At 42.2% G+C, this 144,179-nt stretch overlaps 1 protein-coding gene across 1 annotated transcript; it reads left to right on the forward strand.

Annotated features, from left to right (window-relative positions):
* Positions 1 to 19,936: 19,936 nt before the first annotated feature.
* Positions 19,937 to 94,008, forward strand: LOC120057545 (gamma-aminobutyric acid receptor subunit alpha-2-like). The gene is made up of 10 exons (XM_039006136.1): positions 19,937 to 20,017; positions 20,304 to 20,401; positions 21,464 to 21,585; positions 25,212 to 25,279; positions 47,864 to 48,084; positions 68,267 to 68,349; positions 78,061 to 78,204; positions 80,622 to 80,774; positions 87,001 to 87,206; positions 93,667 to 94,008. Exons 1-10 carry the CDS (start codon positions 19,937 to 19,939, stop codon positions 94,006 to 94,008), a joined length of 1,518 nt encoding a protein of 505 aa, XP_038862064.1.
* Positions 94,009 to 144,179: the final 50,171 nt, after the last annotated feature.

The raw sequence follows: 144,179 nt of genomic DNA on the forward strand, positions 1-144,179 counted from the left end.
ACAAATCATGCTTCATTGACAGCATGGCCAATGTTGAATGTTTATCATTTTAAACTTGGAAAGGAGCCCCTTAATCCCAGATTTGGGACCACACAGCCACTGTAACTGATTCCTTCCAAACCACTTTGCAATTTCTAACTTGGCTGATGAGCACCGATACGTTTTACCTATAATTTCTCTTCATTATTTTTCTTCATATGGCAAGAATTAAAAAAGATTTGCCAGTAGATTGTCGACTTGATTCATGATGATGAGTGCTAGCTAAGATTGTGAAAGTATGATGTCGACATGATCAGTCCAATCCAACGGGATTTGTCGTAATTTTTTTGTGGCCAATTACATTTAGCCTTCTTGGATGGGCACTTCTATGGCAGCAGCCACAGGGCTAGAATTTTCAATGTCTCCTCTTACACTTGGCAGTGACGTAAAGTCCCCATGAGTGACAGAACACTGAGCCAATCACGGCGCAACGCTCTGTATTTTCTGCTGGCTTGCCCCACCACCACAGAAAGCACTGAGCTAGACTGAAACACCTGCATTTTGGAGCCGCTTTACTCAAGAAAACAAAAAAGAGACCATGTTTGCATGCGGCTTTATTAATTCAATGATATATATGATTTTTACATTGTTTGCAAACTGATGTGTGACACGTATTAATGCCAAAATAACATGCAAAACCGTCAAGCCCCCAAAAAATTGTTTTTGTAACGAACGTCGTCGGGAGAAGGAGAAGAGGACCAAGGTGCAGCGTGGTAAGTATTCATAATACGTATCTTTAATAAATCTGAACACTCTAACAAAACACGACAAACGAACAGTTCTGAAAGGTGACGACAAACACTAAACAGAAAATAATCACCCACAACTCAGTGGGAAAACAGGCTACCTAAATATGGTTCTCAATCAGAGACAACGATAGACAGCTGCCTCTGATTGAGAACCACACACGGCCAAACACAAAGAAATAAACAACATAGAACACCAGACATAGAATTCCCACCCAAACTCACGCCCTGACCAACCAAAATAGAGACATAAAAAGGATCTCTACGGTCAGGGCGTGACAGTTTTATAAATAAATATGTATTTTATAAATGTTTTGCTAAAAATGTGGGGCTCAGCCCCACCTGCCCTGAATGACGGGTCGCCACTGCGTATGTCTCATAACCACACTCTCCCTCATCCTTCCTCCCCTGGAATCTTCCAGTGTTCTATGCCATATGCCATATGGCCTCAAATTGGACTGTTCTATTATTCTCTATAGCCCACACCTTTTCAATATTTAAATAATAATACTTAATACTATAATACATCCACTGTCGTAGTGATAGAGGATCATTTGATTTCCAGTTTTTAAGTAGAAGTTTTTTAAAGTCATTGACTAGAAAAGTATGGTCGACCCTATTGGGTATCTTACCGCACCCTCATATGCCATGTCTTGACATATGCAGATAAACGTATAAATAGTAAATTTACATTGTAAAACTTCTGACAGCCAACTTCCTAACTCCGCCCATAACTTTTGGACTTCATAGCATTCCCAGAAGGCATGAATTATTGAGTCCTTGTTAGTTTTACACTTAAGACATAACTGCCGTTGTGCTTTAGAAGTTGTGAATTTTGTATTTTTTATAATAAATTCTATACATTAGTTTATACTGGATTAAACGTACATTTTTGTTAGTTATGTTCGAAACACTCCTTGCCAATATCAGTTATTTTTAAGTCTTGATTCCAATAGTTTTTTCGAAGAGATTGTCAGTTGGATAGGCTCTCTGTAAGGTTTTGTATATGTTACCTATCATTTGAGTATCTTTTTCTGAGTCAAATTGTCACGTGTGCTCCCTCTCCGGCCTCTAGGTCACCAGTCTGCTCGTCATGGCGCACACCTGTCACCATCGTAACTCGTAATTACGCATTATGACACTCACCTGGACTCCATCACCTCCTTGATTACCTGTCCTTTATATGTCACTCCCGTTGGTTTCTTCCCCAGTCGTCATTGTATCTGTATCATGTTGATGCGCTGTTTGTGTTACGCGTTTGTTTCATTTATTTATTAAGTGTATTCACTCCCTGAACTTGCTTCCTGACTCTCGGCGCACATCATTACACAAATAGGATTCCCTCGACATTGCTCTGATGTCCAAAAGCTTTCAGGTCGAAATGTCGTAATATACAACTTTTAAGTTGCATATATTTGAAAATGTCTACATGTGTCAGTCCAAACTTGCTATTTAATTCTGTCATGGAAATAAATGTATTTCCTGTTAACATGTCATTTACTGTTTCTATGCCTTTAATTTTCCATGTGGGCCAATTTATCAGTAAATTCTGAAAATCTATTCAAGGATTGTTCCATAAGGTTGAGGTTTTTAGGGAGTGATATTGGTTCTTGTAGAATGCACTTCATTTTCTTCCATGTTGTTATAGTGTTCTTAACTATGAAGTTGTTGAAAACAAACACGTGAAAAGATTCTGGGTGTCACTTGTGCTCCCTCTCCAGCCTCTAGGTCACCATGCTGCTCGTTATGGCGCACACCTGTCACCATCGTTACGCTCACCTGCGCGTCTTCAGACTCACCTGGACTCACTCACCTCCCTGATTACCTTCCATATATATGTCACTCCCTTTGGTTCCTTCCCCAGGCGTTATTGTTTCTGTTCCAGTGTCATGTCTTTGTGTTGTTCGTGGTTCTTGTTTTGTGTTAAGTTGTGTTTATTTATTAAAACACTCACTCCCTGCACTTACTTCCCGACTCTCAGCGCACATCATTACACTGGGGATGAGCATGCTTGTCTTCAATAGGAATCCTTTCTGGGGGACGAGGTAGATTAAGTCAAACCATACTTTCGGTGCATAACAACGAGATGTGCGCAATCATTTGAAAGATGACATAAGGCACATAAGCAGCGGCCTTGCACTGCAATCTTCACTCAGAAAATGGTTTTTATTGAAACTTGGGCTATAGTTGAGGGTTTACCTGACTTCCCCCTTTTAGGTAGGAAGTGGAGGGGAGCAGGGCTGGGGGTTATTGTGGTGTGGTATCTGTCTGGAGAAATTTGGATCTGAACCGAAAATGTAAGTGTTCAGCCGTACCAGCCATGACCAAGTTTGTAAATAATCCTTTTAGACTTCAGAGCACCAGAGTGCTTATACCTCCAGAGTATCTCTCCACATCAGCAAATCTGTCTCTCCCCGAGTCCTGCCGCCTCCCTGATGCCCACTGATACCATCGCCGGGCTCCAAATCGGCTTTGCTACAGTACAGGCAGGAGACTTTGCTAATGGATAAAGTTGTCACAGACAAATCCCCTATATTAGGTTCTGTCACTCTGTGTATCGCCGCAATCCCTTACTGCACACACTCGGTGATAGGCAGGGCTTGATTAAACTATTATTTGCAACAATCCATATTTTACATATGAATGTGCAGCCTGTGTTAATTTCCATTGTACGGAGGTCTTATAACCTTGCCTCCAATCCACGCCCTCCGCAGCGCAATCACGGGCTAACGAGTGTGAACAGCCAGACCCGCTTCTGTTGTCTGTTTTGTTTGGAATAGGTTTCAACACCACCGGCCAAAGTGACACATAATCAATGGCTATGAGGGGGAGAGTGCCGTAAATCCACTCCAGCTATTCCTGCGTATGGATCGCCTCTGAAGTTCCCCGGCTCCTCTCCCCTTCTCACCCCAACTCACATGCATTATTCACGGGACAGAAGGGAAGGGCGTCACTTTGAGATGTGACCTGGTGGACAGAGAACATTCTGTCAATGTTACGGTGGCATTGTCAAGGTTAATGTGTTACAGGGCTGGGCCAGGGTAATGTATTCACTTGCGGTGAGACTCTGTATGCGGTTGGATGACTTGGCTGCCTGTCGTAGATTTTCTTTTTCAGCATTAAGATGGGAATGGAGCAAATAGGAAGTAAGGTAGGCTATACTGTATGTATAAATGTAAAACACAGCAGGTAGCATACTGTAGATATAGTACCTGTATGTGTCAATATCATGATATGCAACACCAATGATCCTGTTACAGCTTTCCATCGCAAATACTATGGTGACAAGAAAGTCAAGATTTGGGAGGAGAAGGCCGAGCACATCATGCAGAAGCATATCACTGTTAGGCACCATCCACACATTATCAACAGGGAATATTTAAAGGGATTCTCCAGTACTTTTTAGCCAGTAGTTCTGAAGGCAGTGCCCACGAGCCAAAAGTGGTCCCTGATATGTGCACCACGTCATTGCTTTCTCTCTCGCTTTGCTGTGTGTAATTCTTGCTAGCTGTCACTCAAATGGTGAAGGGCTGAATCTCATTGGCTGGATCTCGAATTGCTAGGGGGCTGGCCCACATTGGGGGAAATGTAGGGAAAATGGTGCAGCACAGCTTCCAGACAGCAGTCGCTTTCAAACTAGGAATTTTGTGGCTAATTGAGGTAATACAGTAATTCTGCTCATAAAAGATGATATATAAACTACACATTGACATATCCAGCACAAGCTGGTGGTTTAAAAATACTTACTAGTCTCCTATGTACTGGAGCATGTCTTTAATTAAGGCCAATGCTGTGAATCCATAGGTAACCACCCTGTCCCGCCCCCCTGGATCCCTTTTCCCCAGAGCTGAAGATCCGAATGGCATTCTGTAGGTGTGTTTCTTTACCTTCACCCTCCATTCACATTTCTCACTGCCAATCGTGAAAGATAACTCTTCAGGTTTTACCAGTGAAACGTCCATGCAGCATCTGCATACCAACCATTTGATCTCAGTTTCACAGGGAGATGCTTTAGAACTTCTTGAGTTAAACAGTATTGTTTTGAATGATGTACAGTCAGAGCAGATGCTTTTAACAAACTGTAGCTGTGTTTAGTTTCAATCAAAGCAGATATTTTGCCTACTTTTGGCCACAGTGCGAACGGTCCAATTTTTCTCTGTCATTCTAAAATCTCATAAGAAATGAGCTGGTGTTTTGTCTTACAGTAATGTTATACAGCAGGCTACAACATAGATTGGCTGTTTGCAATAGGTGAATGCAGCTGTACGAACAGCTGTCTTACCAATATAATACAAACTAAATGCTGAAAGTAAAAACCTAGTTATTCATGCATGCAAACAAAAATACTGAATAGCAGTTTGGCTTAGAATACTGACAACTGACAACTGTGAACGAATGAATGTGAAAGAAGAAAACAGCGGTACCAAGCAGGCCTAGTAAAGAAAATATCAGATCAATAAGGGATGACACAATCTACATTTAGGCTAGTTACATTAACAGTAAATAAGCACAGTACGGAAAAGGCAAATGGAGATTCAAATAACCAAAACACAGCCTACAGCCTACTACAGTGAGATGCAGACATGCACAACTGTCTTGCCAAATAAACAGGCCTATACACGCCCGCTTCAAACATAGAAATTAATGCTGCTTGCTCATGAGTACAGAAACACGTTGTGATATGGCAAAATACACTTCTGTGAATCAAATTCGACCCACATAATCAATTAAGCAATGACAGCATGCCATAAATACGTTTCCAATAAGTACAGTTCCATTTACAACCACGAAAACCAATAGGCTACCAAGAAAACCATAATAGAATGTAGCCTATCTATTTCTGTGATGAAACATACTCATATGTAGCTATACCAAGGGGTGTCATTTGGGTTTTGCATTGGAATTATATTGACTTCTGCTGATATCACACTATACCACAATAAACATAAAAGTTCAAATGCCGAGACCCTTGAGTGCTTTTGACCAAGAAGTGACAGGTTGGCCCGAAATCTCTGCAGTTCTCTATCAGCACCATGACAAACTAAAACAAGTAAAAAACCCTCAAACATTACAGACACATTACACCTTGATGATGTTAAGAACAAAATCCCAAAACACAAACAAAACAGAAATATATAAGTCCTCTCAGATACTGTATGCTTGAACACAATAAAGCATGCCAGTTGAAAACTAGGCTGGATAAGGAAGTCATTTTGCCATTCCATACCCTAGGTTTTTTGCTGAAATGACGCCACTGGCTATGACACTGGCTATACCACCAATATTTTGATAAAACCCTACCAGCTAGATTGTTTCTTACCTTTTCAGAAGAGTTTGTAGCCTCCTTGATTCTCTGTGGAACTTTCAGAGTAATCGATCATTCCATTCTCCCCGAAGTCATCTTGTAAGAATCCTCCTCCAATGCCAGTTGGATTAGTTGAGCTTTCCTCGGGTGAAGCATACTTCTTCTGTGCTGACTGAACACAGTTTGTCAAAGTGGAAAATTAGTTCTCCCATGTACAGTTGAAGTCGGAAGTTTACATACACCTTAGCCAAATACATTTAAATTCAGTTTTTCACAATTCCTGGCATTTAATCTGAGTAAATATTCCCTGTTTTAGGTCACCACTTTATTTTAAGAATATGAAATGTCAGAATAATAATAGAGAGAATGCTTTATTTCAGCTTTTATTTCTTTCATCACATTCCCAGTGGGTCAGAAGTTTACATACACTCAATTCCTGACAATTAATCCTAGTAAAAATTCCCTGTCTTAGGTCACCACTTTATTTTAAGAATACGAAATGTCAGAATAATAGTAGAGAGAATGATTTATTTCAGCTTTTATTTCTTTTATTTCTCTCACATTCCTAGTTGGTCAGAAGTTTACATACACTCAATTAGCATTTTGTAGCATTGCCTTTAAAACTTCTTATGGCTGCAGCCCGGCGTTGGTACACTTATGACAACAGCCACTTCAAGTGCAGGGCGCGAAATTCAAAAGATATTTTTTTTAAATATTTAACTTTCACACATTAACAAGTCCAATACAGCAAATGAAAGGTACACATCTTGTGAATCCAGCCAACATGTCCGATTTTTAAAATGTTTTACAGCGAAAACAGCACGTATATTTATGTTAGCTCACCACCAAATACAAAAAAGGACAGACATTTTTCACAGCACAGGTAGCATGCACAAAGCCAACCTAACTAACCAAGAACCAACCAAACTAACCAACAAACAACTTCATCAGATGACAGTCTTATAACATGTTATACAATAAATCTATGTTTTGTTCGAAAAATGTGCATATTTCAGGTATAAATCATAGTTTACATTGCAGCTACAATCAGAAATTGCACCGAAAGCAGCCATAATAATTACAGAATACGTCAAATACCTAATTACTCATCATAAAACATTTCTGAAAAATACATAGTGTTCAGCAAATGAAAGACAGGCATCTTGTGATTCCAGCCAATATTTCCGATTTATTAAGTGTTTTACAGCGAAAACACAATATAGCGTTATATTAGCTTACCACAATAGCCAAAAATACAAGCCATTTCCCAGCAGTAAAAGTTAGCGATCGTGACAAACCAGTAAAAGATATATAATTTTTGACTAACCTTGATATTCTTCATCAGATGACAGTCCTATAACATCAGGTTATACATACACTTATGTTTTGTTCGAAAATGTGCATATTTAGAGCTGAAATCAGTGGTTATACAATGTGCTAACGTAGCTACTATTTCCCACAACGTCCGGATATTTTTCGGACACTTTTTCTGACACACATATTCTGACCAAATAGCTATTCATAAACATAACTAAAAAATACATGTTGTATAGGAAATGATAGATCCATTAGTTCTTAATGAAATCACAGTGTTAGAATTCTAAAAAATAACTTCATTACGACATCCAGCTTCGGAATAGCTAGAGTACCCAAAAGTTGGGCGCCGACGACTAATTCACATGTACGACAGATATATGAAATAGCATCATAAAATGTTTCTTACTTTTGCTGATCTTTCATCAGAATGTTGGACAAGGGGTCCTTTGTCGGGAACAATCGTTGTTTGGATTTAGAACGGCCACTTTCCCTCTCGATTTAGCAAGCACACTATAGCCAAGTGGCACGAATCTCTCCATCGTCAACAAAGTCAGAGAACGGAACACGGCAAAACTCCCGAAAAAATTTCAATAATCTGATTAAACTATATTGAAAAAACATACTTTACGATGATATGGTCACATGTATCAAATAAAATCAAAGCCGGAGATAGTAGTCGCCTATAACGGCAGCTAAACAGAAGGCAAATCCAGGTACCTTCTCGCGCTCTCCAGAAAACCGGAAATGGGGGACACGTCATACAAAGAGCTTGTATTCCACTTCAGACCAAGATAAACACTCAATTTCTTCTCTCACCGCCTCTTGACATCCAGGGGGAGGTCTATGAAGTGCATGTATACTAATACGTATCATGCCCATTTATAGGCAGGAAGTAGAACAGAGCCTTGATTTCAGACTTTCCACTTCCTGGTCAGGAAGTTTGTGCCAAATGAGTTCTGTTTGACTCACAGATATAATTCAAACGGTTTTAGAAACTAGAGAGTGTTTTCTATCCAATAGTAATAATAATATGCATATTGTACGAGCAAGAATTGAGTACGAGGCCGTTTGAAATGGGCACCTTTTATCTGGCTACTCAATACTGCCCCTGCAGCCCAAACAGGTTAAATTGTTTAACTTGGGTCAAACGACTTCTGCCGAAGTCGATGCCTCTCCTTGTTCGAGCGGTATTCGGCGGTCGACGTCGCCGGTCTTCTAGCCATCGCCAATCCATTTTTCATTTTCCATTTGTTTTGTCTCGTTTTTCCACACACCTTAACCCTCTGTTTCCCCCATGTCTTTGTGTGGTATTGTTTATCTGTTTCATGTATGCGCACGTAGGTCTGATTGCGCTGGGTTATGTCAACCTGTATTGTATTTCGTGTTCGTTGTGCCGTGTGCTTTTGGTTCGCCTAAATAAAAAGCTCTGTTTGCTACCCACTATCTGCTCTCCTGCGCCTGACTCCCTTGCAGCCATTTACGCATACCTGACACCCAGAGAATCGTTTCAAGGTATCAAGTGGGGTCCATTTGTCCTCATCGGAGCCAGAGCAGGCGATTTCAGTCGGCAAAAACTGGTCAGCTTCCACCAAATCTGATCCAGCAGTGGTTTGACATTTTTCACATCTATAAAGTCATGGCTCTCTGGGTCAAGGGCACACAGGGTCTCCACCAGTTGGCTGTTGCGTTCGCTAAATCGTTCTGACATTTCACCGATGACAGCATCCAACGTGCTGAAAAAAAGTATTTTACATTGAGTGTCTTCTCTGTCATGCTGGCCTACTGTACTGTCTGTCCACAGCGTATTGCTGGAGATTTGTACATACATAACGTTGTCGTTTGCTTGGAGCTGGTGGTGTGTCATTTGTTTGGAGGATAGAGAAGCCTGAGGATTCTGTGCACCATGTTGGCTGTATACTTAAAGCCGGGGTCTATCAACGCCTTCAGCAGCCCTGTAGCCTCCAGTCTTACTTCTGCGATGTACGAACACATGCATTCATTGTCAGAGAGGAACTTCACAATGCTGTCACAACTAACAATTTTTACAGCTAGCTAACTGAACTTTGTAGTGGTGGGGCGTGAGGCAGACTCGAGTGAAGCAGCTTCAACGGTAAACCCCGCCCTTTAAAAATGAAAAATTACAGGCGGAGGCGTATCACGTTATTCACTTAGCCTTGCACAGATAAGAAACGTTTTTCCCGCTTTTCATGGAAACCCAAAGGAGTCATACCTAACCGCCCCAGTGGCTTTCCATAGCCCCCCTACACACCACAGTGCACCCAGTCCATTATGCTGACACAGATTGTTTTTGCGCCAACCTGTCTCTCAATCATTGTAACTTTTTTGCTATTTTATATAGGGACGTAAAAAACAAAAACTGATGGGGCAGAGGTTTCAACTGAGGGGGTTAATCCCCCTTTACCCCCTCGTGGAAGCGGGCCCGGCTACAATACTATAATATGTGATCTTGCAGACATTTATTCAGCTTTGATCTAACTTTATTAAACAAGCACCATTCGCCAGAGTAGCCTGTTCTCTGGACAGCCGAGTAGAGTAAAAACTGTGTAAAGTAGAGAATCCAGCACATGCGCAGAAGCGTCGGACCTTTAGTGGTCGCAAAGAGGCGTCCAGAAGAGTCGGATCCACAGCCATGCCGTTTAATTAATGAGTTTATCAATCTCAAATTCTCTCATATCTCCCCAAGTTCTTCGTCCTGCTCACAGTTTATTGATCTCTTGGCTAATTACCTGAATTTCAGATAGGATAACTAACAGCGGCATTGTGTTGATATATATTGAGTAATTGATCTGTCAGCTTCAAAGTTCCTAATTGGTGAACAATCAGATTAGAGCCGGAGTGGATCCTCCAGAGGGTGTGTCTGCACAGCTGCACTGTGGAACACAGAGAACTCAATCATGCTCCAGAGCAACTGGGGATGGATGTCGGTCTCCTTACTGACCAGAGACGCGAGTTGACTCAATGGATGATTCAACACCTTGCGCGCTGCAGAGAATGGCTGTGCCAGAGTTTATCTATGCCATGTTAAACTGCCATGAAGTTGAGCTTCATTAGTCAATGATCCCAGCTTAATCCGACAACAAATATTTTCTCCTATAGAGAAATTGTTTCGTTACATTATGTTTTCAGTCGCAACTGGCGAATATTCTCCAATTTCACAGTGGTTTAATACAAGCCACTCTGCTTTCTTGATGCACTGTGAACTCTTATGTTGGAATTCACAGCTATTGGTATGATCCAGCATACCTCCAGATCCACACTGGCTTGCTGAAATCCTTCCATCTGAAAGCCAGTCAATGAGCCAGTCTGTTGGAGCATGCTCTGCTTGAGAATTATCCTACAGCACCCTGTCTGTTGGTATGCCAACATGCCTCATTGGCTTGAACACAAGGGAATAGCCGAAAATAAGTGAAGCATCAAGATTGAGTGTCTGTAAAGCAGGGAGCTTTAGTAAAGCATGATAAAAGTTCTCTGGGACGCGAGTCAGTTAGACAATGTTCATTTAACAACAGGGGCTGCTCCATAAAAGCTGAAAAGTTTTACTGAAATAATAATGAAGTTGAAAGAGGAGAAACTAATATGAAGAAAGCCCCTATGAGTTGCATTCTGCCTTAGTAAAACGTTAGTAATAATTATCCCAACAGAAGAAAAAAACATGTTTTATGCATGCTTCTGTATATTTCATTAATTAATACTCTTCTCACTAGATGTTAATTTAGCCCAAGGCGCTAAACCAAGGACACATTGGACTTTAATGTTTGAGGGACAAAAATAAACAGATCAGAGTATTTTGTGAGCAAACATTTTTTTATTTTCCAACCTCCTCGGGATGTTATTTCACCATGCTTGTCAGACTACAATATGGTTGTAACATCTGTATGTTGTCTGGTTTGACAGGAGCTGGTCCTCTCTTCTTGTTTAGTCGCCTCGCAGAGCCTGACTAGGTTTGTCAGTTGAAGGCTTATCCAAGCTCTTGGACCCTAACTAGGACTGTGGCGGTCCCAAAATTTTGTCAGCCGGTGATTGTCAAGCAGATAACTGTCGGTCTCACGGTAATTGACCGTTAATTAACATAAACACATTTAGCGTCTCCTGGCTTCCACACAGCCTACAAGCCACTGATGCTGACTTTTGGAACATCTCCATGTTAAAAAGTCTAATAAATCCATGTAGTAAAGCCTACACCTTCACAATGAATCCATTATTTATTTTAGACAGGTCTAAAGAAACATGATATGAAGACAATGTAGTCTATTTCAGAAGAACAGAATAGCATACTCTGAGTTGTCCTTATGTTAGGCCCTGATCTGGCTATGCCTTATGGCTGTGGGCTACACTAGTTCATTTAGCAGACAAGATTTGCTTAGAATTCCGTGGCATTATTTTATAGTATGAAGAATACAAATGAACATAGCTGAATAAAATAGAAAGGATATTTTCTCCAAACGAGTTGAGGGAGTGCGCACATGTGGCTATTCTGTGTTGAGCGGTTAACAAAGAAATAGGTACTCCTATATGCTTAATTTAGAGTTATTGATGTAACTTTAGTTGTTCTACAAACGTTTGGCCAAGGCTGCATGATGTGTAAGGCTGCATGATGTGGCTCTAATAATGATAACCCTATTTTACCCTGGCACTTCTGGGGAGTGGGGAGCTACTAGAATGGGGTTGTGGTCAGAGGATCTTGTCTGTAATCAAATGGGCGATGTAAATGAGCGAGGTTACATGTTCCTCAGAGGCCCCAGAGTCCAGATCCAGTGTGTTTGACTGCTTGCCAGACCGTGGAGGGCTGGAGGAGCAGCAGAAGCTGCCGAGCAGAGAGGGCTCTGGTTTGGCTCAACACTTAGGGATATCCAACAGATAAACCAGGGATTACTATATTGGGTTTGTGCTGAAGGACTTCTGGATCAGTACACTGTTTCTGAGTTGTATATTGGCCAATGGTGTAGTTTAGGGTGCAACCTGCCAGGCACTAAACCACGTTTACTAGATCTGCTCAGTGTTGAGGCCAGAGAACACCACCATTGAACGTGTAGAAGAAGGTTAAGGAGCGTCTTCTAGGAAGTTACATTTACTTGCATTTGGCAGGCTGATCAGATTATATCTGATTATGTTGTACACAACACTTGCCAAAGCACTCAAACTGAGGTTTATTCTAAAGAGTTATGGATTTGTTCCCCAAGTCTATTTGGGATCAACCAATTTTAACATTCCCCAGCTCATTCACTTAAACATGCTGTACGAAGAGCTAGATATATTGCATTAAAAGTGCCTTCAACCCCCATAGTATGTACAGTTGAAGTCGGAAGTTTACATACACCTTAGCCAAATACATTTAAACTCGGTTTTTGACAATTCCTGACATTTAATCCAAGTTAAAATTCCCTGTCTTAGGTCAGTTAGGATCACCACTTTATTTTAAGAATGTGAAATGTCAGTAGAGAGAATTATTTATTTATTTCATCACATTCCCAGTGGGTCAGAAGTTTACATACACTCAATTCGTATTTGGTAGCATTGCCTTTAAATTGTTTAACTTGGGTCAAACGTTTCGGGTAGCCTTCCACAAGCTTCCCACAATAAGTTGGGTGAAATTTGGCCCATTCCTCCTGACAGGGCTGGTGTAACTGAGTCAGGTGTGTAGGCCTCCTTGCTCGCACACGCTTTTTCAGTTCTGCCCACAAATTTTCTATAGGATTGATTGCCACTCCAATACCTTGACGTTGTTGTCCTTAGGCCATTTTGCCACAACTTTGGAAGTATTCTTGGGGTCATTGTCTATTTGGAAGACCCAATTTCCCTTCCTCATGAAGCCATCTATTTTGTGAAGTGCATCAGTCCCTCCTGCAGCAAAGCTGCCACCCCTGTGCTTCACGGATGATGTTCTTCGGCTTGCAAGCCTCCCCCTTTTTCCTCCAAACATAACGATGGTCATTATGGCCAAACAGTTCTATTTTTGTTTCATCAGACCAGAGGACATTTCTCCAAAAAGTACAATCTTTCTCCCCATGTGCAGTTGCAAACTGTAGTCTGGCTTTTTTATGGCGGTTTTGGAGCAGTGGCTTCTTCCTTGCTGAGCGGCCTTTCAGGTCATGTCAATATAGGACTTGTTTTACTCTGTATACAGATACTTTTGTACCTGTTTCCTCCAGCATCTTCACAAGGTCCTTTGCTGTTGTTCTGGGATTGATTTGAACTTTTCGCACCAAAGTATGTTATTCTCTAGGAGACAGAATGCGTCTCCATCCTGAGCGGTATGACAGCTGCATGGTCCCATGGTGTTTATACTTGCTTACTATTGTTTGTACAGATGAACGTGGTACCTTCAGGAGTTTGGACATTACTCCCAAGGATGAACCAGACTTGTGGAGGTCTACAAGTTTTTGTTCTGAGGTCTTGGCTGATTTCTTTTGATTTTCCCATGATGTCAAGCAAAGAGGCACTGAGTTTGAAGGTAGGCCTTGTTTTAATGACTCCAACCAATGTTTATTCAAACTTCCGACTTCAACTGTATATGATATGTACTGTATACAGCAACTCCATGGAATTAATGTAATTTACAGCTCAGTTTTAAAAGACATTTTACTGTCAAATAAATGTAAGAAAGAGAAGGTAAGGGGTTGAAGAGGGAAGGGAAAGTGAGAGAGTGATAGCGGAGATGAGGACAGACAGGGTTAGAAAGATGGATAGAGATTAAGGAAGTTGAGGTTACTGTTGGAAAGAGTCTGATTGTCAAGCGGGGTGAAGAGAAAAGTCTCCTTTATATTTTATGAGAGAGAGAGAGAGAGAGAGAGAGAGAGAGAGAGAGAGAGAGAGAGAGAGAGAGAGAGAGAGAGAGAGAGAGAGAGAGAGAGAGAGAGAGAGAGAGAGAGAGAGAGAGAGAGAGAGAGAGAGAGAGAGAGAGAGAGAGAGAGAGAGAGAGAGAGAGAGAGAGAGAGAGAGAGAGAGAGAGAGAGAGAGAGAGAGAGAGAGAGAGAGAGAGAGAGAGAGAGAGAGAGAGAGAGAGAGAGAGAGAGAGAGAGAGAGAGAGAGAGAGAAAATGATGGAGGCTACTGTGTTTTTGGGGACCTTCAATGCGGCAGACATTTTTCGGTACCCTTCCCCAGATCTGTGCCTCAACCCAATCCTGTCTCGGAGCTCTACGGATAATTCCTTCGACCTCATGGCTTGGTTTTTGCTCTGACATGCACTGTCAACTGTGGGACATTATATAGATGGGTGTGTGCCTGTCACGGCCGTCGTTGAAGGAAGTGGACCAAAGCGCAGCGCCGTGAGCGTACATTTTCCCTTTATTTAAAATCACTGGAGTCTTCGTGCCATGGATCATCAATGGAGGCTTCGTGCCATGGATCATCAATGGAGGCTTCGTGCCATGGATCATCACTGGAGGCTTCGTGCCATGGATCATCAATGGAGGCTTCGTGCCATGGATCATCACTGGAGGCTTCGTGCCATGGATCATCACTGGAGGCTTCTTACCATGGATCATCACTGGAGGCTTCGTGCCATGGATCATCAATGGAGGCTTCGTGCCATGGATCATCACTGGAGTCTTCTTACCATGGATCATCACTGGAGGCTTCGTGCCATGGATCATCAATGGAGGCTTCGTGCCATGGATCATCACTGGAGTCTTCTTACCATGGATCATCACTGGAGGCTTCGTGCCATGGATCATCACTGGAGACTTCTTGCCATGGATCATCACTGGAGGCTTCTTGCCACGGATCATCACTTGAGTGGAGAGATACACAGGAGGCCTGGCTCTGGGAGCAGGCACAGGACTCACCAGGCTGAGGAGACATGCAGGAGGGTTAGGGCTTAGTACAGGCACAGGACTCATCAGGCTGGGGAGACATGCAGGAGGCCTCTTCCTTGGCCGAGGCACCGGATACACTGGGCCGTGGAGGCGCACTGGCGATCTCGAGCGCAGAGCTAGCACAACTCGTCCTGGCTGGATCCCCCCTGTAGCCCGGCAAGTGTGGGGAGCTGGAACAGGCCGCACTGGGCTGTGCTGGCCAACCGGGGACACCGTGCGTAGGGCTGGTGCAGGATAACCCGGGCCGAGGAGACACACTGGAGGCCAGATGCGCTGAACCGGCACAATCCCTCCTGGCTCGATGCCCACTCTATTCCGGCCGATGCGAGGAGCTGCGATGTAGCGCACCGGGCTATGAGTGCGCACTGGGGACACCGTGCGCTTCACCGCATAACACGGTGCCTGCCCGGTCACTCTCTCCCCACGGCAAACACGTGGAGTTGGCTCAGGTCTATGACCTGACTCCGCCAATCTCCCCGTGTTCCCCGACCAGAAAATTATGGGGTTGCCTCTCGTGCACGCCTCCTCGAGCCATCTCCTCGTAGCGTCGCCGCTCCGCTCCGCTGCATAGAACAAAAACATAGAATGCCCACCCCAACTCACGCCCTGACCAACCAAAATAGAGACATAAAAAGGATCTCTAAGGTCAGGGCGTGACAGAGGGTCTGAATAGTTTGCTAATGCACTGTATGTGAGACTCGATTGTATGTTCCTGTCACTGACTCACAACATCCCACAGACAAGACTTTTGTCAGTTTGGTCATGGCAAGATCAACACATTTGTTTGTTTTTATAAAGCTGCTTGTTTACAAGGATGCTTGAGAGTGATGCTTGTTCCAGTTTCCTGGATAGCCTTATAGAAGTCAGCAGAACAGATTTGAAATGGGGAACGATAGTGGCTGCTGTTTCTATAGCAGGTTTTAACTTCTGAAGGAAAGGGAAAAGCAGACAAATGGTGTTATTTAGTGGCTGCTCCCTGGTACTGTAGATGTGATAGCAGAATCTCTACTAATTTTCTCATCTTTTAATTCTCTCCCTCACGCCTTTTTTTTATTGGACTGTACTCACTGTAAACTCTGAGTACTTTTTAAGATTCAGTGTTTGACCATTGCCTTTATCTGCCAGCAAGGCCAGAGATTCTACATGGGCAGAGTGTGTTCCTAATAAAAGTCTGAGTTTACTGAGCCGTGAGTCTTCTTCAGAAGAGAACGCCCAACACGCATCCGTCCCTCATTAGCTTCAATTAGATAAAAGAAGAATGAACAGAAATGTTGGTCATTATTGAGCTGCGACGTGGCATCTGCCCCTGAGTCAATCAATGCTGCATTAGCAACCATTGTTCAACCTGTTCCCTTTCTCTCCTGGAGGCCTTATCTCCTCTGAGCACAGACAACTGGAAGACACTAAAAAGACAAGGCCAACAAAGGAAATCAGGCATATTGTGAAGCCATTGAATGATAGCAAGCATTGCTTTGTCGTATACAATGTGTCGTGTGATATGCTGCATATTAGTATCAATAGGTTGGTGACGGGCTGGGGCTGAGGAGATGTGTGAGTGGGTTGGCTAGGGAGGGTGTTTACCCTTGGTACTGATGGGTGGCAGTAGGGGGTTGGTTGATTCTGGAATAGAAATGTTGTTAATTAAGAGTTTATTGATGAGGGCATGTACCCCCTCCATGTCATTGGAGGTAGGAGGTAGATGGCGGTTGTCTTTCCTTTAATTTCCCCTTGCCATAGTAAGTAAATGAAGCAGGGCCCCTGTAGCTACAGCACGCTGGGGAGAATCATCAGCTTTCAAAATGTCATTTGTAGGCAGCTCCGACCGGGCCCACTAATCCTCTCCATTGGATTCTGGCAGCCTCCGGTACCCAGTAGCAAAACAATGAGGCCGTGTGGCGTGGGCCCAGCCACTCCAGCAGCGGACAGATATCGGGGTCCTTATCAGTCAATCAGTAACAAGCCTCCCTATAAGCCCCCACGGCACACTCCAGAGAGCGGGAGGGAGCGAGAGAGCGAAGGAGGAAGGAGAGTTGTGCGTGTGGGGGATTGGGGGAAGCTTTCTGAGGATGCAGGCCCTCTTAAAGCTCAAGGAATTTAATTAGATGTTGGTGGAGTTATACCCAGTGCGGCTCTTTTTCCTTCCCTCTCTCTCCCCCTCTCCCCCTCTCCTTCTCTCTCCTTTCCTTTCCTTCTCTCTCTCTCTCTCTCTCTCTCCCTCTCTCCTTCTTCCCCCCTCTCTCTCTCCTCCTTTCCCTCTCTCCTTCTTTCCCTCTCTCCTTCTCTCATTTTCCCTCATCTCTCTCTCATCTCCTCTCATCCCCACCTTTTCTCTCTTTCTTTCTCTCTCCCTCTCTCGTTCTCTCCTTTCCCCCCATATCTCTCTCTCTCGCTCTCCTCTCCTTTTCTCTCTTGCTCACTCTCTTTCTCTCTTGCCCTCTCACCCCCCCCCTCTCTCCCTCTCTCCTTCTCCCCTCTCTCTCTCCCTCTCCCCCACTCCCCCCTCTTACCCTATCTCCTTCTCCCCTCTCACCCTATCTCCTTCTCCCCTCTCTCTCCCTCTCACCTTCTCCCCCCCCTATCTCCCTATCTCCTTCTCCCCTCTCACCCTATCTCCTTCTCCCCTCTCTCTCTCTCACCCTATCTACTTTTCCCCTTCTCTCTCTCCCTATCTCCTTTTCCCCTCTCTCTCTCTCTCTCTCTCTCTCTCTCTCTCTCTCTCTCTCTCTCTCTCTCTCTCTCTCTCTCTCTCTCTCTCTCTCTCTCTATCTCCTTTTCCCCTTCTCTCTCTCAATTCAATTCAATTCAATTCAAGGGGCTTTATTGGCATGGGAAACATGTGTTAACATTGCCAAAGCAAGTGAGGTAGCAATACACAAAAGTGAAACAAACAATACAAATTAACAGTAAACATTACACATACAGAAGTTTCAAAACAATAAAGACATTACAAATGTCATATTATATATATATACAGTGTTGTAGCAATGTACGAATGGTTAAAGCACACAGGTTAAAATAAATAGGCATAAATATGGGTTGTATTTACAATGCTGTTTGTTCTTCACTGGTTGCCCTTTTCTTGTGACAACAGGTCACAAATCTTGCTGCTGTGATGGCACACTGTGGAATTTCACCCAGTAGATATGGGAGTTTATCTCTCTCTCTCACTCTCTCCCTATCTCATTTTCCCCTTCTCTCTCTCTCTATCTCTCTCCCTATCTCCTTTTCCCCTCTCTCTCTCTCTCTCTCTCTCTCTCTCTCTCTCTCTCTCTCTCTCTCTCTCTCTCTCTCCTTTTCCCCTTCTCTCTCTCTCTCTCTCTCTCTCTCTCCTTTTCCCCTTCTCTCTCTCTCTCACTCTCCCTATCTCCTTTTCCCCTCTCTCTCTCTCTCTCTCTCTCTCTCTCTCTCTCTATCTCCTTTTCCCCTTCTCTCTCTCTCTCACTCTCTCCCTATCTCATTTTCCCCTTCTCTCTCTCTCTCTCTCTCTCTCTCTCCCTATCTCCTTTTCCTCTCTCTCTCTCTCTCTCTCTCTCTCTCTCTCTCTCTCCCTATCTCCTTTTCCTCTCTCTCTCTCTCTCTCTCTCTCTCTCTCTCTCTCACCCTCTCTCCTTTTCACCTTCTCTCTCTCTCTCTCTCTCTCTCTCTCTCTCTCTCTCTCTCTCTCTCTCCTTTTCCCCTTCTCTCTCTCTCTCACTCTCCCTATCTCCTTTTCCCCTCTCTCTCTCTCTCTCTCTCTCTCTCTCTCTCTCTCTCTCTCTCTCTCTCTCTCTCTCTCTCTCTCACCCTATCTCCTTTTCCCCTTCTCTCTCTCTCTCTCTCTCTCTCTCTCTCACCCTATCTCCTTCTCTCTCACCCTCTCTCTCTCTCTCTCTCTCTCTCTCTCTCTCTCTCTCTCTCTCTCTCTCTCTCTCTCTCTCTCTCTCTCTCTCTCTCTCTCTCTTCTATGTTGCTCTGCTGTGTTTATCAATCAGACCTGATTCATTTTCAGCGGAGGCCCCTTTGGCTTTGACTGGTGTCTGAGATGATTGGATGTGAAATACAAATAGTAGTTCATACGTCAAGGTGCCACACGCATGCACACACACACACACACACATACACACGTACAAAAGTGATGTTCTGTCTGTCCTTCCTTTTATGACATTGCCTTAACTGTGCTGTTAGTACTGGTATACTGACAATGAGATTTCAGATGGACAGCTAATGTACCCATCCCTTGAAACATCACAATTTCTAGTCTGTCTGCCAGTTGAGGGCTTGTGTTTGTTTATCCTTATAGTGTACTATGTGAGGGTAGACATACCTGTATAATGTATTTGAACGCACAGTGACCAGCTGCACATGTAAGGCTGTATGTATGTGTGAGAGTGTGAGAGTGTTTATGGGCGGTGCATGCCTGCGTATAAATGACTTTGGCTGCTAGCTATTAGTGGCCCTCAGACATTCTTGTTGATAGGGGTAATCTGGAGACAGGTCAGAGGTCAGTCCCTCAGGGGCTCTGAGTTTGATTGAAAATGGCACTCATTAGCTCATCTATGGTGCCCTCTCCGTCTCACCAGCACATTGTTCACTGGGGAACGGTGGCCAGGCCCACAAAGAGATAATTGCTCTGGCATATTTAAGGTAATTAAGGAAGCGGAGGTTGACTGCATATTCAGGACCTCGTTTGTCACTTGTGGGATATTATGCAGAATGAAGGAGGAAAAAACCCAGAGGCAGAGTTTGCAGCAGCTCTGTGACTGTGAGTTGTCTGTCGGCAGCAGCTCTGTGACTGTGAGTTGTTTGTCGGCAGCAGCTCTGTGACTGTGTTGTCTGTCGGCAGCAGCTCTGTGACTGTGAGTTGTCTGTCGGCAGCAGCTCTGTGACTGTGAGTTGTTTGTCGGCAGCAGCTCTGTGACTGTGAGTTGTCGGTCGGCAGCAGCTCTGTGACTGTGAGTTGTCGGTCGGTGTCACGCTGGTATGAATGATTCGGGAGACAAGCGCAAATTACGGTGTGCCGTAAGTTCCGGAGGGATCCGTGACAGTACCCTTCCCCCCACCCGATGCGCTGCACCTGCAGCGCAACAACACCTGCCTCGAGGACGATCACAGGAACGCAGTGTGGGTTGATCAGGACCCGATGCAGCTGCCGAAGTTGCGGCGGCGTAGGACGGACCAGTAAGTGGCATCGGACGGACCGGTTGTGATGGCGTCGGACGGGCCAGTTGTGGCTGCTGAAGTGGCGTCGGACGGACCTGTTGTGGCGACGTCGGACAGCCCAGTTGCAGCTGCCGAAGTTGCGGTGGGGCCAGACGGACCAGTCGCAGCGTCGTCGGACGGGCCAATCCCGCTGTCTCCCTTAATGGTCGATTATTCTGTCACGTTGGCATGAAGGAACGGGAGACAGACACAGGAATGCGTAATAGTTTTTTTTATTAAGCCCATATTACGGTGTGCTGTGTAAAGGCACAGGGACGAAGACCAAACAAACACGTAACAAAAACACAGGGTTAAAACCCAAACAAAAGAGTGAGGAGTACCTCGAATAAATAACACACACGCACAATGATTAACACACGGGACGAGACCCGTAATCATCTGCGCAATCCACAAGGGCACGAAAGCCCAAAACACACAGCACAAGCACTCACATGACCAACGGACATTGTAACAATAATCGATATACAAATACTAATCAGTGGGAATAGGGGACAGGTGTGCGTAATGAAAGTTCCGGAGGGATCCGTGACAGTCGGCAGCAGCTCTGTTACCGGCAGCAGTTCTGTGACTAATCCTTTTGGACTTCAATCAGTCTTTCCATGTCTGAGAGTGGTGTGCTGCCACACGATGCCCAAAATTAAATCCCAACATGTTTGGGTCTCAATCAATGCGGTAGCCATGACTCTGAAGGTTGCATTAGAGAAAGGTTCAGTTACCCCTACAACTCTCTCATTGGTTGGAAATAACAGTGGTTACTCCAATGGTTTGACCAGATCTCGTTGTAAACAGGAAATTGATAATGAGCACAAAGTGAAGCTGCGGACAGACAGACACGTGTGGTATTCTGGTTCGGTGGAGCTTTTTCTATTTAGTGTATTTCCCATGGCTGGTCTCAGGAGCCGGAGGAACCACTGCTACAGGAAAGACTCAAAGATGTCTGCTGTGTTCAATCTAACACTTTCTCTCTCTCGCCTCTCTCTCTCTCTCTCTCGCTCGCTCTGTCTCTCTCTCACTCTGCAGGGCAGTGGTTGGGCACAGAGAGCCGTTGCCTGACGACAGTAGAGACAACATCACCATTTTCACCCGGATCCTGGACAGACTGCTGGATGGCTACGACAACCGCCTGCGCCCTGGGCTGGGAGGTAGGCTGGTTTGTTGAGCGAAGACACTGCTCACCCCTCCCTACCTCTAACACCCAGACATACTGCTTATAGTGCTTTCTGGGCTCTGCGGCACGCAATGTGTAGGATTCTCTCTAAGCTGCTGAGTCTGCCATCCACCACTTTAATAAAACTGTGTTTGAAACATTCACTATATAGCCATACATTGCTTCAACGAGTTCATCAGCTAGCTAGCATATTCGCTTTTTGTAATGTCGAACTGTCTGCTTCTACTACCTTAAACTATTAAAGTAAGCTAGTTTTAACTTGAAGAATCAATCAGCTATTTATAAAGGCCTTCATTATCTGAATCAGTTCTGTTAGTGGTGGTCTGGGACAAAAGCTTGAACACATGATATGGCGCACCAGAACCAGGAGTGAAATACAATTATCTAGCTAGTTAAAAACAAGCCACTGGCCACTGCCTCTATTGGAACAGAGAGCACCTGCTCTTCTCTCTCCTTCCTCCCTGCCTCCCTGCGGTGCCAGCCCACGCCCAGCGAGCCAGGCAGCTAGCTGTGGCATACAGTGATGGATTTGGGGCTGTGACCTCATGATGAATTGGTTCCCTTGTCAGAGTGACCTCCATTGATCCTTCAGAGTCCGACAATGGTTTTCATTACCAGCTTAGTTTCCCTGATCACAGTGAGAGTACATCTCTTCAGATGTTGAACAGATTGCTTTTTGGAACAGTGAAATGACTAATCCTCATCACAAGGAGATGCTTATCGCTAGCAGAATGCTACAAAGACCCTATTCAAAACAGCAGCTTCTTGACACTTGGCATGCAAGCCCAGTCTTCAGATCCCAGAGGTCCAGCAGAGCTCTGATTTCCTGCCCACTGGGGACGGCCCGGCCTTGGCGGAGGAAGGCTAATGCTACATACTCATCAGGGTGGCATTAAGACCATATGCTAATGATTTTACGTTCATTGTGGATATTTTTTTATTGAGCTTATTATAAGTCATTTTTGGACTCTCAGTCAAAGGTCGGTGAGAGTGTGAATATGAAATCCATGTGACGTTTTAAGCTGACAGTGTTGAGCACCCCTACACTGTTCCACCCCCACTCGGATGTCTGATAAGTGTCACCACATCAGCTATGCCACCTGTGCACTTTCCATGAGTCTACGACCTTCCAGACAGAGAGATCTCAGGTGCCCTCCAAATGTATAGGACGTGTTCTGTATTCCAAAGACCTCGGCATGTGCATTTTGATTAATGGCTGATGTCATGTTGCCAGGGGAACTCTAAATTCCATAAAGGCAGGTTCTGGAAGCATTCCATTGGTTCCAGTTTGTCTAGGAGCAACGACTGGCAGACAGCCACTCACAGCCTTACATCAAAGCCCCTCATTTGCACAGAGACATTCATTTACATCCTACAATTGATTAAATCAAAGTTAAGGTCGTGAGACTCTATTTGGAAACCTTATAATTTGAAGGTGATTCCCCGCACTCCCGTCATCGTATTTAGGATGACTCCTGTGCAGCACATTGTCATCTCTCAGTGTTACATCTCTTGTCTTTTCTTTAACTCTATTCTGAAACTGCACATTTCACCCAGTTACACCGGAAATGTTGTTTACCCCAGATAGGAAGCACTTCCAGTTGAAGGATAATACACAGTAGAAAACCTTAGGATAATGCACAGTGAATAGCATCATCTGACACCAATACAAACAAGTCCCTCTAAACAGGCCTAAATATGATTTGAATGTGGTCCTGCCAACCCTCATTATTCCTGTGATTTCTCATCTCTCGTTTCTCATTTCTCGTTTCTAATCTCAGTTTGTTTCTAATCTCAGTTTGTGACTTTGATGATGATGATGATGCAAACACTCTCCCTGAAAACAACCCCCATTAAAGTCTGGCTATCTCCATACAGTAGGTTCAGTCTTGTTTATTTGGTGTAGAGTGTTGAGACATGAAATATTCATGCTTCTGCCTCTACCATTGGATTTGGAGTTTGGAAAGTGAGCTGACTTTTCTGAACTGACATTAACAACTAAAACCTGGAGCAGACAGAGCAGGAGTAAGGTCTGGTGGTCAGGGAAAGGACTGGTCCAATCAAATCAAGCTTTATTTATACGGCACATTACAGACATGAAATGCAACGCAATGTGCTTCACAGGAAAATACGAATAAAAAACAATAATAGCGAAATATTTACTACACAACAAACATAAGATAAAAAACAAAAGAATGACAAAAACTGAACGACTAAAAAGCACCCTGAGGAAAAGCAAAGCTAAAAAGATCTATTTAAGATCTCTTTTAAATATGTCCACAGTTTGGGCCCCCATTAGGTTCTCTGGCAGGCTGTTCCAGAGGCTGGGGGCATACTGTAGTAACTAAAGGCTACCTCTCCATACCTCTTGGTCCTAGGCTTTGGGATAGTTAAAAGGCCAGTGCCAGAGGACCTGAGGGACCTACTTGGTACATAACTGAAAAGCATGTCTGACATGTATTGTGGTGCACAATCGTGGATTGATTTAAAAACCAATAGAAGAATCTTAAAATGAATTCTTAAACTCACAGGCAGTCAGTGCAGAGACCTTAAACCTGATGTAATGTGTGCTCTCCGTCTGGTCTTGGTCAGTACCCGTGCTGCAGCATTCTGTATGTTCTGCAGTTGACCAATGGCTTTCTTGGGTAAACCAGACAGGAGAGCATTACAGTAGTCAAGCCTGCTTGTAATAAAAGCATGGATGAATCTCTCTGTATCAGCCTGAGAGAGAAACGGCTGCGACTTGGCAATGTTCCCCAGGTGGTAAACAGCTATTTTGGTCACATTCCTAATGTGTGATTCGAAATTCAGTTCATAATCTAAAACGACAACTAGGGTTTTTACCTGGTGTTTTATCTTTATTGTCCGTTAATTAAAATGTGTGACCAGATTCTCTCTGTGCTTTGGCTCCAAAAATAGTACATCGGTCTTGTCTTGATTTAGCTGGAGGAAGTTGTGAGCCATTCAAGTATTTAAATCACTAATAAAGACTAATAATTTATCCGTTGAGCTAAAATCCTCTGGTGACACAGAAATGTGAAGTTGTGTATCGTCTGCGTAGCAGTGAAAATCAATGCTGTGCTTTCTGATAACACTGCCAAAGGGTAACATATATCAACTGAACTGTACTGGACCCAAAATCGAACATTCTGTAACGCCACATGTGATATTTATTTTCTCTGAGTTATGTTCACCAAGGGTGACAAAAACTCTCAACTGGTTAAATAGGTCCTAAACCATTTTAGAACTGGACCGGAGAGGCCAACCCAGCTCTCCAGTCTGTCCAAAAGGACATCACGGTCAACAGTCTTGAATGCAGCACTTAAATCCAAGAGTGCAAGGACAGAGAGCTGTTTGGCATCTGTGTTGGCTCTAAGATCATTTACCACTTTAACTAAGGCTGTCTCTGTGCTGTGTTGAGCACGAAAACCAGATTGGAATTTTTCTAAAATATAGTTGCCACTAAAAATCAGCTGTTTGAAAACCAATTTCTCCAGAATGTTGCTTAAGAATGGTAAACATCTAAGATGGAGCACTCCTTTGTCATTTCATAAAGGTACTTAAACTCTGCCTCTTTGTCTTCTCTTCGTGTCCAAGCAGAGAGTGTGACGGAGGTGAGGACAAATATCTACGTGACCAGCTTTGGACCGGTGTCAGACACAGACATGGTAAGTATTTTATTATTGCACCGTCATCCAGATCCTCAGAATGTGACCCCTAAAGGACCAGCGTGATTTATCAAATAATTCATCCAAAATGTTGTAATATGCATAATTTTTTTTTGTTATTTATATTACATTTGAGACAAAACTAATTATGTCATACTTACAGAAGGAGTGTTTAAGGTAATGTCGCATTGGACAACCCTTATCTGCCAAATGAATACTGCAAGCATCTTCTACTGGGCTGTACTGTATGTCAACACAGTAAATCCTATAGTGAGTGACTGACTGAACATGACATCATCGGCTATATGCAAAAAGCCCATACAGTGCAACAGGAAGTGACACGTTGAACCCTTTGACCACCGAGACTAATGCAAGTCAAAACAATGTTGACTCATCGACACAGTCTAGAGCCTATTGGTTACCTAACAAATGGAGAATGGCTTTTTATGTAAATACATATTCAGACATCCTTTTTGTGTTCAGTGACACATGTCAGCTGCTTAGAATGGAATGGGTTCATTTTAGAGATCAGGAAATTGGTTATGGGGCAGGCCTGGAGGAATTGCATGTGTCTTAATCATACACACAATTAGGTTTGGCATGCGAGATGAATGAATCGAGCCATGCAGAGCCACTGCTCATTCTGAATAGGCAGGCTTCCATCTACTAATAGTGAGAAGAAAACAGAGTGCAATCGGCTGCATTATATGGAGCGTAAACCGTAATTGAATTACAAAGCAATAATTAGCTAGGTTAACATTAACATAATCATCCTTTGAGTATCAAAAGGATTGAGCGAGTTTCTAGAAATGATTTATTAATTACCAAAAAGTAGGACCGTTTAACGCCTGGGAAAACAGATCTAATTAACAGCATATTACATCATTTCAACAAAAACAATTTAGGACAACCTATACCCAGGCAACTCACAACTTGGTGTCTCACAGATCCAGTGGTCCAGTTGCCCATCTGTTGCCACTCCAGCCAGTCTCAGGAATCCTCCCCCCACTCCCCTACCCCAACTCCTACCCTCAGGACCATTCATCCTGCCTCCTCACTGGGCCCAATATGCCATGTCTGCTCTAATTTCTCCACCGTCACGACAGCGGACAAATCAGAGCTAAATTCAGGAAGATATTTTGGGCAAAACTCAAATATCAGGCCAATTGCAAGAACACACAAATCCCAGTCAAAGTGTAGAACGCTTACAGTAAGTGACTATGTGGTCCGCAGATGACTTTAGAGGCTGTCAGTCCAATCCCTTAATTGTGGGTTATCTTGGTGATGGCTTGAGAGGAAGTGAATGTGTTGCTCTCTCATCTCTGTTCCTCTCTCATCTCCCTTATCTCTCTGTTTCTCTCCCTCTCACCTTTCCTGTACCTCTCTCCGTCTTTCCCACTCCTCTCCTGTATCTCTCTCTCCTCTCCTGTCACTCTCTCACTCCTCTCTCTCTCTCTTTCTCCTCTCTCCTCTTGTCTCCCTCTCTCTCTCTTTCTCCTCACTCTCTGGAGGTTTACGTAGCTCCGTCCCATTTGTTCCTGTGTCTGCGCTGTCATGGTGTATTCTCCTGTTCTCTGGCGGGCTAGCCTTGACAGGCCTGGTGTGATGAAATTGAGGGCAGTCTAATCTGCCCCAGGTACTGTGTAGAACCCTGCTTGACGAAGATGACAGAACTAGTCCCGGGGCCTGTCTTGATCCCACCAAGCTCTGCTCTCATTTCACAACTCTGTTGTGCTAAAAAACACTGGAGACCCGCGGTATCAATACGCTAGCCAGTGGTACGCTGCATGGCCCAGAATGAAGCCGTAAAAAAGCCTTATCGTGCAAGAGATGAATAAAGGCGATATAATTTTCAGTCCCCTGATTTTTGCTTGATTATAAAGCATCCGTCTACAAGCTAACAGTTTAGTGTTTTACTGAAACGGACTCTTCCTGATCCAAATGGAGTATAGGAGGTGGACGTTGGGCTTCTCTGTAGCTGGTTACATTACTCTGCTCTGCTCTGGCCCTCCATGCATTAAGCCTTGCCAAAAGATGTCACATTTAGGTTTATTATCAACTGGTACAAACCTCTCTCCTTCCCTCTATAGCCTATTTGGCTAGACCAGTGAAGTACTCTCTCTCTCTCTCTCTCTCTCTCTCTCTCTCTCTCTCTCTCTCTCTCTCTCTCTCTCTCTCTCTCTCTCTCTCTCTCTCGCAACTCATATTTTTTCTGCTGTAATTGTTCCCTATTTCAGCTACCAAATTATATTTTCTGTGACGAGGGAACAAAAATAACACTTGGATATAAAAACTTGGGAAGGAACCCTGTACAGTAAATGGTCCTACACATGAACAAATTAGGTGGAGCTATTTTTCCTATTGGTGTTTGAGGGTGAATGCATTCATCATCGTGCCCTTGCTCAAGGGGACTCTCGCCGTATTAGTTCTCTAGCAGGAAAATAAGACAATAAAGGCAGGTTGTAATAAGGATGGTTAACTGATAATTAAAACTATTGTTTCTGAGTGTCCAGTAAAAAGAAGTGTCCTTCAGGGAAAGTCATTGACGTTCACTATAATGTGCTCTCAAAATAGTCCTCCATCTTCTCTCCCACCATACCGGGCTTCATTTCGCTCTTTGTCACAATATGATAAACATATATTCAGTGTGGGAATAAGTGTTAAAAGCTTAACGGGCACAGTCTGGAGGAAGACAATTTGCATCCTTAATAGGCCACTTCCATGAGAGTCTGTATTGTGTTGCCATAGTTACAAGTCGTTAAGCCGCTCTCTTAAGTCCATGCTGTGTAATTGCAATGCAACTTATGTCTCCCAAGTATCCCTCATAAACATTTGTTATGCAGTCTCAGAATTGTTTACTGCAGTTGCTCACTCATGCATGTCAAATGATTAATTCTTCTGACTTTTTGTTTCTACAAACAGTCATGTGAAATAATCTTGATATTGAGAGATAGCAGCACAGTATAACACACCATACATACATTCCATATTTTCATCCAAAGGTCATTCTGAAGTTTAGACTAAACAGATCGAGCCAATTAGAATGCATCAGGGCGAACACCCTAAAAGTTTCTAAAGAACGTAATGACCCGCGGAGAGGCTGTAATCATCTGGTCTGTTCATAAAAATGACTACACCATGATTATGACACAGCAATCCCAATGTTCCATTCTGCCTTACACTGCTCTCTGAGGACAGCCTTTAGCATGTCACATAATTGAGATGATAGGAAAACGTCAGAGGTGAAGTAGACTATTAGGAAACACTAAATGCTCCAGTGAGTGGCTTATTGAGAAAACATGCAACATCTACACTATCTAATGTGAAAGCATCAGAACATCTCTGAGATGTGTGCATGCTTGTCATCATCACTGTGTTTACCTAACTGTGTCTGATGTACGGTAGCAATTTGAGAACATAATGCGATTCATTATGTGCGTTGTGTGTCATTATACAATTATCCACATGAGGAAAATTGCTTTTCATGCGGTGCTAAAACTAGCTACAGTAGTAAGCATGATGTCTAACGGGGGACATTGACACATGTAAACTAAGTGTGACCTTGTTCAGATCCTCGTTGGCTGATCGATACACCACAGGAAATGATTGTGTCATTATCATTTCTAATCAAATAGTGTTATCGATCTCAACACCAAAATGATATGGTTGTTGATTAAAACATAATGAGGAAATGTTTAGCTGTGTAAATCATCTATCTATCGCCTGTTCTATACTGAATAGTACCCACACACAGTTTGTATGGAAATGCTGTTGCCTGAACTCTGATTCTTCTGGAACAAATCAGACAGACGTGGTGGCCTGAAACAATCTGTTGCCAAAATGTGTTTCTGCCTCAGAGCCAAATGTGGAGGAGCTGTTGGAACACCAAAGATAATGTGTGATTGACAGCACATCACACATGCACAGGTCAGAATCCCAGCAGGGGAGAACGAGAGAGGAAGTGAGGGAGAAAGAGATTGGACTGGAAAATGAGTGAGAGAGGGGAGAGAGAGAGAGGAAAAATGACTAGCTGTTAATTAACGAATACATGGGCCAGCTCATCATTACGGAGCTCAGGGAGAGAGTTGGTCTCATGGAACCAGGTTCGCCTCCAGCAACTCGTATTTTGAAGAGAAGGAGGACAGACAATGTTTTTGTAGGAAAATCAAGACTGCCACAGAACCAGACTGAAAATGAAGTTATTGTTTTCAGTTTGGGAGGCACTGAGGTAAATTCAGGACTACTACTGCATAAAACTCACTAAGAGATGAACTCTTCTCTTAGTGAAGGGTAGCTGCCCACATAAAAAATACTATGGTTTACTATAGAATACATTTTTCGAGAATAACACAGCAAAAAGTTTAAAATGTATTTTCATTGTGGTCCTAGTTCAAACAAAAAACATGTTACACATTTACAACTAACCCACATGAAAAATTACTATACTGTATACCACACCCTCTCTGCAATAAGGCCCGAGGGGGTGTGGTATATGGCCAATATACCACGACTAAGGGCTATTCTTGAGCACGAAGCAACGCGGAGTGCTAGGACACAGCCCTTATCCGTTGTATATTGGCCATATATCATAAACCCCAGAGGTGCCTTATTGTTATTATAAACTGGTTACCAACGTAATTAGAGTAGTAAAAATAAATGTTTTGTCATACCCATGGTATACGGTCTGACATACCACGGCTTTCAACCAATCAGCATTCCAGGGCTCTAACCACCCAGTTTATAATATGGTTTAAATAAATGTATATACTATAGTATTCACTGTATTGTTTTGTCTAACTTTACTGTAGTATTCACTGTAGTGTTTTTGCATGACCATAGTATACTATAGTATTCACTGTAGTGTTTTTTGTGGACATGACTGTAGTGTTTTTGTAAACTTGACTGAAGTATTCTCTGTAGTGTTTTTGCAGACTTTAAATCAAATCAAATTGTAATTGTCACATGCGCCGAATACAACAGGTATAGACCTTACAGTGAAATGCTTAACCAACAAGCGCTTAAGCCCTTAACCAACAATGCAGTTTTAAGAAAAATAAATGTTAAGTAAAAAATAAGTAAAAAATAGAAAATAAAAGTAACAAATAATTAAAGAGTAGCAATAAAATAACAATAGCCAGGCTATATATAGTGGGTACCGGATAGTCGAGGTAATTGAGGTAATATGTAGCGTTGAAGTCGGAAGTTTACATACACCTTAGGCTAATACATTTAAACTCGGTTTTTCACAATTCCTGACATTTAATCCTAGTAAAAATTCCCTGCCTTAGGTCAGTTAGGATCACCACTTTATTTTAAGAATGTGAAATGTCAGAATAATAGTAGAGAGAATGATTTATTTCAGCTTGTATTTCTTTCATCGCATTCCCAGTGGGTCAGAAGTTTACATACAATCAATTAGTATTTGGTAGCATTGCCTTTAAATTGTTTAACTTGGGTCAAATGTTTCGGGTAGCCTTCCACAAGCTTCCCACAATAAGTTGGGTGAATTTTGGCCCATTCCTCCTGACAGAGCTAGTGTAACTGAGTCAGGTTTGTAGGCCTCCTTGCTCGCACACGCTTTTTCAGTTCTGCCCACAAATTTTCTATGGGATTGAGGTCAGGGCTTTGTGATGGCCACTCCAATACTTTGACTTTGTTGTCCTTAAGCCATTTTGCCACAACTTTGGAAGTATGCTTGGGGTCATTGTCCATTTGGAAGACCCATTTGCGACAAAGCTTTAACTTCCTGACTGATGTCTTGAGATGTTGCTTCAATATATCCACATAATTTTTCTCTTCATGATGCCATCTATTTTGTGAAGTGCACCAGTCCCTCCTGCAGCAAAGCACCCCCACAACATGATGCTGCCACCCCCATGCTTCATGGTTGGGATGGTGTTCTTCGGCTTGCAAGCCTCCCTGTTTTTCCTCCAAACATAACGATGGTCATAATGGCCAAACAGTTCTATTTTTGTTTCATCAGACCAGAGGACATTTCTCCAAAAAGTACGATATTTGTCCCCATGTGCAGTTGCAAACCGTAGTCTGGCTTTTTTTTTTTAGGTTTTGGAGCAGTGGCTTCTTCCTTGCTGAGCGACCTTTCAGGTTATGTCGATGTAGGACTCTTTTTACTGTGGATATAGATACTTTTGTACCCGTTTCCTCCAGCATCTTCACAAGGTCCTTTGCTGTTGTTCTGGGATTGATTTGCACTTTTCGCACCAAAGTACGTTCATCTCTAGGAGACAGAACGCGTCTCCTTCCTGAGCGGTATGATGGCTGCGGGGTCCCATGGTGTTTATACTTGTGTACTATTGTTTGTGCAGATGAACGTGGTACCTTCAGGCATTTGGAAATTGCTCCCAAGGATGAACCAGACTTGTGGAGGTCTACAATGTTTTATCTCGACTGATTTATTTTGATTTTCCCATGATGTCAGCAAAGAAGCACTGAGTTTAAAATACATCCACAGGTACACCTCCAATTGACTCAAATGATGTAAATTAGCCTATCAGAAGCTTTTAAAGCCATGACATCATTTTCTGGAATTTTCCAAGCTGTTTAAAGGCACAGTCAACTTAGTGTATGTAAACCGTCTGACCCACTGAAATTGTGATGCAGTGAATGATAAGTGAAATAATCTGTCTGTAAACAATTTTTGGAAAATTACTTGTCATGCACATAGTAGATGTCCTAACCGACTTGTCAAAACTATAGTTTGTTAACACCAAATTTGTGGAGTGGTTGAAAAACGAGTTTTAATGACTTCAACCTAAGTGTATGTAAACTTCCGACTTCAACTGTACATGTAGGTAGAGTTAAAGTGACTATGCATAAATAATAAACAAAGAGTAGCAACAGCGTAAAAGATGGGGGCCGGGGGGGGGGGGGGGGCAATGCAAATAGTCATTTGATTAGCTGTTCAGGAGTCTTATGGCTTGGAGGTAGAAGCTGCTAAGAAGTCTTTTGGACCTAGACTTGGTGCTCCGGTACCGCAGAGAATACAGTCCATGGCAAGTTTGGCTGAAGTCTTTGACAATTTTTAGTGCCTTCCTCTGAAACCGCCTGGTATAGAGTTCCTGGATGGCAGGAAGCTTAACCCCAGTGATGTACTGCGCTGTACGCACTACCCTCGGTAGTGCCTTGCGGTCGGAGACCGAGCAGTTGCCATACCAGGCAGTGATGCAACCAGTCAGGATACTCTCGATGGTGCAGCTGTATAACTTTTTGGATGATCTGAGGACCAATGCCAAATCTTTTCTGTCTCCTGAGGGGGAATAGGCTTTGTCGTGCCCTCTTCACGACTGTCTTGGTGTGTTTGGCCCATGATAGTTTGTTGTTGATGTGGACACCAAGGAACTTGACGCTCTCAACCTGCTCCACTACAGCCCCATCGATGAGAATGGGGGCGTGCTCGGTCCCCCTTTTCCTGTAGTTCACAATCATCTCCATTGTCTTGATCACGTTGAGGGAGAGGTTGTTGTCCTGGCACCACACAGCCAGGTCTCTGATCTTCTCCCTATATTCTGTCTCATCGTTGTCGGTGATCAGGCCTACCACTGTTGTGTCATCGGCAAACTTAATGATGGCGTTGGAGTCATGCCTGGCCATGCAGTCATGAGTGAACAGGGAGTACAGGAGGGGACTGAGCATGCACCCCTGAAGGGCCCCGTGTTGAGGATCAGCGTGGCGGATGTGTTGTTAGCTACCCTTACCACCTGGGGTGGCCTGCCAGGAAGTCCAGGATCCAGTTGCAGAGGAAGGTGTTTAGTCCCAGGGTCCTTAGCATAGTGATGAGCTTTGAGGGCACTTGTGGTGAGCTGTAGTCAATGAACAGCATTCTCACATAGGTGTTCCTTTTTGTTCAAGTGGAAAAGGGCAGTGTGGAGTGCAATAGAGATTGTATCATCTGTGGATCTGTTGGGGTGGTATGCAAATTGGAGTGGGTCTCAAGTTTCTGGGATAATGGTGTTGATGTGAGCCATGACCAGCATTTCAAAGCACTTCGTGGCTACAGACGTGAGTGCTACGGGTCGGTAGTCATTTAGGCAGGTTACGTTAGTGTTCTTGGGCACAAGGACTATGGTGGTCTGCTTGAAACATGTTGGTATTACTGACTCAGTCAGGGACAGGTTGAAAATGTCAGTGAAGACACTTGCCAGTTGGTCAGCGCATGCTCAGAGTATTCGTCCTGGTAATCCGTCTGGCCCCGCGGCCTGCTTAAAGGTCCTGTGATCACACAGTCGACCGGAACAGCTGATGCTGTCATGCATTTTTCAGTGTTACTTGCCTCGAAGCGAGCATAGAAGTAATTTAGCTCGTCTGGTAGGCTCGTGTCACTGGGCAGCTCGCAGCTGAGCTTCCCTTTTGAAGTCTGTAATAGTTTGCAAGCCCTGCCACATCCGACGAGCGTCGGAGCCAGTGTATTACGATTCAATCATATTCCTGTATTGACGCTTTGCCTGTTTGATGGTTCATCAGAGGGCATAGCGGGATTCCTTATAAGCTTCTACACCTGCATTGCTTGCTGTTTGGGGTTTTAGGCTGGGTTTCTGTACAGCACTTTGAGATATCAGCTGATGTAAGAAGGGCTATATAAATCAATTTGATTTGATTTGATAGTGTACTGCTCCTTGAAAGCGGCAGCTCTACCCTTTAGCTCAGTGCAGATGTTGCCTGTAATCCATGGCTTCTGGTTAGGGTATGTACGTACAGTCACTGTGGGGACGACGTCATCGATGCACTTATTGATGAAGCCAGTGACTTATGTGGTGTACTCCTCAATGCTATCAGAAGAATCCCGGAACATATTCCAGTCTGTGCTATCAAAATAGTCCTGTAGCTTAGCATCTGCTTGATCTGACCCCTTTTTTATTGACAGAGTTACTGGTGCTTCCTGCTTTAGTTTTTGCTTGTAAGCAGGAATCAGGAGGATAGAATTATGGTCAGATTTGCCAAATGGAGGGTGAAGGAGAGCTTTATACCTGTCTCTGTGTGTGGAGTAAAGGTGGTCTAGAGTTTACTGTACTAACACTGTAGTGTTTTTGCGGACATGACTGTAGTATGCTATAGTATTCACCGTAGTGTTTTTGCGGACATGACTGTAGTATACTATAGTATTCACTGTAGTGTTTTTTGTAGTGAAAGTAACAGATCTCAGAAGTCTTATTAATTTGTGTTGTTTATCTGGGTCAAACAAGCTAACCTAATCCTCTAAACTTTTTAATAAGCGTTGGTTGTTCTTATCTGCCTCTGTACTGACTCATTTTAATGGTTCTAGAACCTGTCTAACCTGTCTAGTTGTTACAATTGTAATAATGTGTTGTCTGGTCCGTTGCATTGCTCAAAACTGTTGACCCAACTCAATAGGTGGCATATCATGAACCTGTGTCTTATGTTCTGGTTGATGTGTCCCCCTCATTAAACAATAGGCGTAGTCTGGTAGTTGTGCCATCTTAGCTAACACTAGTCGACAGGTGTTACTACAATATACGACAGTCATGTCCGCAAAAACATGACAGTAAATACTACAGTACACTACGATCATGTCCGCAAAAACACTACAGTTTAACACTATAGTATACTGCAGTTATGTACAAACACTATAGTGAATACTACAGTTTTCACTATAGTGTTTGTGCGGACTTCAGTACGCAGAAATACTACAGTGAATACTATAACATATAAATATACTAATACTACAGTATTTAGACCATAGTACAATATAGTATTTTTTATATGGGTAAGAGCTCCTGAGGGGCTGAGGGTGGACAGGACACTTGATTGGAAGGCTTCTACCTAGAAACAAAACACACACATAACCACAGTGAGCTGTGCAGGCACTAGGAAAATAGGAGCGGTGTGTGCTTGCTGGGAGGGAGGCAGTCAGTCTGCCCTACAGCCGCTGAACATAACCACACGCTGGACCCCCTTAAATGGAGTGCCAGCTTCCGTGGCTGTGGCCTGTGGGCTATGATACACTGCCCACGGTCCAGACAGACAGACAGGGAGGGAGGGGAGCAAGGCGAGAGAGTACAATGGTCCTCTATATCTGTTATCTGCTGCTTGGAGACTGCCGAGGATGTACAGACAAAATGACACATAAAAGATCAAGCTATATTGGACTGCAGTGGACTGTAAGCTGAAGTCACATTACAAGAGACACCAGCAGAGAAACATGTTGCTAAACTGTAGAAAATGTGCTGACTTACTGCTATTTCAAGAGTGTTTACCTCATATTTATTCTCATGTAATGCCAATTCTGACTCAGAATTCAATTAAATTAAACAGATCAATTGCTCTGTTAGTGACTTTCCTACCTGAGGTGTGTTTGTGTAAAACCAGGCCTATATCCTATCTATACTGAACAACAATATGGAGCAACATGCAATCATTTCATTGATTTGACTGAACTACAGTACCTATAAGGAAATCCTTAAATTTAAATAAATTCATTAGGCACTAATCTATGGATTTCACAGGACTGGGAATACAGATATGCATCTGTTGGTTATATATTTCTTTATAAAAGGGCCTCACAATAGACCTCAGGATCTCGTCACTATTTTTGTGCATTCAAATTACAATTGCAGTACGTCCAATCGGCCTCACAACCGCTCGCTCTCACTACGCCATACATGTGGTCTGCGGTTGTGAGGCCGATTGGACGTACTGCCAAATTCTCTAAAATGACATTGGAGGCGGCTTATGGTAGAGAAATTAACATTACATTCTCTGGCAACAGCTCTGGTGGACATTCCTGCAGTCAGCATGCCAATTGCACGCTCCCTCAAAACTTGAGACATCTGTGGCATTGTGTTGTGTGACAAAACTGCACATTTTAGAGTGGCCTTTTATTGTCCGCAGCACAAGGTGCATCTGGGTATGATCATGCTGTTTAATTATCTAATTGATATGCCACACCTGTCAGGTGGACGGATTATCTTGGCAAAGGAGAAATACTCACTAACAGGGATGTAGACAAATTTGAGAAAAATAAGCTTTTTGTGCGTATGGAAAATGTCTGGGATCTTTTATTTCAGCTCATGAAACATGGTACCTACACTTTACATTGTGTTGATATTTTTGTTCAGTGTAAATAGAATCATCAAAGCGAAGAAGTCCCTATCCAGACCATCAGGATTTGTGGATGTTTTTAGTTGTAATGAATAAACAAAAGAATAGAGGAAATTAATGTCCTGACAGACTTCATTAGATGGTAGAATTTTGATGCCTCCTTTTTAATTCATGTGCAATATGCCATAGTGGCCCTTATCACAATTACAAGAGAAGAGTACCTTGGGAAATGTATGATTAATTTGTCATCAAGACCATTCCCATATGAAGAATGCACTTCTTTGGGGTAGAGACATATCATAGGAAGGTACTGTTCATTTATGTCTCTCTCTATGGGCTTGTTCTTTGTAAATGGACTCTTGATCGTTGTGGCCAATAAACCACAGGGGATCATAGATTGCAGTGTGTCTTTCTTTTATATTTTTTCCTGTCTGTTTTTTCATAGTCCCTCATACTGTATACTGGCTTTACTCCTTTAGGACTTTGTTTTATTCGTATATTTCTAAAGAGAATAGTCCATAACCTATCAAAATATGCTCTCACATCTTATGCCCGCACCACACTAGAGACAGACCGGGCAGTACATATCCCTGGCAATATGAAATCCTTTCATGAATAAAAAATTCCATGTCAGGTTTTGATGTGTAAACATTCTGACATTTAATTCAGCCCTTGAATCTTTCTGAGTGATCATGCACTCCTAGAGTGCCGTTCCCTCCAGCTGTTTCAACATATGCACGAAGACTTGCATTAACGAAGGCAGGAACATGGCAGGAACCATCAGATACACTACTGTCAGGTTAAGAGGCAACCTTGCGTGTTAGATATAGCATATACATTCAGAGTCGGGGTTGTACTTAAGCTAGGGCTAGAGTAAAGATTAAAGCAGGCGGCGGTGAAAGTCAAGTACATAATTTAAGGCACTTAAGAACATTGGCTGAAAGTCAGGCACAGCTGCACAGACATTTCAGTCGCTAATGGTTGTTTATGTTTTGGCTCAGCATTAGTGATCCATCGTCAGATGCAGCCTCGGAGACCCTAATTAGAGCATACTGTACCAGGCTGGTGCTGTTTGCAAGCCAGGCCCTCCTCCATATGCTCCTATAGGCTGTGGGAGTGGGGGACTGAGAGTGGCACCTGCCCTCTCCTGCTCGTTTGGTTCCTCCTACACACATGTTGAGAATTCGGTCAATCCCAAGCCACCTCCTCTCACTAGGGGAGAACGGCGGAGGAGGAGGAAGAAAGGAGAGACGCTCGGCGCTGCTCTTCTCTGTCTTCTTCTTTCCCTGGTGTCTGCGGATCTCTCTCCTCTCCCCTCTGTGGGATGTTTTTTTTGTGTGTGTGTTTTCTCCCTGTACTCTGTTGATGAGAAATCAATCACTCCCTCCCTGGAGGAGCACCAGCTGCTCTTTGAATCTGCTGTGCCACTTGGTCCTGATTGGCTCTGCTCTTTTTTTTCTCATTCCTTTTTTTATCTTCAAATGAGTTCCCCACCTTGACTCAGTAGCCTATCCAGGCCTAAAAGGAAAACAAACAGATGATATCTACGCCCTGCTAAGCCAAACACAACTGGGCTACGTTTATTTATCACATGGGATCTCTGCCTGGGTTGTGTTGGGGCAGGGGAGAAGTGTGAAGAGCGTTAGGGTTTCAATGAAAAAGCTTGGCACAAAAAAAACGGTGGTCCGACATGACCAGAAGGAATCCTTGTGGTTCCGCAGTCAGTGGAGCAGGTGCAACACTTCTACAGTAGGTCATGAAAGGCCACCATACTCTGAAGTCACCATAAGGCTGCTTAGTCTCGCTCTATTTGTCTCTCTCGCTGTGTTCTCTCTCTATCTTCAAATCTCCCAGCCCCACCTATTACATCTGTGTACACTCCCTGCGTTTTCATTCATTTCTTTCTCGAAGTGGGAAAAGTGCTTTGGTGTTTCCACTGGGTTTCTGCTTCAGAATTAACACCCTCCGTGTGACATCATTAACACGGATGAATGCCTTAAAAGGGATGGACTAAATTCTTAAAGGAGAGAGGAAAAAAGCTGATAGAGAGAGGGAATAGCTAGCAGAGAGTTGCAGAGAAGTTGCAATTAAAACCGGAAAAATGCTTAACATGGGGGAAGTAAGGGGAAGTAAGGGGAAGAAGAGAAGTGACTTGAACATTCACACTAGAATACAAACAATGCTTTTATAGTATGTTCCCTCTGTTTGTGCTTTCAAGGTTTTCTCCATAGAATTACTGGTGTGACTTGGCCAGGGAAACAGAAGTTCAAAGAGTGCGATCCGCCTTGCGAGGTCCTGGGTTGGCGTGGTTACACGTGGTCTGCGCTTGTGAGACTGGTTGGACGTACTGCCCAATCCTGTCAGGTGGATGGATTATCTTGGCATAGGAGAAATGCTCACTAACAGGGATGTAAAAAATGTGAGAAAAATAAGCTTTTTGTGCGTATGGAAAAATGTCTGGGATTTTTTAATTTCAGATCATGAAACATGGGTCCAACACTTTACATGTTGCGTTTATATTTTTGTTCAGTATATATTTGCATTGTATTAAACACAGAACCTTTCTTGACGTGCTGAAAAAAGTTAAGATCCCCGTGGCTGGAAAAAATAGAATCTACGCAGCGTTTGTTCATTGCTTTCGGCGACTTTCCACACCAAAAGCTTCTCATCTGCTTGTGCAGTTTTTTCTGTCAGTTTGGCATAACAGGGATAGTTGTTTGCTCTTTTGTGAACATGCTCATTGCTACGGAAGGTTGATGGGTGGGAATCATGAATAAAGATGTGACTCTAATTTATCTTTTTATACAAGCATCAACGAGGAAGGAAATGGAAAGAGTTTGTGTTTTAACCCAATAAATCCATCTTGCCTCTTTATCTACATCTAGAGAGGCGACAGATTCTTCTGAGAGCATTTGGCTAGACAGAATTATCCCATTTTAAAAGGTTTAATCCTCAATCTCTCATCTTCAATTATAATTTTCAAGACTATGAGTAATCACAGCCTCACATTTTTCTGTCTCTTACATCTACCTTTGGGCCATCCAGATCTCTCCCTCAAGCTTAGGGAGGAGTGGAGTGTGTGTCCCCCCCCCTCTATTTCTGCTCCCCTTCTTCTCGCTCTCTCTCAATTCAATTCAATTCAAGGGGCTTTATTGGCATGGGAAACATATGTTAACATTTCCAAAGCAAGTGAAGTAGATAATATGCAAAAGTGGAATAAAAAAGTAAAATGAACAGTAAACATTACACTCACAGAAGTTCCAAAAGAATAAAGACATTACAAATGTCGTATTATGTATATGTACAGTCGTGGCCAAAAGTTTTGAGAATGACACAAATATTAATTTTCACTGCTGCCTCAGTTTGTATGATGGCAATTTGCATATACTCCAGAATGTTATGAAGAGTGATCAGATAAATTGCAATTAATATCAAATTAATTTCAATTAATCCCTCTTTGCCACGCAAATGAACTGAATCCCCAAAAAACATTTCCACTGCATTTCAGGCCTGCCACAAAAGGACCAGCTGACATCATGTCAGTTATTCTCTCGTTAACACAGGTGTGAGTGTTGACGAGGACAAGGCTGGAGATCACTCTGTTATCCTGTTGAGTTCGAATAACTGACTGGAAGTTTCAAAAGGAGGGTGGTACTTGGAATCATTGTTCTTCCTCTGTCAATCATGGTTACCTGCAAGGAAACACGTGCCGTCATCATTGCTTGGCACAAAAAGGGCTTCACAGGCAAGGATATTGCTGCCAGTAAGATTGCACCTAAATCAACCATTTATCGGATCATCAAGAACTTCAAGGAGAGCGGTTCAATTGTTGTGAAGAAGGCTTCAGGGCACCCAAGAAAGTCCAGCAAGCACCAGGACCGTCTCCTAAAGTTGATTTAGCTGCGGGATTGGGGCACCACCAGTACAGAGCTTGCTCAGGAATGGCAGCAGGCAGGTGTGAGTGCATCTGCACACACAGTGAGGCGAAGACTTTTGTAGGATGGTCTGGTGTCAAGAAGGGCAGCAAAGAAGCCACTTCTCTCCAGGAAAACCATCAGTGACAGACTGATATTCTGCAAAAGGTACAGGGATTGGACTGCTGAGGACTGGGGTAAAGTCATTTTCTCTGATGAATCACCTTTCCGATTGTTTGGGGCATCTGGAAAAAAGCTTGTGCGGAGAAGACAAGGTGAGCGCTACCATCAGTCCTGTGTCATGCCAACAGTAAAGCATCCTGAGACCATTCCTGTGTGGGGTTGCTTCTCAGCCAAGGGAGTGGGCTCACTCACAATTTTGCCTAAGAACACAGCCATGAATAAAGAATGGTACCAACACATCCTCCGAGAGCAACTTCTCCCAACCATCCAGGAACCGTTTGGTGACGAACAATGCCTTTTTCAGCATGATGGAGCACCTTGCCATAAGGCAAAAGTGGTAAATAAGTGGCTCGGGGAACAAAACATCAATATTTTGGATCCATGGCCAGGAAACTCCCCAGACCTTAATCCCATTGAGAACTTGTGGTCAATCCTCAAGAGGCGGGTGGACAAACAAAACCCCACAAATTCTGACAAATTACCAGCAATGATTATTCAAGAATGGGCTGCCATCAGTCAGGATGTGGCCCAGAAGTTAATTGACAGCATGCCAGGGCGGATTGCTGAGGTCTTGAAAAAGAAGGGTCAACACTGCAAATATTGACTCTTTGCATCAACTTCATGAAATTGTCAATAAAAGCCTTTGACACTTATGAAATGCTTGTAATTATACTTCAGTATTCCATAGTAACATCTGACAAAAATATCTAAAGACACTGAAGCAGCAAACTTTGTGAAAATTAATATTTGTGGCATTCTCAAAACCTTTGGCCACGACTGTACAGTGTTGTAACGATGTGCAAATGGTTAAAGTACAAAAGGGAAAATAAATATACATAAATATGCGTTGTATTTTCAATGGTGTTTGTTCTTCACTGGTTGCCCTTTTCTTGTGGGAACAGGTCACAAATCTTGCTGCTGTGATGGCACACTGTGGTATTTCACCCAGTAGATATTGGAGTTCATGAAAATCGGGTTTGTTTTCTAATTGTTTGTGGATCTGTGTAATCTGAGGGAAATATGTGTCTCTAATATGGTCATACATTTGGCAGGAGGTTAGGAAGTGCAGCTCAGTTTCCACCTCATTTTGTGGGCAGTGTGCACATAGGCAGACCTGGCTGTCAAGAGAAGACAGGCTATGGCGGCCTTTCTCAATAAAAAGACTATGCTCACTGAGTCTGTACATAGTCAAAGCTTTCCTTAAGTTTGGGTCAGTCACAGTGGTCAGGTATTCTGCCACTGTGTACTCTCTGTTTAAGGCCAAATAGCATTCTAGTTTGCTCTGTTTTTTTGTTAATTCTTTCCAATGTGTCAAGTAATTATCTTTTTGTTTTCTCATGATTTGGTTGAGTCTAATTGTGTTGATGCCCTGGGGTTCTGTAGGGTGTGTTTGTGTTTGTGAACAGAGCCCCAGGATCAGCTTGCTAAGGGGACTCTTCTCCAGGTTCATCTCTCTGTAGGTGATGGCTTTGTTATGGAAGGTTTGGAAATCGCTTCATTTTAGGTGGTTGTAGAATTTAACGACTCTTCTGGATTTTGATAATTAGCGGGTATCGGCCTAATTCTGCTCTGCATGCATTATTTGGTGTTTTACATTGTACATGGAGGATATTTTTGCAGAATTATGCATGCAGTCTCAATTTGGTGTTTGTCCCATTTTGTGAATTCTTGGTTGGTGAGCGAACCGCAGACCTCACAACCATAAAGGGCAATGGGTTCTATAACTGATTCAAGTATTTTTAGCCAGATCCTAATTGGTATGTTGAATTTTATGCTCCTTTTGATGGCATAGAAGGCCCTTCTTGCCTTGTCTTTCCGATCGTTCACAGCTTTGTGGAAGTAACCTGTGGTGCTGATGTTTAGGCCAAGGTATGTGTCGTTTTTTGTGTGCTCTAGGGCAATGGTGTCTAGATGGAATTTGTATTTGTGGTCCTGGTGACTAGACCTTTTTTGGAACCATTATTTTGGTCTTACTGAGATTTACTGTCAGGGCCAAGGTCTGGCAGAGTCTGTGCAGAATATCTAGATGCTGCATTTCTTAATATTACTCAGTTCCTTTGGCTTTGATGTCTCATGATTGACTATTGCTCGGTTCAAGTAGACTGTGATTTTGTTGTGATCTGAAAGGGGTGTCAGTGGGCTGACTGTGAACGCTCTGAGAGACTCTGGGTTGAGGTCAGTGATAAAGTAGTCTACAGTACTACTGCCAAGAGATGAGCTATAGGTGTACCTACCATAGGAGTCCCCTCGAAGCCTATCTTTGACTATGTACATACCCAGTGTGTGACAGAGCTGCAGGAGTTGTGACCCGTTTTTGTTGGTCATGTTGTCATAGTTGTGCCTAGGGGGGCATATGGGGGAGGGAATGCTGTCACCTCCAGGCAGGTGTTTGTCCCCCTATGTGCTGAGGGTGTCAGGTTCTTGTCCGGTTCTGGCATTTAGGTCACCACAGACTAGTACATGTCCCTGGGCCAGGAAATTTCCCCCTCCAGGATGGAGAAACTGTCTTCATTAAAGTATGGGGATTCTAGTGGGGGAATATAGGTAGCACAGAGGAGGACATTTTTCTCTTTTAAGATCATTTCCTTTTGAATTTCTAGCCAAATGTCAAGTGTTCCTGTTTTTACTAATTTAATGGAGTGAGTTAGGTCTACTCTATACCAAATTAACATACCCCTGAGTCCCTTCCCTGTTTCACACCTGGTAGTTTGGTGGATGGGACAACCAGCTCTCTGTAACCTAGAGGGCTGGTTGTTTCTTGTAGGATGACAATGTCTTTATTTACGGTTCCTGCTCTTTAGGCCAAAGGCAGATGACCTCAGGCCTTGGATATTCCAGGATGAGATAGTGAAGGCTTTGCGGGTGGGTCCCACAGGTCTGGGAGAGCGTCTCGCTGGTCTGGTCGGGGTGTCTATTGATCTATTGCTCCTGTGTGAAGTGTTGGGGTTGTGTTTGAGAGCGATGTCCTTTAGGGTCCGGGCGAAGGTGGGCACTGCTGCCTTGTATAGGTGGACCTATACTTGCGTTTACTCGCTGTATGGTAGCAGGGTGGAAGTATTTTTGTGGTAGCAGGGTGGAGATAACCACTTGTGCATTGGGAAAAGTAGAAGAAGCTTTTTCTATCACTCCCTTGAGTGCTGTGGCCACCCTTTCCTGCTGGGCTCTCAGGTCGTTTGTGCCTGTGTGTATTATCAAATCAAATCAAATGTATTTATATAGCCCTTCTTACATCAGCTGATATATCAAAGTGCTGTACAGAAACCCATCCTAAAACCCCAAACAGCAAGCAATGCAGGTGTAGAAGCAGGAAAAACTCCCTAGAAAGGCCAAAACCTAGGAAGAATTATTATAATGTGGCTAGGTGAACCTAGTTGGTCCTCAGATAGAAGGTCTAGGGCGCGCTGGGTGTTTGGACACCAGAGTTTAGACACACTGTGTTTGGTTAAAAAAAAAAAATGTTGTATATATTTCCCGTTAGAGTCCATAAGGAGTACAATCTGTGTCTTGTGTATGTCCTCAGTGGGTGTGGAGGGGGTTGTCAGGAGAGCTATCAGGGTGGCTGACAGGGGGGGTGCTCAGAGGGGGTGAGATCCCCTGGGCTTCGGGTTCTCCATTTGTCTGTCCCGCTGTGATGTCGAGGCTATGGTCAGGATCTGGGGTGGCCTGTTCTGCTGTGGTGTCGAGACTTTTGTCGGGAGCTGAGGGGGGCTGTTCTGCTGGCTTCTCTGCGGGTGTGGCCACCTCTCAAGTGGGTTGTTCTCTGTCACACGCCATTCCCCTCAACCTCTCCTCCAGCAGTCTGATCCTCTCCTCTAGTGCTCTGTTCTTCTCCTGCTCCTGCTTTTTATCATGTTGAAATTGTCTCACCACAGTCCAGAGTGCAGATATGTCTCTCTCCACCTCCAGCACTCCGGGTCTGGTTAAGAGGTTTTTGTTGTGCTGGACTGTTGTCTGTGTCTCCCAATGAGGGAGTAGTACTCTGTGCTGGGAGGCTGACTTTCCGCTTGTGGTTGCTCGTCCTTGGGGTTATATAATGAAGAGGTCTGGTCTGACCTGCTCAGGGTGGGGGTATCTTTCTCAAGGGAGAGCTTCTCCTGCTGAGCTAATTCTTTGATTAGGTGAAAGTCCAGCTGAAAATGTTTGGGGTTGCCCTGTACCAACACTGTTCCAGACTTATAGAGATTTATATTAGCTGACTCAGGGTCCTCGTTGTCTGTATCCTGAGTTTCCACCCCTTGGTAACACCCCCCCCCCCCCCCCCTCTTAACAGAGGGGTAGTGTGTTAATATAGCACTGTGCCATGCCAGGGGATGGTCTGTGTGGAAGATGAGGTTGCTGATGTTCCCATTTTTATAATAGTCAGCAAAAAGTGTCTCTTGATTTTCAATAGGGAGCTTCATTTTATACTCTTTTCTTGTCTTATTATTCTTTACATACACAGGGTACTGTATTTTAATTACCTCTGAACAGCGGCAGGCAGCTTCTAAAGCCTCTCCATTTGGTTGGAGTAGACTTTGCGACTCTCCTGCCATTGTTGGGCTAAAGGGCTTTGACACCTCTCACTTGACACATCAGTGCTAATTGAAGTTGTATCAAGCTTGGCAGCCTTAATTGATCATTCAGTCCTTATAAAGTAATGTAATGTATTTTCCTTCTTGGCTTTTGGAAATAGCTTCAGACTAAACATTTCACACTAAACATTTCTCACTCAGTTCCAGGTTGGATGGTGTTTTCAGGTTTATGTTGTTTTCCAGAACATTTGCTGTATAGCTTTGGAATAATAATTTTTGGTAGTTGTAAGCCTTCCAGGTGATTCCGTAATTCCGTCCAAAATCAGGTTGTAGGTTTTGAGTTTTGATTTTTAGTGAAGGTTATGTTGTAGAGTGTAGCATCCTGTATATGTCCCTGACAAGAAATCCAAGTTTATCTAATTGTAAATCTATCTTTTTTTAAGAACATGCTGAAAAATGCAGGCGCTCATCTGCTCACTCTGTCACTCACTCACTCACTCAGTCAGTCACTCAGTCACTCACTCAGTCACTCACTCACTCACTCAACACCTGCCTTATGTAACACTTCCACATCTGCCTTATGTAACACTTCCACATCTGCTTATGTAACACTTCCACATCTGCCTATGTAACACTTCCACATCTGCCTATGTAACACTTCCACATCTGCCTTATGTAACACTTCCACATCTGCCTATGTAACACTTCCACATCTGCCTTATGTAACACTTCCACATCTGCCTTATGTAACACTTCCACATCTGCCTTATGTAACACTTCCACATCTGCCTTATGTAACACTTCCACATCTGCCTTATGTAACACTTCCACATCTGCCTATGTAACACTTCCACATCTGCCTTATGTAACACTTCCACATCTGCCTTATGTAACACTTCCACATCTGCCTTATGTAACACTTCCACATCTGCCTATGTAACACTTCCACATCTGCCTATGTAACACTTCCACATCTGCAGTGAAAGGTGACAGTGCTATAGCGGTGTTTGTCAGACCATGAGACATCCCGAAAATCGGTCTTCTCACAAAATCGTCTGTAGTGTCTGAACTATTATGATCCCTCTATGGAAAGATGAGACTCTCACAAACATGATGGTGTTCTCCATTTTGCTCTACGACAAGTGTGGGACTCCTCTGAAGTCAGTACAGCCGATCTGCCAACTTCTGTCTATAGCGTCCGAACAGTTTGGGCTACACACTAATATGACCCCTCCGTGTAAAAGTGAGACTCTCATGAACACGTACATGTTTTGCTCTAGGATGCCCACAGGCCTCACAATACTCCTCTGAAGGTCCCCCGGTACCAGTCAAAAAAGTTATGTTTTCTGATCTTTCTTATATCTTTCAGATATACAGTAGGATAGACATTTCAGAACAAACTTCCTTTAGATATTTTGGGGGGACTATCTGTTGTTCCATGTTATGAATCTCTTATTTCTTAATTCCATTATTTTACTTTTAGATTTGTGTGTGTTGTTGTGAATTGTTAGATACAACTGCACTTTTGGAGCTCACACCAGCATTTCGATTCAACCACAATAACATCTGCTGAATATGTGTATGTGACCAATAACATTTGATTTGATTTTGATTTGTTATCCAATGCGTTTGTATGGGCTAATAGCAGGAAGGCCAAATACATTTTTTATCGTCAAATATTTTTTATCGTAAAAATATTTTTTTTATACTTCAAGGGGTCTTAAAATTCTAAATCAAATAGCTAATGATCCTTGGTATGATCTTCTTAAAACAGTTCTATATAGCTTAGTAGACCATCCACCCGCTCCGGGTTAGACGGGGCTTAGACTGTTTAATGCCGGAAAATAAGGGTTAAATACATATAAAAAAAATAACAAATGTTTCCTGATCTTTCTTATATCTCTCATATATAGGTTAAACACTTCAGAATAAACTTTGTAACTTGGAATGACCTTCTTAAAACAATTCCAAATAGCTTGGTAGTACCCCTCCTCCAGCTTAGACAGGGCTTAGACTCTTATTGGTTAATATTTTTCTGTGCATTTCATGCACTTATTTTGTGCCATGAATTGTTGATTGGTGCATAATGGTTTATTTCAGGGTCCTTGATGGAAACGTATATAATATGTGCCATTCCTGTAGTGGCTGGCAGGGGACAGATTGCTACATTGTTGCTGACAGGCAACAATGGGTGTAGACTTGATTCCTATTATTTGATGTTGCTGTTTGGTCATCGTCCTGTTCATTATGACATGAATTTACAATGAAAAAAATCACTACACCATTCGTTCTAAATATGCTGGTGACCATTTCGTAAAACAGCCAAAGTCTAAATGAAGCTGAAATTATAGGCGATTCGTTTTTTTATGACATTTTAATACCTATGGAAAATCCTATCAGAATGGAAGAAACATCTGAGGAATAGAAGTGTGAGGCCACTCCCCTACTTCACCAGCAGCCACTAACGGCACGAGATTACGCTCTGAACTTAGAGAGGTTTATCGGGGACACTGTCCCTTGTTACGTGTTTGGCAATATGGTCAGAGAGATAACTCTTGGAAAAGGCATGTTTTATCCCGCCGGCGACAGCTGTGAAAACGCAATCATTGGAGTATGAACTCTGAAGGACGCCTTGAGGATCCCACATTGACAAGGCTGTTTTCCTCTTCAAATAAAATGCATGATGCATTATTGACGTCTGTGCGTGCTGTTGGGAGGGAACTCAACTCTCTGCTAGTCAAGGCCATAACTGACAATATACTGACAATATACTGTACCTACCAGGACAGAGAACAGTCTTTCCATTTGCAGCTCTTACGGGAGGTGCTGAATATTAGATTCATATTTGATTGAGATATTCTTACCTTATAAACAGACTTATTCCCTCCGTCTTTTCCCAGGAGTACACCATCGATGTGTTCTTCCGTCAGAGCTGGAGGGATGAGAGGCTGAAGTTCGACGGGCCCATGCAGGTCCTGCCTCTTAACAACCTCCTGGCCAGTAAGATCTGGACTCCAGACACCTTCTTCCACAACGGGAAGAAATCTGTGGCCCACAACATGACCACGCCCAACAAACTGCTACGACTGGTGGACAACGGTACCCTGCTTTACACTATGAGGTGAGCCACCCGAAGTCTCCCAGATCACCCTTTAATCACCTATAGTACCAAGATTGGATCCTTTAAAATGATGTTGGCCCATTGCATACTCCACTACCACCCACCACTACTGTCTGACCAAACACCGCTACCACCACACTCATCCTGTTACTCAGTTACCACACAAAAAAAACTGACAATGCACGTTTGGTAGTTGGCTGGCTAGCAGAGAGGGCATGGTCTCCATCTTGTGGGAAGTCTGAGGTGGGCGACAGGAGTCTGAGGTGGGAGAGTAGGCCTGAGGCCAGCTAGCGGAATGACCTGCGCACAGAGGTGCTTTGGTGAATGAAGGTGATAATTGAATAGTGGATGTCTGGGCCAGGAGCTATCCAGAGCAATGTGTCTGACTGCCAGGGGACTGAGTGGTCTTTCCCTGAATCCAGTCTGACACAGAACATGCTTCATGGAGGCAGCCATGGTGTAACTAAGCTCCTCTAGCCACACTCTTTTGTTCAGAGGATTGTAACTATGATGTTCAAAGTACTCTGTCCTGAGACTCAGTAACCACTCAGCCAGTCTACTGTGTGCTATGTAGCTGTTTGGACATCCTCAGCAAGCTTGAGTAAAATGGTATTGCTTATTTAAGAAACCTGTAGCAGCAAGAACTGTTTGATCACTTAACTGCCGCCGCTCTGTCTCCTCATCAAGTATTGCTTCTGAATTTCTTGATATAGAGTGCATTCAGAAAATATTCAGACTTATTGACTTTTTCCACATTTTGTTACATTACAGCCTTATTCTAAAATTGATACAATTGTTTTTTTCCCTCATCAATCTACACACAATACCCCATAAGGTCAAAGCAAAAACAGTTTTTAAAAATAATTTTTGCAAATTAATAAAATTACAAAAAAATCTGAAATATCACATTTACATAAGTATTCAGACCCTTTACTCAGTACTTTGTTGAAGCACCTTTGGCAGCGATTACAGCCTCGAGTCTTCTTGGGTATGACCCTACAAGCTTGGCACACTTGTATTTGGGGAGTTTCTCCCATTCTTCTCTGCAGATCCTCTCAAGCTTTGTCTGGTTGGATGGGGAGCGTCACTGCACAGCTATTTTCAGGTCTCTCCAGAGAAGTTATTCCTGCGTTGTCTTGGCTGTGTGCTTAGGGTCGTTGATCTGTTGGAAGGTGAACCTTCGCCTCAGTCTGAGGTCCTGAGCGCTCTGGAGTAGGGTTACATCAATGATCTCTCTGTACTTTGCTCGATCTTGACTAGTCTCCCAGTCCCTGCCACTAAAAACATCCCCACAGCATGATGCTGCTACAACCATGCTTCACCGTAGGGATGGTGCCAGGTTTCCTCCAGACGCGACGCTTGGCATTCAGGCCAAAGAGTTCAATCTTGGTTTCATCAGACCAGAGAATATTGTTTCTCATGATGGGGTATTGTGTGTAGATTGACGAGGAACAAAAATAATGTAATTCATTTTAGAATAAGGCTGTAACGTAACAAATACTTTCCCGAATGCACTGTATAACCCTTAAAATCTGAGTAGAAGTAGGGCTCTTCACATAGTAATGACGGTTGTCCATAGGGACTCTGGCTGATAATTAGGGTAGCTCTTATTGGGGTAGTTCATTTACCTGTGAATTGAATGCTGCAGTTTTCACATTGAAAGAGTCATGGAGCGCCATTATTTTCCCGACTGGGTCCCTTATTATGAGTTCATTTGATGTGACTGTGATTCTCCTGAGGCTAAGAATAACATTTGGATTTGGATTGATTATTAAAGGGCCTGTCACTTCTTCATTTGCAAGCAAAGATAGCGTGTTGCAAGACAAGTTGCTATCAAGGGCTTTTTGGCTATTCTAGACACTGCATTAAGGCAAACAAGAGACAAAAATACTATTTTATAAATAGTTTCTGGGGCTATTACACGTGGACATCAGTATACTGTATTAATTGCGTTGTGTTATTCATTTCATTGTTAGTATTAATTTCATTATTCATTTAAAACAATTTCCAATGTTTTAGGAAACGCCAAGAGCAGGCAATTTAGGGACACTTCAAAATGTGTTCCAACTCGAAACGTATTCCCCTCTGACAATCAAAATATTTTCACATGACCCTCCCCTTGTACTGTAAAAAAAAAAATCACACCCTCCCCCCTCATAAAATGAACTGCCAAATAAGGATTAGCACCACAAATAAAAAATAATTGTAGCAACCATGTGTTTATAAACGTGGATATCGCCTTGACCAAATCGACTTGGCCACCACGGACGAGCTCACTCTCCCTGCCATTACACTATGATCAGAGCCAACTGCAAACAATGATCAGCTAGGGGGAAATCAGATTTTTAACATTTTGATGCTATATTTATAATCATATAAAATATGCAACAAATGTTCCACCTACAGGTTTCTGTACCAATGCACCACACACAACCAACACATAACTGCATACCGATAACCGACTTTGAGCGCTTCATCATGGTTTACGGTTTCAACACCACAATCAAATAGAATAGATAAATAGAGTATGTCAATCTCGACAAACAGAAAATACATCCCTCCCTACTAAGTATCTAAGACGTGGCTTGACAAGCTCTGAATGTCATTTCTAACAAATGTCTCTTTCCATTCCATGGGGTGGCAGGTAGCCTAGTGGTTAGAGCATTGGCCAGTACCGGAGCAAACAAAAGGTTGCTGGATGGAATCCCTCAGCTGACAAAGTAAAAATCTGTTGACTGCCCCTGAACAAGGCAGTTAACCCACTGTTTCCTGGTAGACCGTCATTGTAAATAAGAATGTGCTCTTAACTGACTTGCCTAGTTAAAAAATATATATATTTAATCCATGAATTTAATTGACGGATGCTGGTATTAGAGTGAAGTAGATTCACGTGCGCAGGTAGCCTACAGGAGACTTTTACAGGAGCCTAATCAAATTAAAACATTGTGACTGGTTTTGTTTATTCCACACTTACTATAAAAGGTAATACATTTAAAAGGTTCAATTACACATATTTAGGCTATATTGAAGCGTTACGTTCGAGGTCGAGGAATAGTCGCTCGGATCGGAAAGGAGGTAGAGCGCACATTAAGCTTTCCTGAATAACTGTACCTGCTGTGTGGCCACATTATATAGGATGACCTGGGAGAATGATGAGCGGCAACAGACAGTGCATCAGTATCAGAAGTAAAAATACAGCCAGACTGTCCTGTACTGTGGCATCCAACACCTTGTCATCTGTCGAGTGCAGACCCACAACTGATCCAAATTGAACGAAACATTCAAATCACAGAGCTTTTGTTCAAATTACATTTTCACTGCAGTTTCCAGCCTAGAGTAGAATTGTACTCAATTGTACTCACTTGTAAACAATAATGCAATATTCATTAGCCTGCATATTTAAAAAAATATATATAATAATGTAGCCTGCAAAAAAATACAAATCATTAAAAAACCAAGGGACCTCACCAAAAGATTTTAGCCTTTTGGTATTCCCACTTCTGACACCAGTGTAGCAAATTGCAGGACAAGGAAGTGAATCCAGGTCACTGGCGTGAAAGGCAAATGCCCTGTGCATTGTGCCAATAGGGTTAACCCACTTGGTAGGAATTGTATCATGACTCATATAGCGAGGATTGTGACAGTATAATGGTTTTGGTTTGACAGTCACAGGGACTAGGGTTTGAGTCCCAGTCAGGGTACCCCCCTAATCCACTATATTGGTATTAGGTGTTTGAGAACACCATTGAAAGCATGTCCCAGCCGAGTTTTAGTCACAGTACATTTGTGTTAGGCTAGCACTGTTTCTGTCAGGTTTCTGTACTGCACATGTGATGGCAGAGTATGCACCCGATTGACACAAACCATCATGACCTACTTTGCAGTCAACATTTCATTGGGAAGGTTTTTGGAGATTACTATTTCAGCATGCATCACAGATTTTATAGAGCCAATATGCTATATACACTGAATGTACTAAACGTTAAGAACACTTTCCTAATATTGAGTTTCACCCCCTTTTGCCCTCAGAACAGCCTCAATTTGTCAGGGCATGGACTCTACAAGGTGTTGAAAGCTTTCCACAGGGATACTGGCCCATGTTGACTCCAATGCTCCCCACAGTTGTGTCAAGTTGGCTGGATGTCCTTTGCGTGGTGAACCATCTTGATACACACAGGAAACTGTTGAGCGTGAAAAACCCCAGCAGCGTTGCAGTTCTTGACAGACTCAAACCGGTGCGCCTGGCACCTACTACCATAACCCGTTGAAATATTTTGAATGGAACACATACATGTCTCAATTGTCTAAAAGGCTTAAAAATCCTTCTTTAACCTGTCTCCTCCCCTTCATCTACACTGATTGAAGTGGATTTAACAGGTGACATCAATAAGGGATCATAGCTTTCACCTGGATCCACCTGGTCAGTCTACGTCATGGAAAGAGCTCAGTGTATCTTGCCTTCAGAAGGCAAAACAAGGAAATAGCATCATACATTCTTGCAATACTGCTACTTATATTCTTACACTATTCTAGCACGATTTTCCCTGAAAATGTTCAGTGTGTTGTTAGAGGTGTCCCCATCTTTACCACGTCCACCGTACATGTCGGTGACTCTTGCATATGCACGCTCTGATTCAGAGGGGCTGGGTTAAATGCGGAAGACACATTTCAGTTGAATGCATTCAGTTGTACAACTGACTAGGTATCCCCCTTTCCCTATCTTAGAACAGGCAGTCGTGCTATTGAATCTACATCTGATCCAGTGCCATTAACAAACCAGAACCCTTATGCTTTACAACATAATGAAACACTTAAGTTGTATAATATGTTTACTTAGCGGGTTGAAAAGTGCCGTTTTGACACATGTAATCTTTCAGAAAGCCTTCTAAAGCGTGTGATGTCATCGTTTGTCCCTGTATTGCAGTGTATTGTAGCTGTTTAGTGGCGGCATTGTGTGTTGGCATTATGAAAGCAGAGAGAGGGGGTTGAATAATAGATCCTGGACTGGATATTGCTGTTTCTCAGAAGCAGTTTTTTTTTATAGAGTGCCTTGCCCTCCACAGTGCTACCAGTTATGTCTTAAAGACAGGCTGCAGTTGTCTCCAACAGCATCTTATGGAGAGTTCATTATGTTTTCATGAATTAAAGAGTACTGTGTGCAGAAACTGCCTGCGGTTAATGTGACTGATACAAAAGATAGATTACACTTCCATAGCATTCAGCCCTGTGAGCTCATCTGACTCAAATGCATCCTCTTAGCTATGACAGAAAACAAAGAGCTCCTTTTCTGTTTTCACATAAGACCCTGGTGAAATGAGAAGTACTATAAAGTTATGCATTTCTATCTGGTCTGTTGCCAAACTTCAGTTCTTAGTTGTTGTTTATTTTTTTGAGTGGTTGGTTTATACTGTGTACTCTCAGATCTTCTGTCATGCCATTGTTTGGTCATTTGTAATTCGTTAAACTAGTATGGCAGGTCAGACGTAGCCTGAGTGCCAGTCTGTTTGTACTCTCTTGCCAAGTCCTATGGGCATTGTCAAGTTCAGGCTAGGTCAGGTTAGGTCCAAAAAAATACAGGTTTAAGACAAAATAATAATTAAATGTGGCAGTGTTCGAAAATAAATTCATTCATTGGACCAGCACCATTGTTGATCCTACAGGATTTGCATTAAAATCGTGACCAGCGGTCCGGAAATCAAGTAATAAAGTGGCTGTAGATCATTTGAAAAACTTTTGAATAGAATGATAATAAAACAGTTATGCTATGTGTTTTCTGAGTAGTTAGCTGAAATTCACCACGATTGTCTTTATTTTCCGCTGAATTGGCAAACTTTCTGTACAGCTAACATTCACTTCGTCATTTTCGCTCCACCACACCACTGGTCCAATGAATTTGTTTATTTTCAACTGCTTCTGCGTGGAATTGTTACGTTGTCTTAATTAACTTTGTTATCTTCTTCCTAAGGTCAAGTCAAGCCATATATATTGAGTTCAGCCAATACCTTGTTAGTGTCCTTTCACTTTTATGACGCCATTATGACACACAGCTTGAAGATTGTCCTTTTTTAATCAGTATAGTGAATTAAGTGAATGTCCCAACCACAGTTTTCTGAAACTGAATCCTACTTTGGCTTAAACTTACTACAGTTCTTCCTATTTCCATAGTAACATTTCATCAAACAGATTTCTTGTCCTGTCACAAACAGTACTAGAGCTTCTAAAACGAAACAGGCAGATTCTGCAGCAGTAAGCATTTCAGCAGTAGAGGCAGGGGCAGGCAGCGCGCCGAGAGAGAGAGAGAGAGAGAGAGAGAGAGAGAGAGAGAGAGAGAGAGAGAGAGAGAGAGAGAGAGAGAGAGAGAGAGAGAGAGAGAGAGAGAGAGAGAGAGAGAGAGAGAGAGAGAGAGAGAGAGAGAGAGAGAGAGAGAGAGAGATTAGAGGGTGGATCAATATGCCAAGACACAAGAAGAACAAGAGACACACTGATTGTGGTTTTGTTTAGTGAAACGGACAGTGTGGTGCAGTCTTATCAAAGGCCGGGCCAAAGTCACAGTGCTTATTATGAGGTTGGCTTCAGCCTTCCCACACAGCCAGGCCGTCACTGGCCTGATTCAGCCCCGATTGGCTCCACGAGGATTGGCTGGAGGCAGTCAACACTGCTGCCTTTATGACCTGTCAGTCTATACGTTGTCTATTGGGGATGGGATGGTGTAGAGTAAAACTAAAGTAAATAGGGGAGTTCTGACCCTCCCACTCGTCAGCAGTAGAGAGGAGAGCTGTGTCTCCATTTACACCCCCCCCCCCTTCTCACACTCACCATGACCTCTTCTTCCTCCAGTACTGTCTCATCTGTCCCAGACATCTCACTGTTCCAATCTGTAATCATGTAGTGAAGCAATGAATGTGTGCATAGCTACAATTAAGGCACATCCGTCTATTTAGATGATCCGTCCAAGGCCCTTGTCATTTTTGCCAAGGATAATGTCCATTTTAATGATGATGATGTTGATGATGATGGTTTTGATGGGGCTAAAATATGTGTCGGTTCCTTTTTGTAATTTATCACTACCATGCATTCTTTATTTTGTTGTTCGAACGTACAAAAAGTAGAGAGGAGACGATAACGATGCAGCTGCAACCCCATGAGCAGGCAGTCGCCGTTGTCACGTTTCTGCAGATGTGCACGTGTAATGGATGTGCTTGAGGGAGCTCCATACATTATGGAGGATAGCCTGGGCTGACAGCATGGGGAACACACTTACAGCCCACATGCTGCAGGTATCACATAACAGTACCAGACAAAAGTTTGGACACACCTACTCATTCAAGGGTTTTTCTAGATTTTTACTATTTTCTACAATGTAGAATAATAGTGAATACATCAAAACTATGAAATAACACATGGAATCATGTACTAACCAAAAAACTGTTAAACAAATCAAATTATATTTTATATTTGAGATTCTTCAAAGTAGCCATCCTTTGCCTTGATGACATCTTTGCACACTCTTGGCATTCCCTCAACCAGCTTCACCTGGAATGATTTTCCAACAGTCTCCTTCTTGGTCAAATAGCCCTGACACAGCCTGGAGGTGTGTTGGGTCATTGTCCTGTTGAAAAACAAATTGATAGTCCCACTAAGCGCAAACCAGATGGGATGGCGTGTCGTTGCAGAATGCTGTGGTAGCCATGCTGGTTAAGTGTGCCTTGATTTCTAAATCAATCACATGACAGTGTCACCTGCAAAGCACCCCCACACCATCACACCTCCTCCTCCATGCTTCAGGGTGGGAACCACACATGCGAAGATCATTCACCTACTCTGTGTCTAACAAAGACACAGCGGTTGGAACCAAAAATCAAAAAATTGGAGTCATCAGACCAAAGGACATATTTCCGCCGGTCTAATATCCATTGCTCGTGTTTCTTGGACCAAGCAAGTCTCTTCTTCTTATCAAATTCTTATTTAATATGTTGAAGGACAGAATTTCCTGAGAGAATAATGCAATTACCATCATTCTCTATGCTTTAAAATGTTTCCTCAATATTTTACTGTGAATTAAAAAAGAATATTACACAGTACATTATAGAGCACTATCAACACTTAATGGATACATTACATGATATTCGTACAGCCCTTCTCTATGTTATTTGGCAAGGTATAAAAGGTATTCTCCCCCTCCCTATATACTGTACCTCCCTCCCTCCCGCACTCTCTAGGTTATTTTAAGTTCCCCTTGACCTCCCGGCGACATTCCCATCCAGCTCAGGCAGCTAGCCACTGTAGTTTGTTAGCCTGGGATTAGCCCTGTGGTGGTATGCCCAGGAGCCCTGTTCAGCCTGGCTCTTACTACCTGTCCCTGTCTCTGTCCCCTCCACAGCCCCTCAGCCCTCCCCTGGCCCTGGCCCAAGCACTCGATATGGGGGCAGCAGCGGTTAGGATTTAATTGCACATTCAGAGCTATAACAGGCACTCGGTTTGGGTGCCTGCTGGCAAAGCCCTGTCACAGAGCCAATAGTTATGTCTTCACCATCTCAGACCAGACAGAAGAGGTGTTAAGACAACCGTAGGGGCAGATGAGGGGTTAGATAGTCTAAGGGCAGGCATGGATTTCTAGTCATTTAAGCTTGCTGACATAATACACGTATGGAGATATACAGTTGAAGCCGGAAGTTTACATACACCTTAGCCAAATACATTTAAACTCAGGTTTTCACAATTCCTGACATTTAATCCTAGTAAAAATTCCCTGTCTTAGGTCAGTTAGGATCACCACTTTATTTTAAGAATGAGAAATGTCAGAATAATAGTAGAGAGAATGATTTATTTCAGCTTTGATTTCTTTCATCACATTCCCAGTGGGTCAGAAGTTTACATACACTCAATTAGTATTTGGTAGCATTGCCTTTAAACTGTTTAACTTGGGTCAAACGTTTCAGGTAGCCTTCCACAAGCTTCCCACAATAAGTTGGGTGAATTTTGGCCCATTCCTCCTGACAGAGCTGGTGTAACTGAGTCAGGTTTGTCGGCCTCCTTGCTCACACACGCTTTTTCAGTTCTGCCCACAAATTTTCGATAGGATTGAGGTCAGGGCTTTGTGATGGCCTCTCCAATACCTTGACTTTGTTGTCCTTAAGCCATTTTGCCACAACTTTGGAAGTATGCTTGGGGTCATTGTCCATTTGGAAGACCCATTTGCGACCAAGCTTTAACTTCCTGACTGATGTCTTGAGATGTTGCTTCAATATATCCACATCATTTTTCTCTTCATGATGCCATCTATTTTGTTAAGTGCACTAGTCCCTCCTACAGCAAAGCACCCCCATGCTTCACGGTTGGGATGGTGTTCTTCGGCTTTTTCCTCCAAACATAACGATGGCTTAACAGTTCTATTTTTGTTTCACCAGACCAGAGGACATTTCTCTAAAAAGTACGATCTTTGTCCCCATGTGCAATTGCAAACCGTAGTCTGGCTTTTTTATGGTGGTTTTGGAGCAGTGGCTTCTTCCTTGCTGAGCGGCCTTCCAGGTTATGTCGATGTAGGACTCGTTTTACTGTGGATATAGATACTTTTGTACCTGTTTCCTCCAGCATCTTCACAAGGTCCTTTGCTGTTGTTCTGGGATTGATTTGCACTTTTCGCACCAAAGTATGTTCATCTCTAGGAGACAGAATGCGTCTCCTTCCTGAGCGGTATGACGGCTGCGTGGTCCCATGGTGTTTATACTTGCGTACTATTATTTGTATAGATGAAGTGGTACCTTCAGGCGTTTGGAAACTGCTCCAAAGGATGAACCAGACTTGTGGAGGTCTACAATTTTTTTCTGAGGTCTTGGCTGATTTCTTTTGATTTTGCCATGATGTCACGCAAAGAGGCACTGATGTTTGAAGTTAGCTCCAATTGACTCAAATGATGTCAATTAGCTTATCAGAAGCTTCTAAAGCCATGACATCATTTTCTGGATTTTTCCAAGCTGTTTAAAGGCACAGTCAACTTAGTGTATGTAAACTTCTGACCCACTATAATTGTGATACAGTGAACTGTAAGTGAAATAATATGTCTGTAAAACAATTGTTGGAAAAATTACTTGTGTCATGCACAAAGTAGATGTCCTAACCGACTTGCCAAAACTATAGTATGTTAACAAGACATTTGTGGAGTGGTTGAAAAACGAGTTTTAATGACTCCAACCTAAGTGTATGTAAACTTCCGACTTCAACTGTAGCTATTAATTACTGCCTGTGAGTAATTGTTGCACATGGAGGTCCTAAGGTTACCTCTACAGTGCTGCCTTGGAATGTCAGATGGAATTGGAGGGCGGGTACTGTTTGTTGCCTCTCTCAGTGCATGCCAGCTCCACACTTTGCAGTTATCCCTGTTGATTTAGCCACTTGCAATTGACACCTCACCAGGGTCAGCAGTATGAAGCGGTAGCCAGGCGGGGACGGGGGGTTTGGAACAGGCATTATCACTCCGGCCTTCCTGCCATCTGCTCCTTCTCTACTGAGTACAAGGGTTCAGAAAGGGTTCAGAAAGGGTTCAGAAAGGGTTCAGAAAGGGATCAGAAAGGGTTCAGAAAGGGATCAGAAAGGGATCTGAAATGGTTCAGAAAGGGTGAGTCATTGAAAGTAAAAGTTCAAGTACAAAGATTCAGCGCATGGTTTAAATAATGTACAGAAATTGCATGGTCAGAAAAGTATTGTAGGGAATGAAGTGGTGCATAACCAGAAACTGGGGCCTATAGCGTAGCTCCCAGCATATATCCCATTATAGCCATAGATATGTTTTAGGACTTACTTTAAGTACCGTAAACAATACATTCCACTGGTTGTCTCATTAGGAACAATGTTAGTACTTGTGTCTGAACCTAGATTCATGCTTAAAACTAATGAAATCGTCCATGTTTTCTTCTCCTGTATTGTGCATAATTATAATGAGTATATCATATGAGATGAGAGAGGGAGGAATACAAAAAAGAATTGCCTCTAACTAAACAAACAATGTTGGAATTGAAATACAAACACTGCTGATAATTGTGACGTGTTTTCTCCTCCGAAACAATTTGTGTGTATCCTTGTGAACGACTGACAACACAATCATGTAGTGCCAGATATCGCTGAGTCAGCTGGCTTCCTAGTAATTATTTTTGTATCTACTCTTGTCCCGGGGGAGACAATTGTTTAATAGACATTTAAAGTGCCTTTTTACTGACGGCTTTTAAGGCAGTCCGCTGGCTGCTAGAATTCTCCTTTTAACAGTGCCTATAATAAGCATACATATGCTGAGAAGAAAGAAAGTACTTTATTGATTTCAGCGTGGAGTTAAGGGCCATACAAATAAAAATATTATTTTCTGTCTGACCTTCTCTCCTCTGTGTTTGCTGCATGTGATTGGATTAGGAGTTTTTGCACTGGGTAAATACGGCAGTTCATCTTTTGTTTTCACACCGATTCAGGTTGAATTACTTTCTCGTACTCTAACTGATGTCAAGCATCTCTGGGTCCATAAAACAGATTCTCAGTGGCTTTTTTAAGTCCTGCAAAATGGCGAGAAATAATATTAAACGCTGCTGCCATAGCATCCTCCTCCTAGGAGTGTTGTCTAATTGGAGCCCAGGGGTCCATTTTAATGATGTTTGTACACTGAAGCATAGAGCTCATGCATCCTATCTATGTTTCATAGTCACCATCACCAATAGGAGCAATGGACTCAGAAACACACAAGGACCCACTAACTGTTTGTGAACCTGTACAAGGGCATGTTCATTGAGACATGTGATGCGACAATATTGCAGCCAAAGAGCCAGGTAGAGCATTTAACCTTTACTTCAGTGGGCTAAATCAGGGTCACACAGAGTGTTTCTTGGTAGTCTTTAACAAATCTACTTTGAAACATAACTATACACCTCACACACATAGTTATGGGCTTAAAAAAATAAGGCACCTAGACCATGTCAGATATAGAGTTGAAGTGTACTCCATTTTGAGTTTGCATCCTAATATTACACTTTATATACATCACAGACGACTGAAATATAACAAAACCGTTTGACATTGAAATGCCAGAATGTCTGCGGATTATAAAAAATGTTTATTAATTATGAAACTATGAAAAATATTACTAACATTCCACCCATGAGGCCACTAGAGGGTGATTTGGCCAATTGACTGCAGGAAAGGGCTACATAGAGAGGAACAGTGACAGGAGGCTTTGGCTTAGCTGCTGCAGTACAGCTTTGCTGCTTGAATGTGTAACCTTGACACAGATGGAAATAGAGTCAAATTCAACTGTCTCTACTGTGTTCCAGCCTGCCTTCTGATTGACACACCTCTGGACGTTTAGTGTGATATTGGTAGGGGCTAATGAGGCCATTCAGGGAGGGGAGCGCTGGGCATGGAGGACATGGGATGGGGAGGGTTGGTTCCCACGTCGCCACTCATTTGGTCACAGTGGTGACTGACACATATTGTAACGGGACATTTCACGCTTTGTTAGCTGCTCGGCCACCTCATAATTAGGGTGGCATGTGCTCGAGCTCAGCTCAGCCTGATTTTAGATTCTCAAGATACTAAAAAGATCATCAAGGAGCTTTTTGTTCTGATCTCTTCTGTTTTTTTTTGTTGCCGTTGGTTTAAATCAAATCAAATTGTATTGTTAACTCACGTACACATACACTGACTGTACAAAACATTAGCAACATCTTCCTAATATTGAGTTGCACCCCTTTTTGCCCTCAGAACAGCCTCAATTTGTGAGGGGCGGTGGCGCGCGTCGGCGGCTCTGTGTTTTCCTCGAAGCGTGCGAAGAAGGTGTTTAACTTGTCCAGGAGCGAGGCATTGGTGTACACGACGTGGCTGGCTTTCCCTTTATAATCTGTGATTGTCTGGAGTCTCTGGCACCTACGGTCGTCTCGTGTCTGAGCCGTTGAATTACGACTCACTTTGTCCCTGTACTGTCGATTTGCCTCTTTGACTGCCTTACGGAGGGCATAGCTGGTCTGTATGTGCACGTCCATGTTCCCAGTCACTTTGCAGAGGTTAAATGTGACACTTTGCGATTTCAGTATTGTGCGGATGCTCCCATCTATCCACAGTTTTTGGTGGTCCAGAGTTCTCGATGTGCGAGTAGAACAGGAGATGTGTTGATAGAATTTTGGTAATGTTTTCCTCAGATTTCCTTTATTAAAGTCCCCAGCTACAATAATTGCAGCCTCAGGATATGCGGTTTCCAGTTTGCACAAAGTCCTGTGTAGCTCCTTCAGAATAATCTCTAGGAAGGTTTTGCGGTCGGCATTTGATGGTGAGGTATTCCAGATCGGGAGAACAAAAGGACTTGAGTTCCTATACGTTACCACAATCACACCATGAGTAATTTATCATGAAACATACACCTCCACCTTTCCTTTTCCCGGAGAGTTTCTGTCCTCGCAAAGGACGGAGAACCCCACTGGCTGAATGGACCGGGACAGTATATCCAGAGAAAGCCAAGATTCCGTAAAGCAAAGTATGATACAGTCCCTGATGTCTCTCTGGAAGGAGATCCTCGCCCTGGCTAGTCTACTTTATTGTCCAGAGACTGAGTGTTAGCGAGTAATATACTCTGAACCGGTGGATGGTATGCACGCCTCCTGAGTCTGACTAGGAGCCCAGACCTTATTCCTCTTCTCCGGTGACGGCGTCTTGGAGCAGCCCCCGGGATGAATGGAATTGCCTGGCTGAGTTCAAATAAAGGACCCATTTCAGGAAAGTCGAATTTATTGTCTAAATGCTGGTGAGGGACCGCCGATCTAATATCCAAAAGTTGTTTTCGGCTGTAGGTAATAATGCAAGAAACATTCTGAGCAAATAATGTAAGAAATAATAACAACAAAAAATAATTACTGCAAAGTTGGCAAGGAACTAGAAACATGGCGACCATGTCTGTTGGCGCCGTCTTTTAAGTATTAACTGGAAAGTTATGTCCTGTAAGAGGGAGGCTGGGATGTTTTCTCTGCTCTCAATATCATCTTTTTACCTCACTGTGTAAATTATGTGAGGAAACGTACCAGCTGAGCCAATGATACTTGTAAAGCTTTGTCTTAATACCATCCAGAAACTCTACTGTAGTTCAACAGAATACTGTGAATCTGAAGTCATCTCGAGTTTGAATCTCTTTTCTAAACACTGATACAGAGAGCTATTTTGGGTGGCCTTTTGCTCCTGTTCAGAAGTAGTCGGTTGTGAAGGGGGCTGATGTGAACACTTGCAGTTCACCAGAGCTGACAATAGTTACGGAATAGACTCTGTTCATTCAGGGCTTCATGTCCCTGCAAGTCATGTCACCATGAGCTCGTTATACCACTGGCCAGAAGAAAATGGTTTCCTCTTTTAGACATCTGGTTGTATGACTGTACAAAATGTGTTTTATATGTTCTCCAGTGTACAACATGTTCAAGGGCATGAATTGCAATAACATTTCCTGAGAATTTCGGTTTTAATGGGTTAATAAAGTCTTATTGTGTTCTTCCTCTGGTCTCCAATACAGAAAGGTAATCATGGCAGAGAGAGCAGAGCATTTATGTTTTCAATGAAGCACAATAGTAAAGGACAATCATGTTGCTCAAGTGGACAAAAAATACAGCCCTATCTCAGGTTTCTAGGCAACCAGGCCCTGACGCACACCAACACAATACATAGAAGCTCTTTGAGCTAGCCGGCCATTAGGCCTACCTACCCTACCCTTGCTGAGACTGGATTCTGTGTTCGCAGTCGGGGTTGTATGTTAATTACCACCATAGTTACCACCATAATGCTTTACAGCTACCTCTCTATTTCAGTATGCATATTCCATAATATGATGTCGCCTAATGTAGCAGTACATTAATTGTGTGGTACGAGAGTAGTACTGTGCGATTCAGAGCGTTTCTGCAAGTCATTGTTGATAACAGTAATTACGGAGATTTTCTCTTTTAGCTAATTGCCGTGTGTTGTTATAACTGTGAGAGCTTGTGATCTAGACACACCCCAGCACCAGGCATCAGAACCCAAGGAATAGCACTGTGGTAAAAAAAAAATACTTGTCTGGATAGTAATATTGTGAGCCTTGACTGCAGCTTTAACGCCAAGAGTAGAACTGTAAAAATGTAATGGCTTCAGCAGAAATTACACTCTGGTTATGTATACTCTGGGGCAGAATATTTAGGATATGTTGACCTTGATAAAAGGTCAATTCTCCATTCTGCTGCATTTGACTGGTTGAATGTCACCTTGACAGATGACAGCCTTCCATATAACTTCACAGCTTGTTTATATTCCACCTCTTTCTTGTCCACCCCCCTCCTCCTCCTCTCCCAAGGGTGTCTTCCTTAAGGGAAGATGGAGTAGGTGGGGTACGGTTCTCCCGCAATTTAGGAGGAGGTGTCATCATTAGAGTAGAGTATGTTCTCACCAGGGATTCCCAACCAGGAGAGGGAGACTCATTGATCATGATCCAGAGTCCCCAAATATGGTGATAAGTGTGATGAACGAGCCGCCCTGGACCTGACAGTCGATTTGTCACTCATCACATGGAGGAGGAAGAGGCGGAGGTGTATGTCTCTCAGCGCCAGGCAAAGGTCCAGTGTCAGCATGTGACTTGACCATTTGTTCTCTGTGAGGTGTATATGTCAAGGTGAAACCTTATTATTACAAAGAGAGCGGAAGTGATAGATTGACAGGCTGACAGGCAGAGTCTGAAAGTCCTCCAGAAGCTGGGAATCAGCCAAACAGACCACTAGCTAGAAATGCAATAGAGTTCCATCAATACAGACTCATCTACTCCACCGGACAGATTACAGTGTATAATGGGAGAAGTTTTCAGGAGCTGGTGAGGTATGGAGGAGAACTTTAAAATAAAGGGGGGTTGGGGTAGGTGGAGTGGAACACATAGCTCCTTCTAAGGCCCCCCTGGAGCTCCGACAGAGACAAGGTACTACAGGCTCTGGCGATGGCACTGCGATCGATGCAGCTGTTTTTTCGGGAGGTGGAGGCGGCAACTGGAGAAGGAGGGGTTGGCCCCGTGAGGCCATTTTTGCTGTGGTTCCCCGGGCTGACAGGCGCACACACACACACACACACACACACACACACACACACACACACACACACACACACACACACACACACACACACACACACACACACACACACACACAGGAAGGACATTAATTAATGTCAGCAGTAGTGTTCTTCTTCCTCCAAGTGCAGTTATTTTGCAAGGCCAAGAACATCATAACCATTAGGGTTGAAGATTACCCAGGAGGTAAAATGCTTTATCTCATTAAACACTTAAGAGTGGTGGTACTATGTAGACTTTGTGAAATATTGCTGACATCTTGATGGCGGGTGGGGTAAGGGCCATTGCTCAACATCACAGCAGTGTTCAACTAGACTCTAGTGTAAAGATGTATTTAATCAACAAGATGTCTTACCATGCAGGCTCTGAGTTTCTTTGGTTACAGGGTTAATTGAAAGATTGAACCGCTGCATTTTAGTGAAAGTGAAGAGGACACAAAAGAGAAATCAATGGGTTTTATGGTTTTAACAATGTTAGGGAATACATTGGACCTGTGCTGTGTTGATCTATTGCTACCATAATGGAGGTGGTAAAAAAATATGTTGTTGTTATTCTCAGGGTCTCACAGTACAAAACAAGAATATCTCAATTCCATATATACTGTAGGTAACTGGCAAAATAAAGGAATCACTTGAGTAAATGAGGGATACAAAGTACAGTTGAAGTCGAAAGTTTACATACACCTTAGCCAAATACATTTAAACTCAGTTTTTCACAATTCCTGACATTTAATCCTGGTAAAGAATTCCTTGTCTTAGGTCAGTTAGGATCACCACTTTATTTTAAGAATGTGAAATGTCAGAATAATAGTAGAGAAAGTGATTTATTTATTTCATCACATTCCCAGTGGGTCAGAAGTTTACATACACTCAATTAGTATTTGGTAGCATTGCCTTTAAATTGTTTAACTTGGGTCAAACGTTTCAGGTAGCCTTCCACAAGCTTCCCACAATAGGTTGTGTGAATTTTGGCCCATTCCTCCTGACAGAGCTGGTGTAACTGAGTCAGGTTTGTAGGCCTCCTTGCTCGCACACGCTTTTTCAGTTCTGCCCACAATTTTTCTATGGGTTTGAGGTCAGGGCTTTGTGATGGCCACTCCAATACCTTGACTTTGTTGTCCTTAAGCAATTGTGCCACAACTTTGGAAGTATGCTTGGGGTCATGGTCCATTTTGAAGGCCCATTTGCAACCAAGCTTTAACTTCCTGTCTGATGTCTTGAGATGTTGCTTCAATATATCCACATAAATTTCCTGCCTCATGATGCCATCTATTTTGTGAAGTGCACCAGTCCCTCCTGGAGCAAAGCACCCCCACAACATGATATTGCCACCCCCGTGCTTTACGGTTGGGATGGTGTTCTTCGGCTTGCAGCCTCCCCCTTTTTCCTCCAAACATAACGATGGTCATTATGCCAAACAGTTCTATTTTTGTTTCATCAGACCAGAGGACATTTCTCCAAAAAGTATGGTCTTTGTCCCCATGTGCAGCTGCAAACAGTAGTCTGGCTTTGTTATGGCGGTCTTGGAGCAGTGGCTTCTTCCTTGCTGAGTGGCCTTTCAGGTTTTGTCGATATAGGACTCATTTTACTGTGGATATAGACACTTTTGTACCTGTTTCCTCCAGCATCTTCACAAGATCCTTTGCTGTTGTTCTGGGATTGATTTGCACCTTTCGCACCAAAGTGCGTTCATCTCTAGGAGACAGAACGCGTCTCCTTCCTGAGCGGTATGACGGCTACGTGGTCCCATGGTGTTTATACTTGCGTACTATTGTTTGTACAGATGAACGTGGTACCTTCAGGCGTTTGGAAATTGCTCCCAAGGATGAACCAGACTTGTGGAGGTCTACGATTTTTTTTTCTGATGTCTTGGCTGATTTCTTTTGGTTTTGCCATGATGTCAAGCAAAGAGGCACTTAGTTTGAAGGTAGGCCTTGAAATACATCCACAGGTACACCTTCAATTGACTTAAATGATGTCAATTACCCTATCAGAAGCTTCTAAAGCCATGACATCATTTTCTGGAATTTTCCAAGCTGTTTAAAAGCACAGTCAATTTAGTTTAGGTAAACTTCTGACCCACTGGAATTGTGATACGGTGAATTATAAGTGAAATAATCTGTCTGTAAACAATTGTTGGAAAAATTACTTGTGTCATGCACAAAGTAGATGTCCTAACCGACTTGCCAAAACTATAGTTTTTAACAAGAAATTTGTGGAGTGGTTGAAAAACAAGTTTTAATGACTCCAACCTAAGTGTATGTAAACTTCCGACTTCAACTGTATATTGAAAGCAGGTGCTTCCACACAGGTGTGGTTCCTGAGTTAATTAAGCAATTAACATCCCATCATGCTTAGGGTCATGTATAGAAATACTGGGCAGGCCATTATTCTGGCTACCATGGCTATGCCACCTTAGGGTGACAATGCCTCCATCCACAGGTCACGAGTGGTCACTGAATGGTTTGATGAGCATGAAAACGATGTAAGCCATATTCCATGGCCGTCTCAGTCAGCAGATCTCACCCCAGTTGAACACTTATGGGAGATTCAGCAGCAGCGCCTGAGACAGTATTTTCCACCACCATCAACAAAACATCAAATGATGGAATTGCGCTCTTCCAATAGAGTTCCAGACACTTGTATAATCTGTTCCAAGGTGAATTGAAGCTGTTCTGGCTCCTGGTGGTCCAACGCCTTATTAAGACACTTTATGTTGGGGTTTCCTTTATTTGGGCAGTTAACTGTACATTTCTATACAAATGCCTATACTTATGTCATTGCTCAGGAAGAAGTATGTTCTGTTTCTTAGTGACGATGAGGTCCCATAAGGCTCATAGTTGTATTTCCACCACTGTCTAATGGAGGTCCCGGTAGAATGAACTATGGACCCAGATAGTGTCATTGACATGCCATTCTGAAGTAATGTTCATTGTCCACCATTATTCATGTCATGTGGAATGGCAAAAGCGACTTAGTAAGGAGAATGGTACAGTACTGGTTCTGTCGTTGTGTGTTGTGCGATGTGATCTCCCAGGCAGATGCCAGTCTGCTCCCGTCACTGAAGCTTGATTTGCAGAGCTCCCTCCATCAGGAGTGGAGTAGGTGATGTGCCGAGGATCAGCGGGTCAATATCTAATCAACTGGATGAGGAGGCTACAGGAGACCACATAGCTGACTGTCTGGCTGCTCCACAGGTCTGCAGAGCTGTCTGGCTGGCCCTGGCCTTAGTAGTGGGGGGAGGGAGTGGGAGTTTTGAGCTATGCTGATGGGAAAACTGACAAATCACTGGCAACCAAGATATACTGTAGTAGCCCTCAACAGGCACATTGATGGCCAGACGCACTACAGTATGTGACTGCACATGCTGACTGTTCCCCTCACTCACATCAACCCCCCCCCTCCTCCTTTCAACAAAACCCAAATGTCAGGGAAGTCTCAGAACAGCAGATTATCTCTGGCAAACCATAATATTAATTATTTAGGTTGGTGCTTATTTTTGTCCTGTTTCACACATGTAAATATGCCTGTGTGAATTGGAAATGTGTTTTTTGCATATCCAAATTCCCTTTGAGAGGCAACTCTAGGGCAATTAGGGTTAAGTGCCTTGCTCAAGGGCACATCAACAGATTTTTCCCTTTGTCAACTCGTGGATTCAAACTAGCAACCTTTAGGACACTGGCCCAATGCTCTAACCTCTAGACTCTAGACTACCTGTCACCCCTATTCCCCTGCCATTGGGGGCAGGACAACCTTGGGTGATCCGAAGGAGGCGTGGTGTATGCTTACTGTATTCAGATACAGAGGAAAATGACTACGGCCCTGTCATTCATGTTTCAATTGAAGCTCTGCGTGACAGGTTGAGAGACTAAGAATGATGCAGAATGGTGTGCAGTAAAAGTTATTGAAGTGGGCGAGCCACTGCTTTGGCCTTTAGAATGATACTGAACAGGATTTGGCAAATTAAAAGGATGTCTCAACACATAAAGCTTTAACGTACAGAATGTGTTGGTGCCATGTGACAGGTGTCATGGAGTGTTTAAGGCCTGTCACTAACATGTCTTTGTTGTTTTTCTCCATCTCTGACCAGGCTGACCATCCATGCTGAGTGTCCCATGCACTTGGAGGATTTCCCCATGGATACACACGCCTGTCCTCTGAAGTTTGGAAGCTGTAAGTCTCTCTAGATATACATCTGTATCAGGTACACATAGCTGACATCACAGAAATGGAGGTCATAGATCAAATCGGACATCTACGTGGTAAGCAATGGTCCGTTGTTCTTCGCCAACTTGCCATTGACCGTGTGAATTGCATGTAACGTTAAAGTATAATAGAGGCCTTTCCATCAGTTCTATCTCCATCCCTGTCACTCTCCTCCTCAACCAGAGACGCAAATGTTTCACCGCGTATAGAACAGGGAGAGGTTATTTTATAAGTTAATGATCCAAGATAATAACAACTCTGCCAATATTAAAAGTCAGAGTGATGTGGTCAGGACGTTGTGAATAAAACCTCATCCGGCCAATACTACAAAAGGAGTCCTTTCAGGGCCGTTTTTCCTTCAGCAAACAGGTCTCTTATTGGCAGACTGTCACAACGCTCCCTTCGGCACGGCTCCTCCTCTAATCTGTATTTACAGTTGAAGTCGGAAGTTTACATACACTTAGGTTGGAGTCATTAAAACTCATTTTTCAACTACTCCACAAATTCCTTGTTAACAAACTATAGTTTTGACAAGTCGGTTAGGACATCTACTTTGGGCATGGCACAAGTAATTTTTCCAACAATTGTTTACAGATTATTTCACTTATAATTCACTGTATCACAATTCCAGTGGGTCAGAAGTTTACATACACTAAGTTGACTGTGCCTTTAAACAACTTGGAAAATTCCAGAACATTATGTCATGGATTTAGAAGCTTCTGATAGGCTAATTGACATCATTTGATTCAATTGGAGGTGTACCTGTGGATGTATTTCAAGGCCTACCTTCAAACTCAGTGCCTCTTCGCTTGACATCATGGGAAAATCAAAATAAATCAGCCAAAACCTCAGATTTTTTTTTTTTTAGAACTCCACAAGTCTGGTTCATCCTTGGGAGCAATTTCCAAACCCCTGAAGGTACCACGTTCATCTGTACAAACAATAGTGCGCAAGTATAAACACCATGATACCACGTAGCCGTCATACCGCTCAGGAAGGAGATGCGTTCTGTCTCCTAGAGATGAACGCACTTTGGTGCGAAAAGTGCAAATCAATCCTAGAACAACAGCAAAAGACCTTGTGAAGATGCTGGATGAAACCGGTACAAAAGTATCTATATCCACAGTAAAACAAGTCCTATATCGCCATAACCTGAAAGGCCACTCAGCAAGGAAGAAGCCACTGCTCCAAAACCGCCATAAAAAAGCCAGACTACTGTTTGCAACTGCACATGGGGACAAAGATCATACTTTTTGGAGAAATGTCCTCTGGTCTGATGAAACAAAAATAGAACTGTTTGGCTATAATGACCATCGTTATGTTTGGAGGAAAAAGGGGGTGGCTTGCAAGCCGAAGAACACCATCCCAACCGTGAAGCACGGGGGTGGCAGCATCATGTAGTGGGGGTGCTTTGCTGCAGGAGGGACTGGTGCACTTCACAAAATAGATGGCATCATGGGTGGGGGAATTATGTGGATATATTGAAGCAACATTTCAGGACATCAGTCAGGAAGTTAAAGCTTGGTCGCAAATGGGCCTTCCAAATGGACAATGACCCCAAGCATACTTCCAAAGTTGTGGCAAAATGGCTTAAGGACAACAAAGTCAGGTATTGGAGTGGCCATCACAAAGCCCTTATCTCAAACCATAGAAAAATTGTGGGCAGAACTGAAAAAGCGTGTGCGAGCAAGGAGGCCAAAATTCACCAAACTTATTGTGGGATGCTTGTGGAAGGCTACCCAAAACGTTTGACCCAAGTTAAACAATTTAAAGGCAATGCTACCAAATACTAATTGAGTGTATGTAAACTTCTGACCCACTGGGAATGTGATGAAAGAAAGAAATGCTGAAAAAATAATTTTCTCTACTATTATTCTGACATTTCACATTCTTAAAATAAAGTGGTGATCCTAACTGACCTACGACAGGGAATTTTTACTATGATTAAATGTCAGGAATTGTGAAAAACTGAGTTTAAATGTATTTGGCTATGGTGTATGTAAACTTCCGACTTCAACTGTATGTCAATGGAAATCCGCTGCAAAGCCCAAGAACAATCGTCTCCTTAGCGCAACGGTACATGGTTGGCATGTAATTAGCGGCCTTTGTTGAGGCCTGCCGTGTTACAGCACTTGCTCGCCCCACTCACCGCTATTATACATTTTATTTTATTTGTCTATTTGGATCCCAATTAGCTTTAGCGGAAGCAGCAGCTACTCTTCCTAGTGTCCAGAAGAAACACAAAACATGACAAGTAACAAAACACTGATATACTGGTAGACATGGACAGTAACACAGAAATTTTAAAAACAACGATATACAAATGATACAACAAAAAAATTATACAGACTAGGGCTGACCCCATTTAGTTGACTGGTCAATTGTTTGGTCGATAGGCTGTTGGTTGACTGAGATTTATTTAGTCAAGCAGCCACAATTTTTTTGTGTTTTTTTCATGGTGCATAAGACACCTGTCTGATTCGTACCTGTCTCTTTGGACTAATCAATTGCAGAGGCCACGGGGATGGCACAGTCCATCACTGTAAGACATGTGATACTGAAATTGTATATGGTTATATTATGTAAAAATAAGAATTTCACTGTAGAATTGGTGCCTTTCCCTATGTTGCTATGTGCATAATAGCAAAATGAACCAGCATATTGGGATTGAGAACAATGCAGCGGAGGCAGCAGCAGAGACAAGGAAACAGCCCTTGCCTTAAGCTCTATTCGAATGGGATTAGTTTTACTGGTGGTGGTCCGGTAATGTAATTACAGACTTGCTCAAATTTGTTGGTACCCTTACAGCTCATTGAAATAATGCTTAATTCCTCCTGAAAAGTCATGAAATTTAAAGCTATTTTATCATGTATACTTGCATGCCTTTGGTATGTCATAGAATAAAGCAAAGAAGCTGTGAAAAGAGATTCATTATTGCTTATTCTACAAAGATATTCTAAATGGCCTGGACACATTTGTTGGTACCCTTTTAGAAAAGATCATAAATAATTGGATTATAGTGATATTTCAAACTAATTAGTTTCTTTAATTAGTATCACATATGCCTCCAATCTTGTAATCAGTCATTCAGTCTTTTTAAATGGAGAAAAGTAGTCACTGAGCTGTTTGGTATCATTGTGTGCACCACACTGAACATGGACCAGAGAAAGCAAAGGAGACATTTGTCTGAGGAGATCAGAAAGAAAATAACAGACAAGCATGGTAAAGGTAAAGGCTACAAGACCATCTCCAAGCAGCTTGATGTTCCTGTGACAACAGTTGCAAATATTATTAAGAAGTTTAAGGTCCAAGGAACTGTAGACAACCTCCCTGGGCGCGGCCGCAAGAGGAAAATCAACCCCAGATTGAACAGAAGGATAGTGTGAATGGTTGAAAAAGAACCTAGGATAACTGCCAAAGAGACACAAGCGGAACTCCAAGGTGAAGGTACGTCAGTTTCTGATCGCACCATCCGTCTCTTTTTGAGCGACAGTGGGCTCCATGGAAGAAGAACCAGGAGGACTCCACTTTTGAAAGAGAAACTAGACTGGAATTTGCTAAAATGCATATTGACAAACTACAATCCTTCTGGGAGAATGTCCTTTGGACAGATGAGTCAAAACTGGAGCGTTTTAGCAAGTCACAGCTCTATGTTCACAGATGGAAAAATGAAGCTTTCAAAGAAAAGAACACCATACCTACAGTGAAACATGGAGGAGGCTCAGTTATGTTTTGGGGATGATTTGCTGCGCCTGGCACAGGGTGCCTTGAATCTGTGCAGGGCACAATGAAATCTCAAGACTATCAAGGCAGTCTGGAGTGAAACGTACTGCCCAGTGTCAGAAAGCTCTGTCTCAGTCGCAGGTCAACAGGATAATGACCCAAAACACACAACTCAAAGCACCCAAGAATGGATAAGAACAAAACATTGGACTTTTCTGAAGTGGCCTTCTATGAGTCCTGATCTGAATCGAACATCAATGGAAATAGCTGAAACTTGCAGTTTGGAGAAGGCACCCATCAAACCTGAGACAGCTGGAGCAGTTTGCTCAGGATGAGTGGGCCAAACTATCTGTTAACAGGTGCAGATGTCTCATTGGGAGCTACAGAAAATGTTTGATTGCATTGATTGCCTCTAAAGGTTGTGCAACAAAATATTAGATTATGGGTCCCATCATTTTTGTCAATGCCATTTTCAGTTGTTTTATTATTTACAATATTATGTTGAATAAAAAAGCAAAAGCAAAGTCTGATTTCTATTAACTATGGAATAAACAATAGTGGATGCCAATTACTTTCGTCAGTTTCAAGTTATTTCAGAGAAAATTGTGCATTTTTCACTTTTTGAGGAGGGGTACCAACAAATTTGAGCACCTCTGTATGTGAACATGCACAAAACACCATATCTGTCATTTTAGTCCTGTCCAAATCTGCCATGTCAGACATTTGTACATGGCAGGAGAGTAACAATCCCAGCCAGAATAACCTACTGTTTTATGGCGAACTCCAAGGTCCTCTGATAATACTAGTCCCGTGCAAATTGACATCCCTGTGTTTTGAGAGAAATGTCTGAGTTTGACAGGTGTTGCTCGCGGTTTGAGCAAGAAAACAATAACTGATTTGATAAATTGATCGAAGTGCTGTGCATGGCCTATAAATGAAGGTCCTACATGTATGAACTTTCACAGTGAATGCTTTTGTTCATATGTTTTGTGCATATGGATTTAATATTACCAAATGCGGCAGTAAAAAATATTGTGCCTGTTTAATGTAACCATTGCTGTTAATAGATCGCAAAGCAGCTTACAACTGACCTAATTGTTTGGAAATGATAAGTTCACTTTCACATGCAAAGCCTCAAAACGCATCTCAAGTGCATGTGCACTGTTTAGCTCACATCTGAATATCCTAATGATTATTATCACACTTCCTCAATTCAAATATTATGGCGACACTATAGCAAAGATGGTTTGGTATGGTTTAGAAACTTGGGAACCAAGCTCGAATTATCAGTGTAGCCCTGTTATAGCCTGGACTTGTTGAAATATATTCACGCCTAGAAAAAACCTCCAGGCTTACGTCATAATTGTCAAATTATTGAAAAAAGAACTACAGGGGGCAGTTTGGAAAAAACGAATCCCCTCTGAATCGTCCTCTGGAATAACGGATATTCTGGTGTAATAATTACATAACCAACGTTCTCTAGTAATACTAGTCCCGTGCGAATAGGGTTTAGCCTAATTGTCTAAGAAAGCAAACCTCAACTTAATTAGGTCTAAAATCAATAGCCTAACTGTTAAATGTGCCTGACTTTATAAATCATCAATATATACTGTATCTACAAAAATAAAACAGATCTTGCTTCTGTTGCCTGTTTGGGTGTTTGTTTAATAGCCTACTGATTCTGTGAGCACCAAGCCTCATGCAACAGCAAAATGTCAGACAAAGCAACTGCACAGATTTGGCTGTTTTTAATCTTTGCTATGCTGTAATAAAGGCTTTACACTTTTCTTCAATTAGAACAGACTGGTATTACTTAAAATGATTCTGTGTTGTTTACTCTGTTCCAAACAGGCAGAAACAGTATCTAACAGCACCTGTTTGTCACAAATACTATGCCCGCAGCTCTTGCTCCTGCTCCTATACCCTCCGTTTTTCTTGATCTCCTTCTTACTGATATTATTACAATTATTATTATGATCATTATAATAATGAGTGATGTCGTTATCATAAGTAGACTTTGTATAGTATCCTTTCTATAACCGCCATCAAGCTGTAGGCCTAAGAGTGCGTCCTGTTTAGTCTTAATACCGTACCTTACTTAGGCCTATATTTCATTATATAGGCTACTGTATCAATCAATCATTCATTCGTTCATGCCATCACACAGCATATGAGACATTCATGGTTTGAAATGCAATCAAGCATTTTAGTTTTAAAATTAAATAACAAAGCTTTGAATAATTAGCCTAAACTATAAATAAACCGCAATTCAGGAATACATGCAACTGTTTATAGTCTGCTGTAATAAAGGCTTTATATATATATATAAAAAAACTGACTCTCTGTTACACTTATTTATTTAGGGTTGTTTACACTGTTCCAAATGGTCAGAAAAATATATAGTTTTGTAATCTGACAGCAACTGTTGGGCACACATAATACACAACGCTTGCTCCTACAGTATACCCTCCTTTTTCTGGATCTCCAGTAGTTTCCACAACTAAGTCAAATGCCTTCCACAGATCTGACTTCCCCTTTACCTCCTGAGCAACCAGTAAACATTCACCCATTTTGCGTTTCTTTTTTCACATCCTGCTTATCCATTTTGCTGTTGACATTATTGTGTTCGGACATTATTTATGTGATTAGGCTATAGGTCAGGCCCTATTGGTCACATGCATGCAATGCTTACATGTTTCACGTAAAGAGAACAAGGGTTGAGGAAATAGGGAATGTTCTTCCTAAACAAATGAGGGATTTTGGTAACAGAACTTTTCAGTCAGAAACCAGTAAGAAACTAAATGACTGTAATGATGTGGCAGCTTCAGCACGGACAGCACAATAAACACGTGTTGTGCTGTGGTGCCTTTTCACTGCAGTAGGGAGGAGAGAGAGACAAGTGTGCCAGCCACACAGGCACTTGCTTTTTAACACAGTGTGACCATCGGGCTCTTTCTTGAGTCATTTGTTTGTCTTAATTATTTAATCAAACCGTGTGCTTAAAGCATCAGATACACTCAGTATCTGTAGTTGTTGTGTCTGCATAGGGTTGTGTGTGTCTATATATGGAAAAATACGTTTAAACATATTCGAAAGAACAGGATGACTCTCGGTCGACCAAGATTTTAGTCGGGGACAGCCCTAATACAAAAAAATACAAGAAAAAAATGTGTGTTTGTGTGTCCCCTCACAGTCCCTGACTTTCTATGAAATGTTGTTTAATCAGTTTTTAAAAGGTAATTAAGCTGTTTGCTTGAGTAATTGGAGATGTAAGGAGTTCCATGCGATCATGGCTCTGTATAATACTGAGCATTGCCTTGAATTTGTTTTGGACTTGGGGACTATGAAGAGACCCCTGGTGACATGTCTTGTGGGGTATGTATGGGTGTCTGAAGAGACCCCTGGTGGCATGTCTTGTGGGGTATGTATGGGTGTCTGAAGAGACCCCTGGTGGCATGTCTTGTGGGGTATGGATGGGTGTCTGAGCTGAATGTTATTTGATTGATCTGGAATTTTCGTCACAGCAATATTTCTCATAAAAACTAGAAGAGAAGCAGTTAATCTCTTCAGATTAATCAGTCAATTTAAATTAATTAATTAGGCCCTAATCTATGGATTTCACATGACTGGGAATACAGATATGCATCTGTTGGTCACAAATACCTTAAAAATAAGGTACGGAGGTGGATCAGAAAACCAGTCAGTATCTGGTGTGACCACCATTTGCCTCATGCAGCGCGACACATCTCCGCATAGACTTGATCGGGATGTTGATTGTGGCCTTTGGAATGTTGTCCTACTCCTCTTTAATGGCTGAGCGAAGTTGCTGGATATTGTCTGGAACTGGAATACACTGTCATACACGTCGAACCAGAGCATCCAAAACATGCTCAATGGGTGACATGTCTGGTGAGTAAGCAGGCCATGGAAGAACTGTGACATTTTCAGCTTCCTGGAATTGTGTACAGATCCTTGCAACTTGGGGCCATGCATTATCATGCTGAACCATGAGGTGATGGCGGCGTATGAATGGCATGACAATGGGCCTCAGGATCTCATCATGGTATCTCTGTGCATTTAAACTGCCATCGATAAAATGCAATTATGTTCGTTGTCCGTAGCTTATGCCTGCCCATACCATAACCCCACCGCCACTGGCACTCTGTTCAAAACAATGACATCAGCAAACTGCTCGCCCACACGATTCCATACACATCGTCCGCGGTTGGACGTACTGCCAAATTCTCCAAAACGATGTTGGAGGCAGCGTATGGTACAGAAATAACCATTCAATTCTCTGGCAAAAGCTCTGGTGGACATTCCTGCAGTCAGCATGCCAATTGCACTCTCCCTCAAAACTTGAGACATCTGTGGCATTGTGTTGTGTGACAAAAGTGCACATTTTAGAGTGGCCCTTTATTGTCCCCAGCACAAGGTGCACCTGTGTAATGATCATGCTTTTTAATTAGCAAATTGATATGCCACACCTGTCAGGTGGATGGATTATCTTGGCAATGGAGAAATGCTCACTAACAGGGATGTAAACAAATTTGTGCACAACATTTTAGAGAAATAAGCTTTTTGTGCATATGGAATATTTCTGGGATCTTTTATTTCAGCTCATGAAACATGGGACCAACACTTTACATGTTGCATTTATATTTTTGTTCAGTGTACATACCTTTTATTCTCCCTCCCTTCGAGCTCTGAGCCTTTCATATTTTCACATTCGATGCATCGGGTTTGTTTTGTCTGTCCAGAATTTAAAAAAATTAATTGGCTGAAGATATATGACGCTATACTCTGCATAAAGTGGATCTCAGAGCCAGACAGGTTGCCATGCAGATGTTACTACAACATTTACATGCAGTTTTACTCATTTCAATTTCTATAGTTTCCTGTCATGGCGCCCTCGTCATGTTGTTTTCTTTAGGATTGTATTGAGCAGCGATATTTAGGTATGCTGCATTATCCTTGCAACTGGTTATGGAGACTTGTATTCTTGACATTATGCAGCCATGGATTTCTCCATGTACTGTGCATCCAGAGAGAAGTGAAAGATTGTAGTGAAAGATTTCAAAGCCTTGAATAACAATGGAAGTGTTTGACATAGTTGACCTTCTCTGCTGAGCGAAGCTGGGAGTCTGACCACACCGAGTAGCTCCTTTACAAACAGACAGAGCCATAGAGGACACACACGATGACAGAATAATACCTTTCATTACCAATTACAATTGTAATAGATGAAGACACATACAAGTAGATGAATTAACTATTATAATTAATGGTCTCCCATGAGAATAAAACTATAACTTCTCTGTGGCTATCAAAATGTAATTAGCAAACCTCAGGCTGATGTGTGAGTTATGTTCTTGGGCTCAGCTTGGGGTCTCTTCTACTGTAATGTGTGTGTGTGTGTGTGTGTGTGTGTGTGTGTGTGTGTGTGTGTGTGTGTGTGTGTGTGTGTGTGTGTGTGTGTGTGTGTGTGTGTGTGTGTGTGTGTGTGTGGTGTGTGTTTCTTTAATGCTTTTTAAGCTCCTCACCCTAAGTTTGACCTTGTGGATTTTAAAGCCTATTTATGACATTATTCCTCATGCGGGTGTACCTTGGGTTCAAGTTGCCAAATTTATAAACTAATCAAAACACTGCCTGCTTTTATTAAACTCTCATTGGCATGCATTTATTCAGATCAATGCCCCCCCCCCCCCCCCCCCCCTTCTTATAACCTTTGTTTGTTGCCATCATCAGAATCAGAATCAGCCAATGGTAGCACTGCTGAATTATGGAAAAGAGTGCCTAGTGTTATTCACTCATTGAAAACTGCCATTTAGTACTGTCATTCTTTGTCTCTGCCTCTACCTGTGTGTGTGTATATCTGTCCATCTGCACCCCCTTCCCCTCCCCTCCCTACCCTCGCTCTTTCTCTTTCTCTCTCGCTTTCTCTCTCTCTCTCAGATGCGTATACCAACAATGAGGTTGTCTATATCTGGACCAAAGGAGATGAGGATTCTGTAGTCGTAGCGAAGGATGGTTCAAGGCTAAACCAGTATGATCTACTAGGCCACGATATTGGGAAAGAATCCATGAGTTCCAGCACAGGTACCCTTACAACCTATCTGGCACTTTTCACAGTAACATGCAGTTCCAGCACAAGTTCTATTATGCCATATGATCAAGGCATTGACACTGAGACAACATCAGAACAAAGGTTATAACTAATGGAACATCTGCTTTGAAAGTCTCTCTTTTCAACTCCTGGCGTGCATGACAATTTGGATGAATTAATTTCTCTCCCTTTTCCATTTTCCTTTGTACACCGTTGGCATATACTTACAGATTCCATTTGTGTCTTTTTGTTAAGTAATTTATCTGAGTTGCTGTGCAAGTGGCTGCCTCATCGATTGGTCTCTGCTAGTGTTATTGGGGTCAGTAAGGTCTCCCCACTGAAAGGAAGACTTGCTGAGTTTGGGGGAAGGAGGTGCCCGCTGATCACTGAATGCAGTGGCTTTCTTATAGGCTGGTGGAGAGAGACTGACAAACTGTCCTGTTATCCAACACTTCGTCTGTGAACAAAAATTTTTAATTCAGGGTAGATGAAGAGAACCGATCTTTGTGGCGGCTCCCATTTACATGGTATTTAATCTAAGAAGACACAGGCACCCTGATTTCAGATTGAACACACATTTGATCTGCAGTTTTAGCAAGTATTTTAAATGGTAGCCAAGAGCAAAAATGTTCAACTTGTTCAGCGGTAAGATAACAATTCCGCAGTAGTAGAAAGATAAGGAGCCTTGGAGCAGGAGGGAGAACTCCACTTTTCCTCTGATTGAGCTCTGGTCTGGAGTCCATTTGAATTGGCACTAAATTATAGGAAATTCTGTCAGCCAGCACAGTTGATCAGCCATTCATTTGATCTTAAATTCTGATTTCCATAGCAGCTGTGAAATCCCTTTATCTACAACACCCACAATTTTGACAGTTTTGTCTCTCTTCTCTTAGGGGAGTGTCAACCTGTTTTTACCAGGCACAGACTGCTATTCAAATCAGGGAAGTCATTTAAGTGGCCTTCTCTCTAAAAGGCAGGTCCCTGTGAGAGACAGATAATGACTAACCTCTACTTAGTCACTGTGATGGATTAGGTCCCTTTGTTTTACTACTGTCACTGTCTCAGTCTGGTTTCATGGCTGCAGTGATAGAGGTAGGCAGGGTGAGGCCGATAGGGACTGAGGAGGGTTGTACCCTGTACACAGCCCCAATAGAGTAGATTGTGTTGGAACAGTCCTTTGTGTACATTCACTGTGGCACCACAGAGACGCCTCATACTGACTCACATTAGTGACACATCACTGACTCTCATTACTGACTCACATCACTGCCTTCAACCACTGAATGTGAGATCAATCTGAGATACCACAATGAATCTTGTACCACATGGTTTTCTCAGTATTTGTGGTACATACTGGACATACAGGCTTCAGGATAGGGAATATCGGTTCTTTTAGTACTATTTAATTTTCCTGTCTTCCCATGTCAATAAACATAGTGTACATGTGTCACCTCTACTCAGCATGTACTGTAGGCGGAGTGTATCTGTCATCCAGGAAAGGTTCTCAGCACATTGGTGGCTGTGGATCAAGGCAATGTTTTTAAAACACAGTAGTCGTGAGAGGACATATTTAATAGCCAGTCATACTGTATCACATATTTCTCTTCCTAAGGAGCTGAACCCACACAGGTACAGTAGGTGTGCTACTCTCAGCCCTATCACACACACACTAGCTCTTTTTGTCGGCGTATTACTGCTGCCAAGGGCAACAGATCTAATCCGAACCAACAGTGGTGGGAAAACCAATCTTTGCCTTTAACAACCTAGTCTCGCGTAGCCATACGTCGTTCAGTTGGAGGTCTGAATGGTCTGCTGGCTCCCAGCGGCAAGATTTTGATTGGATGTTGCATTTCAAGAACCCTCCCCCACATGGCCGTTGCTGCTGCGTGTAATGTCCGTTACTGTTTTCATACCGGGTAGGAGACATTTTGCAGAGAGTTGTTACCTATGCTAGTTTGTAATGTTGCAGAAGATGGCAGAAAACCTGGAGGAAAACTGAATTCTGTTTTGCCAGAAGTGTGCTCCAGATAAAAAATCGGCATACATAGGTTCCTACCCCTATTTAGCAATTTTTATACCATGGACTTCGTTTTTGACGAGGCGATTAACAACCAGACACTGTGGTACACAAGCGATCAGTTAACATCCACTCTCACAAACAGACACTCGGCTTCCCACACTCGGCTTCCCTTTGCTAGCATGCATGCCACTGCATTAAAATGTTCCCAGTGCTGTGCTAGCATGTATTCAACTGTATTTACTTTCATAAATATGGTTCTGAATATTTCAGCAGGGTGCTTGTGTTTATCTGGACTGAACATGAGCTGTATTAATAATTAATGTCCTCTGCATCTCTCTCTCTCTCTCCCCCTCTCTCTCTCTGTCTCTCCCTCTCTCTCTCCCCCCTCAGGAGAATATGTAGTGATGACAACGTATTTCCATTTGAAAAGGAAAATTGGCTATTTTGTGATTCAAACCTACCTCCCGTGCATCATGACTGTCATCCTGTCTCAGGTCTCCTTCTGGCTAAACAGAGAGTCGGTTCCCGCCCGCACTGTATTCGGTGAGTGTCTTCCCCTATCTCCTTAACCGTATTCGTTGAGTGACTTCCCCTTTCCCCTTAACCGTATTCGTTGAGTTACTTCCCCTTTCTCCTTAACCGTATTCGTTGAGTTACTTCCCCTATCTCCTTAACCGTATTCGTTGATTTACTTCCCCTATCTCCTTAACCGTATTCGTTGAGTGACTTCCCCTTTCTCCTTAACCGTATTCGTTGAGTTACTTCCCCAATCTCCTTAACCGTATTCGTTGAGTTACTTCCCCTATCTCCTTAACCGTATTCGTTGATTTACTTCCCCTATCTCCTTAACCGTATTCGTTGAGTTACTTCCCCTATCTCCTTAACCGTATTCGTTGAGTTACTTCCCCTATCTCCTTAACCGTATTCGTTGAGTTACTTCCCCTATCTCCTTAACCGTATTCGTTGAGTTACTTCCCCTATCTCCTTAACCATATTCGTTGAGTGACTTCCCCTATCTCCTTAACCTCGAAATGCACTTAACAAGTAACTGAACCATTCCGACAGTTTGGAGTGCTGTTGTTTAAATTATGAAGCTACATCAAAACAAGTGTTCAGCTACGGCAGCTTACGCATTTGTGGAGCTGCTTTTGTTCACATCATCAGATGCGTTCAGTAAATTGGAGTGCCAGGGGAGGGGTAGAAAAAGTTCATCATTGAGAAGTTGTGGTTCACACAGCGAAGTGTAAAAAGCAGCTTGGTGCCCATGTTGGCTCTGTTGGGTCTTGGACAGTGATTCATTTGGGTTTAAAACTGTTCTTGGATCACAGGATTGACCTGTAATTAACTTGGCCACCGCAAAACCACCTAATTAATTACAGATTAGCGCCAGCAAACTTGGAAAGGAATTAACTTGGAGAAAGTGAGTCTGTTCACCTCCAGGGACGGAGTGATACAAAGAAATGTTGCAGTTGCATCTCTCGCGCCGGGATATTGAACGTGTCTTGCAGAAAGTTTCAGCCAGCCAAGTTTTAAGACATTATTGCTTATTGAGCTCTTGCTAACTTTGGCAAGGTGTCTGGCTTTGTCAACACTTTTTGTGGGGCAGACGTATCAGGTGCAAAACACAGCTGATCCTGCCAACATCGCTATGGAGACTTAGGAAGGGTGAGATCCTGCTTCCTCTGTGATGGAGCAGAATGAAACATGAGCTCTGCCAAATTGAGTTGGTAGACTAGAAAGAAATGGCAGCCTATTCACGCTTCGGGGAAATGATAGTAACAGAAAAGTTGTGCTCAGCCCTCCAAAGCAATGTCGAGGTAAATAATGAAAACAGTCAAACCTCCAGTTGGAGAAAACATTTCCCAAACTAGGCCTAAAACTTTCAAACGGTAACTGAAGCTCAAGAAACACCAAGAAAATTGAGTATATTATGGTCTGCTGACACATACGGTATTATTGTAGGCTAGTAGTATAACACTTTGACTTCAAATTATGCAGAAGAATTGGCAAAGACATTTTGTTTGTTGTTACAGCTAGCATATGCAACTTTAATGCACAGACCGCCACAAACATGAGTCACTAACATACCTACAAATGTATCTGTGTGTAAATCATACAGCTTTGATATTTGACAGGTTTCACCACAGCTGATCTTGTGCATGACACCCGGCCACTAGCTCTTTATACTGTGACTAACAGTTCTGGAAACATGACTAATTGGACAAATGGAGTCATTGAAAAACATTAATCTCACTACCTAGTGCCTCTCATGTAAAGAGGTCAGCCAGCATATGTTTCTTCTAATCAGTTTAACCCACACTCCAAAATAAGAGTGTGCGGCACATTGTTCCCCCTCCTCTCTCCTCGTTTATGGAGACCCACGGCTTCACCTCTCAGCCTGCCATGAGGACTGTGTCATGGCAACCCAAAGTTCCTCGCCCTGCAGTAAGAGCAGGCCTCTGTTTGGCAGCTAATTAGTGTTTGAGAGCAGGGCAGGGCAGGGCAGGGCATGCAGTGAAGCACAGTGGCTAGCCACTATGATTTGATTTGATTTGCTTTGCATGTAAGGTGAAAAAAAAAAAGAGGAGTTCACATACTTACAGCCATGTGGAAATGATCTGGTATATTCCTCGCCTCGGATTCTCCATTCTCACAGTCCCATATTCCTCTCATGAAGGAGGGGCCTTCACCTCAGCTCTATGACTGACTTCCTTGTAAAACAAAGGCCTTTCATTGCCAAGAAAAGTCACAGTAAGAAGCTGTTAGTCTGTCAACCCTTTCAAGAACAACATCTCATGTGTTTTCTAATGGAGGTTCAGTTGAAACAAGGCCAAGGTCATTGGGAATCATTCAGCAAACACAGCAGTATGTGTGTTTGTTGCCTACTCAATATGAGCAAACTCTCACTTGTAATGGAAGTGCACAAAGGCACAACATTGTTTAAAGGACAGGTGTGGAGTTAATGAAAGTGAGAATGGCCTCAGGGCACAGGACTGGTCCAGGTTAACAGGTGTCCTGCTGTTAGCTGGGAGGAGGTTTCAGATTGAGACTATCCTCCCTGACTGGACAGTCACTTTAACTGCTATTCACAACCAGACCCTGATAACCTCCTGCTCTCTGAGCCATCCACAGGGCTTTAAAACTGTCTAAATGTTTTAGGAAAAACTGGTGACTTGTCTCGTATAAAGAGCAGCCAATTCTCCAACCTACATTTATGAGTATGAGTGGCTCCCGGGCACTGTTCAAAAGATGATATTTAATCAATAATTTGTTCCCTGGCGGATGGCCTGGTCGGAGGATCTGGCTGAAATGACCTTATATTTTTTGGTGGAAAATCCGGTTTGTAATTTTCTCATTCACCCAAGTGTAATGTATGATTTATGGTTTGAGCGAACGCATTACACAGTGGACACAATACAATCTCCATTGATATTTTTTAATTGCCTGATCTTTTTTAATATGGGGAGATTGGATTTGCCAATTGTCAATATTTTCTACAACTTTAGCACTGACTAATATTAAATGATGCTATATTTTTCTCATTGACGATGCACATTAAGTATATAAGCAATACAGGGCAGTCTCAATGCTACCGATTATAACAGTTTTTAAATGTAGTCACCTAACAAACATAGTAATGGGGCTAGTTATATCTTCTGCATAAATCAACAGTAAGACCATAAGTTCACGTTTCTTATTTAGGAGGTGGTGAAATGAGTTGACCTCTTCAGCTGCACAATGTCCATTTTCTGAGCCTATATTTTCTTCTAACAGATGCGGCAAGTGGGAACAGCTGAAGTGGAATGATTGCTTATATCGGCTTTGATGGACACCCATTCTCTGCTCTCCTCTCATTTCGTTCTTTAAATTCCCGGAGACGTAGAATACAAAGGCCAGTGGGCACAATGACCTATAAAAGATTCACATTTCACACAGCAATTGATTTATCCTCTAAAATCTTTTCCTGTATTGTAATTCAAATCTACATTGGGCCTGACACACAGTAAGAGTATTGCACAGCCACGTTTGGAATGTTTCTGTGCTATGTCTTCTAGCTGCTGGTCTAGATGGACAAATCTAATCAGTATCTCAGTCTCAGTGTTTCTGATTGCCTGTGTAATGACATCCGTGGTGGCAGGGGATTTTTCCTCAAAGCTTTTAAGTGTCAAACAATGCCAGGAAAGTGAAATGAAATCTCACTGTGGATATGATGGCTGTGTCACACTGTCAGACATGATGGAGGTGGTCAATACAGCCTCCAACACAATGGATGTGGTCAATGGAGGAGGTCTGTCCAATTACTTAACGCCTACAGCCCCTGGTAGGCTTCTCCCCTACCCACCATCATGGACATTGTGGTAGTTGGCATCTCTTTCCAGCTGCAGGTCACAGTATGCGCTCCTCACATTTCCATGAGGTGATCAGCCAGCAGGGTTTCCATATCAAGTGCAGCACCACTCTGCCAGGCTGCTGCATCTGTTCCAAAGCAGCCCCTTCTCTCTCCCATCCACCCATGGCTCCTCTTCCCCCTATGAAGTAGTTGTTCCAAGTTCTGCAGACAGATGGCAGGGGACTGCCTAGCCGCCTGCACTGTATCAATACAGGGATTATTGTGTATCATCAGACAAGCTCAGCGGAGCTCTCCTGTGGGGCGACTCCAATCCGCGGCTCTGTGAGACTTAGGGAGCCGGTATAGTAGAGGGCATGGACAGATGTTAGGCAGCTCTGGAGCCAGGGATGGAGAGGTTAGATTGTAGCTGCATCTGAAACACTAACTCTGCTATCTGAATTGGGAATAAAAACATTTTTACAATCAGGTTTTTATTATTTTTTGAGGGATATACCTATGGAGAACTGTAAAAATGTTGCTACAGCCCTGAATTTAGCTGGTGTTATTGACAAAGCTCAGTGGGAGAAAGTTCAGGACTACTTTCTGGAGGACAATCCTACTTGTCTCCTAAGTGGGAAAACACGTTTATCAACTTTCAAAGCATCATAACCTCCCCCCAAACTGCAGTGTATGATATACCAGTTTGAAACTCTGTGTCTGTACTTTTATAAAAATGTAAAAATACATATATACAGCTCTGGAAAAAATTGAGAGACCACTGCAAAATAATCAGTTTGTCTTGTTTTACTATTTATAGGTATGTGTTTGGGTAAAATTAACATTTTTGTTTTATTCTATAAACTACTGACAACATTTCTCCCAAATTCCAAATAAAAATATTGTCATTTAGAGCATTTATTTGCAGAAAATGACAACTGGTCAAAATAACAAAAAAGATACAGTGTTGTCAGACCTCGAATAATGCAAAGAAAATAAGTTCATATTCATTTTTAAACAACACAATACAAATGTTTTAACTATTAAGAATTCAGAAATCAATATTTGGTAGAATAACCCTGATTTTCAATCATAGCTTTCATGCATCTTGGCATGCTCTCCACCAGTCTTTCACATTGATGTTGGGTGACTTTATGCCACTCCTGGCGCAAAAATTCAAGCAGCTTGTCTTTGTTTGATGGCTTGTGACCATCCATCTTCCTCTTGATCACATTCCAGAGGTTCTCAATGGGGTTCAGGTCCTGAGATTGGGCTGGCCCTGACAGGGTCTTGATCTGGTGGTCCTCCATCCACACCTTGGTTGACCTGGCTGTGTGGCATGGAGCATTGTCCTGCTGGAAAAACCAATCGTCAGAGTTGGGGAACATTGTCAGAACAGAAGGAAGCAAGTTTTCTTCCAGGACAACCTTGTACGTGGCTTGATTCATGCGTCCTTCACAAAGACAAATCTGCCCGATTCCAGCCTCGCTGAAGCACCGTGGGGGGTGTCATCACCGATCCTCCACCAAATTTCACAGTGGGTGCGAGACCTGGAGAGGCGTACAAGCCACTCTCCCAAAACCATCTTTCCTCACTCCCCCATGAATTGCCCTGGCTTTTAAATATACACTATATATTCAAAAGTATGTGGACACCCCTTCAAATTAGTGGATTCAGCTATTTCAGCCACACCCGTTGCTGACAAGTGTATAAAATCGAGCACACAGACATGCAATCTCCATAGAAAAACATTGGCAGTAGAATGGCCTTACTGAAGAGCTCAGTGACTTTCAATGTGGCAGCGTCATAGGATGCCACCTTTCCAGCAAGTCAGTTTGTTTTGTTATTGTTAAGTGGAAATGTCTAGGAGCAACAGCGGCTCAGCCGTGAAGTGGTAGCTCACACAAGCTCACAGAATGGAAGCTCACAGAACCACTACCAAGTTCCAAACTGCCTCTGGAAGCAACATCAGCACAAGAACTGTTCATCTGGAATGGGTTTCCATGGCTGAGCAGCCGCACACAAGACTAAGATCACCATGCGCAATGCCAAGCTTCGGCTGGAGCGGTGTAAGGCTAGCCGTCATTGGACTCTGGAGCAGTGGAAACGCGTTCTCTGGAGTGATGAATCACGCTTCACCATCTGGCAGTCCGACGGACAAATATGGATTTGGCAGATGTCAGGAGAACGCTACCTGCGAGAACTTTTTTGAATTCAGGCTGTAATACAACAAAATGTGGAATAAGTCAAGGGGTATGAATACTTTCTGAAGTATGTCAGGACACCCTGTGACACCATGTACTGAATGTTCAAGGATGATGCTTTTTCTTTCCATGACACACAGTTATGTTTACTGTTGTTCAGCCCAATTGGGTATGTGTGTACTGTATGTGTGTGTGTTCACTCTCTCTTTCCCTTTGCTTCTCTTATTTTTGTCCCCAGGGGTCACAACAGTTCTGACCATGACAACCCTGAGTATCAGTGCCAGGAACTCCCTGCCCAAGGTGGCCTATGCCACAGCTATGGACTGGTTCATGGCAGTATGCTATGCCTTTGTCTTCTCCGCCCTGATAGAGTTTGCCACAGTAAACTACTTCACCAAGCGCAGCTGGGCATGGGACGGCAAGAAGGAGGCCCAGGAGATGAGGGTGAGTTCTGTAGCTATGGTATACCTACAGTACATGGAGGTAGTTTCAGTACTTCAAAGGTTAAAACTGGATAATGTAACTGCTCACACATCCCGTAAAAGCCCTGCTCCCTCTTTGTGTGCTTTGCTGTTGTTGTGCAGAAGTAGCTAATCACAACTGTCTCCATCCTCATTAATCTGCTAGATAGTGTATTTGTCTCCTCCTTGGCTCACTCCTCGGGTTGCTCTCTCTCTCACTCTCTCCCTCTCTAGAGTGGAGTGGCGTTTTGCTCATTCTAGATTATATGCTCTCTATCTATCCTCTACTGATAACCTCCTGAAAAATGAGCGTATTCAGAGCTAATTGCTCAGAGATGCGGCGAGGGAAGCTGGTCAGAGCTCTCATATTGTATTGTAGTGGGAATGAGGAGAAACACTGACAGAAGATCCTATCCCAGCCTCCTGGCGAAGGCAGCCCTGGGTAATCTGTAAAGAGACACTTTATTTATTAATTAACAACCCCACAGAGGAGGATCTCTGTTCCTGGACACGACAGAGTGTGCAGTAGGGTTGGGGGTGGACAACTCCCAGAGCAGGTATCCTGAGCACAGAAAAAACATTGTATATCACACACATACATTCCCCAGCAGCATCCAACAATATACAGTGCATTCGGAAAGTATTCAGACCCCTTCACTTTTTCAACATTTTGTTACGTTACAGCCTTATTGTAAAATGGACAATACCCCATATTGACACAGTGAAAACAAGTTTTTAGAAATGTTTGCACAGAAAAACTATTGACTTAAGTATTCAGACCTTTTGCTATGAAACGCAAAATGTTGCTCAGGTGCATCCTGTTTCCATTGATCATCCTTGAGATGTTTCTACAACTCGATTGGAGTCCACCTGTGGTAAATTCAATAGATTGGACATGATTTGGAAAGGCACACACATGTCTATATAAGGTCCCAGAGTTGACAGTGCATGTTAGAGCAAAAACTAATCCATGAGGTGGAAGGAATTGTTCGTGGAGCTCAGAATCAGGATTGTGTCGATGCACAGATCTAGGGAATGGTCCCAAAAAATGTCTGCAGCATTGAAGGTCCCTAAGAACACAGTGGCCTCCATCATTCTTAAAAGGAAGAAGTTTGGAACCACCAAGACTCTGAGCAATCGGGGGAGAAGGGCCTTGGTCAGGGAGGTGACCAAGAACCCATTGGTCACTTTGACAGAGGTCCTCTGTGGAGATGGGAGAACCTTCCAGAAGGAAAACCATCCTTGCAGCACTCCACTAATCAGGCCTTTATGGTAGAGTGGCCAGAAGTAAGCCACTCCTCAGTAAAAGGCACACGACAGCCTGCTTGGAGTTTGCCGAAAGGCACCTAAAGGACTCTCAGACCATGAGAAACAAGATTCTCTGGTCTGATGAAACCAAGATTGAACTCTTTGGCCTGAATGCCAAGCATCACGTCTGGAGGAAACCTGACACCATCACTACAGTGAAGCATGGTGGTGGCAGCATCATGCTGTGGGGATGTTTTTCAGCAACATGGACTGGGAGACTAGTCAGGATCGAGGAAAATATGAACGGAGCAAAGTACAGAGAGATCCTTGATGAAAACCTGCTCCAGAGCACACAGGACCTCAGACTGGGGCGAAGGTTTACCTTCCAACAGGACAACAACCCTAAGCCCACAGCCAAGACAATGCAGGAGGGGCTTTGGGACAAGTCTCTGAAATTCCTTGAGTGGCCCAGCCAGAGCCCGGACTTGAACCCGATCGAACATCTCTGGAGAGACCTGAAAATAGCTGTGCAGCGACGCTCCCCATCCCACCTGACATGAGAGAAACTCCCCAAATGCAAGTAGCGTCATACCCAAGAAGACTCGAGGCTGTAATCACTGCCAAAGGTGCTTCAACAAAGTACTGAGTAAAGGGTCTGAATACTTAGAATTTTTTTATATATTTGCAAAAAAATCTACAAACCTGTTTTTGCTTTGTCATTATGGGGTATTGTGTGTGGATTGATGAGAAGAAGAAAAAACAATTTAATCCATTTTAGAATAAGGCTGTAAGGTAACAAAATGTTGAAAAAGTCAAAGGGTCTGAATACTTTCTGAATGCACTGTACAAATTAAAACAGTGTGTATTATACATAGACACACTGTATCTCATACACAGAGACACGTACAGCACATAAACCCCAGTGTACCTCACACACAGACACACTGAGAGAGACAGTGCGAGACAGTGCAAGATAGTGATAATTAAGGCATGGGGTTATATGAGGATCTCATTAAACATTGTGATTTTGACACTCAGGGTGCGCAAAAATGCTAGTAGGCATTTTGATGCTAGAAAAGTTAGGAAAGTTTGGGTGCAATCAGGGGATGTGTTTCATGTGAACAGCTGTGAGGATATTAAAGGGATATTTCAGGATTTTGGCAATAAAGCCCTTTATCTACTTCCCCATTTTTTTGTCTCTGTGCGCAGTTTCAAGGAAGTTGAGAACTAGCGTAGCCCAATTGCTAACTGGCGTTAGTGCAATGACTGCAACTCTGGTAACTGCTAGCATGCTAGTAGATACCATAGACTTCCTGTCATTGCGCTAATTCTAGATAGTATTGGCTCCTGAAACTACCTCTAACTTCGTTCATACTGGATGCAGAAACATGAAAATGGTATCCATTTGTTCATCTGACTCTTGCCAAAATCCCGAAATATCCCTTTAAAAGTAAGTGGTGAACTCCTGGGAAGTTTTAAAGTGGAATATCTGAGACTCGATTTACAAGTCTAAAGTCTACTATTTAATGTGCTTCTGTCAACCCAAGTCAATATTTGTAGAAATATCTCAGGCTTTCAGTCACTGCAACAGATGTTTACAGTGTCACAAATCCATTTTAGAATATGCTGAGTATGAAGGACTCACAACCATCAGTTAAACACTCTTAAGTTCTTTGTAAGTGGACTGGATGATTGACACCATGGCGTATTGCTGACATGAAGCCTTTCTGTAGTCACTGAGGGACAGATGGTTATGTGAATTACAATGCAGTAAGTGGAGGAAGATTTGTCTTTGTTGCTTTGTCTTAAAGGCAGCAGCAGCTGGATGTCTGTCCTGTGTTCTCTGGGCTGTGCTGAGCAGGCAGTTTGTGGTGATGGATACGTGAGGGTAGGGGTCACTCGTGGAGCGATAGCACACCCATCACAGTCCCTCACTGATAAAAGCTTCAGGAGAGCTGCTGGATGAAACTCTGTATTCTTTATCCTCATTTAAGAGCTTCACAGGGGAAGATGTGTGTATGAAGTGAGTGTAATCAAAAGGCCGTTCCTCGGAGAGAGGGGAAGGACTCTTAGCTGAGTGTCCTGTTGGGAGTAGCACTCCTGTTCATCAGAGGCTGTGGCTGCAGCCTTCTCCTGATGGGGCCAGATGGTGACCCTATTGGCATGGGGCCCTGAGGAGAGCCTCTGAGAGGCTGTGAGAGGCTGTGTCTCAGTTGATGCTGGGAGTGAGGAGCCAGAGGAGGGTCGATGTTAGGTAATTTACCTCAGTGGCTGTGGAGCTCCTCTGACTCTCAATGTTGCCCTTTTTAGTCCGATGTGTCCTGTTAGACATGCCAGCCATGTGGGCCTGGTCGGCAGTAGCAGCAGCACCATTCATGCAAACTAATGAGGTTTCTCTCTCCTCTCTTCTCGCCACTGGAGACTCAGGGCGTGATAGTCAGGGGTACAGGCACAGACAAGTTAGTCAGCTTTCTGTGATTATTGACTGATAAGAACTGATTGAATTACAAAACATATATTGGGTTGGATTTCCATAACATGATAACATTTTAGGGAATTAGCGCAGGGGAGAAGCAGAGCTGACCTTGATTAGGGATTTGAAGGCATGTTTAATTCATGCTGGCTGACAGACAGTCTGTAACACACACTGCAGTAATGAGCCTGTGCTGCAGTCAGGTCTATGTGGGGACCAGCCACCTCTACAGCTGTCATCGTTCCCAGCAAGCCAGGCCACCTGCACAGACACACACAAATACACACACATATACATACACCTATGGTATACTGTACTCTCAAACACACACATGCAAACACGGACACACACAGATAGACACTTTTTCCCCAAGCCATGTCCGTGCACACACGTCTACTCTAACTCCAAAAACATTTGTCACACACTCACACACTGGGACACACTTATAGCCCCAAGATGTGCTGTCACATCCAAGCACAAAGGCTGCACGTACAGACACGTACAGTACACACACAGAGCACAGAGACATGTATTGGTACTCTTAGCCATAACTCATAAGGCACCTACTCTCCGAACACAGACCCAGAGAGACACTGTAAGACCCAACCGACTCTGTTACCCCTGCATACACTCACATCAAGACACGTTCAGCCTTGTACACAAACACCCTCACACACTCACATACACATACAAATGCACAGGCAATGTCTCCCAACACTCCCCATTCAGGGCCAAGGGGTACTCATATACACACACACACAAACACACGGAGGAGTCTTCACGCCCCAAGCTAGCCGAAAGCATTAATATAATCACACAAAGTTTGTCTGCCCTCAAGCTATTTTGGTGTACTCTTGTGTATAGTGGCACACAATGTTTTGAAGAACATTACTTTCTAAACAAAGCCCCATACTATGGTTGCCTCTGCCTGTATCTCAGACTACGTAACTCAAAATGATATTATGGAGTCCCTCGCCACTAAGCTGATTGGCGCGTGTGTACTAGCAGGGCCTTGTATGTCAGCGTGGTAGGCTGAGAGCAGACCTGATGCCGGGGATAAATAAGCTTAGGTAGCTGTGGTAAAGGTCATGAGACGCTTGTTAATAGTTATCCCTTACTCATGCTGATCTAAGCTGTGATATAAGGGGCCCGGGGTGTTGTTGGATCAGGAGGAATCAATACCCTGTGAAAGCCTCAGGGCGTCCAGGGGGCAGCAGTCGTCACCACTAAAAGACTCCCTCTCCACTGATATTGGCATGAGATAGAGCCAGAGTGCATGCCCAGCCCTGGCAAACAGAGCCCTGGCCCAGCCCGGGAAAACAGAGCCCTGGCCCAGCCCGGGCAAACAGAGCCCTGGCCCAGCCCGGGCAAACAGAGCCCTGGCCCAGCCCGGGCAAACAGAGCCCTGGCCCAGCCCGGGCAAACAGAGCCCTGGCCCAGCACTGGCAAACAGAGCCCTGGCCCAGCTTTGGAAAACAGAGCCCTGGCCCAGCTTTGGAAAACAGAGCCCTGGCCCAGCACTGGCAAACAGAGCCCTGGCCCAGCACTGGCAAACAGAGCCCTGGCCCAGCCCGGCAAACAGAGCCCTGGCCCAGCCCAGCAAATAGAGCCCTGGCCCAGCCCAGGCAGGATCACAGACAGTCAGACAGACAACATACTCTTTTTTTCTCTGTTGAACATCATCACTGCTACTTTATTCTGGTTTGAAGCCCCTCTGGTAGTTTGTTGCTGTTTTGGAACGGATGGAGCGCTATTGTTCATGTCCTCTGTGCATTCTGTAGCCTCCATTCACCTTGTACATCTGAGGTGAAATGCAAACCATTAACCCCTGTGTTAGCCCCCCTGACTGGCCTGCTTATCCAATTGGATTGGCCAGTTCTCCTTGATGTTGTGGTTTAAGACAAAAATACATCATAGAACCCTAGTTGTTATATCCCATTTGCCCTATTAATACATGAATCAACACCTTGTTGATGCAAGCCTGGCCATACTAATGTAATACAGCATATGAATGTCTCAGCTGTAGGTGTTATTCTGACATGAAAAAGTATCTAAGAATTTCCTGAGGTAGGATTTTGAGACCTAAAACTGTTCCCAGCCCATCTGTTTTATATCCCCTTGGCTTCATTCCTAATCTATGGCCTATATACAGTACAGCCCCAGTCCTCGGAGGGTAGTTTGTCAGGTCTGTTTACAGGTGCATTGATTCATCCTGCTCTGCTCTTACCCTACCACTAATTCTCCAGTGCCATCAGCCTAGACAAACCCTGCCCACTACTCTGCTCTGCCCCATTTCTTTCAATGGTTCAGAAAATAACAAGCCTCTCTGAAATTAAACCATAATATTGCCCATAAACCTCTGACCTGTGTATGCCATGCCCTGGGGCGTTCCTATTCTCACTGTGATGTATGCATATTTTGTCAGGGAGGCTCATGTGATTTGCCACTTATTGGAGCGTAGATGCGTAATGTTCTATGACCCTGGCCTTTTGTCTCGGCTGGTAGGGCTACAGCCCCGATCCCTACACTAGGGCCTTGAGTTCTTTCAGCTTAGCTCCCAATGGTGCAAAATATGGATGTTATTATGTTCCCATCATGCATCTTGAGCATCATTGCACCCCCAGTCAAAACAGTCCCAGGTAATGTTGTCATTTTGAAAACAAGACCTTTGTTAGGTTTGATGATCCAGCCCTGATTCTCTCAGTTTCTCTTCTCTTTACAGAGAAGAGAATCTGCCTCCCTTTCCAAAAAGGCCAATAACACATTCAACATTGTCGGAACTACCTACACCATCAACGTGGTAAAGGACCCAGGTTTAACCACCGTCTCAAGGAGTGCCACCAGAGCTACACACCACCACCACCACCACAGCCACAAGGTCCCTAAAATGGACGACTCATACGTGGAAGCCATAAAGTCCTACAACCGCGTCAGCAGAGTGGACAAGGTCTCACGCATCATCTTCCCTGTACTGTTCTTCATCTTCAACCTGGTCTATTGGGCCACGTACATCAACAGCAAGCCGCGCGCCATCCCCTCCCCCAGGTCCACCACCCACAATTAGAGTCACCCCGACAAACTATTAGGCTGAGGTGGCAGGAGGCCAAGAGATCCACGACATGTTATTGTATCATTGTTTTGGACTTCATTTTGATATTTGCAAGTCTCAATAGGTCGAAGACAAGCATTCTCTTAGATTTGTATGTACATAGTCAAACTATAAATGCTCATTTGTTGTTTCCTGATGATATGTTTCTTTGATAGAATAGCCGGATGGTGTTTTGGACATGCTTTCTTTTCACTCTGACATGATAAGGGGGAGCATGTGTTTGAATCCTTCATGTTAGCTCATTACAGAGGATCAGGTCCTGGTGCATCACACGCACACGCACACACACACACACACACACACACACACACACACACACACACACACACACACACACACACACACACACACACACACACACACACACACACTCACACCATTCACTCTGAATTGCGTCAGAATGCAGCAAGGAGAGCCATTGGCTTATTGTCGCTATGGTGGGCTCTTATAGCCAGGGGCAGCCTGTAGAGTTCCATAGGAACATCATTAATAATCCTCAGTGTCTGCCCTTCTGCTAGCGCTGAATCTCAACAGACCCAACCCAATATCATCTGGAATTGCTTTTGTGTCCTATGGGCCTGCCTGTGCATTTTCCAGTCCAGTGACTTTTATTGTTTTAACAGGCTGAGTATGCTCAAAGAGAAAGAAGCAGTGTGCCTTTTTGAATACCCACATCTTTAAGATAAAGCTTTTGGCACATGCAAACACATACACACACACACAAACACACACACACACACACACACACACACACACACACACACACACACACACACACACACACACACACACACACACACACACACACATATATACACAAGCACACTGGTGTCCATATGGTTTGGGCCTGTGTGCGGAAGCTCCCCCTTCTCTCCCTCCACGTACAGCCCATGGTCACCGGTGGACATGTTCAGCGAGGGTAAAATCTCTAAAGCATGGATGAAACGTAATCATAATGTGACTGATGCAGCATTATAAAATATTCTTGATGTACATTCTCATGTATTGGCTTACAGTGGTCAGCCTCTGTCATAGTATTCGGACATCATTACCTCAGACTGAAGTCTAGTATAGCTAACAGTTCATTTGTATAGTAAGGCATTCATCGGTTAATTTATTCAACCATGTTCAATCTACAGTAAATATTCTTGACTTTTCAGTTAATGGATGTTTTCTGATGAAAGCTTTGACCCTTGTGCCTGTCCGTGTTGTTTCTTTTCTCCATGGGATTATCATACAAGTTTGAGGCCCCATTTAGAAAAAGACAACTTATTTTTTAAGATGCTCATTTCCATGTTGTCATTCCCATTCTATATATTTGGTTTTATTTGTGTGTACAGGGATGGGCAAAAATACAATTAAAATACAATTGCATAATACATTTTCAAAATACCATAAAGATCAATGTATCAAAATAAACTACAAAATACTTCGATTTTTTTATGTATTTAATTAAAATACATGTATTTTGTATTGTAAAATACAGAAATATATCTGCAAGTAGCTGGCCCGAAGAGCAATAACATTCTCAGCAACGGTTACAGAAACATTTTACTTGCTATGACTGTAATATGTTGTTGTTTGTCTACCTTAGTTGAATGCACTGACTGTAAGTCACTCTGGATAAGAGCGTATGCTAAATGACCAAAATGTAGATGTATTTATGAAAATGAACATGCCAAACAGAACTGCAAAGCACACTGGGTATTATTATTATCCTTGTGTCGAGCGGAGCTCATTATAGTAATACTCAGCATGCTTTGCAATTGTCCATTTTTACATTTACAATTATATTTAGTTCATTTAGCAGATGCACTTATCACACCATAGTGCCATCAGACTTCTGATACCAATTCAGGGGGAGAGGGGGCTACAACATTGTGAACCGCTATAAAAAATGGTATAGAAAATTATTTTGTATTTAGAAAATACATATTACAGCTCTCAAAAGTAACTTGTTACAAAATACATTGGAGTGTAGTTCAGCCCAGTGTAATACAAATGACAAAATACTCAGAAGTAAAGTGTTAAGGTAAAATATGTTGTGCTCAAATCATACAGCCTGTACATGGCGATAATAATAGCTGCTGTGAAAGTAATGGCGTTGGGTTTCCAGGGACTTCTGTGATTGTTAAGCAGATGACTTTTCCAGAACCCAAAATATGTTCTCAAACATCTCTCAAACCAAGACTACGTTCAAAGGAGAAACGCCTTTCAAATGGATAGAATGGGAACTATTTTATTGTGACTTCTCTGAAGGTGTTAAAAACACAAACCATGTACAATGTATCAAACATATGCATGACAATCTGTACATGTGGAAGTCTGCAACCTCCAGTAATGCTGTTTGTCATATTGAACTGTAAGGCTTTAGTATCAGTGTTTCAGTTGCTAACTAAGATACTGTGTAGTATTCCATCTCTGTTGGAGCTGGGGGTTGTCCTTCTAGCAGGGCCAGGGGTTGATAGCTACAGGAAGGACTCTTATCATCATAAAATCAGATATGGAATATATTTATATATGAATACATACATAGTAAATATATTTATGCTAATTAACACATGCAATATAAGACATTATATACATGTTATATATGATATAGCCTGTACAGTATCCTGGGTAGAAAGCAGTAGAGAAACAAATAGACACATGAATACAATATTTAAACTAAGGGCAAATACTTTAATTATAACACAAAATAGTAATTTGTGAATTTTGTAGATATTGTGAATCCAACTGTAATAGAGCGTTTGTGAAATATAATTAAGTCAGGTTTCATATTGATCAGTATTGCAGTCTCAGCTCTAAAACAGCATCAATGCTATGGGAGTTGGTGTAGCCAAAAGTCCGGCAGATGGCGATATTGAGTCGTTTTATCTTAACGTCCAAAGGGAATGTATGCAGCCGGCTATACACTCGTATCCCTCGTGGACCGGTTCGTACATAAAACATTCTCCATTCAGGCTGCAAACTTGATTTAATGACAAGAAGGCGGAAAAAAACATGGAGAAATGTGCATACTTTATGAAACCCCATTTTCCAACACCATGCTACTTCCTGCGATCAGACCATGGGTAAACAACAGATTGCTGCAACTTGATTGGCTGAGCGCTTTGGGCTAACATTGGTGGTGCTTGGCGTCTGACATCGTGGCTTCTTAGCAAGATGAATACCTTGCATGCCCTTTTCATACCTAACTGAATGAGCAGATGCCTTGTCTACAAGTGATGCTGCTCTACACACTGTACTCTGTTCTCTGTTCTAACTGCCCTGAGGGAGTGGAGACCTCCACAAAGAGAGCTCCCAGATTACTATGGACACTGGAAGTAGCTCTCTTTACTGGCCATGCTAGTCGTTGCAATCCCATGTTGAAGTGTCTCTCCCCTGTCTCTCAATGACAGGACCCTGGGTGTTGGAGAGACATTTCTGTATATTGTCTACTCGCCGCTTGTCAAATAACAAATAACAGTTGGGATTTCAAGGACATTGTATGTGGACAAAAAAAAGTTTAGGGAAAAGATCTGCCCAAGAAAAATCCACCCAAGTCCTTTGGTTTGTTTTGACATGTGGATCATTGAAACATCAATCTTGTGCCTCTTGGTAGTTACCTCTGTCACGTGGGCTGTGCTCTAGCGCATGCTAGTAATTTTGTTTGTGGTGTTGACACTGCGATTCAATGCAAAAAGGTAGCACGACGGAACGAGGAAATCCTATAGGGGACAGGGCACGGCCTGCACAATCTGTGTTGCAATGCTTGATAGCACCAAGGAACAGTCACCTGAAACTTGGAGTGTCATTTCTGTGAGGTACTGCATACAAATGCAAGGACAGCAGATGCAGCTTATAGACATGATTCAGTAGTGTCCACACTTTTTATTTAGTGGCGAACGTAGGGGGTCATTGTGAATCACCTCACAGATGAAATATAGTCATGATCCACTGGGCACAAACTGGGTGAATCAACGTTGTTTCAACGTAATTTGTCAACGTAATTTGTCAACGTATTGTGACATGGAAAATACATTGGGTTTGAAAAAATTACTGTTTTCATCTCATTTCAATCATTTAAACATTGAAATTAGGGTAAAACTTCAACTTAAATACTTTGACTTGTCTGACTAGCAGGTTGTTACATCAATGTAATTTCAACATAATCATCAGAACTATGTATAGATTGAAATTGCATTGAAAATATTTTTCATCCTATATTAAATATATTGAGTGGTTGAAATGATGTTGAATTACATATTTGATCAGACATATTTTATTTGACCTTGTTTCAATAGTAAAATGGTATGTTTGAATAAACATAATTAACCAAAATAAAGAACTACCTTTATATTGAAATAAAAGGTGAAGCCACAGTCTGTTTAAACAGTGCCTCCTAGTGGTGAATGAGAGGTAATACAGTTCAGTGGTAACAAGTCTACCATCCAGATGCCCATCTCTGTGTACGCTACTTAGCTTTGGAAACTAGCTGTGCTCTGTTCAGCTGAGCTATCATGTCAACACATTCAGACCTCGATCAACTTCTATACTCATTTGTGTAGACTACCTAAATGACATTGACTAGTTGAAAGTTAGTCCTTTAACTTTTTTTTACACTAGCTGTATGTGAAAGTAAATTCGGATTGAGGTGCCCAAAGGACATTTAAAGATGTATTTAAAGGACATTTAAAGATGTATTTAAAGATTGATTTCATTCCAGTGCTAATCTTTAACTTAGATTTTATGGTTGAGATGGAGAAGTGAATCCAACATATCAGTCATTCATTTGAAGACAAACTGGATGTTGAATTGTCCACGCAACCAAATATCAACATTTGAAGGAGATATACAGTATCTTCTACTTGGATAGTATATATTATGAAAAACACAAATACAAGACCATATCCAAAGGTAAAAGTTTATTATTAATGTCATGAATTTAGCATCCTATTTAAAGGGCTAATGGTAACTACTTCTAAACTTCCAAAGATCCAATCAACCATGGACGAATAATGGTATACTTAGCTTCACGTTGACAACTAGGTAGCTAGCTACACACACTCGACCGGTGACCACATCTCTCAAGCCATGTATGTTTGGATACCAAGTGCACAATCTCTGTGCAGGGCAGACTAGGAAAAAGGCTCTTCCGGACGCGTGCAGAGCTCCGTACAGGGCAGATCAACAGGTGCAACCAACAGACGGGGTGGAAGGTGGCGAACTTGACTACGACTTGCGGGTAGTGGATTCCAAACGACAATACATTGAAATTGCATTGAAAATTTCACATAGAAATGTAAAAAATATTTTTTCTACTATATATTGGGTGGTTAAAATTCATACCACCACCGAAAAGGGCACTTTGGAGACTGGAAGGGAAAAGGGGCATGTGCTTTGCACAGGTAGAGCCCTATCTGTACACGTGCCTGTGTACCAGTAGGAGTCACTGTTCAGGTAGGAATTGTTAGGCTGTGGCTTCACATTTTATTTCAATATACCTCATTATTTAGGTTGATGGCATGACGTTGAAACAATGACGTTGATTCAAGCATACCATTTTGCTATCAACACTGATACAAGGTCAAATAAAATCTGGCTAATCAAATATGAAACTCAACATCATTTTAACCACCCAATATATAGTATGAAAAATATTTTTTACATTTCTATGTGAAATTTTCAATGCAATTTCAATTTATATGCTACATAGTTCTGATGATTATGTTGAAATTAGATTGATGTAACAACCAGTTAGTCAGGTTAAGTCAATGTATTTAAGTTGAAGTTTGGCCCTAATTTCAATGTTTACTATGCTGGTTGAAATTAGATGAAAACAGTACTGGTTGATTACTTTTTTCAAAACCAATGTATTTTTCACGTTGATCACACATCACAATACGTTGACAAATGACATTGAAACAACGTTGATTCAACCAGTGTTTGACCAGTTGGTGGGCAATAGAACCAGAATGTAGATGTCTGCCTAAATATGTACCGTTTAACAATTTTTTGTCTCTGCCATACAGTATGTCTCCATTATTTTCCGATTATTTGCTGTGCCAAATGACCTTTTTCGAAAAAAGAGTAAAGAAATCATGTGCCCAAGGATATTGCATGGTTTCATGTTTTGCTCTCAGAGAGATTGAGTTTGGCATTGAAAATGTCTGAAGGGCGTTGATTAAGAAACAATTTGATGAAGCAGGCGTGTTGTGTGGGAGATTACATTTTGTATAGACAGACCCTGACCCGTTTAACATGCATCGAGGCGGTGATGATGGACATTTTCCATATGATGCTGCAACAGCTGACCCATTCGCCTCAGTAAATGATTTAATGTCAGGACCAAAACACTATTCAATATTGCATCACTTGAGATGCTCAGCTAGACCACTTGCTGTATCAGAAAATTGCTTAGGATATTCAAGTGACTCTACCATGCATCCTGCAGTAGGAGCCGTATACCACAGTTTGGAACTGTGCACAAACAGTAGTTTGTCAGACAAGACAAACAGAACATCAATGTCATTCTATGGTGGTTCACTTCCTGTTTAGTATTGAATGGTATAAAGAGGTGGACTGTGTAGTCCATTATATTTAGAGCCAAATAACCTCTCTTTTTCTTTCTCTGCCCGCATTAGAGAATATTAGAATGTGTGAAAAATGGTCCCATGAATATTTGAGGTTATAGCCTAGAATAGTTTTGACTTTAAATTGGTTAGGTTGCTTGTGCCTGCTACGTTAAAATATTTATAATATTTATACATTTAGTATACGAGTTTTATTCATAACCACTGTTCTCTGAGTGTACTAAGTTTCAATTGGTGTGCTGCACTGTGGATGCTGCACTGTGGATGCTGCACTGTGGATGCTGCACTGTGGATGCTGCACTAGCTCTGTGAATCCAAAGTTTATAAAGCCAAACACATTTGACAACTTTCATCACAGTAGCCTAGGTTCAGGAATCAGTGCGCTTTGCATATTTAACCTGTGTGGAAACCTGCGGCTTCTGTGGAAGCTTCTGTTGCACTGTGCTCTGTCCTGCGGTATTAAAGGATACACTTATCAAATATAGAATTATAAAAATGATCAGCACCCAGCATATCTGATGTGATATGATCATATTGTTCATTTTGAAGGCAGAGCAACTGCGAGGTGCTTTATTTCACCTCTCGCTGTTTTAAAGACTATGGTGTAATGATGACGTCAGTCCGTCAGAGATGTTTTTGTTTGTAGAAACCTGACTTTGAAAGTGTTAATTTTTCTCTCTGTTGTGAAAGTTTGTTTGTGGGGCTGATGACAATACAGAAATGTTGTTTTAAACCTCCCTTTGTCTCGGTTTTGCTATTCTTTACGTTAAATAAAGACACAGTACTTTCATTTGCTGCTTGCTTTTCAGTTGTCTTTGTGAAAGTGATTGAATAAACGATTGAATGCTGTAACCCCATTCTCCTTTTCAGCTGTTGACATTAGTGTTAATTGGTGACTATGTACTTCATATAGGCATAATGCATTGGTTATGAAGTGTCTATGCAATACTCACAATGGGCCCTTAACTGAGGGATTCTCCATGTTTTCTGTTGGGAAGAAGTGTTTGAGTGTCTAGACTGATGAAATATGTATTATTGCGATGTCCTATTCTTTTTGAGGCCAGTGTGTGCACTGCCTTCACAATGAGCAGCATTGAGGATCTGTGTGCTTGGGTGTATGGACCGCATCCATCTTTAAAAAGGTGTGGACCTTCTGAAGCCTCTCTGCCCATCACTCACCTCAAATAAATCCTACTAAACATAAAAGCAGTAGCAATGTCTGACTGTTTTTGTAAGGCACGTTCAATACCAATTTAAATATTAACTTTGTGCTTCCTTCTCAACCAGATGATGCCCAGTCTGAATTTTCATAATTAAAAGAGAAACACAAATGCTCATACATGAGTTTTGGTTGGGAAAAAACATATACCTGTACAGTATTTATATTTCCTAACATAGACTGTGTGATGTACAGAATTATTGTGACATACTATATTTAAGCAATAAGCACGAGGGGGTGTGGTATATGGCCAATATACCACGGCTAAGGGCTGTTCTTAGGCACGACTCAGTCCTTAGCCATGGTATATTTGCCATATACCACAAACACCCGAGGAGCCTTATTGCTATTATAAACTGGTTACCAACGTAATTAGAGCAGTAAAAATAAAAGTTTTGTCATACCCATGTTATACTTTCAGGGTTGGGTAGGTTACTTTCTAAATGTAATCCATTACAGTTACTAGTTATCTGTCCAAAATTGTAATCAGTAACGTAACCTTTGGATTACCCAAACTCAGTAATGTAATCTGATTACATTCAGTTACTTTTAGATTACTTTCCCCTTAAGAGGCATTAGAAGAAGACAAAAATGTATGTTACCAATTGATCTACTGCAGGATAAATCATGTTAGAGTTTACATAGCTGGCCATATATGGATGTTCAATTTTACTTTATGGGTTGGTTATGTAGGCTTCTTCTAACCCATCACTTTCTATCTACATATAATAATACGATTAAATTATATCTTTACATTAAAAACCAAAGTGTATCAGAATTCCAGTCATTCCAATAAATGTTATACCTCTTGATCTTCAAGAATAGGACTTGTAAATATAGAAGTATAGATTAGACAAATTATTTTATCTGAGAATAACACCAAAACTAAGGATTTATTATACAGCTCTACTCTGTTGTTTATGATGTTGTCATGGAGACTGATTGGGCTCATTGATTTGAGTTGAAAAATAAATGCTGCACTCATGGGGCAAATCCACAGATGAAACAATAACAAAATCGGTGCCCCACCTCTGTTTTGGTAAAAAGCTGAGGGATGGGCCTGGAGAAATGTAACCACTCTCAGATTAATAGACAGAGCTATGGATTCAAGGACTGACCATCCATGATATCAAAATTATTGTTTTAACCATGTTATACAGTGTTTGTTTACATTTACAATGTTTACAAACATTGGAGACAAACAAGCTTATATTTTGGGTTCTCATGGATTGTGACAGTTGAACTAAACTCATGAGGCATTTATAAATTATATTCTTCAAGAATCAATGGATATATACATAATTTACAAGTAGAAAAATGGATGTAGCAACTACAGATTGTCCCTTTAAGTCTATCAAAAGTGTGCAAGTTTGAGCATGTGTCCATCAGGCCTATGGATTTTTTTTTATCAGCATGAATTAGATTGAGCAAGAAAAGCCCTGCTTTTATTCCATAGGCTGGGATCCGCACTATACAGCTGTTGCAAGAGCGCATTTTCACTGGCTGTCCACTGGTTTCAAAAACAAAGATTGATAGGCAGTTTAAACTTCTTGAATTCAACCATTATTGGGTTCAAATACACATTTAGATTTGTGAACAGCCGTCCACAACAACCATAATCCGTAAGGCGCAAATAGTGTAATGAGAGAGCAGCAGTGTGATTCACATCAATGCACTATGTAGATATCAATAATAAGTGATATCCGTATCATCGTAGACTACACTGCTATCATCCTTACCTCCAAGCATTTATTCAAGTTGGATAATCTTTGGATGCTGACAGCAGTCGCACATACCTTGGACTGTAGCCTACAAAAGCCTATTCCTGCTCTTTTCCCATGATCCATCAAACACATTTGGTGTGTCATCATAGTGCTCTCTGATTTATGGTCAGACTCGCTCACGTGGAACAAACTTCAACTGGCACCTTTTTCAATGCTGATTTGAATGTCATTGAGAAAACAGAGAAGTGTCAAAGATTTATTTTCACAATCATCCTTTCTGAATTTGAAAGTAATCCTTGAAGTAGTCATCTAGTTTTTCAAAAGTATCTGTAATCTGATTACAATATTTTAGCTGGTAACGTAACAGATTACAGTTAACGTTTTTTTGCAATCCCTTACATGTAACGGCTCCTTATATGTAATCCATTACCTCCCAACCCTGTATACGGTCTGATATACCACGTCTGTCAGCCAATCAGCATTCAGGGCTCGAACCACCCAGTTTATAATCCTCTTTATAAACTGGGGGGTTCGAGCCCTGAACGCTGATTGGCTGACAGGCGTGGTATATCAGACTGTATACCACGGGTATGACAAAACATTTATTTTTACAGCTCTAATTACGTTGGTAACCAGTTTACAATAGCAATAAGGCACCTGAGGTGTTTGTGGTATTGGTCATGTACCACACCCCCTCTGGCCTTATTGCTTAAATATTATCTTCTTCAAAAGCATGTGAGAAAGTGTTTCAGTATTTTGTTATGAAAAACCATTAGAAGCTATACCCAGTATATCTAGGGAGGGGGAAAGCACCAGGTTCCTGAGTGTCTGTGTCTTCATGCATGTTTCTATGGGAGCATGTGTGTGTCTTTGTACACTCTTTGTGGGTCGGACTGTTCATCTGCAGGCTTTGTCCTCTGGGATGGTCGGTTACATCATCACGGGACCAGTGGTCAACACATTAGGAATGTCACAGCTTCTTCTCTCCTCTGCTCTGGGGAGGCCTGGACTATGGACGTACTGTAGAAGGGTCCATATGGAGCCGTTTGTTATGGATCAAACCTTAGTCAGCAGGCTTACTGCTCCAATAACTCTAAAGGTCAATGGGGGGTCGAGAGGTACAGGATTTTTAGCTTTATGGACATCAGCCATGTTTTAAACTCCATCCACATCCTACTCTCTCTTTTCTCCCCTCTGCCTTCTGAGATGTACAGACTAATACAGCCCCGTGGGCAGGATCCCATATATATACGAGTGGTTTATTAGCCTGTGGCACACCATGAAGAACAACGGAAATTCAGCAAAGAAGGGACTGGATCGGTGTTTAGTTGTTATCTTATTGCCAGCAAACTCTGTCTATCTTACCGTGAGGGTGTATGGGAGAATAATGGCCATTGTTATGTTAACCAGGGGATTAATGAGACGCCTGATGACGTGAAGGCTGAGGTGAAATCCATAGGTACCTTAATCCCTCCACTGGATCAGAGAGGAGGGCCCTGTGCTCCAAGCCTCCAAGCAGGGCCCTGAAACAGGGGAGACAGGTAATGGAGGGGGTGGAGATGAATGTGTTGCCGCTGCTATACCTGACAAGTACAGTCCTCACTGCTGTGGCGCTCCGAGCACAACATGTCTATGTATCCGCCCACAGGCTCTCTCCGACCCTCACATTACTATCAACCCAACCCCAGGAAGGAAGGAAGCCTGTCAGATGAATTGATAGGTGAAAAGAAAGAAGGAAGATTAAAGTTTATGGAGCTTCATCGTCTTTATTATAATGGGATCTGCCTCCTCAGTGAAATCAGGAAAGGCTAGAGAGGATTACAAAATGCAGTATGCAATGTGTTTACATACACACAAACATGTACACTTCATAAAACGGGATTCTCTGCATATGCACTCTGACTCAGGGAATGTGGCCACCAATGTTTCACCAATGTTTTCACAACAGGGGATATTGATACCATAACCTTGAACAGTTGTCTAATTTAGTGATATCCGGACATATTTTAATCAGTGGAACCATGAAATATTCTTGATTAGTCTGCTGTCACGCATTCCTCCGCTATGGAAGACCACAGTACTTTTATGATACAGTTCAGTACGGTGACATTCTCACATTTGTTGGACAGTTAAATCCTTATGGAACCCTGTAGTGTTGGTTATATTTGTCGGATCCAGCGAGGAATGGAAACAGGTCGTGTCCATAACATGATGAAGCCACGTGCCACTGGTTATAAGGCCAGTATTTCTTCATGTTCCCCATGGCTATTTTTCTAATGTGACCGTCCCACACTGTTCATTACATGGCCATCTCAACGTGGTCACTGATCATGATGGATCTGACATGCTGCTGTCACGTATGGTATATGTGACCGACCGGCTTGATTCGGTCTTATGTAGTAAAATTTCTAAATTGTGTTTTTTACGTTGGATAAAAGTAGAGACTCAGAGCTGGAAAATGGTATATCATACACTACAGTTGAGGTACAATGGGAAAGTAATTCTGCTTTGAAAGTCGATAAACTTGTAACTTCACTTTTGAGAAAATGGCCCTTTAATGTTTTGGTAAACCTACTGGAGAGCTCTTCTTTGTCTAACGTTATATCCTAATTTGACTTTGGTGCAGGTCATGTTCTTCATATTATCGTCTCTAGTAAACACACACTATATCAAATAAAATCAAAGTTTATTTGTCACATGCACAGGATACAGAAGGTGTAGTGAAATGTTTACCTGCATAGTGGAGTCTTTTGTTTTGACATGTAGCTAGCTATCTAAACAATGAACCATAATCCCAACTCACAATGTTACTACCTGCATGAATCTACAGGTAGCTAAAGCTAACCAACCAGGTTCAATGTTAGCTAGCTAGCTAATAGTAGGCTAAAACTAGCAATGCAAATGGCTCTGAGATACAAATAATATTGCTACACAGATCATACACGTAACATTAGCTAGCGAGCCAGTCAGCTAGCTAGCTAACAGTACACTTTAACTTGAAATGAAAATGACTTTCTGACAAAATTGGAGACGTATAATATCTAAAGATTTAGCTAGCTAGACTATCTTACCCGTATACATGAATGGACACTTCTCCCTCTCTGTCACAGATGCCATGGTTGCCCTTAGTTTGAAGATGTAATCCGAAGGCAGGTGTTTTATACAACAGCCTTCTGTGTGTTCTCTTTCAACTCCCTCTGCATATTTGCAATTAAACTTCAGCATTTTCTCGATCTCCTTAGCTATCATACTCTAATTCCACCGGGCATTCCGCTGATTTCAAAACTAGAAAAAAGTGTAGAGCAACACTTTTGCAGTTCTACTACATGATGTCTTTCAAAATATGCTGCGTTAGAAAGGATTACCTACACATAATGACCAGCTCATATTATAGATGCTACATGGCAGACCGAACAGAATTCATCTCTCGGCATGTCCAGCCCATCTATTATCTCAGCCAATCATGGCTAGAGGGAAGGTTCCTGTATTTTTCCATGTCTAAACCAACTAGGCACATATTTTAACAATTGTATACGTATTTACAGGCGGCATACACTTTTTTTTATTAAGGCACATGAAACTTCACATGTTCCAGAAGGCATTTTTACCAAAAAATGCATTTCAAATTTTTTTTTAAGTTTACATTCTCTCCTTTGAGATAGTGACGCACATCACCCTCCTTTTTTCTGGCATCACACCCCACCCCAGCTCTGTTACACTGTAAGGACAAGAGAGGTTCAGAATCTAATTACAGCAGGCCTGGTTTCCATAAGGACGTAAGGCAGGAGAGAGATGCAGAGAGCTCCTAGGTGTACTCTGGTACCCAGTGCAGAGAGAGAGGTGGCATGGGTAATTTTGGGTCCATCCTCCCATTTGACATTCCACCCAGTGCCCCAGAGAGTGACAGGGCCAGTTGAGCAGCTGCCAGTCTATGTGCAACTTTGCCAGCCAGCCGTGGTCACCTGGGTGTGACCTCCAAGGAGCACTCTTCCCAGTCAGAACAAAAAATACATTGGGTCGAGCTGAATGATTCATACTTAACGTGAACATCCCTGCCACGGCCTGGAGAAGTACTTGTTTAGTAATATAACATTTTTTTCTTCTCTTCTTGGACAACTCTCAATCCCTCAGGGACTATGCAGAAGGTCAACAAATCACTGCTGCCAAATGTTCCACATCTCCCCAGTGCCCTGCCATGGTGTCAAACTTCAAACTGCTGTTCATCTATCCCCGCACGGGGAGAGGATGTAACCCAATTAAGACTTGACCCTTGCCAGGATGTCTAATCAAGACTCTTTGTCAGAGCAGAGAGACATTCCTTGATTAACATTCTGTCCCCTGTTCCGCCCTCTGAAAACACTCCTCCCACTATGATGCGGAGGAGATGCTCCCGCTTGTCATCAGCTTTCCGTTTGAATGCATGTGCTGTCACCTCGCCAGCTCCAATTTTAAAGTGACAGGGACCAAAACCTTGCTGAATGCCGGCAGTACACAGCCTCCTGCCCTCTGCAGTGGGCACCTGAGTTAACACCTGAGTACAGTGCTGCACACTGCCCAAGCATAGGCTGCCATTAGACTACATACATTCACTTAGAATGAAAATCTCAATGTCTCCTGACACTGTAACCTCCACAGAGAAACAAAGTCATAATAATGTAGGCTGGCCGATCCAGGTTCCTAGTAGGTTCAGTACTTCTCTGCCCCCCGGGGCAAACCTCTATACTGTTTATAGGCAGAGATGGCCCAATTACCCTGTCAGTTCATGACAGTGCAGACTCCTGCCGACCTCTTTAAAGCAGAGAAGACGCATGAGACAGAGAGAACCTGACACCCCCAGGGTTCGCCTCAGGTGCTGGAGATGAGCAAAGAGGCCGCCAATATGCAGTGAGCAATGCTCGACTACTCTACTCTGGTAAAGTAATGTGTCTACTACGTCATGAGAACATGACCTGGAACACAAAATAGAATACTTTTTTCACTTCCATGTGTTCCATGTTTTTCCAGCATCATCAGGTTAGATGTCCTTAGTTCTAAATGAGAGATACAATGCAATAATAATTATTTTGTTGGTGACATCGGTCGAGAAGATGGATGCCCACAAACGCTTAACAGAGGGCATTGGAGACAGCATTCAATATAGGTCGATAAGACAGAGGTAAGGAAAAATACCAAACTGGCATAACCTTACACATTACACCCGCCCATTCTTCTCCATCAAGCAGGTTCCTGTATCCCTCAAGGCTCCGTTTCCACATGGTTTAGTTTAATCGTGCCATTTCTAATGATAAGAACATCGCTCACTCACCTCTCTTGGCAAGGCTATATTACGCTGGGAAGGTAAAAGTGATTCTGCCCAAATTAGTTCCGGCCGGCTGGGTAGCCTCCTGGATTTAAGGTACAAATTACTTGAAGTGATGTCTCGACTCCGGTAAAAGATGATGGCCCAGAAACATCAAGTCAGGGGAGGATTGTATTGGCTTCAACTTAATGTGAGACGAGTGTTAAAGTTCAGTGTCTGTTAACGTCAGATGTTTGTCAGAATGAGAAACTCAAAAAGTCCTTAATCTAAAGTGTGAGTCATTACACCTATAGAAATATAACACATAGAAGTGACAACTGTTGTTTTAAATGATTAGTTATATGTGACCGTAGACAATATAACAAAAATGGCAACCCAAATGATTTTGTAAGCTTGATACTGGTTGGGCTTACCTAACACTTACTAGCTCAACAGTATGCCCATAACCATCTATTTGTGTGGACTTGTAGACTATCACTATTCACTAACCATTCATCATGCCACATTAGAGAAGCCCGCCGCTGTCTGTATTTCAGTGGATCTGTTCACTTTGTCTGGCTCATCTGACAGAGTGCGTGTGGCAGAGACGTATAACGCCAAGTGGCCTTGCGCATCAAATTTCCCCCTTGGGTAGACAAATAAACATTGTTTTTACACAGATGTCAGGAGTCAGGCGAGTGTGGAGAAGAACTGTTCTAGTCACAACAAATAAATAGATTTCGAGTCATGCAGAAAATTAAACATGGGTTTTTTCATTTGCAAAAACATGAATATGGGCTACTGAGAAAATACAAAAGCTGTTTTGTTGTGCATGTGCTGTATAATTGTATGTGATTCACACACCATGTACCCAGCAATCCAAAGTGTCATGACAAGAGGAACTCGAACAGACACACATTGTTTGGTTTGGGGATTGAGAAATAGACAGGAGCATGGGGGTTGGGGGGTTACTTGCGTTGTGGGCGACGAGCAGCAGAGGGACATAAAACAGTGAGGAGGCCACTGTCTCCATGCAGTATCTTAGCAACAACAGCATTACACCTTAACACTGCACACGAGCCAGTAGGCTGCTGGATAGCTACATGTAGAGAGCTCCTCGAGGGGAAGCTCAGGCATATGTTAAGATCCACATCATTGCCAGAGATTGGTGCATATTTATGTCTGTTCTCTCACTCTCCCTCCTTTCCTCTCTCCATTCTAACTATGCATTCTAGGGAGTTTTTCCTAGCCACCGTGCTTCTACATCTGCATTGCTTGCTGTTTGGGGTTTTAGGCTGGGTTTCTGTACAGCACTTTGTGACATCAGCTGATGTAAGAAGGGCTTTATAAATACATTTGATTGATTGATATCCGCAATTTTTTAACATCTGTCTGTGCATGGATTTATCAGTTGAATTGTGATACTGCATCATAGTAGAGGTATTTACATTTGAGTCATTTAGCACAGTTTCCCAAAAAGGGGTGCACATTTTGGTTGTTGCCCTAGTACTACACAGCTGATTCAAATAACCAACTCATCATCGAGTTTTGATTATTTGAATCAGCTGTGTAGCCATAGGGGGAAAAAACTGAACGTGCACCCCTTGGAGTACCCAGGACAGAGTTTGGGAAACCCTGATTTAGCAGATGCTCTTATCCAGAGCAACTTACAGTTAGTGCATTGATCTTAAGATAGCTAGGTGAGACAACCACATATCTCAATCATAGTAAGAACACTTTCCTCAATAAAGTAGCTATCAGCAAAGTGTGAGTGTTAGTTCACGAAAGGCAAGGTTGTTGTTGTATTTTTGGTGGAGGGTGAGGGGTAGGGGGGAGCTGTGGGATTACTTAATATACTCTTTGAATAGGTAGCGTTTCAGATATATTCGGAAGATGGCCAGGGACTGCTGTCCTAGCTTCAGGGGGACTTATCTCATATCTGTAAAACACTGTTCCATCTCTCTTCTTTGCCTCTCTGGGAGAAATCTATACAGGGAGGTTCAAATTGCATTTCAACATACCACTATAGCCAGAAGTCCACTTGTGTCTGTAATGGAATCACCGCAAACTGATTCCCCCTCAGTGACACACAAACCTCTGCTAAAATGGAGTTACAAACGACTGCCAGCTGCTCGTATTGCCAGTAAAGATTATAGCATCCTGTTGCTGGTGGCTGAGACTAGTGCTCAGAGAGGAGTTTCTCTCTCTGTACTGGGAGCCCTGTGGGAAGGAGAGTCTCCCTGTGTTAGTGTAAATGGTTCAGTCACTATTTGGCCATTGGGCCATTTTTCATAACATACCTCCATGCTCTCATCTAAGGGTGACAGGTAACCTAGTGGTTCGAGCATTGTGCCAGTAACCGAAAGGTTGATGGATCAAATCCCCAAGCTGGTAAAAATCTGTCGTTCTGCCCCTGAGCAAGGCAATTAAACCACTGTTCCCGGGTGCTGTGGATGTTGATTGAGGCAGCCCCCTGCACCTCTCTGATTCAGAGGGGTTGGGATGAATGCAGGAGATGCATTTTTGGTCGCCGCATATGTGGGAACTCCTTCAAGACTGTTGGAAAAGCATTCCAGGTGAAGCTGGTTGAGAGAATGCCAAGCAGTGTACAAAGCTGTTATCAAGGCAAAGGGTGGCTACTTTGAATAATATTTTTTGGGTTACTACATGATTCCATATGTGTTATTTCATAGTTTTGATGTCTTCACTATTATTCTATTCTTAAATGGAATGAGTAGGTGTGTCCAAACTTTTGACTGGTACTGTATACATATATGTGGGTTTGGAAATGATACAGACAATTACATTGATAGAAGCCACAATCTATCTGCAATATTAAAGCTGATCTACCCCCCCATTTTAAAGTAAATAAAAAGTGTGGTAAATAGAGGTTGTTGCATGCCGAGGCTCTAGGAATCTTGCTGGTTTGCATGTTGTTGGTGTTCCCCTGAGACATAGTCAATGACTTCCTAAATAGGTAAAACGATTATAAAGTAGGAAAACATAGATGTCTGTATTTTCATCAATACTGTAGCATGGACACACACTTATCCAACGTGATGTTTGAGGTTACAGAGTTCACCTGTAACTGTATATTTGCCATAGCTGTATCAGTATGAGATCTGTATGGTCAGAGTGTGACTAATACTCTCACCGGAGTCCATTTCACCACCCTCTTGTGCATACTTCTTCCAACCAGCTGCAACTCCTTCCTCCTTTTACTGCAGGATGGTCCCCTCCCACACGCTCACCTTCTACTTCCTGTTCATTAGTTCCAGTGGGCGAAGAGGGAGGAGTCTGAATGCTGGAGGTGAAATGGTACACTCACCTTCCCAGGAAGCTAACGTCATGTTGTGTTGCCAGCTGCCAGCTAATAGTCCCTGTCACCAGTGATTGATTCTACCGCACTGGAAAAGATGGCAGTCTCATTTCTATTGAAGTGAGTGTCAAAGAAGATTCTAGGAAATTGGTAAGAGAAGGTCAAGATTTAACACCCCAACCCAAAGTCACAAATCCCCACCCCCGAACCCCCACCCCCCTCCAATTTCCCTTAGAAGAAAATGATTGAGACGCTATCCCCCAATCTGAATCTTATTCACTTAACATGTTGTATTCTTCATGGCAGATACAGGAGCTGTGCGAGTGACAGATGTCTCTGTCCAGACTGGCTGGATTGATGTTGACAAGTGAAAAGCAGCTCAGCAGTCAATCTGCTCCTCAGCACCCCAGCATGAGCTGCTCGGCAATGAGGCAGCTAGATATGCAGCGGGAATACAGGATACGGCCTTTGATAAGGTTGCGTAAAGGAAAATAATTTGTTGTTCTTCTGTCTTGCCAGCCTCCAAGACAACGTAGGAGCAACAGACAAGACACAGTAACGAGCCCCAGAACCACAGGGGTGGTTGGCAATATTAGGTCATTTGTATAGTTATGTTAATTACTACATGAATAGTCTGATACAGATATACACTTAATTATAAAGCATAGCAGCATAAAAAAAGTTCATGAAATGAATTTGTGTTTTAGAGTTCCAGAAGGACTTGCATTAAATTTGCTCCCTCTTAAATAAGACTAGTGCATTCTGTGAGAGGGTTCATGACTAGTAGGCAGGACATGCCAGATACAGACTCCTTTCATGAATAATATCAGAAATATCAATAACTGCAATAACTGCAGTATATTGCTACATATACCTCATATGCACACTGATTGTATTATAGATAAAGAAGTGTACATGGAGGATCAATTCTAGTTCCCATGAGAGTGTTCAGTCTTTCACACAAATGAATGAATGTATATCTCTATGTGTGATGTATGAGGCCTGGTGGTATCAAAGGTGAAGTGCTATTGTATTCCTCTCCTTTCTCTCTCTGTGATCTCTCTGCTGAGTCAGCTGCTTCTCTCTGTGTGTCAGAGGAAATCAGAAGATGCCGCAGATATCTCTAAAGTCTGTTTGGAACAGATAAGACATGACTACTACTCATTGGTTGACTTGCCATTCCATGTACCAAACCTAGGAGTGTTTCAGCCTCTGTCATTGCAATAGGACAAATGCATTTATACTCCCACTTTCAATCTTCATAAATAAAACAATACATTTTCCATTTTCTACTTTTCATCACTTTATTGTGCAATGCTCATTGCTGACTTGACAGGTTTATGGGACAAAAGTCCCTGTCTTTCATCAACAAAGACCTGCATCACCAGGGGGCTCATTTATAAAGTGTGCATACTTACAAAATACTGTATACCCCAAAATGTGTGTGTGACAGTTTTCACGCAAAAGTTGGCCAAATTGAACTTGACGTGAGAATGTGCTCACCTCCCCGCAAACTATAGACCATGCAAATGCACATCTGCTAGTGGTTGGAATATTGTATTGCAAGCTGGCAAGGAGGTGTTTTGTGCAAATGGGGGCTATGATGAAAAGTTTCATCATCAAAGACAAAAAAACAAGAAAACATATTAAAGGAAAACAGCCAAAAAACGATCTTTTGATATTTGTATAATTAGTCCATTGTTGATATACTGTAGCCCCAAAATGTTTTTCATGTCAGCAATCAAGTTTTTTAATATATCTAACTTTCAAAATACAGAAATACATTCTGCATCATATGATCATACCGGCTGTATTTCTGTATTTTGAATGAGAATGTAGCCATTTTCCATTAGTGAGAAGAGCGAAAAGGTATGTTTATATTTTTGGAATGTTAAATCATTAGACATAGGAATCTTTTCCCATTTATATTATTTTCATAACCATTGGAGAATAAATGACTCTCCTTTTCTGGCCATGATGGGTTCATATACCTGAAGTAGCCATACAAAAATTTACCATGCACATTTCTCATTTAATTGTACTTAGTAGTCTAGTAAATAGGTAAGCTAAATGTTTCAAGTTTTCCTATACCATACACATATAATTTACAGTTGAATTTAACAGGTGAACTGTTGATATTTTACATTGAAGTAGTTCTATGTTTGCTACTGTAAGTACTGTAATTGCCTTTTTTTATTGCCTGCCCTAGACATTGTTTCATAATTCAGAGGCAGCCCATCATTATTTAGGTTGAGGGGAAAGTCGATGCAAAATATTGTTGAATTCAAACGTTCTGCTGACAGGTCCACAACAATTTGTCATTGCCTTTTCTTTCAGAAGCTGACACAGTCCTTTGCCAGATACGGTATAAGTTACTGCAAAAACATTTGATAAAATTTGACATTGCTCTTTCTTTTATAAACCGGTGTAACGAAAGTCGTCGGGAGAAGGAGAGGAGGACCAAAGTGCAGCGTGGTACGTATCCTTAATACTTTTAATCAAGATGAATACACGAACAAAAACAACAAAACGACCAACGACCAGTTCTGACAGGTGCAACAAACAATAACCAGAAAATAACCACCCACAAACACAAGTGGGAAAACAGGCTACCTAAGTATGGCTCTCAATCAGAGACAACGATAGACAGCTGCCTCTGATTGAGAACCATACCAGGCCAAACACATAGAAATAGAAAACCTAGACCTACAACATAGAATACCAACCCACATCACACCCTGACCAAACTAAAAATAGAAACATACAAAGCAATCTACGGTCAGGGCGTGACAACCGGCTTGGCCTTATTCCAAAAATTCCAAATTATACAGCAAATAAAGGGCATTATTGTCACGGTAAAAGGATCATGGAGGGCATCATAATGCTTGTTATAATGTTTGTTCATGCAAGCACCGTTTACGATGCGTCTGGGAAACATGCGTATGTATGGCGCATGTCAAGTTTAGAAATCTCAATATTTTTATACGTACATATTCTTTTCAGAAATTATGCACGCAGATATTTTGTGTGAAATCTCCGCAACGGTTATAAATGAGGCCCCTGAGGCACATACCATACCTGTTCACAGGACTCACTGGTGTCTTTTTAAATTCCTCTCTCAGGGTGAACATTGCTGATAGTAGACAGAGCTGTACATAAAAACAGACAGAGCTGTACATAAAAACAGACAGAGCTGTACATAAAAACAGACAGAGCTGTACATAAAAACAGATAGAGCTGTACATAAAAACAGACAGAGCTGTACATAAAAACAGACAGAGCTGTACATAAAAACAGACAGAGCTGTACATAAAAACAGATAGAGCTGTACGTAAAAACAGACAAAGCTGTACATAAAAACATATAGAGCTGTACGTAAAAACAGACAAAGCTGTACATAAAAACAGATAGAGCTGTACATAAAAACAGACAGAGCTGTACATAAAAACATACAGAGCTGTACATAAAAACAGATAGAGCTGTACATAAAAACAGACAGAGCTGTACATAAAAACATACAGAGCTGTACATAAAAACAGACAGAGCTGTAGATAAAAACAGATAGAGCTGTACATAAAAACATACAGAGGTGGCGAAAATCAATGCGGTTCTCTCTTGGGCTCCATTTATGTACAGATTCCTTCTTTCCAAGATATGACTGGGCTATTTCTGTATTGTACTTCTGTAGCTTTTGCAAACAACTGTAATATACAGCGCAGACTCCAGGAGGATACTCCTGTCTCGGAGGCAAGGATTGGTACACTAAATTGTTCTTATTTTACTTGTCACACATCTTTCTCTATTTTCTGGTTAAGGCATAAAAAGTGTGTGTGTGTGTGTATGTGTATGTGTATGTGTATGTGTATGTGTATGTGTATGTGTATGTGTGTGTGTGCATACACATGTTCTCAAGTACATAGGACAATAAATTGCCATTAGCCGCAGTTATGATGTTAGCCGATCCAAGCCTCTCCAATGTACACCTCATCCTTTAATTTCTCTAAGGTTTCACAGAGGAATAGTGGATTTATCTGTTGCAATATTGTCTCTAATGGCCATATTGTAGATTATTAGAAAAGTGAAAAATCACTTTGACCATTATCATTTAATGTAGATGTGGCTTTTGGGTGACAGCCTGAGTGTGACTAAACAAAAACACAGCCATCGAAGTCACAAATCACAATTTGACAATAATGTCGCCTCCCCAGAGGGTGAACAACTTTACGATAGTTATTGTGCCGCCAGTTTCTGAAGTACCTGAGAGACGGTAAGAAAAGTGTTATTGATGGCACTGATAAAACAGCTCCACCCTGACATTAATGTCCTCCAATTAAATGTCTCCTCACTTGATGGGATCTATCTTTTGTGGAACACATGGTGCTCTTGCCCCACCACTGGGTGGGTGATGGAGAGTAAATGGGAACCCTGTTCCTTAAAAAAAAAAGAAGAAAAAAAACCTTAAGAGCTTCCAGAGTACCTCCAAATTGAGGAGACTGAATTGTAAGTAACACTTATCCAATGGACAGTTTCACAAAGCACTGAATGTGTGAATGCACAGTTCAGAGCAAAGAACCGTTTAGCCCTGGTCTGTATTAAAAGTTGTCTGAGTCAAACCTCTGACATCTGAAGAGATACAGAACATGTTTATCACTGCCACGTAGGTAACAGCTAGGAACTGCAGTTGACTAAAACCCGTAGTTCTCCTGTTTTCGCACAATCCCTTTCTGCTCTTCAAAATGTAGCCCTCTAGACTAAATTATTGAAGAATGTCCCAATAAAGACCTGAAAATAGAAGGGTGGTAAGGCTGAGAGCTAGATTTGCTCTGCAATGGATAGATTTGTTTGAAGTATAATATTGGGAACAATTAAATTCCATTAAGTATGATTAATTAAAAAAGCACATCCATCTACTTCCCATTGTAATACCCACGGCCTTCTACATAGTGTCCTAAAACATGTCAGTTCCATTAAACCATGAACAGCATATGTCATTTTGTTGGCACTGGATGCAGTGTAGCATACCCAGATAGCACTTATGTATTTAGCACTACAGTATGTAGGAATACATAGATTGCTAGATGGGGGCAGAATGAACAGTGCAGTGTTCCAAAAGCCCTGTGTGTTAATTTAAGACCTTTATGTCTAAAGGGGATGTTGGGGTCTGCATAAATCACACTCCCATGGTTATCTGGAGTGCACACCACGGTATGCGTACAAATGTCTTTGGGTGGAAAGAGAGAGGTAAAGGAAGTCATGGAAGACTAATTCAAATGTGCTGCTGTTTCTGCCCCTACATGCTTTGGGTGGCATGTATCTGTCAAGGCATGATTAATAATGAAACGCATCAGAAACGCGTCTGAAACCAGCCGCTTCTCAGCCCAAACAGATGTTGTGGGGGGGCTGGATGCCCCTTTATTTAAGTTGGCATCTCCACAGAGTTCCTGAGGGGAAAAGATGGGAGGTGGGAGAGGAGCAGGGAAAAGAGAGGAGGGGGGCAGATAGCAGTGTAGTGCTTCAGGGAATCCTATCTTCAAGGTTAAACAGGCTGAACAGCTGGTCAGAGTTTAACTAACCTGGCTGAATGACAGTCCAGTGACCAGGCAATGCCACCACAAGTTGCCCAGCAGCCATGAGCAGCCATGGGTAACCAGACAGTAGCCGCGTCTACGGAGCATGTGCAGACCAGCTGGCTGGTGTCCAATCGCTCCCTATCCCAGTCTGTTGTCCCCACTTCAAGATGTCTGCCAGTGTTCCTGTACCCAAGAAAGCGAAGGTAGCTGAACTAAATTACTATCGCCCCGTTGCACTCAATTCTGTAATCATGAAGTGCTTTGAGAGGCTAGTTAAGGATCCTATCATCTTACCCGACAACCTAGACCCACTACAATGTGCATACGTGTACCCACTACAATGTGCATACCCCACCCCCCCAACAGATCCACGGAAGACACAATCGCCATCGCTCTGTACACTGCCCTGTCCCATCTGGACAAGAGCTATACCTTAAGAATGATGTTCATCGACTACAGCTCAGCCTTCAACACCATAGTGCCCTCCAAGCTCATCACTAAGCTCGGGGCCCTGGGTCTGATCCCCGCCCTGTGCAAGTGGGTTCTTGACTTCCTGATGGGCTAACATTGCTACGCTGATCCTCAACACGGGGGCCCCGCAAGGGTCCGTGCTCAACCCCCCCCCGTACTCCCTGTTCATTCACCCGTGACTGCGTGGCCACGCACGTCTCGAACTCAATAATCAAGTTTGCAGACAAGACAACAGTGGTAGGCCTGATTACCAACAATGACATTAACAGCCTACAGGGAGGAGGAGAGTGCCCTGGCCGAGTGAATCTCTCCTTCAACATCAACAAAACGAAGGAGCTGATCTTGGACTTCAGGAGACAGCAGAGGGAGCACGCCCCCTACCACATCGACGATACCGCAGTGGAGAGGGTGAAAAGCTTCAAGTTCCTCGGTGTGCACATCACTGACAACCTGAAATGGTCCATCCACACAGAAAAAGGTGAAAAGGGTGCAACAGTGCCTCTTCAACCTCAGGAGGCTGAAGAAATTCGGCTTGGCCCCAAAGACCCCACAAACTTCTACAGATGCACCATTCAGAGCATCCTGTCGGGCTGTATCACCGCCTGGTACGGCAACTGCACTTTCTGCAACTGCAGGGCTCTCCAGAGGGTGGTGTGGTCAGCCCTACGCATAACTGGGGGAACACTGCCTGCCCTCACAGAAAGGCCAAGAAGATCACCAAGGACCTCAGCCTCCCACAAGCCATGGACTGTTCACCCCTCTACCATCTAGAAGGTGGAGACAGAACAGGTGCATCAAAGCTGGGACCGAGAGACTGAAACAACAGCTTCTATCTCAAGGCCATCAGACTGTTAAATAGTCACCACTAGCCGACCTCTGCCCAGTACCCTGCCCTAATCTTTAGTCACTGTTACTAGCCGGCTACCACCCGGTACTCAACCCTGCACCTTAGAGACTGCTGCTCTATGTACATAGTCATTGAACACTGGTCACTTAATAATGTTTACCGTACATACTGTTTTACCCACCTCATATGTATATACTGTATTCTAGTCAAGGATCATCCTATTTAACTGTTGCTGTACACACCTTTTCTATCCATATACTGTCCATAATGTCTATACACACCATCATATACATATTTACATTTTGGACATATTTACATGGCTCGTTCTAATATTTCTATATTTCTTAATTCCTTTATTTTTGTTTTTGCGTGTATTGTTTTGTATTGTTAGGTATTACTGCACTGTTGGAGCTAGGAACATTTCGCCACAACAGCGATAACATCTGCTAAATATGTTTTATTTGATTTAATGACAAAAACAGCAGAGAATACATTTATTTGGGGGAACGGGAGAAATGTCCATAGACTGAAGAAGAGTGATTAAGGTGCAATCATAATATTTTAGGTCAATCGTTTTTGCAGTGAAATAGACCTAATCCAATAATAATACGAAATTGTGGTCAGTGAAACATTTCTCCTGTCATAGTGGGTGTTGGTTGATAATGCTCCCTGAAATGGAATTGTGACAGGGACAAGTTGGTGGCTGTGTCTTTCTGTTTTTGGAATGCATGTTTACAGCAGTTTGATCGTCAATGAAAACCAAAAGAGATGCTTTCTGTTTGATCCTATCATTGCGTCGTTATCTATTCATCAGTCATTTGTTCTACCACAAATTTAATTGACTTGGAATTGCTGGGCCTGGGCAGATCCACTTCCCTCGTCACTGGGCTGAGGAAAGAGGAACTATTTCATTTAAAGTTATAAGATCTAGGGGAAAATGGCCAATTCTATTTTTTCGGTCCCGTTAAAAGATGAATCATGAAATCCATCTGGTGTCCCCCTCTGTGAATTGGGGACACTTTTCATTGATTCAACACAACTCTCAAGTTTCAATTGACTCTCCTCTTTTACTCCTCTTGACTCTGACTCTCCTCTTGACTCTGACTCTCCTCTTGACTCTGACTCTCCTCTTGACTCTGACTCTCCTCTTGACTCTGACTCTCCTCTTGACTCTGACTCTCCTCTTGACTCTGACTCTCCTCTTTCTACTAGTTGTATGTATAAGTAAAAAATATCCAATGATTTGGAATAAAGGCTATTGGAGATTGCATTGAGATGCAATTGTTGTTGTTGATCAGGGGTGCTTTTCATGAAATTGATTTATTCGTTTTTCTACTGTTACTGTGTAGTTAAAGCATTGCTTCATGTAAATGTTGACTTGAAAACAAAACACTGTGCCAAGCACTGTGTCCAGGGAGTCAGTGATTATTGAATCAAAAGTGGTTTGTGAGTGTGAGAAAATGCATTTTTACAGAGGTGTGGAGTGCAGTTCTGTTTTATCCAATAGCTGTCGGCTTTTGTAGTTTCAAGGTTTGTCGCAATCCTATATGTTTCAATGAATTTGATTGATTACTTTGTGGGTGAGACGCCTCTGATCATTTCCATGTTGTTGTTGTTGGTCACTAGTGTTGGACACAAGCATGACACAGCTCTATTCTACATTGCAAAGTATTTGTAATCTTAGAGAGGGCATTAAACTTTTAATTCTGTAAAAGAATGTCAATATCATCAGGCATGAATTGCTCAATTAATGATTAATTGATTGGATTTACAGTATATAGATAGCACTTTTCTACCAACTGAGGTATTCAAAGAACTTTATATAGTAGGGGGAAACTCACCTCATCCACTGCCAATGTGCACGGTGACCATTTTGTCCCAGAACACTCACCACACATCCACAATCAGGTGGAGCAATATATGCCAATTAGGGGGATGATTAGGTGGCCAGGATGGAATGGGGCCAGATTGAGAATTTAGCAATGACACCGGGGTTGACATTCCTACTCTTACGATAAGTGCCATGGGATTTTTAATGACCACAGAGAGTCAGGGCACCCATTTAACATCCCATCCGAAAGACAGCACCCCACACAAGGCAATGTCTCCTTCACTGCCCTTGTGATCTCCTTAGACCAGAGGGAAGAGAGCCCCCTACTGGCCCTCCAACACTACTTCCATCTGGTCTCCCATCCAGTGACCAACCAGCACCAATCCTGCTTGGCTTCAGAGGCGAGCCAGCAGTGGGATGCAGGGTGGTATGCTGCTGGCATGATACTTCTTTAAGGCCCCAGTGACTGTTGTGATAAATGGACCATACTTACAACACATTTTATGGATAAGGATCCTTTGGGAAAGCATTCCCATGTTCTCCCAGTTTGAGCCTGCAGAGTACCTTTATTGATTGGGGAGACTGCTACTGTTTAAACACATGAATGTATTGATGTTCCTCTCTGCGCTCTGCACTGTACTTGAATTATGTACAGAGCATGTGTAAAACAGGTTCTCTCTCCCCAGCGTCTTTTACGTTGCCTCCCTCAGATCATTACCTTGTGACTCACCCTTTAAATGACCAGGATAGGAGATTAATCAGCATGGTTAATAGGGTAAACATACTGCAAACCAATCTACATTCAAGATGGGGATGGTGTTGTAATTCTCATCACTCTCACAAGTTCTGATGTCAATGTGTGATCACAACGTCCTACTTTACAAGTACTATATTGTGTTACAGTCCATGTTAAGACTACTATGCAACATTTTGTTTCCCATGTTTCTAAATGCAGAGGTTTATTCTGTTTAGGGAAAACAGTGCATACACACATGCATATCTGTGTGTTGAGTGACAGCCATGGAATCCAAAGTCCAGGGACAGATGTATTATTTTCTGTGTTTTGCACCAACTTTTAAAAAACACAAATTGAGGAGAGAGAGAAAATGTCAACCTTGGGGAATGTTGTTTTGTCAGTATATTCTCCGTGCCCAAGAGGAGGGCTAAGCTCTCCTTACTGCTGTCTGGAAACTCTGGGCCTTGACTGTGGAATTGGGTGGCTGAGGTGGCAGTAAATTGTCGCTGAGCGACAGCTCTCTTTGAGAGGCCAAGGAGAGGTGTGGAAGTCAGTGTATTGTTCGCCTGCTTGCCTACCAAGTGCCACTAAACAATCACCAAGGCTGAATAGTCACAGCACTGTTTATTAAACTAGTCTTATATACTTTGTTTGGGTTGTTCTGGGGATTAGAGGTATAGAGAAGTCTCAATGAACAGACTCACAGGCGAGGTGCTGTACAACTATAGCTTAATAAGAGATCTCATCTACAGAGTACTTTCACAAGTGTTCTCCCTAACTCCCTCATTTATTTGTTCTGTACTTTCTCAAAGTACATGCTCGTGAAACATCTCAGGTGATAAGTGACGGTAGGAGATGCACCAAGCAGAATGATGGGAAAGTCTATCACGCCTAAAGGATATAGGTTGCCTTATCTGAATCCTGAGCAGTTTTCCCAGACTGCACTGCTGCCCTAGCCAGCAAACAGCTAGGGGATACTGACCCATTGACAGAGGCTGGTCCTTTTAAGAAATGCATTAGGGTAACGGGTGAGCAGGGGAGCAAACAGATCAGTGTGAATGCCTCAGAGATTCTGCAGGGTGACCGGTGAACTGATCCGAGAACATTTTAAAGGCCCCCTCCAGAGCTGACACCATGAAAAAATGTAATGTAAAGTTAGATATCCACAGCTGGGTTGAACCATGCTGCATGTTTACTCCCATGCTCAGCTATGGATGTTAAGCAGGAATCTCTTCTGGTTAATAATGTTTAATAAAAGATCAAGATGTTTGTATGCAAATGTAATCAGAGTACTGTAAGTTAATTGTTAGTATATTAGAAGATTATGCCACAAGTCCTCTGTGGGGTAACCAAACCATGACTGCAGTCAAAGTCCACCATCTTTGATTTGTTTTCCAATTTCAGCCTTTCCAATCTTATCAACTTGTTTTATAGTACGCCAACCATTGTGCCAGACCATAGTGCCAGACATTCCTGTTGTTTGGCAGTGTAGAGGGCCCATAAATGATGGCTATGACCCAGAGACATGTTATGCATTGCAGACAACTCTCTTTGAAGGAAGGGACATTCATAACCTGAACTCTACACTCGGGACATTATGTGGGCTAATATTCTCGGGTGGGTATGTTGCACCTTCCTATCTACAAGATAAGCAGCAATGACATTTTAACATGCAGCATCAGTTAACAGGGACTTCTGAAAAATCGTACACTGTAGTTACACTGTAGTTATTCCCCTCAAATCCATCTCACTTAGAACTTCATTATCATGTTCTTGTGAATATTGTTTAACATTTGGAAAATGTCTCTGGTTAATGGGAATGAATTTGTTAGAATTATCATGTGCCATATTTAAAATAAAAAATATGCATTTCCTTGGAAAGCCAGTGATCCTGCATAATGTGTACTTTTTAATGCAGTGACTTAAATGTGTGGAGATTCTGCATGTTTTGGATGAATTTTCACAGCCAGAATGTGATTATTCTTGGAGACTCTTCAATGATGGATTCCTAATTAAAGGCCAGAATTGAGATTACATGGCACTCACAACCACACCAGAATTACTCTGCTCTATTTGAAAGATCACATCCATGTATTAACTATTCATCGATTAGCATATTAACAAGATATTTGAAAGGGGCTACGGTAAAATGTATACAGTTGTTTGCCGGAAAGGGAATAAAAATGTCGAAGCAGAACATTGGCTCTGTTTTAGTAGCAGATCTGCTATAGGGCTGTGTAAAAAGCTGCTGTCTACAGGGACTCATTACCAGCCGATAAGGTAGAACAGAGTTATTTTCTGGTCCTCCTAATCTAACCGTCCACTTCTGCCCTACCGAACTGAAGGTTTGGACTTCATCAGTTGCCTTATCAAGCCACATTGTTAGAATGTGTGACACCTGAGCAGCTTCAGAGATCCACACTGCTTATCAGAGCTACCTTGAACAGAGCTGATATGTAGCTTTCATCAAGTTCATTCACTCATTGAGTCATGAAGATCAGTCATCTGGATGATTCAGTAAGTGCCATATGGTTCAACTAAACTGGATTATTTGAAGAAATATGCTCGGTTTATGTCCCCTGTCAATCCCCCCTTCTGCATGCAATGGTAAAAATCAGGTATCATTTTGATTATGTGAACATTTAGAATCAGCCACAACAAAGGACATTCACTCCTTGACAGTGTTTGATCTTCCTTCTTCACTCTTGGAAATTATTAATATTTCAAAATATAAGAGGATACGTGCAACATGAGTGTCGAAAAAGTCATCATCGTTAGTGGAGGAGAGCAGTTGCCATGGTTACATTTCACTGACAGGATGCTTGTCACCTTCACTCTGCCCAGCCACCCCATGCTAACCTCGTGATGTTCTGCAATGTCCAAACATGGGCCAGAACAACAGAATGCAATGGTCACTATGACACCAATGGTAACAGGTTCAATCAATCAAGTCAGAAATGATCACTGCTATATGTGAAAGAGTTCTTATGGATTCATGTTCATGTTGGGCTAGAGCAGGGAATACCAGCTGGCCCTCACTATGTGTTCATTATTTTTGATTGATCTATTCATTGTTTGGTGATAGGGGTGTGGCATTTTGTCACTGAAGCTCCCAATAAAACAATTGAATTCTGAAATGACTTACTGCTTGCAACAGCAAGATTACATGTCATTAATATCAATAGTCAACAAATAGTTGATAAACATATTGATTAAACACAAATTATATATTGTTTTTTGTGCTGACCTGGCAAAAGATGACTGATATTGCAAGACCCTGGGGTAGAGGAATGAGGTGGAGCATCTGTGCAGCAAGGCAGAGGCAATGAGACATTTAGCTGAATGGGGACCTCAGGGGGAATGGAATGAGAGGCAGCACAGCGGGTAGATGATGTCATCATTAACAATAGATTTTAGTAAGTGTGGTCATTTTTTAGATGTCTTTGGAGCTGCCATGATTTTAATTCAGTGTGCAAGACTTTGTTGAATCCATTTAGCCTCTCTCTCTCGCTACCCCCCCCCCCCCCCCCTCCCCCCCATGACCAGACAGGAATTCCATCTCTACCCCTCACGGCTGCTGCCCTGCTGCTACCCTCAAAATGGGAGGTTCTTTGTAGAGAGGTTCGCAAGGTTACTATGGCTCACATTTCGGTTTTATTTCTACTTAAATGATACAATCAGTAACTGCAGGAAATCACCTGCAAGACAAAGTACATCATATAACTGGAAACTCCACTGCTGGGAAATAGTTTTTTCTGTCTATTGTTTTTGGTTATTTTGGGTGAATATTATTTACTTGCACTCAGCTGTAGACAGACTGGACATCAGCCGAGGTCCAAATTTAGAGGACTTAGAGACCTAACCGTTTAGTATGATTCAACACATTTTAAAAATAACCTGCCATCTGGCAAAAACTGAAACTGAAAGTGAATTGTCACTTTAATGCATTGTAACTATTTTCTGTTTACTATATTAAGTTAAGTGTGTTGTTTAAAGGCAATATTTTGCACCCCTGCTATGACAACCAAACGACATCCCAGGAAGACGATTTGGTCCCGCTTAAAATTATGTTCAGCTTATAAAGGCTTCATAATGCCTTCATAAGCACTACATATATGTGTTACAACGTATCTATAACCATATGTCATCCTTTATAAAGGGATCGTAAATGCGGCATAACTGCGTGACATAATCATCCATGTCAAATGTGACATAACCCACTATGTCGAATATGATATAATGTGCTTTATAAAGGGTGACATGTTGGGTCGAAGGATTGGAATACCCTCTAAAGGGAAGTCATGTTAGTCACATGATCACATAATCTCCTTCCCAGACACTTCTGGTCTGGTGGACCAACGCATTAAACTTGGCCTTCATTAGTTAGGGTTAGGCTTAAAATCACATTTTAAGAAGATACATTGTGGAAATGGGAAGGGTTTAGCCATAATTATTACCTTTTTACTGCGTTAACTAGCGACGATGACAAATACTTTACTCAGCTAGGTCACTCCTATATAATTCTATGGTCACTCCCACTAAGGCCAACTTTGAATGGTTGATATCCCAGGCTTATGTGCTGTGCGTGCAATAGCCTGGGAATTACGTTACACCAAGAAGCACTTACCTTGATGAAAGCCCCCAATATAAGGAAATTTAAAGTGGCCAGCTGAAACCAAGTTACACGTTCCTCAGGACACAAACACAACAAAAACTAGCCATACCGTGCGTCGTTGGGACCATCAGTTCTTTGACACATTCACCCACTCTCCCGCTGAAAGATCAGCCACAAAATGTTGGCACCATTGTAACAGGTTGTTATCAAGCCCTGGTCTCCAGCATGGGAAGAAAAGAGGAATACCTGGTGTGGTACGGTAGTCACAGGTTGGGCTACTCCAAATCATCTTGGTTCTGACACACACACACAAATGGGTCCATCAACCCATTTAAATACCTCTCACACCCTACAATAACCTGTGGATCATGAAAGAACCTTCATAAATCAGCAGAATGTTAATAACCTCTTTATTGACACTTTATGTAGTGTCCTGTAATACTTCATTCATAACACATCCATAAAGACTCTATATTGCATGACGCTGTACTTAATTTAAAGTCAGACCCATTTGGTACTGTAATTCATAACATATGCCTAAAGGCTTAACGATGTAAACACAAATGTATTAACACTTAGGGAATTATTACTAACAGCTAAAACAAATAAACATTAAAGACATGTTTAAACCATAAATGTCCTTTTATTTGTATTTTTTTTAAACAATACAAATACATTAGGTTTCAAAAAGTTCAGCAATGCAATTCATTAGACATTACACAGGACTATGAATAGAGTAGTTTGTCCCTAAGCTGGCGGACAAATGGTTCCTGCCTCTCTGCCTGCTGGAGGTACTGCATGTTGGATCCAACCTTAAAAGTAACAACAAAGAAAGTTAGCAGGTCTGTTAGGAAATGCCTTTGTCAGACCATCTGGATAAGGGCATTTTTGTGCTGCGCCAGAAACTCTAAATGGGAGACGGGAAACTCTATTTGATTCTTATTATTATATTCATCTTTCATTTACAAATCTCATGACGTGATGTTTCGAAGACGTGGATGTTATTTCAGCTGAGCCTGCTAGCTAGCTAAATTTTGTCTAGCTAGCAATTGCTGTAAAGTCACAATTTTTTTTTTAAATAATTACTGAGTTAGCTACAGTATGTAATCTAACTCAACACTTAACTACTACAAACTAATTTAAATTACAATAAATAAAGGTTAATTTACATGTTTTTCGCTGTCAGGTAGGCACCACAATTGGGCATTTGATTTGAAAACTCATCACATAATCAGTGTCCTCTCACAACACTAAAAAAGTACTTCCGGGTCACAGAATTTCTGAATTGTTCTAAATAAAAGTACCCCACTTAATAGTATATGACCAAAAATTAACAATTATTCATATTTGTTCATATTTAAGTGACATTTTCATTACATTTGGGTTTTAAAACATGATCCAATGTCATATAAATGACCACAATGCAAATCACTGTATATGGCTTACAGAGCAAAAACTGTTCTGTGTGCCGCAGTAAAAGTATATACCTTATGGTGTAATTTCATGGGACTGTGAATAATACGGAGTGTTGCTGGCCTTTTACTCCATCCATTCCATTGGTGGCCACAATGCGAATCACTATGAAATACATAATCATCACGTGAGATTACTGCACAAAAAAAACTCTAACCGAACAACAGTGCAGGGCATGTGCACTGAATTTAAGGGCAACTACAACTCAAAGTTCCTTAGATTTTTCACACACCTCAAAAGTAATCTCCTGATGTGGTTTAAGCATTGTTGTGAACACAGAACATCAAATATTGTTTTTCTATTTAAAAAAGTGTGGGAAAAATGGGGTGAAACCTGAAAAAATTGGGGAAATCCAAAACCAGGAAAAACTAAATGGAATTTGGGGGGAAAAAAACAGAAGTAGACAAAAAATAAAAACTGATTTTAAAAGGCCCTACCAACGTTTTTTGCTTAGCATGACTGCACTTTAGAGTGTGTGTCATCCTGCAGCACAGCATTTTGGGGAAGTTGAGGTCAGGTCCAATATTGACTATGTACCCAAGAGGGAAAGTAGCTGGGCCATCCTAGAAATATTTTAGAGTAATATAATATATATAATTTATCGAAAGTGACAAAGTAATGTGTGAATACAGTACATTTTTACGTATCGGTGTCCCCCGGAATCGAACCCACTATCCTGGCATTGCAATGCTCTACCAAGATACATAACATGGTTATAAATGCTTTGTGAAGCCTCAATTTGATATGATTTATAAGGCCTTTATTAAGCAGTGCTTATGCCACCCTTGAAAAAAAGCACAGATTTATGTAATATTTGACATAGTGAGTTATGTCACATTTGACATTTAAGTGATAATGCCCGAGAAGCCGGTGTTTGGAGGATATATTGGCACGGGTGTTGTTAGGCCCGAGATGAAGTCAAGGGCTGGCAAACCGTGCCAATATATCCTCCAAACACGGGCTTCTCTGGCATTATCACTTTTATACAAAGGGTTAGCAACATATTCAAATAATGATTGACATATTTTCATTAAAAGCATTATTATTTTGGACACGGTCGCCAGTTGTACGGTGTTTCCTCCGACACATTGGTGTGGCCGGGTTCAGGGTTAAGCGAGCAGTGTGTCAAGAAGCAGTGCGGCTTGGCAGGGTCGTGTTTCAGAGGACACGTGGCTCTCGACCTTCGCCTCTACCGAGTCCGTACTGGAGTTGCAGCGATGGGACAAGACTGTAACTACCAATTGGATATCACAAAATTGGGGAAAAAGGGGTTTAAAAAATATCTATATATATAGATACATTTATTCATATTATTTCATCCTTCCACAAGATATAGTCACGACCCAAGCCGGCTGGTCATTCGTTCTATTGGTTCGATTGCCAGAGACGCGACCCAGTCGCTCAGTCTTTTTGTTCTGTATCTATAGACGCAACCCCGTCGTTCGTTCTAAATGTTCCATTGCCATACTGGCTGTCAACGTTCTTATCCCTTGCTTGCTAGCTAGCCAACTACGGCTAACTTACAGTCACGTCAAACAGTGCAGACAGAATAACAACAGTAGCTGCATTTGCATTTGTTTAGGCCGTTTTTCTAGTGACTTTTATTTGGATACATCCATAACAATGAGCTAATGAGGCGCATTTTTGACTGGATTAGAAAATGTGTTCACTCGTCAGCTAGCCAACAACACAGCTAACACAATCACTTCAAAATGAAGCTGGAAAGACTGCAAACTAGCTGCATTTTGTTTTTCATTTGACCTTTTTCAATTTCTTTGTATATGTCCATAAAAATTATGCCAGCTGATTCATGATTTCGACTGGCTGAGAAACGCTGCCTGCCTGTCTGTCTGTCTGTCTCGTCCTGACTCCCGACATGTTCATTACTATGGGACAGCTGGAGGTCGAATTTGAATATTGAAACAATGTTGCAAATGTCGGAGAGACAGACAACAAGGTTTATACAAATTTCAGCTGTTGAAAACTAAATGTCAGTCTAAAAGAAATGTGAGATAATGTCTAGATGTTTTTTTATAGTGGAGATCAAGTTTATAACTTCCTGTCTGGAATGATGAGACAGTGGATTGCGCAGTCAGATGGAACAGAGTAAATAGGCATTTTAATGTCATAGATTTAGCCGGTGGTAACTTGTGGAATAGACACCGATTGGAATGCGGTTTAAACCAATCATCATTCAGGATTGTATCCACCTGTTGTATAATGGTGGTTATGTCACACAGTTTTGCCACATTTATTAACTCTTTATAAAGCATAACATACGGTTATAGATGATTTGTAACACATTTATGTAGTGTTTATGAAGGCTTTATGAAGGCATCATGAATCAGGTCAGATGGTCGGTGTACACAGGATGGTGGCATCTTATTTATGAGACTAAGGAGACAATGCAGACAATGCGTCAGTCTCTTCTCCCGCTGATGAAATCCTCTAATTTGATTGGGTGACAGACTGTTGAGCCATCTGGACCAGTCTTCACTGTGTCAAAACTGGGAGGACCCTCAAAATAGAACTGCCAGTCAGAATTCCCAATGACAAGATTGGGAAAAGAACCAGGATGGGGGAATGTATTTTGCTAACAAGCTTCCAATCAAATTTGGCATCTGTTCTAAAGGGGAGTGTGGGGGCTGATGTTAACTGCCCTGATGCACATCGCCTGCATGCTGATGCTGTTTGCAATAGACTCATCAGAATAATCCTCCTCAGCTTAGATTCAGAACAACATGTACTATGTTATCTACATATTTTAGATTGGACACTCAGTATCATCACAGTACTTTAAACAGTAAACAACATGAAGCGATCTGAAGTCATTCTGGTGCTTTGGCTGGGCCAGGCAGACAGCTAATGGAAACCCTGCTCTGAGTTGTCCTGCAGACCCAACGCTTCCCCCGCAGCCTTTCTGATAAAGCACCAGTCAACGTCTAACTGGTTTCATTAATATATTAGTAGCAGTGATGTTTGCTGAAACCTCAGAGCAATGATGTTATCCAGCCCCCACCCTCGCGCTCCTTGTTTGCCATGGCAACATTTCACTAAAGACAGATATGATTTGTTTCCCAGCATGCTTTTGGATATGACTATGTGCTCGCTACTCAATGTGTGTTCTGCGTTAAGGGTCGTTCCATGTCATTTCATCAAGCCATGACACCCACTATCTCAGATTGTTCTGAAATCGTTTCTGTCGTTAGAAACAGCATTCCTGCAACATTATTTTGTTGAAGTATAATTTGATCTCTGAGAAATTAAGCTAATTGATTGCACCCAAATTGGCCATTTTAATGATTCATAGAATATTCAATAAATATAGTACTTAACATCCGATTTGGACCAAACATTTTTCTAACAGTGAGTAAGACATGAGGAATTCAAAGCAATAGTCAAACGCCACCCACAGACTCCCCATAAGTTAGCTTAATTTCTCAGAGAACAAAGGAATGCTAACCTTACCGGTTTCTAACAACGGAAACGATGTGAGAATGTGAGATGGTGGGTATCTTTTTGATCCTCCTTGTGCTTTTTGAGCTAGATAACCCTTAATGAAAACCCGTGGTGAATAGAATTTATGGCACCTAATGTCAGTGGAATTAATATAGCTAGCTGCGGGTAAAAGACTCAATCTAGTCCTCTATGTAGTCTATTTTCCTGTGCTCTATTTTCTCTCCAGACTTCTTCCCACTATTTCCTTTTTATATTTCCTCCGGCTCAAGATCACAAGGAAACATGAACCTCTTTAGCAATGTCCTTATGCTGTGAGGTATGGTCTACAAATGATCTGAATTACACATTGCTTTGTTCATACAGAGGATTGTAGTTTCATGCTGCATTTACTGTGGTTCCATGAATTCTGACTCACTCTTAAGACTGACTTGAATCACGTTACAGAAACTTTGTGACCTACATAAATATAATGTAATGATTAATGTGATAAGTAGATTGCAAATGTAGACAGTATACCCAGAAAACCAAAACTGGTTCTGTGAATGTTCCCAGAACATTTAATTAAGTTGTTGGAAAGGTGTAAGTACATTCCCCCTAAAAGTTCTAATAACACAGTCTGTCCAGTTGTGTGGATGATTATACAATGTTGGTATTAGGGTGGAAAAAACATTCCTCTGATGTTGCAAGAATATTAACAGAACATTAACAGTTCCCAAAACATTTCATTATGTTGTGAGAACAGTGTAGGGACATAACAACATATAGGTTTCCAAAACACAAAATATGTCTAGTTGTGATTACATTCTTACAATGTTTGTATGAGGGGGCACAAAACCTTCCCTCAATGTTTTTAGAGTGTTATTCTATGTTCCTAAAATGGTAAAATTACATTTTGAACAGTCCATGGAGTTTTTTTTTTCATGTTTTAATGCTATCTTACAGTTGAGGAATTTGTTTGTAACAAGAATTCATGAGAGTTGACTAGACATTGATTGTACAAACATAGTGTTAATATATTTTGTTGACAGTCACAAGCGTGGATTGAACCTGGGAGATTTGGAGATTTGTTACCCCTGGAATGAATCAACTGCACCACTGACACAAACATAAAGCTGTTCACACCTTTACTCTGACTTCCAGGTTGTGGTCTTTGTCTTTGCAGAGATAGAATAACTAAATCTATAAAAACAAATATCCTCTATTATTTCTTACTCTACAAATTTGATTTCAGAAATTATGTAAAAGTATTGCCTGACAGATTGCGGTGAGGAGTACATTTATGTGCATATCTACTAATAAATGTATAGTAGCTATATTATAGCCATCATTTGAATAATAATTGAAAGATTTCAGTGCAAAGGGAAATCCATTGGAAACATAAGGATCCAGGTGGCGCAGCAGACTGAGTAACCCATAGAATTGGGCAGATCTAGTTGATGACCTTTCTTTAAAAAAAATCTATATATACTGAGACTGAACATACCCATAACATGATACTGCCAGTGCCACCACAACACTTGAAAATACAGAGGGTTTCAGTCTGTGTTGTGTTGTATTAGATTTGATCCAAGCCTGTAGTTTTTAAGTTAATTTATTTGCAGTCTTACTTAGCGGCCTTGGTGCAAACAGAATGGATGATTTTATTTTACACAGGCTTCCTTCTTTTCACTTTGTCATACAGGCCAGTAATGTGGAGTAATGTGGAGTTTTGTGGTGGCAGCATCATGTTATGGGTATTTTTGTCACCAGCAGGGACTTAAATCTGCTTGAAAATGGCCTATGTGGCATCGATATGAGTCAGAAACATTTATTCTAGTGTCAAAATTGACAACAAAGTGTAAATAGGACAATTTTGGTCATGCAGTTAGTCTCGTCCAAAACAGAGATCTGCAAGATGATAGGGGGGAAAATGATGGCCAGGAATGTGTACTGTAACAGTTTTCCTTACACTTACATTATGTAATTTTCATTGTGTAAAGTTTTATTTGCTTTGTCATTATTTTGTTGGGCGGGTTACAGGTACAATATTCATGTAAATTTTACCCTCTTAGTTCATACCACATGTAGAGAAAACCACTCTAAAGAAAAATATATAACAAATACAGAGAAATGATCATATTGATCACAAAATTGGTAAAGACAAGAGAAATAAAAAGAGGTGGGCCCAAACTCCCCATCCCATTCCCCCAGCCCAACATGTCTCTGTCAATTTTTGAGTATGTTCTAATAACAATAAGAATGTGTTATTACATTCCCCCATGAGAACCTTAAGGGAATGTTCTGTGGGAGTTGTTACAGATGTTTAGCATTTTAGCGAATGTTAGGAAAAGATTCCACAGCCTGGTCTCAGTGACTAGATAAAACATAGTAAACATAAACACAGGACACTCAAATTAGTATGATATGTTACATTTGGTATGGTTACATAAGCAGGAAGGTTACTTAAGGGAGAAATGAAAGGGGGATGGTTGATTTTGGGTGGATAGGTTTGTGTATAACGCAAACTTCTAGCAACCCAAAGATTGCATGTTCGAATCTCATCACGGACAACTTAAGCATTTTAACTAATTAACAACTTTGCAACTACTGTACTTACTACTTTTTAGACACTTTGTAACTACTTAGCGTGTTAACTAACCCTTCCCCTAACCTTAACCCTTTAACCTAACTCCTAACCTGAACCCTAACCATAACTGCTAGCCTAGTTAATGTCAGCCACCTAGCTAATGTTAACATTAACCACCTAGCCACCTAGCAAATGTCAGCCACAACCAATTGGAATTTGTAATATATCAAATGTATTGAAAATACGGAACATAGTGTACAAATTGCAATTCGTAACATTGTAATTTCTAACATATCATACAAAAAATGTTATCATACAAAAATCCTACAAATTAATACATACCATACGAAACATAGCATACCATACTACAGTATTTGCACTATAATTCTGCATTTGTTTTTTTTCTAATTTCAAAACATTTGGGATAGTTTTGTGAATTTCAGCACCATGGACGTCTCCACTTATGTCACTTTCCATGGGAGTGATTTCAGCACCATGGACAGTACCACCAATGCAGCTTTTCATGACAAAAGTCAATGGCGCATGTTTTCTTTATTCATCAAACTCTTTATCACTTGTAACAACATACTTTACTGAATATAGAGTCATCTGTCATTGTGTGTTTATTTGTTTTGTTTCACATTTGAGTGTTTCATTATACAGTCATTTGGTCTAATGTAATTTTGAGTATTCATCTCAAACCATATGTTACACAATCATCGGTTAAGCCTGTTTAGTCGCAGCAAATGGATGAGCTTGTCAAGCCACACCACACCAAAGGTGTTAATATAAATTAATTATGATAATTAGTCGGTCAGCGATCTATATCATGTAATGGCAGACACTAAGGCACAATAGTATAGATAACTGAAAATCCATATGAACTTGTGTAACAGAAAATCTGTCAGATGTATCTGTAAATCCACATATTGACAGTCTTCCCAGCAGCACGCCAATGTTCTACCAAAAGCAAATGAGTTATTCCTTAGAGGAGCTTATTTTGTCATTTGTCAGGAAGATTTAGCCTGCTTGTCAATACAGCCTTGCAGCTTCAAAGCTCGCGATTATGATGAAAAAAATATGTAATGAATGTGTAATTGATGGACTCGCCGATGTATTTTTCATGTCCAGATAATATTAAGCCTGTCTACAGACCAAGTGAAGGGGTATTTCATATCCAAAGTGAAATAATGGCTAATTAGTTCTGGAATGTTGCAGCTCTCACTCTGACGACTTACCTTCCTGAACTGAATAATTCATTTGAAGCATCTAAAATGAGTCTTTATATTAAGACACTTATATTGTATTCCTGGTACAGCTGAAAAAATATTGTCTATGTGAGTGAAATTACATCCAATTTAGGGGTCAAACACACAAGCAAACATTTGTGCTTGACTTTCATAATGATTTAAATGAAATCAGAACCATTCCACATTTTTATAGAGCTTGAACATGCTTTGAGGCTGATTTGAGTCATTCATGGAAAATATCCTTTCTGCCTTCCCCTGTTTTGTCTCAATTTGAATACAGAACAAAAACAAGGCTCATTTTGATATCAGAGGCACAATAGTGCATCAGAAGAAGCCCTGCACAACCTTTTCCGGTCACACTTTATTTGGATAGTCCTTATTTTCCATCTGTAGATGCTCTGACGATGGTCATACTATCAACAAACTGATAAGCAACTGCTTGCTAAGGTCAGGGTTAGGTTTAGAATAAGGGTAACGGTTAAGGTTAGGATTAGGTTTAGGATTAGAATAAGGGTTAAGGTTAGGGCTAGGGTTACTAGATAGTTAGTTGAAATTATAGTCTGTAGAGCAACTACAGATGGACTGTCCAAATATACATTTTCCTGGCTGTGATCACTGTAAATTGCAATTTTTTGCACCTTGGTAATCACTTTTACCTTGAGATACTTCCTGGACAACATACAGTGTCACAATCCGTCAAAACACACAGCTGGGTGTGCAATGAAGCAAGTCTGCAAGTAAGTAGATGTGTTGGCACCCCTCCCTCCTTGTTCCTGGGTTCTGTCCTGCTGTGCTACAGCAACACATCACACTTTAGTAATTGCCCAAAAGGGTGAGAAAATGCATGCCTGTTGAACGTGGGTATTTAGGTGCTAGGCAACAGTTGGCTTAATCACTCATTTCATAATTTCTTCTCATGTTTCCTTTTGAACTTGCAGGAACTTAGAGAGAACTTATTCCCTTCACTAATCCCCTGTAACTGTACTCCTAAGAAGAGGTCTTCGTTCAGCAGTGCTCCGTGGGCCTGCAAACTTGGAGCATCTCCTCTCGACCCCACTGGAAGTGTGCAAGGATATTTGTACTGACCCAGATTTGTCATTTCTGATTCATTGAGTGGAATCACGTAACAGCAATCATGTCATCTTTTAAGAGGTGGGGGGGGGGTATTTCAATGAAATGATGTTGAATTGACGTCTGTGCTCAGTGAGATGTTAATTTGGTATTGAAGGGCCAGGAGAGGAGAGGAAGCTCTGCTGATTGGATAACTAGCAGTTAATCTTTACCCCTCAAGCACTTAAAGCCAAACCTATTCTTCCACACTGAGCATGGAAGATTAAGCCCAGTCCATGGACCTCCGCTGGCCAGAAGGGCAAAAAGCTGAGCTCAATCAGATGAGATAATGTTAAATCACTTTTTAAAGTTTACGAGTTAAAAGTGCTTCTCTCTCTCCATTCACACTGTTAATGTGCTTGGGTTTCTCAACAAAGTGTTTTTCTCTGTGCAGTTTTTAATGGTCCCTCAGCGCCCACTACATTTATTTTGAAAGCCGACTGAAACAGAAATTGACAAACGGCGCTAAGTTTGTGGTTTGTTTGCTTTTTTGCTATACAACATTTCCCCCAATTCTTTTTCAGCCTGAGACTTAGGCCACAATCAGTGTTGATTCATTATCTGACTGGATTGAGGCTATAACTGCTCTCCGTCTCTCCTCCTCATCAGGGTGCCTCTGTGTTCACACCCCGTCTCAATCACTTCTGAATTTCCCCCCTATAAGCTCCTCTTTTCTTTTTCAATAAACTCTGCCCCCTGTTAGGTCAGAGAACTACTGTATCATGATGTTTTTACAAAGGGAGAGAGGGAGTGCCTATGCAGTATAACCTTCCCACTGAATATGGAATGCCGGATGTGGTAATGAATTGTAAACAAGTAGCCTCCTTGAAGCATATGTTCTTTAATAAGTCATAATACATACTGTAAAGATTGGTAAGACCTCTTTTGACTACATACTGTACAGTGTCTATGAAATCCGTTGTAAATTCTGCTATGAGCTGCTATGATATGTATGTTTGTAAGCAAGCTGTTGCGGCTGGCGTCCATGATAGTACCTCTATCTTGGATTAGCTGTGGGGCGGAAGTCTTACCACGAGCTCCTCCTCCCCAGTTAAGGTGCCACCAACTCCAGACAGAGACCGGGACAAAGAGATGAACAGAGGGGCAGAGAAAGAGATAAAAAGAGAGCAAGAGGGTGGGATTTATGGATGAATGGTAGAAAAACATTCCAACGGTTAACTGCAGTCAAAACAAAGGTATTTTTACTGCTTTGCTGATCACTCATTTATTATTGGACCATAATCTTGTTGTCAGATCTGACTAAAGCTTTGGTGATACAGATTATAGCAAGGCTCAGGGAAATTGGCATAAAATTAACTTCTAATAATGACAGTCTCCTGGGTGTGTGTTGCATTGTCTGTGTACTTGGAGTCTGTCCAGTACCCCCTCCTTCTCACATGCTCCATCTCCCCCAAGACCACCTACCCCCCTCGGGATCTGCACGGATGATCGAGCTCATTCTCCTCGCTGGCTGTTCCCCATGCATGACTGATGTTCGGTTGGATATCCTTGACTGATTCCTGTTCTGCAGTGAGGAAGTGTGTCAGAGCACAGCCATACCCCCAGCACACCATAGATGTAAGCACCATCATGACCACCAGATACTGGGGGGGGGGGGGGGGCTGTCCACTTGGGCCAAGCAGTAGACACTTGCCCTGCTAAAACTAAGGTGTCTCTGTCCTCCTCTGCCCTCTTCATGGGAAATTCCAATGCCAAGGAGGAATGTGATGTACGTACCAGTATGTATATTTTGTCTTAAGTTTTGTATACAGTACCAGTCAAAAGTTTGGACACACCTACTCATTCAAGAGTTTTTCTATATTTTTAGAATAATAGTGAAGACATCAAAACTATCACTTAGTAACTATCATGTAGTAACTAAAAAAGTGTTAAACAAATCCAAATATGTTTTATATGAGATTATTCAAAGTAGCCACCCTTTGCATTGATGACAGATTTGCACACTCTTGGTTATTGTCAAAATGACGAAAAGAGTGAGCCATTTAGTCAACTAAGAGAGCGAGAGCGAGAGCGAGAGCGAGAGCGAGAGCGAGAGCGAGATTAGCATTTTTTAGCATGTTTTTTCAAAAAGATAGATTTAAAATGAGATAAACTTGGATTTTTCGGCAAGGACATATACAGGATACTAACCTCCACAAAATAACCTACACTCCAAATCAAAACTCCAAACCTACAACCTGATTTTGAACAGAATAACCTGGAAGCATTCCTACTACCAAAGATTCTTATTTCCAAGCGGTACAACAAATGCTCTGGCAAACAAACAACAGAAACCTGAAAACACCATCCAACCTGGAACTGAGTGAGTAATGTTTAGTATGAAGCTACGTTTAAAGCCAAGAAGAAAATACATTGCAATGATATATTTTACTTTATAAGAAATGAATGCTAAGTTAAGGCTACCAAGCTTGCTAGGACAGAACATATCTGACTGCAACTTCAATTAGACATGATGTGTGACGTGAGAGGTGTCAATGCCCTTCAGCCCAACAATCGCAGGAGAGTTTCAAAGCCTACCCCACCCAAATGCAGAAGCCTTTGAAGCCCCCTCCCACTTTTCAGAGGTCATTACTATACAGTACCCTCTGGATGTAAAAAATGATAAGGCACGAAAAAAGTTTTTTTTAAACTCCTTATGGAAAATCAAGAGACACTTTTTGCTGACAATTATAAAAATGGGAACATAAGAAACGTAATCATCCACACAGACCATCCCCTGGCATGGCGCAGTGCTATATTAACACCCTACCCCTCTGTTAAGGGGGGGGGGTGTTAGCGATGGGTAGAAACTCAGGATATTAGACAACGAGGAGTCAGCCAATGTCAACCTGTACAAGTCAGGAACAGTAATGGTACAGGGCAACCCCAAACAGTTTCAGCTGGACTTTCACATAATCAAAGCGATAGCTCAGAAGGATAAGCTCTCTCTGGAGAAAGATACCACCACCCAGAGCGTGTTAGACCAGACCTCTTCATTATACAACCCCACAGACGAGCAACCCCAAGCGGAAAGTCAACCTCCTAGAACGGAGTACTACTCCCTCATTGAAATGAAGGATAAATTCACCCAGCTGGAGGTAAGGCAGGTGGAGCTGGAACAGCAGTGGAACACACTCCAGTCAGCACAACAACAAAAAATTCCAGCTCAACAACACCCCCTCAACCAAACCCGGAGAGCTGGAGGTGGAGAGAGACATATCTGCTCTCTGGACTGTGGTGAGACAACATAAACAGGAGAAAGAGCAGGAGCATGAGAAGAACAGAGCACTAGAGGAGAAGGTGAGAACGATGACATGTGACAGAGAACAACCCATTAAAGAGCTGGCCACCCCCGCAGAGAAGCCAGCATAACAGCCCACCTCAGACCCTGACCAAAGTCTTGACACCACAGCAGAACAGTCCACCCCAGACCCTGACCATAGCCTCGACATCACAGCAGGACAGACAAATGAAGAACCCCAAGCCCAGGGGATCCCACCCACTCTGAGCATCTCCCCTGTAGCCCTCCTGACAACCCCCCTGAGGACATACACAAACAGATTGTACTCCTTATGGACTCAAACAGAAAATATATACAAGAAAATTAACGTTTTCCCAAACACAGTGTCTAAACTCTGGTGTCCAAACACCCAGTGCTCCCTAGACCTTCTGTCTGAGAACCAACTAGGGTCACCCAGCCACATAATAATACACACAGGCACAAATGACCTGAGAGCACAGCACTCAAGGGAGTGATTGAAAAAGCATCTTCTACATTCCCAAACGCACAAGTGGTTATCTCCACCCTGCTACCATGAAAAGACGTCAACCCTGCTACCATACAGCGGGTAAACACAAGTATTTACCATAACTGTGCCTCAAAACAAAATGTCTACCTGGTCCACCACTCCACCCTGGACTTGAACAGCCTTTATGACCAGGTCCACCTCTACAAGGCAGCAGTGCACACCTTCGCCCAGACCCTAAAAGACTTTGCCCTCAACGAGACACTCATCCAGACCTGCGGGACACACCCCCCCGGACCTACACATAGAGGACCCACGCCGAGAGGACCTACATCCAGATCACCAGCCAGATCCACACCCCCATCCCAAACAATCAACACCCTCCCAAGTCAATCCCATTTAAGCCCGCTCAGATCAGACCTATGGCCCTCCTGCCCACCCCATGCACCCCACCCCCGCAAAGAGGGATTCAGCATGAATCACACATATGCCCAGGCCGTGAGCAGGCAAACAGGCCCAACCCCCACTCTTACACTAGCCCAAGCCAATGGCATGTACCAGATGCTCAGCAGGCTCTGATCACACTTACTGGTCTGAGGTCAAACCACACGACTAACAACATTGGATACTTTATTGAACACAAAGCCTTCACTATCTCATCCTGGAATATCCAAGGCCTGAGGTCATCTGCCTTGGCCTAAAGAGCAGGAACCTGGACTTCAACAAAGAAATCAGAACTACAGACATTGTCATCCTACAAGAAATATGGTATAGGTTACAGAGAGCTGGTAGTCCCATCCACCAAACTACCAGGTGTGAAACAGGGAAGGGACTTTTTACATTTGGCTAGAAATTCAAAAGGAAATGATCTCAACAGAGAAAAATTTCCTCCTGTGTGCTACCTATATCTCCCCACTAGAATCCCCATACTTTAACTTCATTGGGATAGGGGGTGCTGTTGTCACTTTTTCTGGAAATCGTGTAATTTTTAAACGGCTTCCTACTCAATTCTTGCTCGTACAATATGCATATTATTATTATTATTGGATAGAAAACAGTCTCTAGTTTCTATAGCCGTTGAAATTTTGTCTCTGAGTGGAACAGAACTCATTCTACAGCAATTTCCCTGACATGGAGTCAGATTTCACACATCTTGGCCCCTGATCTGGAGTCAGTTTAAAGGTCCCCGTGAATGCTATGAGGATACAGACACTGCTTACGTCTTCCCCTGGATGTCTTTACGTGATGACGCTTTGAATGGTGTCGATTGCGCAATCACAGCCACTATAAAACAAAAAAACGTGTAGGTAGGAACTCTTTTCCAGCTGCGCCGGACGCGCGGTGGACACCGACCTGCTCTTTTTCCAAGCATTAGTGTAGCCTGTAATATTTCTCCGGTCATGTTTTTACTTGTAATAGGTGTTAAAGACATCATAAGGTAGTTAATTTAAACCGTTTTATAGCAATTTATATCCGTTTAGTGCGATTTTGGGACATTTATTTCTGAGACCCTTTGAATCTCTGGGCACGTTTCCAGTTCATGCCGAACGCAGTGGGCATTTCCACATGGCAAGAGGACAGCTTTCGACCAAAAGACGATTAGACCCAAGAAAGGATTCTTTGCCCAAGATTCTGATGGAAGAACAGCTCAAAGTAAGAACAATTTATTATGATAAATCGTGTTTCTGTCGAAAAATGTTAATCGCTAATGCCGCCATTTTGTTAGACGTAGCTTCGCTTGGCGCAAACTGTATTGAAAAGTAAGGATAATTAAAAAAAATGTAAATCAGCGATTGTATTAAGAATTAAATTGTCTATCAATCGCTGTCCACCCTATATTTTTAGTCACGTTTATGAGTATTTATGTATACGACTAGATCACTGTCTAATATGTCGCACGACATTTTCTGACCAGCTGGGCAACTTTTGTCATTGTCTAACCATGATTTTGGTGGCTAAATATGCACATTTTCGAACAAACTCTATATGTATGTTGTAATATGATGTTACAGGAGTGTCATCTGAAGAATTCTGAGAAGGTTAGTGAAAAAATTAATATATTTTGGCGATGTTGACGTTATCGCTCTCTTTGGCTAGAATCAATGCTCTGGTAATGTTTGCACATGTGGTATGCTAATATAACGATTTATTGTGTTTTCGCTGTAAGACACTTAGAAAATCTGAAATATTGTCTGTATTCACAGGATCTGTGTCTTTCGATTAGTGTATGCTGTGTATTTTTACGAAATGTTTTATGATTAGTAATTAGGTAATACACGTTGCTCTATGTATTTATTCTAGTCGATTTGTGACGGTGGGTGCAATTGTAAACTATGATATCTACCTGAAATATGCACATTTTTCTAACAAAACCTATCCTATACCATAAATATGTTATCAGACTGTCATCTGATGAGGTTTTTTCTTGGTTAGTGGCTATCAATATCTTAGTTTAGCCGAATTGGTGATAGCTACTGGTGTTGGTGGACAAAGAAAAAATGGTGTCTTTTGCTAAGGTGTTTACCTAATAGATTTACATATTGTGTCTTCCCTGTAAAACATTTTAAAAATCGGACATGTTGGCTGGATTCACACGATCTGTATCTTTCATTAGCTGTATTGGACTTGTTAATGTGTGAAAGTTAAATATTTCAAAAAAAAAAAAAAATTGAATTTGCCGCTCTGCCTTTTCAATGGAATGTGGGAGGAGTGCCGCTAGCGGCACCCCTTGCCTAAACAGGTTAATGAAGACAGCTTCTCCATCCTGGAGGGGGAAATCAATCATTTCCAGGCCCAGGGACATGCACTAGTCTGTGGCGACCTAAATGCCAGAAGTGGACAAGAACCTGACACCCTCAGCACACAGGGGGACAAAAACCTAACTGGAGGTGACATCATTCCCTCCCCCATATGCCCCCCAAGGCACAACTACGACAACATAACCAACAAAAACAGGTCACAGCTCCTGCAGCTCTGTTGCACGCTGGGTATGCCTATAGTCAATGGTAGGCTTTGAGGGGACTCCTACGACTATAGCTCATCTTTTGGCAGTAGTACTGTAGACTACTTTATCACTGACCTCAACCCAGAGTCTCTCAGAGCGTTCACAGTCAGCCCACTGACACCCCTATCAGATCACAGAAAAATCAGTCTACTTGAACAAAGCAATACTCAATCATGAGGCATCAAACCCAAAGGACCTGAATAATATTAAGAAATGCTATAGATGGAAGGAAAGTAGTCTGGAAACCTACCAAAAAACAAGTAGGCAACAACTAATTCAATCCCTTTAAGACAACTTCCTGGACAAAATGTTTCACTGTAATAGTGAAAGTGTAAACTTGGCAGTAGAAAACCTAAACAGTATAGTTGACCTCTCAGCTTCCCTATCAAATCAAAAAAAAAATCGAACAGAAAAACAAAGAAAATTAACAAATGGTTTGATGAAGAATGAAAAAACCTGAGAGAAATTGAGAAACCTATCCAACCAAAAATATAGAGACCCAGAAAACCAGAGCCTACGCCTTCACTATAGTGAATCACTAAAACAATACAGAAATACACTACGGAAAAACAAGGAACAGCATGTCAGAAATCAGTGCAATGTAATTATAGAATTCATAGACTAACCAATTCTGGGAAAATTTCCGTAGAGTTATCTATCCAAAACGGAGATGTATTGGTAAACCATTTCTCCAATCTTTTTGGCCCTATAACAAAGAATTAACAGCAAAAACATATACATGATCAAAAATAAATCTTAGAATCAACTATCAAAGACTACCAGAACCCACTGGATTCTCAAATTACATTGAATGAACTACAGGACAAAATACAAACCCTCCAACCCAAAAAGGCCTGTGGTGTTGATGGTATCCTCAATGAAATGATAAAATATACATACCACAAATTCCATTTGACTATACTTAAACTCTTTAACATCATCCTTAGCTCTGGCATCTTCCCCAATATTTGGAACCAAGGACTGATCACCCCAATCCACAAAGGACAATGCGTCAACAGCAACCTTGGAAAAATCCTCTGCACTATCATTAACAGCAGATTCGTACAATACCTCAGTAAAAACAATGTACTGAGCAAATGTCAAATTGGCTTTTGACCAAATTACCGTACGACAGACCACATATTCACCCTGCACACCAAAATTGACAAACAAACAAACCAAAACAAAGGCAAAGTCTTCTCATGCTTTGCTGATTTCAAAAAAGCTTTTGACTCAATTTGGCATGAGGGTCTGCTATACAAATTGATGGAAAGGGGTGTTGGGGGAAAAACATATAACATTATCAAATCCATGTGTACAAACAACAAGTGTG

This window comes from Salvelinus namaycush, chromosome 12 (genome assembly GCF_016432855.1).
Source record: "Salvelinus namaycush isolate Seneca chromosome 12, SaNama_1.0, whole genome shotgun sequence".
In the NCBI taxonomy this organism is placed as follows: domain Eukaryota; kingdom Metazoa; phylum Chordata; class Actinopteri; order Salmoniformes; family Salmonidae; genus Salvelinus; species Salvelinus namaycush.

What these genes read in the sequence shown, in the direction of transcription:
- LOC120057545 (XM_039006136.1), top strand. Translation starts at nt 19,937, where the DNA reads ATGAAGGAGGAAAAAACCCAGAGGCAGAGTTTGCAGCAGCTCTGTGAC. An exon ending in CGGCGGCGTAGGACGGACCA is followed by an intron (nt 20,402 to 21,463) that starts GTAAGTGGCATC and finishes CTCACTCTGCAG; the next exon opens with GGCAGTGGTTGGGCACAGAG. An exon ending in TCCTCTGAAGTTTGGAAGCT is followed by an intron (nt 68,350 to 78,060) that starts GTAAGTCTCTCT and finishes TCTCTCTCTCAG; the next exon opens with ATGCGTATACCAACAATGAG.